This window comes from Pleurodeles waltl, chromosome 2_2 (genome assembly GCF_031143425.1).
Source record: "Pleurodeles waltl isolate 20211129_DDA chromosome 2_2, aPleWal1.hap1.20221129, whole genome shotgun sequence".
Lineage (NCBI taxonomy): Eukaryota > Metazoa > Chordata > Amphibia > Caudata > Salamandridae > Pleurodeles > Pleurodeles waltl.
This window is the reverse complement of record NC_090439.1, coordinates 75721865-75866043: the sequence shown is the minus strand read 5'-3', so window position 1 is coordinate 75866043 and position 144179 is coordinate 75721865.

Below are 144179 nucleotides of genomic sequence, written 5' to 3'. Positions count from 1 at the left end.
AATTTAACAATGCTGTCTCATAATCAAGGCATTGTGTGGCCACACCAGGAACTACTTCTTCAATTTGATGATCACATATCTCCTGACCAGGTGTTTGAACCACCACCTTTGCCCAGCCTCCCACTATTAGCTCTTGCAGTCAAAAACCTAGAGTAATTGAATGTTTCTGCATTCTCAAGGCACCAACCATTACAACCCTACCACAATGTGCATTCACTTTAAAAAATGGAGACGAACTTTCTCTTCTGGCAAGAGCACACACTCTAATCCATGCCTAATTTTCTCCACTTGTCACCCAGCTATTTCAAAGTCTGCTGCTTTTATGCTCTCCTTTGCCTCAAAGTACTTTTGAGCAGAGAGAAAAGAAAAGAAAAGAAAAGAAAAGAAAAGAAAAGAAAAGAAAAGAAAAGAAAAAGAACATGGGTGGCATGACTCTCAATTGAGGAAAGTGAACTTTCATAAGAGAGAGAGGAGGCAATTTCGATATTTTGCACCAAGGAGGTCTAAAAGTAAATCATGCTTAGCTGAGCATCCAGTATTCACCAAGTCTTGATGGAAGTAGGCCCATTAGGAAGAATATAGAGCTTCATCTCTTCCCTCTATGGAAAATATATTACAATAAATAAAAAAGAGGTACCCTTGAGGTCAAGACTACAGATGTCAATAAGAAAGGTTCATGATGCACCATCCTACTGAAAGAAATCAAGATCATTGTGAATATAAAGTAGCTAGAGGCATACAACATATGTATTATCAAATTTAGTTGCAATACTGCTCAATTTTATAGTAAAAGACAACCCATTGTGTGTCAAATAAAACTTCAGAATTAAGATCAGCATGCTCATTTACAGCCTTGTGAGTGGCTTGCCAATATGATAGGTCACAAGAGACTCCATGATTCTTTACCATAGTTCAAAATTCTTGTCTCCTGGATGAGATTCTCTAAAGCCTTTAGTGCAACCGGTGAGGCGGTTGCAATGAATGCCCTGAACTTTGCCGAGTGGGTGTTCTGTATGTTACACTCACTTAGCAAAATATTTTGGTTTTTTTCAAAAATAAACGTTTGAAGTAGGAGCTTGATAGAGAGAAAGCAAACAGCTAATGATGCTGGTCCACAGGGAGTTTTCTTCATGTGCCTCAAGACCATTATTATTTTCTACGCCTATACCACCGAGTCTTTGCTGGAGGTTTGGGAAGGGAAATGTAGTGATTCCTGCCCTGCACTAAATAGGACAGGGTTCTGTTGCTATAACCTCGCTGCCTTGCTGTGGACAGGTGGCACCTTCTGCTGTGGATGGTACGAATATTTGTGCTGGCAGAGCCCACTTGGTCCAAGTCTGGTACTTTCCACACCTCTAAATGCGGGGCGTTAAATGCACATTTGACACTGTGGGCCCCCAGTGACTTGATCACTGCATGGGACAGGAGGTAGGGGCCATTTTTTATATGAAGAAATGAAAACATAAGGAGCGAGGATAGACGTTTCACAATTGGCCTTATAACATGCAGGCAGCAGGATGCATAGTTACTGTACATTCTTAGTACTACAATATATTTTATGTGGAGAAAAAATGAAATGAATGTTGACAAAGATGCATCAATTCCCTTAGATTATAAATGTTTCTGATATTATTAAATGCCCCCCATTGGAATAGCGTACCATTTATTTTTCTGTGCCTCACTAATTGCTTTTTTAATGTATAAATGGGGATTCAAAAGGAGGTCTGACTGTAAAATGGTTGGGTTTTCTTTTGGCAGATTGGGACAGCTTGACTCCAAGGTGCCAATCTGTAGTCTTGTGAGATCAAAAAGAAACACTGTAACATTGTAATACTTTGAGGCAGCCATTTTAGGGACACACCATCCCGATCTGTTCATATTCTACATAATGTTTTTCTTCACAAATAGGGCTCACATTTTTTTATTCATTTATATTTTGAGTTCCAAGCAAAAACTTACAGCTAAAGAACTACTTATTGTACAGAAGAAAGACAACTTCTAAGTACCAATGAATAAACCACTGCATGCACCTACTGTATGTTTTATTTGGGGCATACAGGAGGTGCATCACTATCACTATTGAATGTCAGTATTGACAAATGTATTTAGCTGTCAGGAAGCAAAAATCATTAGAATAGCAAATGTGAATTCGGAAACTTAAGTGTTGAAGCCACACCCTTCCCATGCTATTTCGTGCCTAAAAGCACTGGCAAGTTGTTTTGCCATTGTTTCATGTCATTCATAACGAAAGGGACTATTTAAAGACGTCTGCTATCCCCCCTATTATTAGCTGTTCTGCGATTGAGGGCACAGTGTTGTTTGTTTTGATCAACATCTACTAATGGCTTAATTGACTGACTGCAGTCTGCTACAGCAACAACTTGTATTTGAGTAATAAGAAATATCGAGTCACAACTTGGGAGAGTGCACCTTTGTGAGGGATAGCTATTAATAGTGTATCTGGAACATCCAGGCGGTGTTTTAACTGCAGACACCTATGGGGCCTGGTCTAAGCTACTGCAGCCTGCTACTGGAAGCACTTGTGTCTGACTCAAGAGAAACACCTAGTGGAACATGCAGTACTGCACCTGTGTGAATAAATCTTTAATCACTTGTGGCTGACTCAAGACGGCCATCTAATAAAGGCCTGCTGTAGTTCATCTTTATAAAACAATCTTACAACTGTTGCGTCTGACTCAAAAGGACATTTGGTACTACCTTGCCGGACCGAGGAACTCCGAAATAACTTCATTATCCATGATGAGATTATGGATGAGCTGAAGCTATATAAACGCTGTGCTCCGTGTATAAACCATAAATTGTTTCCTTTAATATTACAGAGCTGCATATGTGAGATTTAAGGTAATGGCAGACTTCGAAACTTCTTGAAACAGTTCTGTGCACCATCATAGAATGACACGGCATGTTCTGCTGAGCATGCGCTGAAGACAAGATCTCATATTTTACTTATTAGTGAATAGATGTGCACCAGTCACTCTGAATACTTTTTTATGTGCTCTAAAATGTGTTCTTTATGTTCTTTACTGTGCCAATGCATGCAAATATAATGTTTTACATGTCAGTATTTACGTTGCTACTACAAGAAAGCCATACCTATTGGTATTGCCAAAGCTTGTTTAGAGCCGTATTTATAATGCAGCCGATAGGCATGCATTGTGCAGCTCTCCATTCCTGCTTCGTCTCATTTCAAATGTTACATTATCTTCTAAGAATATAAACATTTCTCGTGCAATTCTACCTTCCCTCAGTGTCCTTACTGTTACTGATGATATTACACCTTAATTTGTTTGTGGGGTACCACACTCTTTAGTCACTCACTGCACTGCATATGCGTTCAGTCACATAATCATCATGTAACTATTATAATAAGCACAAAAGTGCTCATGGGGCAGTTACTAAACGTTCATGGAACGCGGGGTAGTAAGAAGATTTGCTGCCCGGCATAGCATGAATAGAAGAGTGCTGATTACCATCATATTTGCTAAAATACGGCACTTTTCCGTTCTCTACTTGCACTGGTTTACTTGAATTGCCTAGAGACACGGACGACCCTTGGGCCATGCTGCAAGGGTGCCTGTGTTACAGGAAGGCTTGTTTGTGTGCTGAAATGTACACTTCCTGCATAAATAAAAATTCATAGAGGCAATGCAGAATGCATCACATATAAAGATAAAGTAGGGAGGAGGAAAAAACGTAATTCTCCTTGTTTCAGCTCTGTCTGTGATGGGCGCACCATTTTGGCGCAATCCCAGATTTACTATATTTAGTAAATTTGGGATTGTATCAAATTCCATAGGTGAATTCATGGGAACTCCCATGCTCCATCAATGGAATGCCTACCACAATGCAAGCCGCTTTGTGTTACTTTTTTTTTTTAAAACAAAATCACATATGTGATTTGCAATCCGTAATTAGGATTTGGGCTGCCCTGCGAGTATGTGCGTCATTCAAAGACAACTCAAGCCTTTAATGTATGTGGGCCAAGGTCTCTTATATTAATGCATCATACATAGATTGCCATACACTCTAAGAAGAAGTTTGAATTCACCTAACAGTGTATCTGTGATGCCATTAAATTATGTTGTCATTGAGGTTAAAAATATTTTAGTCACACACTGTATGAAGGTTGCATTTATTTTTATTTTTATTGTTTTTTGGGTTGGTTTGTTTATAAAGCATGGGTCACGTAATGCTTTCATGTTCATCACTTCTAACCAATTTGCTGCTTTTAAGTGCAGTGTTCGGTTCATTCATATGTGCACAACAGTTTACAACAATTTTTTTTGACGTTCAGATCAAACGACAACGACATATCATTTACCTAAATGGTGTTAAAGGCGAAATCGTTTCTCTTTAAAGCACTGCATTTCTTGAACGCGCCTTAGCATTTTGCGCCTTGTCTTCATTGACACAAATTTCATCGCCGGTAGTTTTAAGGTTCAGATTGAAATAGTGTGATATGGGTCAGTCACAAATTACTTGTCAGAGGTTGGGGAAACTACAAATTACATGTCAGAGGTCTATGAATTACAGATCACGTCTGAGCTGTGAGAAATATGAAGATTGCAATTTTTAGTTTGGGGATGGCATTACTCATCTCATGAGCATCTGAAGGCTCAAATCACCTAATATGAAGTTTTATTTTGTAATTTAGGTTGTCTCGCTTCTTTCCATCCATTAATTCGTTCCTAAAACTGTTAGGATTGGTAACACGTTCTCTTAGATTTTGCCTTAAGAAATTCACAAAATTATTAGCAGAGATCTTGTATTGTTTTACGTTCTGTGATACTTTGTTTTGTGTAACTATACACTATAACTTCATCTCTGTTTATATTCTTCTTATTACTGTAGAAAGTAGTTTTCTGGCATGTTCTGCTAAGTTGTATTATTGAGTAACACCTTTAATAAATGTCTGTTACCACTATTTTACAGGAACCACAACTTCGTGATTGAAAGGGAAGGTATCAGGGCAACTATTTTTATTTTGGTGCAGGATGATTACATTCTGCTCCCTTTAATGTGCTTCTGCCCAGAGCCCATGTAAATAAAACTATCGCTGTATGTTGATGCTACTTACAGTGCGACTGAAAGGTCATTTGTTACAATAAATTCAGCAGAAGTGATTTAAACTATGCTGTGCGATACAATGTGCTGGCTGGCATGCTAATGTAGGTCTTGATTTACTCAGAGGCAACCCAGTTCTGAGATGCAAGCGGCTAGGGTACACCAACAATATCTACTAGACTCGGACGGATTTCCTAATAGCTCATGCACCCGAGTATAGCAACCTAAGTGATGTGCTGAGCTGCGTGGGAGGAAGAGAACAGGACCACACCATATCCTCTAAAATATGGTTCTGCTACTCTCTCCCCATGCACTGACGCAAACAGGCTGACTTGACCTAAGCACACACCCTAGCACCTTGGTGCAAGATTGTATGTGTGATGACTAGCAAATATTTTTTACTGCAAGGGTACCATTCCAGTACAATATATAACGTTATAGCATGTCGTTAAAAAAATCCTATATATGGAACTATATAGCACACTTGCAAAATTAAAATTGAAAATGTTTCAACCTCTTTGTGTCTGCCTCGAGGAGGTGTAAATTTACATCACAAATCCCTGAGTACAAGTGTTGGTAGAAAGGGCTTTGTGTCAAAACCAGTTCCTAGCTACACGGGAACTCCCAAGTATCACCCATAAGAAACCCCCTTTATGCAAAGTTGTGCAAAGCAGTGCTGCTATGCAGCATGTCATTTTATATAAATCTAAATACTGAAACATTGATGTTTAGACCGCTTTTATGACCTATGTTCCTTGAGGTCTTCTTCAGGACAATAAGGGAGCACAGATAACAAGACAAGAATACAACAACTCTTCATGAGGTGGGAACATAACAAATTGAGATTTTCCTATCCTTGGTGTCAAAAAGGCTAGATTTTATTAAAGACAAGGAGGCGAGTATTATGCTTTTCTTTTCATGCTTTATTTCAAATAGCAGCCAAGAACTACAAATCCCAGAATCCCTGGGAAAAACTACGAAACTGCGTCACAATGGGGCCAACCAATACCCCAAACGAGCCCCATAATAACTATCTTGACTGAGAGCACCAAGCCCTCTTTTCTTGGGAATATCAGTCAATGGAGTAATCTGCAGAAAACCATAATAAACCATAGAGAGTCAAAAATGCAGAAAGGAAGTCTATGCAGAAAGCCTTGATGAAAGGATAATCCCCTGTAGATCTGGATGATTGATGAGAAGGTCCAGAACGAGGAGTTGATGGAAGAAGGTCAGCCAGAAGCGTAGTTGCTGGTTGCAGTTGAGGCAACTGGAAAAAAAGAACAGGGAGGGTTAGATGAGGAGGGATAATACTCGCCTCCTTGTCTTTAATAAAATCTAGCCTTTCTGACACCAAGGCTAGGAAAATCTCAATTTGTTTACAAGACAGGAGGCTCGTATTATGCTTGTTCAAAGCAAAGAAATAACTGTTTGCAAAGGATGATCAACAGATTTACAATAGAAGGTTCTAAACGTACTAGCGTTAGACCAATCTGCAGATCTAAGGATATCATGCAAACTAGCCCCGGACCAAAAGGCCCGAGAAGCCGTAGCCCCTCTAACGGAATGCACACCATAAATATCGGTAGGGACCCCGGCCAAAGCCAGCAGCCACTTAACCCACTGAGCTAAAGTGGTAGATGAGACAGGTTTGTGGGGCTTCTGAAAGGAAATCAGTAAATGACATGAGGAAGGAACCCTGAGATCTGCAGTTCGTGAAAAAAGGGATAAAGGACAGAAGACAAATTAGTCTTGTTACGTCTAGATACATTGAAACACACTCCCAAGGCGGAAACATGAAAGGAGGAAATATCCAGAGCCTTTACATCTGAGACACGTTTTATAGAAACAAGACAGAGGAGCATAGTGAGTTTAGCAGACAGATATTTCAACAATAGATCATGATTATCGGGCCACGAAATAAGAAGACGAAGGACGGAGTTTACATCCCACATAGAATTATATTTAGGGGCTGGAGGTTTGGAAAAATGTACTCCTTTTAGAAGACGACAAACTAAAGGGTGTTCGCCAACTGGTCTACCGTCCACCCTGACGTATTCTGAAGAGATCGCGGATCTATAGGTATTGACAGTATGGTAAGCTTTGCCTTGAAAAGCTAGGGAAGCTAGGAAATTTACAACTAAGGTAACGTCAGCTGAAACAGGATTGGAATCCCTGTCCACACACCAGCTACACCATACTGACCAGGCTGAACGGTAGACCCTTGAAGTACCTGGAGCCCAGGATTGTTGGATGAATTGGACAGCCTATTCTGAAATTCATGGGGTTCTCCAGGAAGCCCCGAAATTCTCCAAGCTATGAGAAATAGGGAACCTTGAAATATGAGGTTGTGGGGAAAACCCTGGGGATTCAAAAAAAGATCTGGGAAAGGAGGGATCAGGACTGGAAGATCTGACAAGAGTTCTAAGAGGGTCGGATACCAAGGTTGAGACTGCCAGAATGGGGTGACTAGAACTAGAGAAGAACGTTGTCGGCGAACTTGTGCCAGGACCCGAGCAATAAAGAGGAAGGGGGGAAAGGCGTTCAGAAGAGAAGCAGGCCACGCTTGGAGAAAAGCATTGGAAGCCAAGGCTAGAGGATTTGGTCTCCAACTGAAGAAGTTGGGAGTTGAGCCTTGAGGCAAAAAGGTCTATGGACATTGTACCGAAGATAGAAGAAAGTCGACTGAATATGGAAGGGTGAAGCCGCCAATCATTTGAGTCCTGGGAGTGTCTTGAGAACCAATCGGCCACTACATTGAGATTGCCTTGGAGACATTCTACCCTGACCGAAATATTTTTTGAAAGACGAAACTCCCAGAGACTCTTGGCCAAGAGAGCCAGAGGTTTGGATCTTGTACCGCCTAGGCAGTTGATGTAAGTTACGGCAGATAAATTGTCCATTCTGAGAAGAATGGAGCACTTTACTCTGTCTTTTGTAAAGGACTGAGTGGCAAAGGAACCAGCAAGCATCTCCAAACAGTTTATGTCCATTGACGACTCCTGAATGGACCATGGTCCCCCAGTCGAGTGTGGATCACATCTTGCGCCCCAACCTGTCAGACTTGCATCTGACTCTAAGAAAAGATCTGGGGCGGCAGAGAAAATTGTTCTCCTGTTCCAGGCGTCTAAATGACTCATCCATCATGTGAGTTCTTCCCTGGACTCTGCGTCTAGGACAACCTGATCTGAATATGACAGACCTTGTTGAAGATGACGGATCTTAAGCCTCTGGAGGGCTCTGTAATGAAGAGGACCGGGGAAAATGGCCTGGATGGAAGACGAAAGAAGGCCTAAGAGACGAGCTAGTGCTCTGAGAGAAGAACAAGGGAGAGACAAGGCATGATGAATTTCTTTCTTTATTAAAGAGACTTTGTATTGAGGAAGCTGGAGAATCGACTCGGTAGTGTTGACGAGGAACCCCAGAAACTTGAGAGTTTGTGATGGAATTAGAGCTGACTTCTGGAGATTTATAAGGAATCCCAGACGAGAAAGAAGGTCTTGACAAATTTTTAGTTGAGTTACAAGGGAAGACTTGTCCTAAGCCATAATTAGGAAATCGCTGATGTAGACGATAAGTCTTATCCCCTGAGCCCTGAGGAAGGCTACCACAGGTTTGAGTATCTTGGTGAAACACCAAGGGGCGGAAGAAAGACCGAAGGGAAGAGTTTTGAATCGAAATAAAGTATTTTCCCACTGGAATTGAAGAAACTTTCTGAAAGAGTGATGTACCAGCACTGAGAGATAGGTGTCCTGAAGATCTATGTGAACTAACCAGTCATTGTGAAGGAGGAGATCCCTGAGATGGAGTATAGTTTCCATCTTGAAATGGTGATAAACCACAAAGTTGTTGAACTCCTTTAAGTTTATGACAGGGCGATGTTTTTTGTTCTTCTTTTGAACCAAAAAGATATTGCTGAGAAAACCGGAAGGGTCGAGTACCACTTCCTCGATAGCCTGCTTTGATAATAAAGCCTGTATCTTGTCCTGAATGAGACGAGATTGATCGCGAGAAAAAAGGAGAGGACGAGGAAGAAAGGGCTGACAAGGGGGTTGGTAGAGATCTATGCAATAGCCTTGGACGGTTTGAATTACCCAAGGGTCGGAAGTTGTCGACAACCAAACGTTTAAACACAAAGCTAGTCTGCCTCCTACCGGAGGAAGGCCAGAACTGAAAGTTCTTATTTGCAAGGTGTTCTCCTTTGGCTCTGTAACCCCTGTTACGGCTGCCGCGGAACCTGCGGGGTAGAATTGGGGTTTGTATCCTTGGTAGACGTCCAGCTGGTTGGATTGGGAGTAGGAGCCACTGTTGAGGGATTGACCTCTTGCTAAGAAGCGGCCAGCAAAATGACTCCTTCCTTTGCCGGCCCTTCCAAAAACCAGATTCGACAAAATTATTTTCATAGAAGAATGGGCTTTATCCAAGGAACTGAAGGTAGAGACGTACTTACTCATCTCTTTTATGAAAGAGTCCCCAAAAAGAAGACCATCAGCATTAAGGCCTTCCTCCTTGGAAGCAAGAGAGGTAAGCTTAGGGTCAATCCTGAGGAGAAGCCTTTTGCGGCGTTCTTGTGAAATGTAGGAGTTGGCATTGCCCAACATGCAAATTGCCCGTTGAGCCCAGTTGGAAAGGACATCTGGAACCACTTGTGAGCCATCAAATTTGGCTTCCTCAGCAGGGTCAAAAATCTTGGTGAGGGGACCAACCAAGTCTAGAAGTCTGTCTTGACAATTTGAAAAGGCCCGGTTGGCTCCTTTTTTAGGGTCTTTTTCAAATTTAGTAAAGAAGAGTAACATATTAGGGTCAATGGCGGGGGTGTCTGTAACCTTACAAGGAAGGGAGGGTCTGGGACATTCAGATTTAAATTTATTTCTGGATTACTTGTCAAGAGGATGGCTGAGATAGAAGGAAACATAATCTGAAACATGGTCGGAGGGAAACCACCCTAAGAAATTGCGATGATGGATGGAAGTATAGTCAAACATTGGGTCACCATCAAGGTCAACCAGATCTTCGGGTACTAAATGAGGGGAAGACTAATGAGGAGAATTTTTTCACCTTTTCTCCGGAGGCCCATCATATAAATCATCACTTAGTGTGTTTTGTAAGACATCGTCCCCATCACTGTCCGTGTCCTGTAAATGAAGAATATTAAGGGGGGAGGAAGGGAGCCCCGAAGAAGTCGCCTCTCGGGTTGGAGCCCAATTTTATTAGAAACACCTTTTGAAGTCTCATGTGAGTGAGACACACGTTTCTTACCTCTCAAAAGAGGATTCGCCTTAGGTGCGTGAAGCATTTTAGAAATAGAGGCTTCCAAATTTTTGGGAAATGTCCAACATAGACACTGAAACAGCGTGTTGAAATGAATCCTTGACAAGGGATTTCAAATTATCCTTAATGGATTGGGTTTGCTCTTCCTCTGACATAATTGGGGGGAAAAAGTTAGAATTTGAAGAGAAAAAATGGGTAAAAACAATAAGGTGGTGAAAAAAAAACAGCCTGTAATCCTGTTAAACAAAAGAAAACCAGTAAAGAGGGGGTTAAAATATTGGATGTGCAAAGGGGGAGTGACTGCCTGGAAAGGCTGGCCAGGGGTGTGAAAAGGGTGTGACACTAACCTAGGAGCCAAGGAAAAAAAAAACACAGTAGAGAAATGAAGGGTAAACACGCTTGAAATGCAGCCAAGCGTGTAACGAGGCGGACGAAACACTCTGGGATGAGCACGCTCGAAGACCAGTTGAGCGTGTGATTCAAGGAAGAAACACGCTGTGAGCCAAGCGCGTAGAAAGAATGGGTGGAATGCGGTGAGAGGAACTGAGGCGCGGCTGTTAGAACGTTGAATAGAACGTTCTGACAGCCGGCCTAATAGCGCGAAAAAGCACAAATGAGGAGCGCAAGCCCGTTTAGGCCACCAATAACAAGGGATACAAGTAAAACAGATACCAATATAAGAATTACACAAATAAATGTCGGAAATACATTATCAAATAAACAATCAAGTAGAAACAATGTAATTGCGAGCAGGGTACTTTTCTTGACTGCAAGCAGCAAGAAAAGAGTGCTTGGTGCTCTCAGTCAAGATAGTTATTATGGGGCTCGTTGTGTGATTGGTTGGCCCCATTGTGACGCAGTTTTGTCGTTTTTTCCCAGGGATTCTGGGATATGTAGTTCTTGGCTGCTATTTGAAATAAAGCATGAAAAGAAAAGCATAGAACGAGCCGCCTGTCTTGTAATAAAATCAGTAAACCTCTTTAAGCCGTTTTATTACTCACTCTGAACTCTAAAACTGAGTCAGCTATTGCACTTGAACAAATGCTGACTGTTCGGCATGTTTTTGTATTTTATCTGTTATATAACATATTGCGTACTTGTCCACACTGATTCAGTATTCACTGAGCCGTTCACCACAGCACCTTTGACAAACTGACATAGTCTACATTGATTGTTCTATTATTTGCCAATGTACATTTACATTAACCTATGTGATACAGAAACATCTGCTGGTACTTAATGATATTTGCCTAATTAGCAAAGGCCTGTTCTGCTTCCCCTGAAGGAACCATTGTTTTTATTTTATATATTACTTATCCAGGTTTCTAGGAATGCAATGGCTGCCCCATTTGATAATTGAACTGGTCAGCTGGTCAGTTGCAAAAAAAGGCCTCTTTTAGCTTGCTCTGTCCCTGTACCTTTAACAGGAGGTCAGCCTTATGACCCTTGGAGTCCACTGTCCTGGGTACAAAAATAAGAGTAGATCCAGTCTGTTAGGCTTTTTTTCAGGTCTCCAACAGCAGGTTCAGTCCTCTACTAGTCTTCCATAGGTCAAGGAGTATTTGGAATTGGTGCCTGAAGATGACAGGAGATTATGGGTAGGACTGACCCATCGGGATGTCCTAGCCAATGGGGTAAAGGTTCCTGTGGCTAACTCAATATATTATGAGCACTTTAAAGAAGGCTTTAGTCTTCTAACACAATAAACCTGGTCTCTGAGGGCCTGGTGTGTGTGTGGATAGTGTATTGTGGTAATCTTAGTGTCCTCAAACACCTAAGACTAAAATCCAGTTTGAGGCAGTGCCTGTACCCACAACAACTTCGGAGGAAGAAGTCTGATAGATCATGTCTGGAGTTTCCTGTGAACTGACAGGAGCTACATAGGAAATGTTTTAGCATCCTGGATTCCTCCTTTGAAGTTTGCCTTAAATCTCATTTGTAAACCCTGCACACCTGTTAAAGAGGCTTTGGCACCGTAATGTAAAAAAGAGGCTCACTATGATTGGGGACTGTCTGGCTGGGGAGGAAAAAAGAAGGGCCCAGCCCAAGTGTTAGCTAACATATGCCTGTGACAGGGGGACCTCTTTAACGTGGTTCTCATTGTCATATGAAAAACCCCAGCAGACATGTTATACAGGGTGTGGCATTCAAGCAGGGTTTAATACTTTAATGTGAAAATTGACTTTCAAAGCCCTATACTACATATTCTGGCAGGTTCACATGGGTCATCTCTGCTTATCCACACCAGCCTATTGTTTGTTACTTGAAGCAAGTCACAACTCATTCAAATCTGGCTAAAATGGGATAGCAAAATGAAGATTTAGCTTCCTGGAACGTTTCTAAAATTCCCCTTTCCAAAGTGGCTATTACAAATCTGACTTCTTAAGTAAATTGGACTTGTAATAAAGGTTTCAGAAAGTCCAAAAGTTTAATTTACATTTGCTTTATTTAAATTAATAATGTTTCCAGTGTTTTACTGTGGGACAGCAAACCTTGCTACAGTGAATCCTACTGTTGGGCTTTTTTATGTAAGGACGTGTTTAACAATAAACGTTTTATGTCCTACTTTCAAATACCCTGTTTCTGCCTTAGTGGCTTTAAGGTCAGCGTAGAGGTGACATTAATATCTAAAAGGAAGGATTCGACTGGTCAAATGGAGTTATTTTGACAGGTCACAGTTTTAAAACAGAACAGCAATGATACAATGGTTGGCCTGGAGACATGTTTTACAGTGCTACTGCAGTAAGTGGCACATTGAGTGCAGCAGCCCACTGGTAGCATGCGACATACAGGCCATGGGTACACTTGATACCATATACTAGAGAGTTGTTAGTAGGTTAAATATGTCAATCAGGACTATACCAATTTAAAGTCGTTGGAATAAGAAGCACAATCACGTCACCACCGGTTATCAGGTACAAAGTACATTTATATAGATCTATGCCCAGCAAAAAATAGAGTTCAGCAAAAAGGCAAAAAACATCCCAGGGTGATCCTGCATGAAATAAACATTTTCAACGGGATGGCTACACAATATTTGTACACCATGTTCTAATCAATCTTACATTCATAGGTCCAATGTGGAGAGAGAATACTTTTTTTCTCTTTGTTGGAAATATTACTAAGACTTTCATAACAACATGGCAAGACATACACACAGCCAATTGTTTTGGATACAATCATTCCTACTGATGCCTTTAAAGGGTGAATCTTAAAACATTCACCTGATATCAAGCAACTGTCTTGACAACTATCTGAATTCAATTCTCCTCTTCTAGCTGCCCTAACGATTGTAGGGAATGCAAGGTTAAACGTGCCATTCCGAAAATTATCTTTAACTGAGGTACAGCTATATAGTAAAATCAAATCTTTTAAAAATGAGTTCCTAACCAAGCAAATAAATCATGTGTGCATCAAATAGTACTGAACATATATTACAGATATCTCTAACTGACGAGCAAACTGAGGGCCAGATTCAGAGTCTGGCAGATGGCATACTCCGTCACAAACATCACAGACATCCAATATGCCGTAATACAAGAGCTATAGATTTATGCAATTGTGATAATGTAGATGGGATATCCATCCCATTTGGGAAAGAGCATCTTATCCTCCAAACACTATCTCTGGTCTTTCGTATCCATATAATTCCCTGGCCCTCCTGAATTTGCCAGTCTTAAAGTAATTTCCTTGCCATCCAACAAAGTCATTTTATTGGGAACATTAAATCATAATCATGGGATTGCATGATATTCACTAACCAGTAGGGGACTGACAACTTTTTTTTCAATTGCCAAGCCATCTTCCTTTACTATTAAGGACACCAGTTTCCCAATAATGGTTGTTCTGTAGATGCTATGGTGAATGCATACATTTGAGAACTTTGGAATTGTTCTCTTCTGAATTAAGGCATGCTGTTAAGACCTTACCATCTGCTTCAATTTTCACTGAAGACTTTCACTTAAATGATGGTCTAATTACACTACTTAGTTCCTCTTTACAAGTTTGCCAGAGTGTGTAGTAGACATACTTGACATCTAAAATTAAGTTTAGCTGCTGCTTTCTGCTCTACAAAGTCTGGCTATTATGATGTTTCCTTTCAAATGGCAAAGAACTACTCACACCATGAGTTAATGGGCACTTTTGACACAAAAATACTAATGCTGATAGTTGGATATTGTCAGTTGGGTTGCTATTGGCACAAAGCAAGTGTTGTACAGAGGAAGGGGCAACAGGCATGCATGTCACTAAAGCATCTTTTTAACTTTTAACCAATGGCTTCAGCAGGAGCTCGACAACCAGTTTACAAAGTTGAGAGATCCTTGCCGGCCACAGCCACGGACCGTTCCCCACGGAAGTTTTGACTGTATTTTCGAGGCAAAGTCAGAAGGTTAACTAATTGACAGGGATGTCCCAATGGTTCTTTTTTAGGGGCCAGTCAGCAGCAAACTGTTTCTTCATTGGGCTTTATTTTGAAACATTTTGTCTTAAAGCTTAAAGGATTCATTATTCTGGAAGTTTCTCCTAATTCTTTCCTCTTCCCACATATGCTGCATTTTTCAGCACACCTAGAAAGAGGAAAATACCACTAAAGATTGTTTTTTTACAGGAAGGTGCCCCTTTCTGCACAAAAACGATCCTGCCATAATGCAGGACACCCTTGCACGATGGTGCATGCATGCCTGGGTTGGCACTAGGCAGCACACAGTGTGCCAACTCAAAGAGAGTGTAAAAATGCTCCATAACTTTGAAAATATGAAGCATTTCTGCTGTCTCCCTTTCACGCAACATAGTGCGTGCAGCAGCTTCACCTATTGCCCGACATTGTGTGAAATATCAGATAAATTTCCCCTTGGTTTCTATAATTCATTATACTGATGTTGATTACAGTTAGGTAATCAACGTTTTATTAGATTAATTTTGAGTACTCTCTATCCTCTTTTTTCACCTTACAGTTCTCTCATAGCATATCTTTGACACCCACCGATGAGGTAGCCTTCATAATGTTAGAAATTGTTACAAAAAAAAGTCACAAGCTGTTAATGACAAATCATGGTTATGTGAAGCACTCTACCACCCCATTGGTATTGCTCACATCATAAACCCAATAATAAATATATCTAAATAAATATGTTTCTGTTTTCTTTTCAGGATGGATTTTCTGAAGGAGAACCCTGATCTCAAATGGGAATTTGGTAATCTTTAAGGCAAGCCTGTGAAAGAGGACAGTGATACTGATATTTTCAATTACAATGTCATACAAAACGTATTCAAATGAATATGTTCCTTCTCCAGTACTTATTTTCTAGTAATAGACGATGTGGAGTGTACCAAACTATGAACTATTGTCTTAGCCATATATGCACTGGAAGCGGTTATGTCAGTGCTTGGTCCTTAGGATGAGGAAGGCATAGATTGAAATACACCAGCAGATGGCAATGAGATCCATCTGAGAGACTCCAACAGCCGTTCATGGGCAGAGGTTCAAATTTCACCCTTGCCTTGCCCAGAAATGGACCTCTTCTACAAGCTGCTGAAAGAGTGTTCAATGCCTAGTCATATGGGTGCTGATTCTGGAAGTATAGAATGCAGCTAATAAGTCACCCCCACCGTTTGATATAGAGGATCCTGCTGTAAGCATTCCATCCCCCACCTTTGAAACCTCTCTAGACCGAAAACATGCCCTATTGCTGTATTCCAAAAAGTATACTTTAAGTGCTGCTCCTTACCATGCTCTTTTGCCACAGGGGCTATTTTTTTCAGATGTCGTTCAATGTACCACTATTGGCGGTCTGGCCACGGATTCATAGTGCCATTACTAGGGCAGCATCCAGTTATGGAAACATGACTTCTGTCAGCGAGATATGACTGTAAGGTGGTTGTGCCATTCTGTGTGGGTGTGTGAAGTAATTGGTGGTCCCCTTGCAGATACCCACTCCAAAAATTGTGCATTTATGAAAAACTATGATGTCTAATGTGGTTTCCTCACAATGGGAGGTATTTTGCTGCCGTGTGTTGTACAGGTAGACTAGCCTCTTCATAAATCCTGCTCTCCCTTGCTTTGAAGATTATGCTTGCATTGGTGAAGTGAGGCGCGGTGGTAATCACAAACTAAATATTCTATGGGTGTTTGTTGCTGTGATGTCCGACGCTTGCAGTTTACTGCATGAAACATCATTGGGAAACTGACTACAAGTCAGAAGTGTTTTACAGAACTGTTGCACCACATACTGCATATTCTGCACGTACTGCAGTTATGTGATTTTGCTCTTAGATGTTGACACACTTTTCACCACGTGAAAGCTTCTGTATTGGCTAGAAAGCAAACCGATTTAAAGCCAGTTTTCAAATGAAATAAGTCATTCTCTATGGACTGCAGTACATCCGGTTCCTTCACATGGGCAAAGGTGGCCTAGAGCAGACAGGTGACAATGCCAGTCCTAATAACGCTCAGTACACCATATGGAGAGATACTCTACTTCCCCACCAGCTGTTTTCCATTTTATGCCTGTATACCTTCTCTCTGCTTTTCTTCTGCTTCTCAGTATGACAGTCATACGTGTTTCTGAGTCTACACTTTTTGACAGAATCTCGCTGGACCGATTTGAAGGACAATGTGCACTGTGTTTGGAGCAAACACCTTTCACAGTGGAGCAAACATCTTTCATAGCTAAATTATGAAAACATCTTCCTGGAAGTGGAAATGCGTGAGAAAAAAAAGTGTGCATGTGTGTTGTACTCATGTACTCAGTTGTATTTTGTGTTGCTGTATTTTTCTGCTGCATTAATGCAATGAGATGTTGTGTTGTACTGCAGTTGTGTTCCATTGACTCATTTGGTGAGGTGTGCTGTTATGTTGTAATTGTGTTTTTATGTTGTTTTGTGCCAGTTGTTGTCCCATGTTCTGTTGTTATCTTTAGTAATGTGAACAAGTCCTGCAACATTTCCAGCCAAAAGCAGCATATGATTTTGAGGTCTGCATGACTAGCAACTATTTACTGCTGTTAAAAACAACACAGCTGACAGACAATGGTCCAGTGGACACATCTGCAAATCACACTATAAAATACACCCTTTCCCAGAACACAATCCTTTGCATCTCCACTGGACGCCAAAGAACCCAGACCACAGTTTTTTCTATTTTTCATAGTAAAAAAACAAACCTTTTTTCACTTAACCATAGAACACCTTGCACACAATTTTGACCTCCCTTTTGCAGTTTCCCTGTTAATGAAATCCCTGTCACCCATTTTAGTTGCCCACCATGTTACGTCCCAAAAATATCTGTTTTACTGAAGATGAGTTGAGAGTCATGGTGGATGAAATCATAAGAGTAGAGTCACAATTGTTTGGAGCCCAAGTCCAGCATACTCCCCTCAGTAGGAAAATGGAAATATGGCAAAAGATCGTCTGCACAGTGAATGATGTAGGCACTATCCTGCACACAAAGGAGGACATTAGGAAGAGGTGGAAAAACCTGAGGGACAAACTGTGGTCCCTGGCCTCCAGGCAACAGATGGAAGACAAAAAGACTGGCAGTTGCCCTTCCAGTGTCCTATTAAGACTCTTTCTCTGGGAGGAGAAGGTATTGGCCATCCTGTATGCAGGGCTTGACAGGAATACCTGGAGGAGTATAGTCTGGTAAGTTATCACAAAAAAAGGGTCTCAAAAATGCAATGTCCTGCATGCTCACAGCTCAGCTTTTGCCATTGTGTTGTTCACGTACTTCAACAACATTCAATACTTAGAATATCTTAGGTATAACACCGTCAATGTGTATTGTTGGACCCAACATCACAGCTACCAATGCCCATCACATGCTATAAGTCGAAATGGTGCCTGTAAGTCTTTCAACATCAAGAAATCATCCCAGGACTCATGGTATGTCCTAAGATGTAAATGTATGCTCAGCGCTAAATGCAGTCTACCTACAGATATGTAATACCCAATATTTGCCATGTGTTATAAAGTAAAGGGAGTGACATGACTGCAACTCCCAGGAGGCACCATGTGTGTAGTTCCAACCACCAGCCCAGTGGTCACTTGCTCATATACCCCTGTTTGTTAAATCTCAAATGAAGTGTACTCACCTGGGGGGTTAAGTGTTGGTATGTAGAGGGAGTGACTGGAATACAACTCCCAGGAGGCCCTGTGTCTGCAATTATAACCACCAGCCTAGTGGTCACTTGCCCATATACCCCTCTTTGTTAACTTTCAAATGAAGTGTACTCACCTGAGAGGATACCATTTGTCAAGTGTTGCGAAGTAGAGGGAGAGACCTGACTGCAATTTCCAGGAGGCCTTGTGCTGTAATTCCAACCACCAGACCAGTATCCTCTTGCCCATATACCCCAGTTTGTTAGCTCTCGAACAAAGTATACTCACCTGGGAGGATACCATTTGTTAAGTGTTGGAAAGTAGATGGAGCGACCTAACTGCAAGGTGCAATAGACCCTGTTTCTCTAACTGCAACCACCAGCCAATCGTTCACTTGCCCATATGCCCTTGTTTGTTAACTCTCAATTGATGTGTACTCACATGGGAGTCAGCAATATACAGTTCATGCTCAACTGAGAGGCATGTCTGTCTGCCTAGCTCCATCTTGACATGCAATCCCAAAGTGAAACTATTGAGGGCAGGAATGACACCTTACCAAGTGTGTAAACCAAGCATTCCTTAGGCATCAAGCCACATCACCAGATTGATATCAGCAGCAAACACATTGACAAAGCACTGTACACATAATGGCTGCAGTCACATATACAACAAAGTTCTGTGTGTCTCTAAATCTCACTCAACTAGGCCTCCAAATGGGCAAAGACATATGCTGCCACTCCACTGTTTTGGCTCAACTGTTAGTAAGATGTAATTTTCATTCCATCATCCAAAGTACAACTGATTTGCATATCTCATCAGCTGCTTCAGTCAAATAGTTTAGAGGAGCTTCACACATGTCATGTCAAATACTCCAGTGCTATTGTAACATGCACAGTAAGCTAACAAACATCTTAAGTATGCCTAATGTCTCTACTTACTGTAACACAAAGCCGTTGGCAGTAGATGTCACACTTCAACCAGTAACAATGTACTTCCTTCATCAACAGGTTGAGCTGCCACTGGGCACACTGAGGCCACAGAACATACAACCACTACCCCACTGGATGAAGCGCTCAATGATGATGACACTCCTGGACTTATGGATGTGGAGGACGGTCCTGGCCCATCTGAGCAACTTGGTCAGATGGCAACAGTGAGCCTCACTGTGTCCACAACATCACCTCCCAGCCATGTTGCTTCAGCCATCCCAGGCAACAGTGCACCGTCCAACCTGTTTACCTAGCACAGTTTCTATCATTTTGTGCCCCCAGTCCTGGATCTTGAGGTGCAACTCAACACTCCGGACACTGAGGGTCCAGGATCCAGTTGGAGAGGGCACTTTTTTCCAAGGGCACAGGCTTGTGGGGGTAGGGCGAGTGGGAGGGATGCTGTGGGCCAGTGGAGTGAGGCCACGGTGGGGCAGCTGTCAGACAGGATCCCAGTCCCAAGGTGTGGTGGGCCAGGTGTTAACAGAACTCCTGGAAATGAAGCAGCAGCTGAGGGTCATGATTGACAAAATAGATGCTCAAAATAATGAAATGGGCACCTTATCGTGGTGCTAAGGGACATTGACACCAATCTGAGCAGGGCTTTATTCCCAACATCCACCCCTTCCTGCGCGGCAATCACATCATGCTAAACTATGGGGGTCATTTTGCAGACCGCCACATTATGAGTGTGGCGGATTGACCTCTGCCAACCTGCCACATCTCCACTCATACCGCCATGGCAGTTAGAACCGGAGGGCCGGAGATGATGATCTCTGACCCAGTAGTCCACAGAAGACCGCTGGCGGTATTAGAAGCCCGCTTTCCACCATGGTTTCTGCCGCGGTAGCACTGCCATGAAAACCATGGCAGTGTGGCGGATTGACGTCTGCCAACCTGCCACATCTCCACTCATGCCACCATGGCAGTTAGAATCGCCGGGCCGGAGATGATGATCTCTGACCCAGTGGTCCACCGAAGACCGCCGGCGGTATTAGAAGCCTGCTTTCCACCATGGTTTCTGCTGCGGTAGCACTGCCATGAAAACCATGGCAGAAAGGCTATTGGTGACAGGGAATTTCTTCCCTGTAACTGGTAGACGGCTCCCCAACCTCTACTAGCAAGCATCAAACCTCCCCTCCCCTTCAGTCACAGCGCCCCCACATGCATGCACACAGACACCCACACGCACCACGCATACACCCATTCACCTACACTTACATACACGCATCTACTCACACGCATCCATACACACAGTCATAACATTCATACAGGCATTCAAGCATGCATCCATACACACATTCTCAACAATAGTCATACACGTATTTAAGCATGCATACTCACACCCATCCAAACACGCATACTCACACACATACACACTTACATGCAGACACGCACTCACTTCAACATTCAGACTCACAAACAACCACACATTCACACATTCATGCACACACGCAGACACCACACGCACACATAACACCCACCCCCTTCCCTTATTGGACGATCATCTTACCTTTTCCGGGGAGAAGGTCGTCCGGCAGGGAACTGGAAGGGGCGCCCCACCAGCAGGACACCGCCAGGCTGTGTTATGGCCCATAATATGGCGGACGGTGTCCTACTGGTGGGGCGGGGCCAGTGGTGGAACCGCCAGGGCGCCTCCGCCTGCCAGCACGACTACTGCTGGATTCCCACTAAAAGTGTGGTGGAAATCCTGCAGTACCCGCGGCTTTGGCGGTCTTCATGAAAGATCGCCAAAGTCGTAATAAGGGCCTATAGCTGCAGCACACACAGTAAGGGAGGCCCTGCCAAAGGTACAAACAGACACCCTTGCCTCTCCAGCAGCTGATCCCCCCATTGCAAGTGGGGACATCCACAAAAGAACCAGGAGGTGGAGATGGCAATACACCCACCACTACCAGCAATAAACCTCTTCCTTAATGTCCTCCTTTGTGTATCACACATACACTCTGTGGACTGATCCTGAACCACACTCCATTTTCAATAGAAGGAATACTCCAGACTTTGGACTTCCAGTGGTGTGGCATCTGTTCCAATGATTTTATTCACCATGACTGACCCCTTCACATTTTAATTTTTGTCAATTTATGGGACAAATATTTTCTGTTATTTATAGGACTGCAATAAATTCACCCGTCTTTTGCCTGTTGTGTGCTTTCTTTAATTTCACATTTTGCCATGTAGATATGTCAGACCATGTGAACTATACAATGATGATCCAAGGTACTTGTGCAAGATGGGATATGTTGCATGTACACAGTGTCCAGTTCAGGATTTCAACCCTTCCTACAAACACATACGTACAAATGTCTTCTCAAAGAAAAACATTTATTTCATTGTTCAGCACATAGGCTATCAATATTTCTAAAACATAACAAATCATACATTATTGAATCATACTGACAGTACCACCACCAACACAAACTACAACTATCATGCCCACAAATACCACTACAACACCCAGTGGCACATCCACCACCCCCACCACCCCCAGGTACTTCCTCAACACCCACTAACCCACTCACCCCAGGCACCATACCCCCAGACACCACCATAGCACCCACAGACACAGCCACCACATCCACCACACCCCCAGGTTCCAACCCACAAACACCGACCCAACACTCACAAATAAAGATATTATATCCACCACACCCCCAAACACCACCCCAACACCCACAAACACAGCAACCACTTCCACATTGCTCAGCCCCTCGATTTCACAGCCCCCAAAGAAATGCAAATGTCCACACTCACACATGGAACAGACACCACCCGAACTGAAGCATGCCTCAGACACATACAGACACTGGCAGCATCAACATCCACAGGCAAAACAACCACTCCCTCATCCTCCCAAACCCCAATTCCTTCTGAAGACCCTACCCATTTTCCCAAGGAAAGTTTCCTTTTTGACCTTGCCTTTTCCTCTGTGACCTCTACCCCCTCCCAAAACCAAAAGAACCCCACCCACATCCCAACCCATCCCTTCCACATCAAACATTACCCCCTCACACCTTCCCCTGTAATCTCACATACCCCTTCCCTAAGGAGAAGCCCACCCCTCCTAGGAAAAGGTCCACCCCTTCCAAATCCAAACCCACCCACTCCAATCCAACCACATCCACCCAAGAATGATCCCAGAGGTGCAAGCATGCTCACTTAATGGCCCTTCCCATGGAGGTTCTCTGGCAGTGATTGGAGTCAAGGTTAAGCACAGTACTGTGCTTAGACTAACATTTGGACTGACCAATGGCCTTTGATCTTCTTCATTTCCATTCAATAAACCGAAGTTGGTGTTTTTTGGGTACACATGTGTCCTGCCATTATATTAATGTATTTTTGTAGTTCCTGAGTAATTTGTGCTCAATGCTAACAGTTGTGTGTGTTTCACCCTGATTGCTGTTCCATTTGCTGTGGTTGACAAGATATGATTTTGTGGACAGTGATGATGTCACACAGGACAACAGTAGATGTTCACTTTATAGATATGTGGCTAGTGATCAATTTGGGGCCATTGAATTGTGTTTTATTTGAAATGGTAAGTATTTTGTCTTTGGTTGGCCAATGACAGCATGTATTGTGTTGACATTTGTCCCCTGATGTAGATTGGACATTCCTCTCATGTGTGCAAGCTAGAATTTTGTTTGTCCACATTTGGAGGGTGTTCAAATGTTCTACCTTCCTTTGCATTTGACTGACCTTGTGTCCATTTTGCTGTGTGTCCTTTCCAGCTACTTCATCTAAATGTGTGACTCATGCTTTTGCTGTTGTATTTGCTTTCTTGACTTGCACTTACACATTATGCAGAATGGCATGTCACTTGGCTATACTATTGGTTGTCCCAGAGATGCATGAGCAAATGTTGTTTTAGGGGCATGTGCAAAGTGGAATATGTTCCAGGGAAGCATCCTTCCTGGAGTGCCCCTGATGCCTCCATCCCTATTGTACAGTTATTGCTTACATTGTGAGCTTTGGATATTTGTCCCACAAAATATTGTGCATCCCATTGACCTTCCATTGTGTTGGAATGTGGTTGATATGTGTGGGTTCATCACAAGGATGTTTCATGGAAGGTGCGCTAGGGTGAAATGACACAGCCATACATATATATACATCAATATCACAACAGTCCATTGAATGTGAGCAATGTGAGGGTGTCAGTTTGATTATGTGAGATGTTATATGTGATGTTGTTGTTGTGTGGCACAACCTTCTGTATACTTCACTCTCCCAGTAACTGGGATGAGCAGACATGTGTGGCTTTGTGGAGTGTGGCAGTGCAATGACTGTTCAAAGAGGGTGTCATGTAGATGTGTGTGGGTCATTCTTTGTTATTGATTCTGACCCCGGACACTTAATAAGTGTACTTGGTCCACCTAGCGTAACCCAAATACCAGGTCTTTTGCGGCATAATGATCTGTTGTAGGGTTTCTGAACACATGTAGGTGTGTGATCTTATCATCAATTGTGTCCACTGCTGTGTGTATTTTGGCCTTCATCTATGACCAGCAGCAAGACGTGGGTGACTGGCTCAATGGCAGCACAGGACGTGTGACGCTGCCTGCAGGAGAGTTCTTGCCTTTTATGCCTCCATTTTTGCCAGCAGGGACGTGGCGATTAGACCGCCACCGTCACGTTAGCAGAAGTCAACATCATAATCTGCCCAGCGGAAACACTGGCTCTGACAGCCTCATTGGCCTTTCACGCCATATCGGTGGTCTGTGCTGCCTGATGGTGTCGGCAGTCCCACAGCGGTCTTTCATCTTTGGAACTGCATGCATCATAATACTGTGGTCCAACCGCCAACCTCACGACAGTTGGACCACTGCCATGGAGGTCAACAGACTGCCAAACTTGTAATCAGGCCCTTAGACTTCTGTCTTATATAGATAATTGTTAGAAATAGGGTCTTTGGTTGACAGTCAGGTTACCCCCTGTTCAAGCAAGGACCCTCACTCTATTCAGGGTAAAAGAGAATCACCCTCAGCTAACCCCTGCTTACCCCCTTGGTAGCTTGGCAGAGCAGTAGGCTTAACTTCAGAGCGCTAGGTGTAAAGTATTTGTACCAACACACACAGTAACTTCATGTAAACACTACAAAATGACACAACACCGGTTTAGACAAATAGGAAATATTTATCTAAACAAAACAAGACCAAAACGACAAAAATCCGACACACACAAGTCAAGTTATGAATTTTTAAAGATTAAACTAAAAAATAGCACTTAGAAACAAAAATGCTTCGATGAGATGTTAACACGGCGTCGTGACGTAGTCGTTTCCAACAAGCCGACACCAGCGGCGCCGGACACAGAGTCGTGTAGACCCCCAAGTACAGTACCTTTGGTGAAGAGTGAAAACAAGCCGATGCGCGAAGTCGGGGATCGCGGCGTCTGTGCGAAACGTTGAATCCACGCACTTCGAGCGGCGTCGGTCACGACGTGGTGCGGCGACTTCCACGGAGTCGCAGACTTCAGCGGGGCTGCTGCAGCGTCGGGCCTGCGAAGAGCGTCGCTTTCCAGCGAAGGTCACGCCATCAGGTGCAGGCGGCATTACCGGATTCAGCAGCGGCGTCGGTCCGAAGTCGTCAGAAGTCGATTTCCTTGGATTCCACCAGCTTTCCTTTCAAGGGCCCAGGGTCTGGATAGGGCACCATTTGTCGGGGCAGGAGTCTCTCCAGAGACTCCAGGTGCTGGCAGAGAGAAGTCTTTGCTGTCCCTGAGACTTCAAACAACAGGAGGCAAGCTCTAACCCAAACCCTTGGAGATTTCTTCACAAGATGGAAGGCACACAAAGACCAGTCTTTGCCCTCTTACTCTGGCAGAATCAGCACTGCAGGAAAGCTCCAAAAAGCACAGTCACAGGCAGGGCAGCACTTCTTCCTCAGCTATCAGCTCTTCTCCAGGCAGAGGTTCCTCTTGGTTCCAGAAGTGTTTCTAAAGTCTGTAGATTTGGGTGCCCTTCTTATACCCATTTTAGTCTTTGAAGTCACCTTTCTTCAAAGGGGACTCACACCTACTTGTGAAATCCTGCCATGCCCAGGCAAGGCATCAGACACACAGCAGGGGGTTGGAGCCGGCATTGTCAGAGGCAGGCACAGTCCTTTCAGATGAGAGTGACCACTCCACCCCTCCCTCCTAGCAGAGTTGGCTAATCAGGAAATGCAGGTTACACCCCAGCCCCCTTTATGTCACTGTCTAGTGTGAGGTGAAAAACAACCCAACTGTCAAACTGACGCAGACAGGGAATCCACAAACAAGGCAGAGTCACAGAATGGTTTAAGCAAGAAAATGCTCACTTTCTAAAAGTGGCATTTTCAAACGCACAATCTTAAAATCAACTTTACTAAAAGATGTATTTTTAAATTGTGAGTTCAGGGACCACAAACTTCACATGTCCATCTACTCTCTAACGGAATCTACACTTTAATCATAATTAAAGGTAGCCCCCATGTTATCCTATGAGAGAGACAGGCCTTGCAACAGTGAAAAACAAAGTTGGCAGTATTTCACTGTCAGGACATATAAACCACATTACTATATGTCCTACTTTATCCATACACTCCACCCTGCCCTTGGGGCTACCTAGGGCCTACCTTAGGGGTGCCTTACATGTAAGAAAAGGGAAGGTTTAGGCCTGGCAAGTGGGTACACTTGCCAAGTCGAATTTACAGTGTAAAAATACACAGACAGACACTGCAGTGGCAGGTCTGAGACATGATTACAGAGCTACTTATGTGGGTGGCACAACCAGTGCTGCAGGCCCACTAGTAGCATTTGATTTACAGGCCCTGGCACCTCTAGTGCACCTTACTAGGGACTTACTAGTAAATCAAATAGGCCAATCATGGATAAACCAATTACATACAATTTACACGGAGAGCATATGCACTTTAGCACTGGTTAGCAGTGGGAAAGTGCTCAGAGTTCAAAAGCCAACAGCGACAGGTCAGAAAAAAATAGGAGGCAGGAGGCAAAAAGATTCAGGATGACCCTGCATAAGCAAAAGTCCAACACGACCCCCTACCAGCATAAAGCCAGGGGAGAATAATCAATACCTTGATGTACTTCCCAGATTGGGGCGATAGAACAAGGACCCAGGCCCACAACAGCAGGGGCATGTTCCAGTTCTACGCCTTCCTGACTCCTGTTGGATCCCTCTGTCCATACTCTCAGGGCCCACTAAGCTAACCCATGGGGAACCCTTCTCCACATCTGCAGACACCATCTGTGCAGCGCCTAGCTTTACTTTGCTCACAGATGTATTGCAATGGGCAGATAGTACCACCAGGGCCGACACAGTGGTGTTGCCCACTCCACCCCTGGGGTGTGACTCTCATTCCCCCCCCCCAGGGGCAGCTCTGTCCACTAGGAAAGCAAGCCACAGTGGCCCCTGACAACTGTCAGGGATGAGAGCCTGACCTCAGGCCTCTCCAACCACTGTGACTGTGGAGAGTGGGGGGCGGTAGCCCCAGGTGCCTGACACCCTTTGACCACTCTACCTTCCACCAGGTCAGAGAAGATAACCTGCCCCTGGTCCTCCCCTCTGGGGCTCTGTACCCTCCCTCCAGGAGCGGCACCACCAGAGTAAAAAATTGTCAGGGTGCTTGTAGAAGCAGTCCTGCACAATTCTTCCACCAGTGCAGGGATGTTAACCTGCAACTGATCCTCTAACCTGGGGTCTGTACCTTCAGGTTGGACCAGGGCCAGGGGTGAGGCTTCCCTCCCCCTGCCCTCTCTTCTGGGGTCCTGAACCACCCAACTAGGAGTGCCCCCCCAGAAGACAACATGGTAGGGGCACTGTTAGCAGTAGCCCCTTCCTCCAGGTCAGGGGGGACACCCTGAACCTGGCCTTCCAATCCAGGGTCTGTACCCTTAGATTGCTCTGGGGTCAGGGGTGAGTCTTTCTCTCCCCTTCCCCTACTCTCAGGGTTCTGCACCCACCCCTCAGGGAGAGTACCCCTTGAAATCACACCAGGGGGGGTGATTGGGCAAACCGCCCACCCCTTCAGGTCAGGGTTTACTCCCTGCACCTGATCCTCCAGTCCAGGGTCTGTACCCACAGACTGGACCACTGCCTGGCAACCCAGGGCTTCCTGGGGGGCATACCTACCCCCCACCAGGTCAGAGTTTACCCTCTGAACCTGGTCATCCAACCCAGAGTCACCACCCTGCGGTTGAACCACTGCCTGGCGCACCAGGACTTCCTTGGGAGCACACTTACCCCCCATCAGGTCAGAGTTTACCCCCTGAACCTGATCATTCAACCCAGAGTCACCACCCTGCGGTTGAACCATTGCCTGGCACACCAGGACTTCCAGGGGGGCACACTTACCCCCCTCAAGGGACACACTGTCCCGAAGGGCCACACAAGAGTCTGGCTGGCGCAGGTCTCCTGACCTCTGCCCATCTGACAGAGTCTGGATTCCCCCAACCCAGAAATGGTCTCACCAAGGTCATTCATGGGGGGCTCTGCTCTCAGAGCTGACCCCTGACCCTCCAGGTTCTCCGCTGGGGTCCGCCACCCCCATCTCAACTCTCTGTCTGGACTTCTGCACCCCCTCACTAGGAGTGGTACTGCCAGACACCTGAACTGGTGGGACGCTGGCCACAGCCGCCCCCCCCAAGTTTTCCTGACACTCTGGGGTCTCCCTCAACAGATGGCCCTATGGTACGGGCTAGGCTCCCCTCATGGTGTTCCCTCATGGAACCCTCCAGGACCTGGGACCGGATCTTGGGCACCTTGGGCCTCAACCCATCCCCATTCCCTCTCCTCCGAGACTGGACATGGGGTCCCTCACCCATCCCACTACACTGGGACCTACCTGGGACACTATAATCCTTCCCTACCTCACCTGGTTGGGAACTTCCTAGACCACCCCTCTCAGGAGCACCCCCAAATGCCTCTTCAGACTCTCTGGTACTCACCCAGAAGTCTGCCTCCATTGTAAGCTCCCTGGGGTCAGAGAACTCACACTCCACCTGGTGTTGGCATAGCTCTGGAAAATAAGGACTAGACATATGCTCTCCAGCAATTACATCACTCAGCCCCTCACATGAATTAACCAAAGTACCCTTCACCCAACCATCCAGTGACTCTGCTTTGAAAAAGCACCCCACATCACCCTCCTGAGAGTGGTGAGACAGTACCTGACTGTCCCTGACACTCAACGCACACTCTTCTGGGATGTCTTCACACTCCATAACCAGGACTTCTACCTGGGGGGAACCCCTCTCCCTGTCACTCTCACCTAGAGTCAGTAGAGTGTCCCTCCCACCACTAGGAATATGACTCCCCATGCCAGTTCCCCAATCCACCTCAGGGACCCTGTGCATCACTGGAACTACCTCACACCCCTGAAACTCCTGGTGCGTGTTAACTCCCTCCTTCAAGTAGGGCACCACATCTCTGGGCATGTGCACTTCTTCAGCAGCACTGGATATAAAATTGTTGCTGCCACCATTCCAGCTGGATTCAGCCCTCATGACTTCCAGCTCCTTCATTTTGAGCTCATAAGCCCAAATCCTCTTTTTGATCTCTAAGTCCCTCCTCCTTTCTTCCAACTCCTTCTCCCTTTGCATCCTCAACTCCTTGAACCGGTGAGCCCTCTCTGCCTGTCTGTCCTGTAACTCTTCAGGAGTCAGACCCTTGGATGACACCCTGCTACCCCTCCTGGGGACCCTCCCCCCAGGCGTAACAGGTACCTCCACTACACCACTGTGTATCCTCTGCACTTCCCCACCCACATTCTCCTCCTCTGTGAGCCCTCCAGCCTTCTTGATTGTCACCCAGGCCCTCTGTGCCTTTTGCAGCTCCCCCTCCCTGGTGGAGCTCTCAGTGGGACAGTCAAGATCTTTAAGGAACTGTTTCAATTGAGCAACTGAGTACTCCTTCAGTTTCTCAATTTCAAACACAGCTCCAGCTGTTGCATCTCCAGATTGAGACATGGTGGTCACAAGTGCAAAGTTCCAAAGGCAGAAAATAAGTTCCCAATGAAGTAAAAAGAATCCGTCAAGGGATCAGCAAAATCATGGAAGTAGAACAAAAAGGAGTCCTTAAGAGAAAAAGCAACAGATCACCAAACAAGTAGTATGTGGTCACGTAGTGGTCTGAACTCAAACAGTAGTGTACACTTAATCACTGTATGTCAAGTACAAATACAAGTCCAAATCCCAACCGCTGATCACCAATGTTAGAAATGGGGTCTTTGGTTGACAGTAAGGTTACCCCCTGTTCAAGCAAGGACCCTCACTCTAGTCAGGGTAAAAGAGAATCACCCTCAGCTAACCCCTGCTTACCCCCTTGGTAGCTTGGCAGAGCAGTAGGCTTAACTTCAGAGCGCTAGGTGTAAAGTATTTGTACCAACACACACAGTAACTTCATGTAAACACTACAAAATGACACAACACCGGTTTAGACAAATAGGAAATATTTATCTAAACAAAACAAGACCAAAACGACAAAAATCCGACACACACAAGTCAAGTTATGAATTTTTAAAGATTAAACTAAAAAATAGCACTTAGAAACAAAAATGCTTCGATGAGATGTTAACACGGCGTCGTGACGTAGTCGTTTCCAACAAGCCAACACCAGCGGCGCCGGACACAGAGTCGTGTAGACCCCCAAGTACAGTACCTTTGGTGAAGAGTGAAAACAAGCCGATGCGCGAAGTCGGGGATCGCGGCGTCTGTGCGAAACGTTGAATCCACGCAATTCGAGCGGCGTCGGTCACGACGTGGTGCGGCGACTTCCACGGAGTCGCAGACTTCAGCGGGTCTGCTGCAGCGTCGGGCCTGCGAAGAGCGTCGCTTTCCAGCGAAGGTCACGCCATCAGGTGCAGGCGGCATTACCGGATTCAGCAGCGGTGTCGGTCCGAAGTCGATTTCCTTGGATTCCACCAGCTTTCCTTTCAAGGGCCCAGGGTCTGGATAGGGCACCACTTGTCGGGGCAGGAGTCTCTCCAGAGACTCCAGGTGCTGGCAGAGAGAAGTCTTTGCTGCCCCTGAGACTTCAAACAACAGGAGGCAAGCTCTAACCCAAACCCTTGGAGATTTCTTCACAAGATGGAAGGCACACAAAGACCAGTCTTTGCCCTCTTACTTTGGCAGAATCAGCACTGCAGGAAAGCTCCAAAAAGCACAGTCACAGGCAGGGCAGCACTTCTTCCTCAGCTATCAGCTCTTCTCCAGGCAGAGGTTCCTCTTGGTTCCAGAAGTGTTTCTAAAGTCTGTAGATTTGGGTGCCCTTCTTATACCCATTTTAGTCTTTGAAGTCACCTTTCTTCAAAGGGGACTCACACCTACTTGTGAAATCCTGCCATGCCCAGGCAAGGCATCAGACACACAGCAGGGGGTTGGAGCCGGCATTGTCAGAGGCAGGCACAGTCCTTTCAGATGAGAGTGACCACTCCACCCCTCCCTCCTAGCAGAGTTGGCTAATCAGGAAATGCAGGTTACACCCCAGCCCCCTTTATGTCACTGTCTAGTGTGAGGTGAAAAACAACCCAACTGTCAAACTGACGCAGACAGGGAATGCACAAACAAGGCAGAGTCACAGAATGGTTTAAGCAAGAAAATGCTCACTTTCTAAAAGTGGCATTTTCAAACGCACAATCTTAAAATCAACTTTACTAAAAGATGTATTTTTAAATTGTGAGTTCAGGGACCCCAAACTTCACATGTCCATCTACTCTCTAGGGGAATCTACACTTTAATCATAATTAAAGGTAGCCCCCATGTTATCCTATGAGAGAGACAGGCCTTGCAACAGTGAAAAACAAAGTTGGCAGTATTTCACTGTCAGGACATATAAACCACATTACTATATGTCCTACCTTATCCATGCACTCCACCCTGCCCTTGGGGCTACCTAGGGCCTACCTTAGGGGTGCCTTACATGTAAGAAAAGGGAAGGTTTAGGCCTGGCAAGTGGGTACACTTGCGAAGTCGAATTTACAGTGTAAAAATACTCAGACAGACACTGCAGTGGCAGGTCTGAGACATGATTACAGAGCTACTTATGTGGGTGGCACAACCAGTGATGCAGGCCCACTAGTAGCATTTGATTTACAGGCCCTGGCACCTCTAGTGCACCTTACTAGGGACTTACTAGTAAATCAAATAGGCCAATCATGGATAAACCAATTACATACAATTTACACGGAGAGCATATGCACTTTAGCACTGGTTAGCAGTGGGAAAGTTCTCAGAGTTCAAAAGCCAACAGCGACAGGTCAGAAAAAAATAGGAGGCAGGAGGCAAAAAGATTCAGGATGACCCTGCATAAGCAAAAGTCCAACACGACCCCCTACCAGCCTAAAGCCAGGGGAGAATAATCAATACCTTGATGTACTTCCCTGATTGGGGCGATAGAACAAGGACCCAGGCCCACAACAGCAGGGGCATGTTCCAGTTCTACACCTTCCTGACTCCTGTTGGATCCCTCTGTCCATACTCTCAGGGCCCACTAAGCTAACCCACGGGGAACCCTTCTCCACATCTGCAGACACCATCTGTGCAGCGCCTAGCTTTACTTTGCTCACAGATGTATTGCAATGGGCAGATAGTACCACCAGGGCCAACACAGTGGTGTTGCCCACTCCACCCCTGGGGTGTGACTCTCGTTCCCCCCCCCAGGGGCAGCTCTGTCCACTAGGAAAGCAAGCCACAGTGGCCCCTGACAACTGTCAGGGATGAGAGCCTGACCTCAGGCCTCTCCAACCACTGTGACTGTGGAGAGTGGGGGGCGGTAGCCCCAGGTGCCTGACACCCTTTGACCACTCTACCTTCCACCAGGTCAGAGAAGATAACCTGCCCCTGGTCCTCCCCTCTGGGGCTCTGTACCCTCCCTCCAGGAGCGGCACCACCAGAGTAAAAAATTGTCAGGGTGCTTGTAGAAGCAGTCCTGCACAATTCTTCCACCAGTGCAGGGATGTTAACCTGCAACTGATCTTCTAACCTGGGGTCTGTACCTTCAGGTTGGACCAGGGCCAGGGGTGAGGCTTCCCTCCCCCTGCCCTCTCTTCTGGGGTCCTGAACCACCCAACTAGGAGTGCCCCCCCCAGAAGACAACATGGTAGGGGCACTGTTAGCAGTAGCCCCTTCCTCCAGGTCAGGGGGGACTCCCTGAACCTGGCCTTCCAATCCAGGGTCTGTACCCTTAGATTGCTCTGGGGTCAGGGGTGAGTCTTTCTCTCCCCTTCCCCTACTCTCAGGGTTCTGCACCCACCCCTCAGGGAGAGTACCCCTTGAAATCACACCAGGGGGGGTGATTGGGCAAACCGCCCACCCCTTCAGGTCAGGGTTTACCCCCTGCACCTGATCCTCCAGTCCAGGGTCTGTACCCACAGACTGGACCACTGCCTGGCAACCCAGGGCTTCCTGGGGGGCATACCTACCCCCCACCAGGTCAGAGTTTACCCTCTGAACCTGGTCATCCAACCCAGAGTCACCACCCTGCGGTTGAACCACTGCCTGGCGCACCAGGACTTCCTTGGGAGCACACTTACCCCCCATCAGGTCAGAGTTTACCCCCTGAACCTGATCATTCAACCCAGAGTCACCACCCTGCGGTTGAACCATTGCCTGGCACACCAGGACTTCCAGGGGGGCACACTTACCCCCCTCAAGGGACACACTGTCCCGAAGGGCCACACAAGAGTCTGGCTGGCGCAGGTCTCCTGACCTCTGCCCATCTGACAGAGTCTGGATTCCCCCAACCCAGAAATGGTCTCACCAAGGTCATTCATGGGGGGCTCTGCTCTCAGAGCTGACCCTTGACCCTCCAGGTTCTCCGCTGGGGTCCGCCACCCCCTCTCAACCCTCTGTCTGGACTTCTGCACCCCCTCACTAGGAGTGGTACTGCCAGACACCTGAACTGGTGGGACGCTGGCTACAGCCGCCCCCCCCCCAAGTTTTCCTGACACTGTGGGGTCTCCCTAAACAGATGGCCCTATAGTACGGGCTAGGCTCCCCTCCTGGTGTTCCCTCATGGAACCCTCCAGGACCTGGGACCGGATCTTGGGCACCTTGGGCACCTTGGGCCTCAACCCATCCCCATTCCCTCTCCTCCGAGACTGGACATGGGGTCCCTCACCCATCCCACTACACTGGGACCTACCTAGGACACTATAATCCTTCCCTACCTCACCTGGTTGGGAACTACCTAGACCACTCCTCTCAGGAGCACCCCCAAATGCCTCTTCAGACTCTCTGGTACTCACCCAGAAGTCTGCCTCCATTGTAAGCTCCCTGGGGTCAGAGAACTCACACTCCACCTGGTGTTGGCATAGCTCTGGAAAATAAGGACTAGACATATGCTCTCCAGCAATTACATCACTCAGCCCCTCACATGAATTAACCAAAGTACCCTTCACCCAACCATCCAGTGACTCTGCTTTGAAAAAACACCCCACATCACCCTCCTGAGAGTGGTGAGACAGTACCTGACTGTCCCTGACACTCAACGCACACTCTTCTGGGATGTCTTCACACTCCATAACCAGGACTTCTACCTGGGGGGAACCCCTCTCCCTGTCACTCTCACCTAGAGTCAGTAGAGTGTCCCTCCCACCACTAGGAATATGACTCCCCATGCCAGTTCCCCAATCCACCTCAGGGACCCTGTGCATCACTGGAACTACCTCACACCCCTGAACCTCCTGTTGTGTGTTAACTCCCTCCTTCAAGTAGGGCACCACATCTCTGGGCATGTGCACTTCTTCAGCAGCACTGGATATAAAATTGTTGCTGCCACCATTCCAGCTGGATTCAGCCCTCATGACTTCCAGCTCCTTCATTTTGAGCTCATAAGCCCAAATCCTCTTTTTGGTCTCTAAGTCCCTCCTCCTTTCTTCCAACTCCTTCTCCCTTTGCATCCTCAACGCCTTGAACCGGTGAGCCCTCTCTGCCTGTCTGTCCTGTAACTCTTCAGGAGTCAGACCCTTGGATGACACCCTGCTACCCCTCCTGGGGACCCTCCCCCAGGCGTAACAGGTACCTCCACTACACCACTGTGTATCCTCTGCACTTCCCCACCCACATTCTCCTCCTCTGTGTGCCCTCCAGCCTTCTTGATTGTCACCCAGGCCCTCTATGCCTTTTGCAGCTCCCCCTCCATGGTGGAGCTCTCAGTGGGACAGTCAAGATCTTTAAGGAACTGTTTCAATTGAGCAACTGAGTACTCCTTCAGTTTCTCAATTTCAAACACAGCTCCAGCTGTTGCATCTCCAGATTGAGACATGGTGGTCACAAGTGCAAAGTTCCAAAGGCAGAAAATAAGTTCCCAATGAAGTAAAAAGAATCCGTCAAGGGATCAGCAAAATCATGGAAGTAGAACAAAAAGGAGTCCTTAAGAGAAAAAGCAACAGATCACCAAACAAGTAGTATGTGGTCACGTAGTGGTCTGAACTCAAACAGTAGTGTACACTTAATCACTGTATGTCAAGTACAAATACAAGTCCAAATCCCAACCGCTGATCACCAATGTTAGAAATGGGGTCTTTGGTTGACAGTAAGGTTACCCCCTGTTCAAGCAAGGACCCTCACTCTAGTCAGGGTAAAAGAGAATCACCCTCAGCTAACCCCTGCTTACCCCCTTGGTAGCTTGGCAGAGCAGTAGGCTTAACTTCAGAGCGCTAGGTGTAAAGTATTTGTACCAACACACACAGTAACTTCATGTAAACACTACAAAATGACACAACACCGATTTAGACAAATAGGAAATATTTATCTAAACAAAACAAGACCAAAACGACAAAAATCCGACACACACAAGTCAAGTTATGAATTTTTAAAGATTAAACTAAAAAATAGCACTTAGAAACAAAAAATGCTTCGATGAGATGTTAACACGGCGTCGTGACGTAGTCGTTTCCAACAAGCCGACACCAGCGGCGCCGGACACGGAGTCGTGTAGACCCCCAAGTACAGTACCTTTGGTGAAGAGTGAAAACAAGCCGATGCGCGAAGTCGGGGATCGCGGCGTCTGTGCGAAACGTTGAATCCACGCACTTCGAGCAGCGTCGGTCACGACGTGGTGCAGCGACTTCCACGGAGTCGCGGACTTCCGCGGGGCTGCTGCGGCATCGGGGCTGCGAAGAGCGTCGCGTTCCAGCGAAGGTCACGGCGTCAGGTGCAGGCGGCGTTACCAGATTCAGCAGCGGCATCGGTCCGAAGTCGTCCGAAGTCGATTTCCTTGGATTCCACCAGCTTTCCTTTCAAGGGCCCAGGGACTGGATAGGGCACCACTTGTCGGGGCAGGAGTCTCTCCAGAGACTCCAGGTGCTGGCAGAGAGAAGTCTTTGCTGTCCCTGAGACTTCAAACAACAGGAGGCAAGCTCTAACTCAAGCCCTTGGAGATTTCTTCACAAGATGGAAGGCACTCAAAGTCCAGTCTTTGCCCTCTTACTCTGGCAGAAGCAGCACTGCAGGAAAGCTCCACAAAGCACAGTCACAGGCAGGGCAGCACTTCTTCCTCAGCTATCAGCTCTTCTCCAGGCAGAGGTTCCTCTTGGTTCCAGAAGTGTTTCTAAAGTCTGTAGATTTGGGTGCCCTTCTTATACCCATTTTAGTCTTTGAAGTCACCTTTCTTCAAAGGGGACTCACACCTACTTGCGAAATCCTGCCTTGCCCAGGCAAGGCCTCAGACACACAGCAGGGGGTTGTAGCCGGCATAGTCAGAGGCAGGCACAGTCCTTTCAGATGAGAGTGACCACTCCACCCCTCCCTCCTAGCAGAGATTGCTAATCAGGAAATGCAGGTTACACCCCAGCCCCCTTTGTGTCACTGTCTAGTGCGATGTGAAAAACAACCCAACTGTCAGACAGACCCAGACAGGGAATCCACAAACAAGGCAGAGTCACAGAATGGTTTAAGCAAAAAAATGCTCACTTTCTAAAAGTGGCATTTTCAAACGCACAATCTTAAAATCAACTTTACTAAAAGATGTATTTTTAAATTGTGAGTTCAGGGACCCCAAACTCCACATGTCCATCTACTCTCTAGTGAAATCTACACTTTAATCATAATTAAAGGTAGCCCCCATGTTATCCTATGAGAGAGACAGGCCTTGCAACAGTGAAAAGCGAAGTTGGCAGTATTTCACTGTCAGGACATATAAACCACATTACTATATGTCCTACCTTATCCATACACTGCACCCTGCCCTTGGGGCTACCTAGGGCCTACCTTAGGGGTGCCTTACATGTAAGAAAAGGGAAGGTTTAGGCCTGGCAAGTGGGTACACTTGCCAAGTCGAATTTACAGTGTAGAAATACACACACAGACACTGCAGTGGCAGGTCTGAGACATGATTACAGAGCTACTTATGTGGGTGGCACAACCAGTGCTGCAGGCCCACTAGTAGCATTTGATTTACAGGCCCTGGCACCTCTAGTGCACCTTACTAGGGACTTACTAGTAAATCAAATAGGCCAATCATGGATACACCAATTACATACAATTTACACGGAGAGCATATGCACTTTATCACTGGTTAACAGTGGGAAACTGCTCAGAGTTGAAAAGCCAACAGCGACAGGTCAGAAAAAAATAGGAGGCAGGAAGCAAAACGATTCAGGATGACCCTGCATAAGCAAAAGTCCAACAATAATGCAGTGGGTTTTGCTTTTGCCAAGGTCATACTTTTGTTACTTGCAGGTATTACATTACAATCCTTCCAATATAGCACAGTGCAGTATGAACAGGATCACTAGAATTTAGAAAATGAGGACCAAATTATGCTGCAGGGTTGACTAAATTATATGTCAAGAACAGGGAAATTATGTTGTATAGTGCGGCACATTTTGTAATAGAATTACTTAAATACTTCGTCATTTTCACTCATGGTAACATTGTCTGGGCAACAATTTCACCTACTTAATACCTGTTTAACAACTGAATGCAGCAATAAGTAATTGAAAGATGACTAGTCAACTTTTGCGAAGGCCCTTCCACTGCGCCCAAACACACGATGCAATTTTTTTTAGTAATTGCTAGGAACAATATTTCATTGTTAAAATCTGCAGATTATGCAGCAGATGACGAATTATGTAGCAAATGCTCTGAATTCATAATTGTGCAGAAAAATCAATCACAGCTGTAGTACTGCATAATGTCAGTGGCCCTGGTTATGTAACAGCATCAAAGAGCTGCTTGCAAACTGGAAGGTCAAGGCTTAGAACCTAATAGTAATTTCTCTAAATCATCGCTAAAAAGGGTTCATTTGGTTAGTAACACATTCTTAATAGTGCAGACAACCTCAACCACTGCTTTACATTTTAACGAATGACTTGCATTTCTGCAGAGTAAGAACTCTTAACACATTAAGCCTACCAGTATGAATGGTATGTAAGAAAATAAATTCCTTACCTGTAACTACAGTAATCCAGTATTGGTATCTTTCATAGATTCACATGCTTGAATCATCTCCATTATCGATGTGGGAGTCCAACAGTACCTTAAAAAAAACAGTAAGTCAGAATAATCATAGGCTATAATGGTTATAAAGTAAAAAATAAAGCCTATCCATGTCCTTTTGAAAAAGGAACCAAACTTGGTCTAGGGCCAATCAAATGCCGGCACCATCTAGAACACTCCCTAGGAAGGCTCCTTTCCTCAGATTTTCAAGCACTAGAGAGAAGAATTTTGCACTGAAAAGGAAGGTGAGACTTGCAGGGGAGGAGGGTGGTTCGCATATGAATCTAAGAAAGATACTAATACTGGATAACCGTAGTTAGAGGTAAGCAACTTGTTTTGTTATCCAGTATTGGATCTTTCATAGATTCACATGCTTGAATCTGAATAGCCAGCAGTACTCAAAAGTAATGGCTATAGTGTATGGTTGATGTAAGTATATCAGTTCATATAGAGAATATCCACAATACAAGAATTGTGCATAAGTAATATTCAAATAATAAGTGCTTAGTAATTGGAAACAATTGCAAATCAGATTAAACATATATGCATATATATATATATCTATATATCTATATATACAACCTCCGGAGGAGGCATCTGTGTACGATCACAAACTGGTGTCCGTGCACGTCCTTGCTATTTTTGAGGAGGTTGTGTGTTAATATATATGTGGACTGCTGGATCCACGATCGGACTGCCGCGTTTGAGCCTTGGTATTCCATCAATTGGGCTTTGAATATATATATATATATATATATATATATATATATATATATATACATATATATATATATATATATATATATATATATAGTTAGACCTGGCATCCTTGGCTTGGTCGACCCTAACTTTTTGCCTCTACTTCCCAGGATGTTTCTGTGTGCTGGACGTTTTTGCTGTTTTTGGTTACTTTGGGCACTTTACCACTGCTGACCAGTGCTAAAGTAGAAGTGCTCCCTATGGGAATCTTTTGTGTAATTGGCTTTTCTATGACTGGCATATTTGATTTACTAATAAGTACCTAGTAAAATGGACTGGGGGCACCCAGGGTCTGTGAATCAAATGGTACTAGTGGGCCTACAGCACTTGTTGTGCCACCCACAAGCACCCTTGTAAGCATGGTTCAGACTTGCCACTGCAGTTTCAGTGTGTACAGCTTTAAACTGCTAGTTGGACTTGGCAAGTGTACCCACTTGCCAGGCTGAAACCTTCCATTTTTATAAACGTAAGGCACCCCTGAGGTAGGCCCTAGGTAGCACCATGGGCAGGGTGCAGTGTATGTTAAAGGTGGGTCATGTACTGATGTGTTTTACGTGTCCTAACAGTGAAATACTGCCAAATTCAGTTTTTCACTGTGCAAGGCCTATCTCTCTCATAGGTTAACACAGGGGCTGCCTTTAAATATTATTAAAGTACAGATTCCCTTTGAGAGCAGATAGAAATATGGATTTTGGGATCTCTGGACTTAAAAACTTAAAAATACATATCTTAGTGAAGTTGGTTTTTAGATTGTTAGTTTGAAAATGTCACTTTTAGAAAGTAGGCATTTTCTTGCTTAAACCATTCTGTGACACTGCCTGTTTGTTGCTTCCCTGTCTGGGTCAGTTTGGCAGTTGGGCTGTTTGTGCATCTCCTCTAGCCAGTGACACAAAGTGTTCTGGGGTGTAGCCTGCATAGCCTGATGAGCCATCTGTGCTAAAGTGGAGGGAAGAGTGGCCACTCACACCCGAAAGGGCTGTGCCTGCCTTCACGCAATGCAATCTCTAACCCTCTGGTGTGTGTATGGGGCCTGGCCTCGGCAAGGCAGGATCTGGTGAACAACAGAAACTTTCCTTTGAAGATTGCCTACTTCTAAGGAAAAAAGGGGTAGAAGTGGTGGACCCAAAACCTCAGACTTTAGGGGGCATATTTATACTCCGTTTGCGCCGAATTTGCGTCGGTTTTTTCGACGCAAAACTAACTCCATATTTATACTTTGGCGTTAGACGCGTCTAGCGCCAAAGTTCATGGAGTTAGCGTCATTTTTTTGCGTGAACACCTTCCTTGCGTTAATGATATGCAAGGTAGGCGTTCCCGTCTTAAAAAATGACTGCGATGCTATTGCGTCGGATTTATACTCCCGGGCAAAAATGACGCCCGGGAGTGGGCGGGTCTAAATACCCGCATTTGCGCCGGATTTTAGCGCCTGGGTCAGGGCAGGCGTTAAGGGACCTGTGGGCTCAGAATGAGCCCAGAGGTGCCCTCCCCTGCCCCCAGGGACACCCCCTGCCTCCCTTGCCCACCCCAGGAGGACACCCAAGGATGGAGGGACCCACCCCAGGGACATTAAGGTAAGTCCAGGTAAGTATTTTGTTTTATTTTTTTTTGTGGCATAGGGGGGCCTGATTTGTGCCCCCCCTACATGCCACTATGCCCAATGACCATGCCCAGGGGACAGAAGTCCCCTGGGCATGGCCATTGGGCAAGGGGGCATGACTCCTGTCTTTGCTAAGACAGGAGTCATTTCAATGGGGGATGGGCGTCGTAAAAAAATGGCGCAAATCGGGTTAAGACGATTTTTTTGCCTCAGCCTGACTTGCCCCATTTTTGGACGCCCAAACGCCATTTTTCCCTACGCCGGCGCTGCCTGGTGTACGTGTTTTTTTTTCACGCACACCAGGCAGCGCCGGTCGGCTAACGCCGGCTAACGCCATTCAATAAATACGGCGCCCGCATGGCGCTTCAGAATGGCGTTAGCCGGCGCTAATTTTTTTGGCGCAAAACTGCGTTAGCGCAGTTTTGCATCAAAAAGTATAAATATGGGCCTAGATTTCTTCAAGGATTCAAGAGGAACCTCTGCCTGGAGAAGAGCTGAAGAGCTGAGGAGAAGTGCTGCCCCTACTGGTGACTGTGCTTTGTTTGGCTATCCTGCAGGTGCTGCATCTGCCTGTGCAATGGGGCAGGGACTGGACTTTGTTGTGCATTCCTGCTTGAGAAGTTAACTCCAAGGGCTTGGAGTAGAGCTTGCCTCCTGTTTTGAAGCCTCAGGGGCAGCAAAGGCATTACCATCCAGTTCTGAGTCTGCATGCTGTGGACTCTACCTTGCCAGAGGGTACCATTCCAGTTCCTGGGCCCCTGCAGGTGAATTACTGGAGAAAACCTGTCTAACGAGGCCGGACAATGCCTTGTGACTTCGCTAAGAATGACGCTGCATGGAAACCACAACATTGCCTGCCCCGAAGCCAGGGACCTTGCAGAAGCCTGATGATCCCAAAGACTCTGCAGGCTTCGTGTCACGCAGCCTCTGACCCCGCACAAATTCGCCAAGATCGAAGTGTCATATGTCTGATGTCCGTGACATCCAATGGCATTGCAGCGCCTCTGGCCTTGTGACGTCATTGTGATCCTGTGCGGTCGTTCCACAGCTTCGTGACTTTGCCAGACTTTGTCTCTGCCGGAACCAAGAGACCGACTCCTCGCAACCGATTCCGCCTCACCTCCACTGCTCTGCAGTAAGGACCCGATGTCCCTTCGTGATGCCACTGCTCTTCTATGCTGTAGCACCAGAACTGACGCTGCAGCGGGCGATGCCTCACCCCCCAACTCCGTACACCAGCCTAATTTCTACTTGTTTTACTAAGGTACTGTACCTGGGGGTCCATGCAACTCCGTAAATAGCACCAGTGGCGTCGCATTGTAGGAAACAACTCTGTCACAACGCTGCTTACCATCAAATTGCAGTATTTGTGCCTCTAGATCTAGAATTGGCCTCCATTCTCCTGACTTCTTTCTTACTAGGATGAACCAAAAGTAAAAACCTAGACCTTTCTGATGAATGGAAACCTTTACCTTTTTCTATCCCACCCTTGGAAACCATTTGAGATACTTCTTGCTTTAGTAAATGAAGGTGAGATGAGTGTGTTTTTACAGGAGGGTGGTTTGATGGTTTTGTGCACAAATTCTAGCATATGACCAAAAGTCAGTATATCTAACACCCACTTGTCTGATGTCATTTCTTCCCAATGATGCTGGTAATTTGAAATATTTGCACCCTCTTGGTTGGTTTGCGGGGAGGAAGGAACTGTAGCCTGCACCCAATGTAAATCATTGTTTAAGGTTCACCTCCTGAATTTGGGGGGAGGGGGCTGTTTCCTTCTGCCACCTTGCTTGACGTAGATCACCATAGATGCCTGAGGGTAAAATTGGTGGTAGGTAGGCCTGTATTGGGATTGCGCTTGGTGTTGTCTGTGGTAAGTACCTCTAAAAGAGGAGAAACCTCTTCCTATGAATCTGCGAAAGGGTTGCCTCTTGTACTGCTGTGTATCCAGAGAGCAGGAAGTATCTGTGTCCATCTTGATGGCTAGTAAAGGATATATGTTTACCAAACAGAGCTTCACCATCGTGGGCCATGTCAAGTATTCTTGATTGAACCTCAGGTCTAAATGAAGTTGCTTTTAGCCAACCCTGGCGACGCAAGACTGCTGCTCCTGCTAGCTGCCGAAAACCCATGGAGGCTATATCCAGAACACAATCAGAAACCTCTGCAGATGTGCGCTCACCCTCTTGTAATATTTTAGGTGACTCAGGTTATCTTCTGGAATGAGGTTGATGAAAGCACTCATGTTGGACCACATCTGACGGTCGTTGCATCCTAAGAAAGCCAAGGTGTTGGCAGCATGTATGGTGATGGCTGACATTGATGAAAATCTCTTCCCTCCATTATCAAAACACCTGCTCTCTTTGTCATGGGGAGCTGAAATGGGAGTAGATGGATTTTTAGAACACCTTTGGGCACTTGAGAAACAACAGAGTCTATTTTTGGGTGCCTTATAAAGCAGGCTGGAGAATCGTCCGTAGCCTTATATTTTTTGTTCAGATCAGGTGGCACTGGTGGGACTGTGGGGGTGTTTTGCATTATTTTCAAGCCTTTGTTTCAAATGTAATCAATTAGGGGAATCGCTCTCACTGATTTTCTTGCTTGGTCCTTGAAATCATGGGGAAAACATTCCGAATGGGAGACTGATGTCAGTAAATGAAAACGTGTGGCAGCCCTATCCATCAACTTATGAAATCTCCCTATTTCCTCCAGAGGAGAATCCCATGGGTGACGAGGAGGTGGTGATGGCGTAGGGGCTAAATAATTGTCCCATTCATCACTAGGATGTTCAGGAGTGATGATCTCTCCTTCTTCCCTTTCGTCGTCTGAGGAGGTGATCGTAGGCATGAACCGAGGTATTGCCAGAGGTGGAGGCACGGTTCTTGGTGTACCTGGAGAAGGCGGTTGTAGTTGTTGTTGTTGTGGCTGATCTGAAGCTGAATCCAGAACCCTCCTCTTGCAGTCCTGGAGCATGGACTGCAGATCCTGAATTAAGGAAGCAGGCATTTGTACTGTATTGCGCGACTGCTGATGGTGCGTTGGTTCATAATAATGTCTATGGTGTGAATAACAGGGCTTATGTTCTGCTGTTCATAATCATTGTTATCATCCTATTTGGTGCGTAATTGAGATGGATTATGTGCATCACTAAATGGACCCTCATCCTCAGATTCCTCCCAGTCCAGAAGATGACTAGATAATAATTTTGATACCCTGCTAGGAGACACATCTTCAGGGTGCGAGGTAGGCCTCAAAAGTGTAGCAATCCTAACTATTGCATGAAGTTCAGGAGAATCAGCAGAGGTGGAAGCCAGAGTGCGTTGTTGTACTGTATCCTTTGGGGTGGTTAACACTAGTGCCAAAGTCGCTGGTGTTGTCGATGATGCTATCGTTGTTGATGGTGTCAACGATAATGGTCTCATCGACAGGGGTACCGTCGATGGTGTTGTCAATAGTATTGTCATCGATAGTGTCTTCGACATCGATGGTGTTGTTGCCGCTGATGATGACTTTGTTGTTGAGGATCTCTTTGACGATGAATTCTTTGACATGTGGAGCATCGATGGTGCAGGAGACTTCGTCAATCAGTCTTAAGTTGCCGATGGTAGAGATTTCTTTTTGAATGAGGTCAAATCCACCGTCTCACTCACCCTCACCAAAGAAATTGGCATTTTTTTATAAAACCTTCGTCGACGATGTCAATGTCGATAATAGTCTTATCAATGAGACAGTGGCGATTGTGACTTTTGTGATTGTGTTTGACAGGATCATCGACAGTAGTGTTGTAATCAATTTAAACTTAAGCGGTGTTTTCCTCGATATTGACGGCTCTGAAGAAGGAGAACATTGATGAGTCTCATGCGATGTGTAGAGGATGACTGGGATGAGGCTGACCTTGTTAAGGCTTCAGAACGGTCTTTAAGTTTGAGATGCGATTTATGATGTTTCTTGCTTTCCTCAGACTGCCCATCATCAGGTGATATAGACCTTTTTTAAAGCTTTGGGTTCACATCGCTCTCCTTATCTGAAGAACAGGATTCCCTGTCCCTCAGAGTTTTAGCGAAGAAGTTGCCACAAATCTTGCAGTCCTTCACCTGATGTTTGGGATACAGGCAGTACAAGCAGTCCTTGTGTGGATCATCCAGATGGAGCCCTTTCTTGCCACAGGTTTTACAAGGGCCAAAAAGGCCTTTTTTGAAAGTATCAGACATTTTCTGAAGTAGACGTAGGTTCTGAGGGGAAAAAAACTGATCAGAGCTCAAGGAGACTCCCTTCACACGACGTGCAGTAGAAAATCTATTGGAAAGAGCCTTTCTGGGCGGTGTTCTAGAGGGTGCTGGAATTGAATTAGTCATAGACCAAGTTTGGTTCTTTTCAAAAGGGCATGGATAGGCTATATGTTTAACTTTATTAGCATTATAGCCTATGATTATTCTGACTTACTGCTTTTTCTAAGGTACCGTGGAGCTCCTACTTTGCCGACGGGGATGATTTAAGCATGTGAACCTATGAGAGATCCAATACTGGATATGTCCTGCACTCTGTAGCCCTCAATGTCTTATTTTTCCATTACATTGATGTACACTCTTTGATGATTCATTGTCTGTGCGTTATATGTGTGTGTGAAGTAAACTGTTCTGACATGCTACTTTGAGATGAATAGCACTATTAAGAAAATTAAAAATGAAAGCTAGGCTATTAAGAGATGAGGTGCACTGTTGGAGTGCAGTACTGAGGGATGAGTATGTAAGAAGGGTGATTGGAAGGGTGCAAATGAAGATTGTAGAACCAGGCAGCACCAGCGCTAGAGAAGGCCCTGTTACGAGTGGCTAAGATTTGAGTAGGTTTGAATTAGGCTTTTCGAAATGGTTTTATTTCTGGCTGAATAATTGTTGTAATGTTTTCTTTGGATTTCATTACCTCCCCTAGTCACTGCTTTGCAATTTCATTTACAATTCCACTTTTTGTGGTGATGCTTCATGTTTTTGAGACATCAACTGGTAAATACTTTTGCACTGCCTTGGTACATTTTTGGTTGCTGAACTTCCATATCCGCAGCAGAAATTCTGCATTGGTAGATATGCACACATATGGACAGCACCATGTATTTTCCCAGTTGTGAATTGCAGAAAAGAGTGCAGTGCTTACGTTTCACACGGATTTGGTGAATTTTGTCATAGCAGTCTGAACATTCTATAAGTTATGGTTTATGATCATGTTATAATGGGAAGTATATAGTAAGGATTGCTTACGATAAATACCATGGCCAGCTATCACAATTGAAAAGTTATTATCACTCCCTGCACTATCTTGAAGAGCACAGGGCATGTGATGTACCTTTGGCTACCTATCGGACTTCGGTAAAATCATGCCAGCAATCCATAATGGCACAGGTATCAAAAGTATGGTGCTCAAAGCCTCATCTTTTGAGAGTAAAATGAACACTTTATTTTTCACTATATTTAAAAGACGCAAATAGCTTAAATTAAAAAAAAACATGGAAATTAGATAAGGAAATATATGGAGTGCAGAAGGACATGTTGCTCCTTCTTAATAAAAAGAGTTTGCATATCCTTGCATCAAAACCTCCATTGTAAGACATAGTTAATTGGGGAAAAACTAGGGCCCATATTTATTCTTTTTTACGCAAATCAGCGCCAGGGCAGATTTGCGTCAAAAAGTTTATCGTTGGCTAACGCCATTCCAAAGCACCAGCCAGGTGCCTTATTTATGGAATGACTTTAGCCGGCCCTGCAGCCTGGATAGCGTCAAAATAAATGACGGTAACCGGGCAGCGAAGGGAAGACTGGGGGTTGTGCACCAGAGAATGGAGCAGTTCAGATTAGAGTAAAAAATATTGTCTCTAACCTGACTAGCGCCAACCCTCATAGAAATGACTCCTGTCTTAGCAAAGACAGGAGTCATTCCCCCTTCCTAATTGCCCAGGGGACTTCTGTCCCCTGGGCATGGCCATTGGGCACAGTGGCATGTAGGGGGCCCAAGTTAGGCCCCCCTATGCCACTTTAAAAAATATATATATATATATATATATACTTACCTGCACCTACCTGCTCTCACCATGAATGGATCCCTCATCCATGGGTGTCCTCCAAGGGTGGGCTAGGGTGGCAGGTGGTGTCCCTGGGTGCAGGAAAGGGCACCTGTGGACTGCTTCCATGGTCTTTCCTGACCCAGGCATTAAAAAACGGCACAGATCAGGCTGGGCGCCTTGTTTTAAGGCCCACCTCCTCCTGTGCATCATTTTGACACTGGAGGATAAATAAGGCGCACCTGCCTTAGAGTCATCTTTTGCACGGGAACGCCTACCTTGCATGTCAATAGCGCAAGTTAGGTTTTCAAGTACAGAAAATTACTCAAACTTCATAACTTTTGCGCTGGACGGGTCTAGTGCCAAAGAATAGATATAGAGTTAAGTTTGCACCAAATTTGTGTAAAAGAAATTACACAAATCCGGCGCAAACAGAGTATAAATATGGGCCTAGATATTTTATCCTGGATGTCATTTCGTAAATGTTGCACGGGTGCTACCCGAGGCAGTGCGATTTGGCCCTGTGCACATGAGCCTTCAAAATAGAAATAAATTTACGTTATCATCCGCATTGCACTGTGTTTTCCAAATGCCCACTCAAAAAGTGTATCAAATGAGGGCCAATTGTATAAGATCATTTGTAATTCTTTTGCTTCATTTTTTTATCAAAATGCTTTTATTATTGGGTTCAACGTACAACATTACATCAGTGTTATAAACTAAAACCCATATTGTAATTCTAATTGCATTTATATAGTGCTTAGTACACCTGATGAGTCTATGAGGCACTTTGCGTCGAGTAGTGCCAAGTTTGGTGAAAGTTAAGTGGTCGGTTTGTTTGTCTAATTCCTCTATGTAAGTAAATGAATATGTTAGTTCTCATACATTTACTCCATGCATGTGTGATATAGTTAGTGAATAGTTTGAGTCAAATGTTTGGTTTGTCTGAATGAAATAGACAAAAATGCACTAGAAATGTGGTTAATAAAGGTCATGGAAGTCTTAAAATCATTAGGATGAGTGAGGAAAAGGATTAGATTTGGATTAAGAACGACGAGTGGCCGCAAGGATGGATTGCTGAAAAAGTGTTTTTTTAAATTATATACATACATGCATAAAGTTACAAATATCTGGATATGTGTTGCTCAGTAATCTGTTCTGTTGCAAGTTGTTTATTTATTATTGAATGGCGTTTTGTTTTGAGAGTCTGCTCTGAACCACCTTTCTGGCAATTTTATGGTTTTCTGTCGCCCTTATCTTTGCTAGTAAAGAGTCCCACAATTCAGCAGCTTCCACGCACTAGGACGTGCCATCAACAAAGTTTTCTTGCTAACTGGAATTACTAGACAAGATGCTAATCTACATCATAGGTCCCTTGGTTGGATGCATTTGGTGCCAGAAGTACGACCCTGAGTTTTGCTACTCGCAAATTGTGAGCCGCAAAACCTTATGTACAACAGTGTACTTTACACTGTTAGCGATTCGCAATATGGTCTCAAATGACCTACCTCATGAATATTCATGAGGTAGGTCGCAATTTGCGATCCCATTGGGAATGGCCGCTCTCACAAGGATGGTGGACTGCTGGAGACAGCAGACCACCATGTCTGTGACTTATTTAAATAAAGCAGTTTTTTTTTTTAAATACAGCCAGTTTTCCTTTAAGGAAAACGAGATGCATTTCAAAAACAAAAATGAAATGTTTTCTTTTCAATTTTTCAGAGCAGACAGTGGTCCGTGGGACCACTGCCTGCTCTGAAAAAATATTTTTGCTGCCATTCACAAAGGGGAAGGGGTTCCATGGGAACACTTCCAAATTTGCAAATGGGTTAGCACCAGTTTGAAACTGGTGCTAACTGCGATTGTTTTGTGACCACATTCACGGTCATGAAACATTGCTACATTGCACTGTGACTCGCAATTAGGAAGGGAATGCCCCTTCATAATTGCGACTCTCAACCCAATTTTGCGATTCGGTAAATAGATTACTGAATCACAAAATAGGCTCGGTACATACCAAAATGTTTTTATTCCTGTCGCAAACTGTCTGATTCTGCAAATCAGGCCATTTGCGACAGGAAAAATGGTACGTATATGTGCCCCTTGGTGACTTACATTCTAAGGAATACTGAACCTTTACGATTTCTTGCCTTCTGAGTGATATATAGCATCGTGTAATCTGCTCCTGGTTGTAAAAGTGAGACACGACATGGGGCATTAGTGTAGTCCAATTTTGACCTGGATAATGTATAATGTTGCTTGAACCTTATGAGATAATTCTATCTATGGGAAGATGCATCACAGTGTTCTCAAGGAAAGAAAATCTGATTTGCATAGTTTGTCCACCTGGGTCTTAATGAACGGTCAAGAGACTATGGAATGCCAAGGTTTCGTACCACTTTAGATGTTCTTGGTGATGAACCTAGTTTGTCTGGCCAGGTGCATATAGGATCAAACGTTTTCCAGTTGCAACATTCGGTGCAATTAAACACATGATAAATACAGCATTATACTGTTGTTTAGTAATAATAAAAATCAAAGCTTAGCTACAAAAACTGTCTTTGCAAATTATTCATTTAAGTAACAAAATAGATGCTTTATTAACCTCCTCAACCTTTTTCCATTTCATTTTCTCATAAAATAACTTTCTTCCATTTCCATTACACTTTGCAACTGATTACAGCATTCTGCTGCAGATGGGCATTCTTTAGTTTATATTATGTTTAGCAAAAACAAAGCAGTTGCGTGCAAATTCCTCTCCTTCCTAGAGTTATATTTTTTAAAACCCTGAACCCGAAGCAAAAATGCTGATGGAAACAAATGTAGTACACTTCACACTTGCTACTTTCAGAAATGATCTATGGCAAGGAATTCTAGTGCAATAGTCTTGAAAAGCAGTTTTGTTCACAATTTATCATCAATAGGGCGAGCCCCAAGGTCCTAAGATATAAGAACATAATTCAAGTCAGCAACTGTAAAAGCCTTTTTCCTCTGCATTACAACTTGGGACAAAGACATATTCAAAGTTAGACTGTGCAACTCCTTAAACTTTTAGCTATCAAATAAATCCCTGATTTTATTATTGAAAAGCCACTTAGTACACAACAAAAGGTCCATACATTTATGTCTGTCGCAAAATAAATCATTTTTGTTCATTTTAAAATGTCAGTTAGGCAGCAATGCTTAATTTGTAAAAAAAATAATAATGGTAAATGCAGGGCCCCAGGGTTTCTCAACTAGCCTCCAGCCAGGTTACCTGGTCCCCTCCTGATGTCTCTTCCTTCTACCCCTCCCTTTAACATATATCCTTTCTCTTTATCTCCTTCTAGTTGTGCCTCCCTTTTTCTATCTTTCTCATCGCTTTCTTTCTCCCTTTTTAGCCTTTCCCTCTTTCGCTCTGAGTCAAAGTCTGATGATGAAAAATAATTTCAGGTCCCCAAAAATGAGTTCTGGTTCCGATCACATGCAAACAATGACATTGGCAATATGTTTATAGCTTCTTTTGTTTGTTCTTTTTTAGTAAAGTATGTAACTCATGTGATGATTACAGTGGGCAATACTGTAGAGAAAATATATTAATTGTGAGTTCCTTTGCCAATTTGGTAACCTGTCATGAAATGGATGGAGGGCATCGAACACACTGCGAAAAGTTCATCAGGTAGTAAAAGAGCTAGTGTTTAGATGTTATCTTTGACTCTGTAGTGTACGTTTGGTGCCTTAGTAACTTGGCAGACCAGGGGGCAGATTTGAAAGCCCCTAGCACCGCCTTAATGCCGGCTTTAGTGAAATTGTTATGATGCTAGGGCAGGGTTAAGGTGGCCATTCCCTCGCGCCATACAAAAAAGTGGCACAATGCATTCATTGCAACACTTTCCAACCCTTGGCACCACATTATGCCTGCGTAAGGCGTAATGTATGCAAGGGTGGTGTTCTCACACATGGAGGTCGAAAAATATGATGCTGTGAAACATACAAGTTGTCACTGTGCCATTTTGTATGTCATTTTTAACACCTGCTCAGGGCAGGTGTTAAAGTGACACACCCATATTATTTCATGGGCCTCCCTGTGCTTAGCTGCACTAGCATCAACATTTTTTATGGTACTGCAGCAAAGCTCCATAACAGCAGCATAAATGCTGTTGTGGTAACAACCACCATGGTGCATTGTATGGTAAATAGAACGCAACCATGGTGTTGTTAGGGGCTTAAGGGGAACACAAGAAAAGTGGTGCATCGGGACCGATGCGCCACTTTCTTGTAAATCTGCCCCATATATTAATCCACTGAAAAATTCAACAGAGTGCAATGTGAAATGAATTACGTGGCTCTCAGTCATAAGAGATATCCAAACAATTTCACATCATGAGACATTTGTTGTTACGGAAAAGGTATAATTTGAATGCAAGCATGTATAAAGATTGCTTAGTTCCCCAGGATACACATTGTGTTTGATTTTTCATGCTTCACTGTATATGTAGAAGCTTATTCATAGCACCCATGGGTCTGATAGTATAACACTAGAGATATAAAAGTATAAACTGGATGGTACGGATAAACCTTTCTTTGCAGTGTGCTTGGGTGTATGCGTGTGATGGGTCAGGTAACACTCAAGAAAATTTGTGCCAAAGAACATTTTTTTAGACCTATTCTTCTTCCCACAAAGCACTAGTGCTGCAACACCCAGCTTGCTGTTAGGTTAAACCCTCAATTATTTCACTTTTTGTGATTTCTAGAGTGAGCCATCAAGAGACACATTTGTTCAATTTTAATATGATACATTGCTGAATATTTGGACCTAGATTAAAAAAGTTCTGGGTCGGATTTGCATTACTTTTTTAAAACAGACCTGACTCATTGTTCCATACATCCAACCATGGATTTTTGCACAAATCCATATCTACAAAGACGTGTGGACATGGATTTATGCCAAAACCATGCAGATACCCGAGGTTGTTGTAAGTAGGACATATCTTTATTTCTCCTCATTTTTTTCTTTTTGGAGGCGTGGTACATTATGCAGCACAAATACATATAGGAAACCGTTTTAAACGATAGTTTTCGTGCAGGAAGGATCCTTTCTTGCACAAAACTATGCAGACCACAATGCAGATAACCTTACACTGTGGTATAACAGTGCCTGCATTGACGCCAGACCAGAACTCCACCACCTCATCATAGATATGGCACAGTGCTGCTCTCTCCAGTGTATGCAACACAGCACAGCAACTTTGCTTGCTGTCCAAAATTTTGTGGCCTGTTAGTAAACCTGGACCTTGGTATGTTATTATAGACATTTGTCAAGTGCCAGAGATTTGCTGAAGGTTCACAGTTCCTCAGCAATCAAATATGCTTGCACACATCAAAACATAAGCTTCAGCACAGAGAGGTACATGAAGAGACAAACAGGTGCACATAGATGGGTGCAGACAGGCAACCAGGCATATGCTAGGCAGGCACAAAGATGAAGCTGGGCAGAGAGACACCAAGCAAGACACCACAAAAAGGGATACACAGGTATGGTAGAACAGACCAGAACAGCAGGCATAAAGACTCAAATTCAAACTCATACAACACACAAATGTGGCCACTCATCCCATGGCCCAGCTACACAGCAAAAATGTTCACCTTACTCAACTGTAGCACTCTAGAAGATTTTTTAATAATTTTATACTGGGCACTTGCAGGCACAAAGAAACACAAAGTATTGCTACCATTTACCTATCATTATAAAAGACTACAAGCACAGTTAAAAATGGTGCAGTGCCTTGGGATTGCCCATGGAATCCCAGTAAATCTAGTCTTAGACTTAAAAAATAATCACATAAAAGGGGAAACTGACATTTAGGGCCATATTTATACTTTTTGACGCAAAACTGCGCTAACGCAGTTTTGCGCCAAAAAAATTAGCGCCGGCTAACGCCATTCTGAAGCGCCATGCGGGTGCCGTATTTATTCAATGACGTTAGCCGGCGTTAGCCGCCGGCACTGTCTGGTGTGCGTTAAAAAAAACGACGTACACCAGGCAGCGCCGGCGTAGGGGGAAAATGGCGTATGGGCGTCCACAAATGGTGCAAGTCAGGCTGAGGCAAAAAAATCGCCACAACCCGATTTGCGCCATTTTTTTATGACGCCCCTCCCCCCCATTGAAATGACTCCTGTCTTAGCAAAGACAGGAGTCATGCCCCCTTGCCCAATGGCCATGCCCAGGGGACTTCTGTCCCCTGGGCATGGTCATTGGGCATAGTGGCATGTAGGGGGGCACAAATCAGGCCCACCTATGCCACAAAAAAATCTAAAAAAAAATACTTACCTGGACTTACCTTAATGTCCCTGGGGTGGGTCCCTCCATCCTTGGGTGTCCTCCTGGGGTGGGCAAGGGTGGCAGGGGGTGTCCCTGGGGGCAGGGGAGGGCACCTCTGGGCTCATTCTGAGCCCACAGGTCCCTTAACGCCTGCCCTGACCCAGGCGCTAAAATCCGGCGCTAATGCAGGTTTTTTAGACCCGCCCACTCCCGGGCGTCATTTTTGCCCGGGAGTATAAATACGACGCATATGCATCAGAGTCATTTTTTAAGACGGGAACGCCTACCTTGCATATCATTAACGCAATTCAGGTGTTCACGCAAAAAAATGACGCTAACTCCATGAACTTTGGCGCTAGACGCATCTAACGCCAAAGTATAAATATGGAGTTAGTTTTGCGTCGAATTAGCGTAAAAAAAACCGACGCAAATTCAGCGCAAACGGAGTATAAATATGCCCCACAATGACTTAACTATCTGATAACTCTTCTTAGGTACAAATTGCTAAGAGTTTCCAAATAAATTTGACACTCACAACATCTTCTAACATACTTACCACGGGGCCCTATGTCATTTGTGACACATTCTCACATTGAGCCAATGCTGACTTTTGAAAGAAAAAGTTGAATCTGGGAACATGTAGTTTATCTTCTACAAATTGTAAGAAAGGGTTAAACATGCCAGCATACAAATTGTTGTTGAAAAAAAGACAAGGCTGTTGATGTTGTTATATATGACACTGATCTAATTGACAGCTGTAAGTTGAAAGTTCAGTGAGGATCTTTAATATGATCCACTTCAAGGTTTGATTCCTGGTGCTTTAGGAATCAATATTTTGCATGGTGGGATTGCTGGAGGCATTACAGTCTTAAATCACAACATCCAATCAGGAAAACTAAAATGCGGTAAAGTTAGACTGCAGACCTGGTTTAAAATAGGGGTGAGTGGAACTGAGAAGTTTTCTCCAGCCAAATTTGTGTAATCTTGGTGAAAATTATGTGTGTTGCATTAAATATGCTTGGCTGGTAGTCTGTGCCAAATCTGGATGAAAGTCATGTGCTGAACTTTGCAGATGTGGTGTATGCATCCATGGTACACATACAGTTTCACAGTTCCCGTAAGATATTTTGTGCTCAAACCAGTCTGCCACAGGAAACAATTAGGCAAAAAAGCATAAGCAGAAGAAAAACAAAAATTACATAAAAACAAGTAATCAGGTTTTATGCCATAGTCTAGTTTGGATTGACCCTGTTGACATGGGTCACCTGGTAGTTCAAATCCTGAAGGTGTTCATGAGAGGATTTCACCCTCCTTAAACTCCAGGGGAAGAGGAAGGAGGAAACAAACAAATTGAACATCACTTTCTTTCCACATTATTGTTATTGTTCCTTGTTTGTGGTGGTGTTTTATTCATTGACACAACAAATGACGGTTAGTGTCTACTCTGTCAGTTAAAACATCTTTATTCAGCTTATTGAACATTACAAAAGCACAAGAAAAACAGTTCACAATTACAGAATGACACACAAATATCAAACTTTCAAAAAACTAGGTCTTAAAAACAATCGATAGCCACGTACATAAAAACAATAAAGATGCAATGAACAAAGTACATTACAGTCCCCCATAGCTATTTCTAATTCTCAGTTCACATTGGGCAAAGTTTGCCACTGCAACACAATGATCCATTTTACACAGTGTTTGCAAAAAGATAAGCTCCTACCTTTGAGATCTTACCTTAAAGAGATGTAAGTCTGGGGTCAAATAGTGCTTCCTGGGATGAGAGTACCGGTGACAAAATAAAATAAAGTGTAAACTTCTTTGTTTGCAAGCATTGTCACAGGAAGAACTTGGCAAAGTTGTATCCAATTAACATCCTTAGAAAATGCCACCAAAAAGTTATATTTTAAAACATAACCTTGTAAAATAAAACCTAGAATTTGTGTTAACAGCCGATAACAGATAAAACTCACAGCTCAGAAATGTTTTATTAGATTTTAGTTACTGCTGCTGCTACAACAGAGTTTATCAAAACCTTCTTGATGAATACTTCCTTGAAAGCCTCTTTTACCTGAGACACAGCATTTTACTTTACTGTCTTTGGTTTAGAGAAAAGGTCTAGAAAACCTAGCTCGGTAAAGCCTTTTCTGATATATCTAAGCCATGGGATTACCAAAGCTTTTTTCCTGGGAGAGGCAGTCTTTCAGAACATCCTTTGAAAGGTGTGCTTCCAAAAATTCTCCAAATCCTAAGACAAAGTAACAGGGATTCTAGCTTGACCTTTTCCTCTATAGGAGTCAGGCCCACATCTGAATGACAAATAAATGAGGGAGTAGATTGTAGAACTGCCATGAGTCTTCTCAAGAATGTATTCTCGACTGAATGTAATGGACCAGCACCCTTATACCCCTTTGCAAGTACACTTGCTTTTATATTTATTAATCAGTCAGTCAAAAGATTTATTAGGCATAAACTGTGTGAGCCATAAAAGCAACAAATTAAAAGGTTAAAATGTGAATAATATGGTTAAGACAAATATCTCTTAAGACAGATATACACACAGCGTCAATACAGTTAAAACAAATTTAAAATGGGTAAAAGAGTAATACACTAAAATGCAGGTTTCATGATTAATGCCCCCCAAAACTAGACAATAGCTATTGCAATTAAAATAAGATTCTTCTAACATTATTTGAATACGACCAACTAAAACACTAAGGGCATAGGCAGCATGGAAAAAAGTATAATACCATAATCCGTTTTAGGTGCTTAGATTCCCTGAGACATCTAATAAAGCTCTACTACAGGTTACTCTGGAGAGAAACAGGGCAACCCTATCAGATACTGTCACATTAACTAGTTCATATAAAAATGTAAAAGTCACCTGATGCTGAATTATGCTTTCTTGTAGGAAAAGAGGTTTAGGAAACGTTTTCTGGGATTCCAACCAAATTTACCAAAATTTACCAAGTGCTGGGTGGTCTACTCCGATCAATCATCACAGGGATTGTTTTGGGTGATTGTACACCATCTTTCATTTTTTGGAAAAACAGTCAGGTAATTAAAAATGAAAATCTGGAAACAAGTTAGGAGGTACCTGTGCTGTACATTGTTATTTAACGTAAGGTACAATTTACATCCAGACTGGTCGTCCCATATTATGTACCGACCAACTTTTATCTTAAAAAGGTCTACTTTTTCCTTCTTCACACCACAAGCCTAGAACACATAGGCCCTCATTATAACATTGGCAGTAAAAACCGAACATCGCCGTGGTGACTGCTGCCAACATACCTCCACAAGACGAACATCCATCTGCCAGATTATGACACATACACACCGACAGAAAACGGCCACAATCACAAATCTGCCATACTCACTGAACATGATAAACTGATGGCACTACCACCCATATCGTTACACCACCAAAACAACGCCCACCAAATAATGACATACGAATCACCACAGACATTCAACAACAGTAAACCATTGGTGGTGAACACCGCCACAGCAGATATGGCCACCAAAAAATAAAACAAGACATTGGCCAGAACAATAAACCCATACCTGACACAAATACACACACCCCACACACCTACCAACAACACTATAAAACACACAGCCACATCACCCACAAACCTCTGCAGACATGACAAGATGGATACACTTTGCGAGGAGAATCCAAAAGAGAACTGCACACACATCACAACTGCTAATTCAGCCGACACGCACTACACACCACACACCAAACCACATCACACATCACCCCTGCACAACCTACACACACCACACAACCCCCATGTCCCACAAAGGCACCCCCCGTTTCACCGATGAGGAGCTGCGGGTCATGGTTGAGGAAATCGTTAGGGTAGAGCCACAGATGTTTGGAGCACAGGTATAGCAGATATCCATTGCCAGGAAGATGGAGCTATGGCGGAGGATTGTGGACAGCGTGAACACCGGGGGACAGCATCCATGAACAAGGGACAACATAAGGATGAGGAGGAACGACCTATGGGGGAAGGTGCATTCCATAGCAGCAAGGCACCAGCTCACTATCCAGAGGACTGGATGTGGACCCCCACATCTGACAATGTGGGAGTAGCAAGTCTTGGCAATCCTGCATCCTGAGGGACTCACTGCAGTTGTCAGGGGTCTGGACACTGGTGAGTCGCCATTTACTACCTATCACCCCATCATACTTGCATGCCATCTCGAACCCCACCCTGACTCCCATCACCCCACTCCATCTCACACAGTGCACCACCACAATGAACAAACCGAAATGCCGTGCTCTGCATGCCATACTCACTGCATGAACATCCCTTCCAGCCCTGCATGTACACCCACCACCAATGCATGCACAGCATGGAGAACTAAAAATCCCACAATCCATCACCATACACTAACAAATGTGGCAGGGCAACAGCAATACTATAGGGGAAGCTAGGGATGCAGAATATGTCACAGACATGTAGCATAATACATCACTTATATCCCCACAGGTGACCCAGCCAATCCCAGCAGCGAGGAGGTGCCATGGCTACCCAGTCCCCCAACAGAAGATGCCCCAGTGATGACAGCAACTCTGGAGCTCTGGATCTGGAGGAACTCCCTGGCCCATCAGGGACCACTGGTCCATTGGCTACCCCAGCCCAAACCCAGTCCACCACAGAGCCTCCCCCATCAGTATCGAACACCACAGCAACCACTCAATATCTCCAGACCTCTATCCCCAGGACACGTCAATCAACAGTGTGCCCACCTGTACAGGGACCCCAGTCCACACCTCACAGGCAAGACAATGAGGGTCCAAGGGTCAGTGGCAGTGGGCACATCGTTCAGGGCACAAAGGCACAGGAGGCCAGGGACAGTTGGAGGACAGCTGTGTGCTAGGGGTGGACAGGCCAGGGAATTGACTGCCCAGGAGGCACTCACTAATATCCTGTGGGCTTATCAACAATCCCAGGACAAGATGGGGCAGGTGATAAACATCATGCAGGATAACCTCCACCATGCGATCAAGCAAGAATTACAGGCCCTATACACCACCATGGTCTCCATTGCAGGGGTGCTGGGTGATATGGCCAATATCATGAGGGACAACACAGCACACCAGCGAGACCCTTCCACTAGCCAGTGTGCTGACCAGCCCTCCACATGTGATGCAGCTAGTAGACAGAAGGCCCTGCCACAGGAACTACAGGCCACCAGCACCCCTCCCCCTGCCTAAGATGAACCACCCCACTAAAGGTCCCTGTGACCCAGACAGACACCAGAGACACTTGCCAAGCCAAAGACCACCGCCAGCAAATGATGCCCTCCTGAACGTCCCCCTTGTGTTCCACTGTGTCCCCTTGTCCACTTGGAACTGCCATTGCTCCCCTTCCTATGGCCCCTTGGACACTGGACCTGTGCTACAAACAGACGGGCTCACTACACTGAACTATTCCCAACCCTCACCCCACTCTATTACACTTCCCATTGTATACCAATTTTAAATAAACATTCTTGGACACAACTTTAGTAATAGTGTTTTATCTACAGGTAATGTACAATATATAGAACTGTAATGAACTGCATGATCCTGTGTAAATGTCCAGTAACATGTTGACCCATCCTTCAAATGAGTCTCAGCAGTCTGTACACATCACAGCAGTACATTGTTGGAACAACACCAACATCTGCAATAAGGAAAGGCAAAGGTGACAGTCAGGTGGGACGCAAAGGTAATGGCTTGCATTATGCTACAGTCACACAGCACGACACTAAAATGTAGAAATGTTTAGTTCAACAGTCTTACCTGACTGTCATTGGAAGTACTAAAAGATCATAGTTGACCTGTTGTCCACATCCTCCTCCTCTTCCTCTTCCTCAGTGTCCACTGCTGCCACAGCTGCATTTTCATCACCCTCCTCCTACCGATAGGGCACATGCTGTCTGAGGCCCAAATTGTGCAACATGCAGCACACAATAACAATTCTGCAGACCTTCTCAGTTGAGTAGCACAGGGATCCACCTCTCAGATTTAGGCACCTGAACCTAGCCTTCAGGAGCCTGAAGGTCCTTTTGACAATCCTCCTGGGGTGCCCATGCGCATCATTGTACCTATTCTCATCCCCTGTTCTCAGATCCCTAACAGGGGTCAGGAGCCAAGCAGGTTTGGGTAGCTGGAATCACCTGCAAAAAATAAGAGACATTCATTAGCCCTGAACAGTGGCATGGGCTATGACTCCTGAATGCATGAACTGACATACATTGGGTGGGGACTCAGGCTCAGCCATCAGCTGTGGGACAGTGCTATTCCTCAGGACAAAGGCATCATGCACCAACCCAGGATACTTGGCAGTGACGTGGAGATGTACTGGCCAGCAAGGCACACCATCTGGTCATTGAGTGAGTGGAAACTTTTCAGAGTCCTGTACACTTGTTCATAGGCCCTGGGGGGGGACAAAGGCAATATGGGTCCCGTCAATGGCCCCAATTACATGTGGTATATGTCCCATTGCATAGAATCCAGCCTTCCTGGTGGGTAAATCACCTACCTGGGGGGAATGCAATGTAGCTGCACGTGTGTTTGAGCAGGGCTGTCAAAACCCTTGCAAGCACAATAGAGAACATTGGCTGTGACATTTTAGCAGCCAAGCCCACTGTCATCTGGAAATGAAGCACTGAGAGACCTGCACAAGAGGGGGTATCACTGTGGTGTAACTGATAGCAAGTAGCAGATCAGGCTCCAATTGTGCGTACAGCTCTATGATTGTGGCCCTGTCCAGACGATAGGTGAGTATGATGTGCTTGTCCTCTAGTGTAGCCAAGTTCACAAGGGGCCTCTACACGGGTGTGTGCCTCCTCCTCCTATTCCTCCACAGTGATTGTTACCTAAAGGACCCAAAAGTAAGAAGGGAGTAACTACAGGAACCATAAACACCCAACAGCAGTGTACTCAGAGCATGCTTGTATGTTGAACATTGGAATTGTATAGGTGAGAACATGCAACTACAATAACACACTTATCAATCTGTACATGTGTACCAGCATTAGAAAATGGCATCTTCCTGTCCTGTATTCAGACACACGTAGAAGTGACCTAACTCTGCTGGCGTTCGCATCATGGCGGGAGACAGTCTGCACCGACATGCAATTCCTCATTGGCTAACATAGCCCTCTATGGAGTATGGGAACCAATGATGATCAATGTCTGTGGTTAAGATGTTCACCACCGCAGACATGACTGTCATTTTATTTCTACCACATCACTTGATTCCTGACTTTCCACATGATGAAATCTCCACTGCATGTGCTGCTGTGACCTGTGTCTGGAACCTGCCATGGCTCGTGCAACAGGGGAAAGTGCCCCAGCCTTCATGTCGGAGGAGTTGGAGAAACTCATGGATAGGGCAGTTTTATGTGCCTCCAGACCGACAGATGAGTACACCATGTACATTGCATGCAACATGGCTGCAGAGAGATGTGTGTGTGTGCTGGCAGGGGGTATGGCTTGTGGCAGCGCTAATGCAGGGATTCGGGTCATGTGTGTGCCTGATGAGAGGATAATGCATTTTGTAAGACATATTTGTGACAGGCTGGGTTGTCTGGTTAATTGTTGTATATTAATATTTGTTTTACCTCTGCAGGTCAATGCCCATCAGATGAAGGGGTTGTGGCCAAGGACGTGCGGACCCTGAGGGTGTATAGCAGGCAGAGCACCCATTGCAGGAAACGGTGGGAGGACCTGAGATGCTGGGCCCGGAAGACCGCAGAGGCCCAGATGGGGACAGTGCCCATCGGAACCTGACCCCCCAGCGGTCCGCATACTGGCGGTGGCCTACCCAGAGCTGGATTGGCGCTTGAGGGCATCACAGCAGCCACAAGGGGGTAAGTAAAGTGTGTTTGACAACCATCTTAGTTGCCTGGCATGGGATTTGGGTGCAGGTTACTAGTCAGTGCATGTCCCAATATGCCAGTTTAGACATTGCTATGAGGTCCTTCTTAGGTTATTAGGGTGAAATGCATGTTTTTGATAGCTAAGTAGGTGGCTTCCCATGGCAGACAGGGCTTAGCTGGTCCCAGTTGGTGTGTAGCTGGCAGTGTTTGTCTCCTACCTGCTGTGGTACTTAGCCAATGGTATGCCAGTTTGGTCCATACTGCCCATTCTCAGTCTCAGTGTGTGACAGTGATGTGTATGCCATTTGTGCTCTTGGTGCTGTGTTTGACCCTGTGCTCCCTTTCTCACCCCTCTCCTTTTGTCATCCTGTCCATGTGTGCATTAGCATCATCTGGTGAAGGAGGAAGGGCACTGGCGAGAGAGGGAGGTGCAGCCCATGGGTCCCAGGAGGCACCAACGAAGAGGGGACCAGTGGGACAGAGGACGAGGGGAGCACCACGGCAGGGACAGGAGGTGATACCACTGACTCTGATTCCTCTTCCAATGGGAGCGCCATGGTGGTGGTGGACCCCTTTGGGACCACCCAAGGTACAGGTTCTACTGTAACCCCTGTACCAGCACTGCCCTCCCAGTAGCCACCCACTGAGTTGCACGTGCCTGCTCAACCAGGAGAGTGTGCATCTCCTTCACCCCAGACACCTCAGGCCCTGCCCTAGTCAGCCCTGCTGCCCTCAGTGAGGAAGTTATTGACCTCCTGGGATCCATCTCTGTAGGACAGTCAACAATTGTGAATGCCATCCAGGGGCTAGGATTGCAGATGCAGTAATGCAATGCATTTCTGGAGGGCATTCATGGTGGATTGGTGGCCGCACAGAGATCATTTCAGGCTCTGGCCTATTCACTGGTGGCTGGTGGCAGGCAGTGTCCCTGTTTCATCTGTACCCCTCCAACTATCACTTTTTAGTCCCAGTCTCCTCACCCCTCACCCATCCCATGCACACATTCTGACAAGCATGCACCCAAAACAACACACAAGACTCGCACAGACAAACACAGGCAGCACACTTCAGTCCACAAGGACTCGCACAGCCAACACCCAGATGCACACACATCATCCACGGACTCCACTGTCTCCCCCTCCTCCTCCTCCCTCACAGTCGCATCCTCACTCACATCTGCATGCAGTCCCTGAACCTGACACCTGCACTGCCTTGCCCACAGTCACCACAACAGCAGAGCCGCAGACATGCTCCCCACACACCACATGCACAGTCACCACCACCACCATCACCACTTCCTACAGAACACCCACCTCACTTGCAGATACCACCACAACATCCATCAACACGTCCTGTTTGTCTTCCCCCACCCCGGTCTGACCTTCTCCACAGACACACAAACGCTCGCACTTAGACCCCCAACAGCCATCCACCTCTCACACGCACACTGTCCATGCACCTAAACCCAAGTCCAGCATATGTCCTCCTCCTACAACCAGTCCCTCTACCTCCACTCCCATCCCTCCTCCCACATCCTGCCCCATTGGCCCAAAGGCGCTTTTCCTTGCCTGCCCTGACCTCCACGCCTCCTGCTCATTAGAGGAAGCTCCCACCCCCATCCCAGTACCTCGACCACCCAGTCTGACACTGCTGTATCCCCAAATTTTCCAGCTGCCACTAAGGGGCACATGAGTGCAACGCCGGCCCCCTGCACCAAGGACACCTTTCCCCCTAAAATGGAGGACTAAAATGTCACCCCCTCCCAAACAGACTACCAAGACCATGGAGCCACCTCCAAAACCTAGGGCCAAGGAGGCCCCACCCAGATCCAAAGCCAAGGAGGCCCCACCAAGATCCAAGGCCAACAAAGCCCCACCCAAATCCAAAGCCAAGGAGGCCCCAGCAAATAAGGAGCCCAAGGAGCCCCCCCGATCCAAGGCCAAGGAGGACCCACCCAGATCTAAGGCCAAGGAGGCCCCACCCAAATCCAAGTCCAAGGAGGCCCCAGCCAAGACTGAGCCCAAAGAGGCCCCACCCAAAACCAAGGACAAGTACGCCCCAGACAAAACTTAACCCAAGGTGCCCTCATCCCAAACCAGAGGCCAAGGAGCCCCCTCATTAACCAGTGGGCAAGGAGCCCCATCCAGAACCAGTGGGCAAGGAGCCCCGTCCAGAACCAGTGGGCAAGGATGCCCCTCCAGAACCAGTGTGCAGGCAGCCCCCTACAGAACCAGTGGGCAGGGATCCCCCTTCAGAACCAGTGGGCAAGGAGCCTCCTCCAGAACCAGTGGGCAGGTAGCCCCCCGCCAGAACCAGTGGGCAAGGAGCCCCCTCTAAAACCAGTGGGCAAGGAAGACCCCTCCCAGTGATATCTCCCCCACCCCGCCCCCCTCTGAGGTGCCTGCCCATTTCCAACATGATGCCCCTGAACAGTGGAGTCCTGATGTTGTCAGGAGTCAAGTTGGGGCTTGTACTTTGCCCTGTGGGCATTTATATATATATCCAGTTGTGTATGCTTTGTATTTTTAATATTCATCCAACAGGAATACAGTGGTTGGAACACAGGTATGTGTCCCAGCTTTCTTTGCTCCTGCGGTCTGTTACAGTCGATTAACTCTGCAGCTCATTCTGGGTGTGTGGTGTGTGTGTATAGTGTGTGTTGTGCGTGTGTGTGTCACTCTTCCCACACTCTCTTCCTCCCTTGTTTGTAGGGCTGCTGTACTCACCGGCGTCGTCTTCGTTGGTGTTGGTGCTCCAAGACAGCCATGGCGTGGTACAGCATCGGGAAGACTTGCAGCTCAGGTTCCATGGCGGCCGCTGACTCCTGTATGTCCCTGGAGGTGAGTGTCTCTATTTATATGATGTGTTTCCGCCAGGCTTTTGGTGTAGTTGCTACCGGCCCAGAAATCCTGGCGGTGTGCTATGTCATAATATGGTGGGCGGATCCTTGTCTTCCGCCTGCAAGTAGGTGGCTAACGCCGTGGTCAGTGTTTGTACCGCGCTGGTGGTTGGTGTGGTAAACTGCCTGTTTATGGGAGGGATTACCGCCATGGTCATTATTTGGCGGTCATTACTGCCGGCCTGGCAACGGTACTACTGCCATCACCGGCGTGGTGGTAACCTGACCGTCAAGGTCATAATGACCACCATAATCTCTAATTTCTTTTTAGAATACCTTAAAATATCCTCTGGATGAGACCATAAATCCCTCTCTGAATTACCCATACCCAGCAAGCCTGCTTTATTCTGTAACCATGGGATTCTGTTCATCATATCTAGGCCTGTACATCCCTTAAGGATTACCTTAGTGAATGCAGTTTCTTCTTTGAACCATATTGATCACCATAATAATAGAGGTTTAGCTTCAAGGGTGTCTGATAAAAAAATCAACTCTCCATTCCCAAAGAACTATGAATGCTGGGGTAGAACAAGGTAGAGCCAGGAGTCTCTATAGAAAGGCATGTTCTATTATTTGTAAGTAACTCTTGCCCCAAAAGCCCAGATCCCTCTGCAAAACACTGCTGGAGAGATTGTTTTGGCATTATAAAGGGTTAGCGTCTGGACAATAGGTTTGTTGCCTATCTCAGAGGCGAATCTCAGCAAACCTTTATTCCTAATCATATTAGAGGCGCTGATCTCCTTGTGGTGCTTCCAGTCCTGTTTCGATGAGAACGGTATCCCCAAATAGCTGAAGGTGTTGGTATTTTGTAGTTTACTCCCTTTGATAAAGAAGGTGTGTTGTTTCCCTCCTACATGACCACAACGCATTGTTTAAGTTTTGGCAATATTAATTTCCATACCCCTCTTTCCCATCAAGTCATTAAGCACATCTGTTAAAAGCTGCAGACTTCTTGGGGTACATGCTAATACAGCCGCCTCATCAGCACACAGTATTATGCGGATCTGACGCCTCCCTATTGTGGGTGTATCTGCACCCGGTGCTTGAAGCAGTTCTTCCACTTCCTTGATGTATAAAGAGAAGAGGAAGGCCTCCAGTATGCAACCCTGTCAAACTCCTCACCTAATACCAAAAGGTTCTGTCAGCTCACCTGATTGCCATATCAAACTTTTGCCTTTAAGTCTTTATACAGGTGGGCTAGCAATTAAATGATCTCTTTAGGGACCCCTTTTTGCCTAGATATCCCCAGAGCTTCCCATGGTTGACTAAATCAAAAGCACTGCTTCGATCGATCAAACAAATGTACGCAGACCCGTCAGATTCTTTAGTATTCTTCACAACTAATAGGTTTAAGTTGAACGATTGTTCAACAGTCCCCAACCTTTTTCTAAACCCATGCCGGGCACTAGAGTGAATTTTGTTCTCTTCAGCCCAAAGTTCCAATCTCTCTAACAAGATTCTCCTTGATAATTTAGCAGAGGAGTCAAATAGAGAGATAAGCTGGTAACATTTCGGGTCATCTCTACCATCCTTCTTGAAAATGGGTATGATAAAGTAGGTTGATCAGGTAGGGGGTGCAAAGCCAGCCCCTGCTGCATTAAGGACCTTAGTTAAGAAGGGGGACATAGCTCAGGTTCAACCCTACATACGTCCATCCGGATCCTGTCCAATCCAGCTGCTTTTCCCATGGGCTGTTGTTAATAGCCTACAGCACCTCATTTAATGTGAATGTTATACTTATGGGTTGTTCTGCTGCCCAAAAACAAAAATCTCCCTAGCATGGGTTGGGCTGGGAAAAAAATTAATCAAAGCAGTTCACCCACTGGGCTGAAGTAATCATTGAATCCAATTCAGGATCTATTCCCTTGAGGAAGAGAGGGGTGTTTTTGCTTCTCCAAAATAGAACACTATCTTTTGTTTCGGCAGCTTGTATCAGGTTCGCCCAGGCCTCCCGTTGTAGGGTTTTCCTCCTTAATTTAATGGTGTTTTTGCCATTGTGTCCCTAGGTAGTTGATTTCAAATTTTAATCATGTTATTCCTGGCCATAGTGCATTCTCTATGAAACCAACCCTTGTTGTCAACAATTGATCACTAGAATTAGATATTAGTGTATGGACATTCTGTGTCTCCCTATAATTGGATTCTGGTGCTAACCCTATCAGAATGTGGTCCAGGTTCATTGCCACCTAGTTCTTTAAGATTTAAAATTACAATCACTAGAATGTGATCACTAATACAATTAGGCACTACCCACAAATCTAGGACAATTCCCAAGCTAGATTCTGCAAAAAGAACATGGTCAATATGACTACTAAAACCTCTCACCATAAACATAGATAAAAGGGAGTAATCACTAGTACCACTGTATTTTGCTAATTTTCAAAAAAGCATCAAATTGTTAAGCGTTAAGCCATATGAACTACGTGAGAAACATGCTAGAGTCAAGGTCATTGTACCCACATATACTTCTAGACATACTAGGACATTCAGAAATGTGCAAATCCCCTGCCCAAATTACAAAAGAGTACTGGTAACTAAAAAGGTTTAAATCAGTTTCAAGCAAACTGACCAACTCTACCTTGGAACACTCCAAAACATTATTATAGATGTTTAAAACTGTTATAGCCATGTTACTGCCTTGTGTGAAGGTAACAAACTGGTAATGGAGGAACTTTAGAAGCTTATCTTAATTTGTTGGGTTAAACCAGTTGTCAAAAGAGTCAAAAAGCCCACTTGGACCTACCATTATTTGAGGGGGCGAGGGGAGAATTGAAAGCTACAAAGCCATCATGATGTAAAATATTTACTGACCATGATTCCTGTAGGCAAATGATATGTGCAAATTCTATATAGGTTGCCCAGCCCTTTGTCTTCATTTTGCTGGCTATGCCAGCAATATTCCAAGTAGTCACTATTGTCCCCCTAAGTACCTTAGGCTATAATTGGACCTCGGGTCTCTATAATAGAACTATTATTGCTTAGTGAAGATTGGCAAGGGGGTGGACTTGGTCAGGGAGTCAATCTTGACAGTACAGATGTGAGAGAGCGGAAAAACTATTGTGTGTTCACACCGGAAACAGTTAAGAGGCCGGGGTAAGAGACGATGCACTCTCTGGCCTATAAAAGAAACCAAGAAGTAGGGCTTCAATAGGGTAGGGCTTTCATATGTGAATTTTACACAATATATCCCTAGCAACCACCTATTCTTGAAGTTGATAAGAATAACATCCTTATTATCAGGCTTTGGGAACAGGCCTACCCAACCAACCCTCTGTACGAGGCTAATTTGCTGTTGCAAGAGCACCTGGCCTTGAGTCTGCTATTAACCCAATGGATGACTTTATTCATGAGTTGGGCATGATCTTCTCTTACATTTTGAATAAGTGGAGGTACCCCCCTAAAACCATCACATACAGAGTATCCTGTGGGGGGGGGAGATACAAGTAAGGTAGGGAAGTTGAAGGGATAAGGGAAATAAACCTTATGGAATGATTACCTCTTTGATTTTGGGATGCCCTTGAGTCCTGAAAATTGACCCCACCCACATTAGGGTTATTAGAAGGGCATCTCTCCCTGTCTGTGTGTTGCCCATACAAGGCAGATGAACAAATCTCTCTGGGTCATTAGAAGTCACCACTCCCTGTGAGCCAGACCCACTTGGTGGTGTAGGCCTGAATGAAGCCTGTTCCCCTGACATGCCCTCCCTTCAACATTCCCACCTTGGAGCTGATTGTATCACAATATTCCTCTCCCTACCCCTCTTCCCCTTGCTCAAAAATTAACTCATTGTAGTGTTGGCCTCTTCAATTTTTCCAATCTCGCAAGTAAGGGGGTCAGGGCAGAGGTGAGCAGGAAGAGTAAAACTTTTGATATTTCATTAACCAAGAGTATGTGAAAACCCCCACCCATTCCTGTGGTTGCCATATTCCTTACCATGTCTGTTACTGTCTTCAAATCATCTTGCATAGTACTCTCTCCTTGAGGCGAACTAGGGTGGGGTCTTTCAGATTTAGCATTCCCCTTTCCTATTTTCCTTTTTCCCACTAAGGGGTTCCTCTTAACTCCTTTGCCACCTGATTATCCCCGGGTCTGCATTTCTTCTTTCTTCAAGGACCAGCAGCAGAGCGTGATCCCGGTTAGCAGTTACAGGCTAAGATCCAAATACAATCTCACAAACAGTCTCCAATACAGAGTCTGAAACAGGAGCAGGTACCGGGACAGATACAGGGGCGTGGTTCTTATCACTGACCCTGGTGATGGTCACCATGTCATTGGTTAAGTCGCTTGAGTATTAGAGGCAAAAAGACTGATGGTAGATGACAGGGATAACCTCCTTTCAGCCAGCTCAATTTCTTTATTGATCACAATCACTGCTCGCTGAAGAAAAGTATCCATTGTTGTTGTTGTAGTACTAAGGGCTATTGGGTTCATTTTCTGCTTTACCATGGTTGACCAAAAGGCATGAAAAATGTCAACGATGTCAAGGATGTCAATGGAGTAATGCCAGTCGGACACTCAGGCAATGCAACACCTACAAAAAGGGCAACACAGCACAAAAGCAGAAGTAGCAGCAGTAAGAGTAATAGCAGTAACAACAGATATCTACTTACCCCCAACCCACTGCAGGCTTGCTTGGTGACTCTGCAACTTGCATAACTAGATTAGTTAGCTCCCTAGGGCTTTAGTATTTAGGCTTTTCAAACTTCTTGGTCAGAAGCAATTGAAAGAGCCCTTATAGAAAGCTGCAGAAACATTGCAGAAAACTACTGATTGGCACCACAACCAAATGTACCAAATGTACCAACCACACAAACTTCCACCAGGAACCGCCACCCACCCCAGCTGCCCTGCTGTACACCGGTGCCCGCTTGCCTCCACGAACAAGGCCAGGTACAGTGATACTGGTTGGGAGTGGAAGCAACAAAAAAGTGTGATCATTTCTCAGAACAGCTTTTGCCTGAGCTGGCACACAAAACCTAAAACTAACTCCATAACTCTTTGGTACTGAGTCACACTGTTAGTGTAAAGGGTGTGCCAATTTAGATTATGGTCAAGAGGAATGCCAAGATAATTAAACGTCTTACCCTTAAACATCTGTGACCCACCCAGATTAAATGTTCTGGTTTTAACATTCTTGGGTCTGATGCTCATCATGAAGGATTTACTAAAATTCCTTTTGAGATCCACCTTCCATCCATTAAACTAGAAAAGGTATCTAGTAGCATTTATAATCCATTTGAGATTTTTGAAATTAAGACTGCATTGCCTGCATTCAGCATTACTGGCAAAAAAACAGATTATAGTTTTAGGCATATCTTTCCATGCTTTTCTCAAATGAAACTCTAAGCCAGTAATACATATATATAAGAAACAACAGGTGGGCCATCACGTAGCCTTGTCTGACCCCCAAGGAAGATTTAATTGCAGTGGAGAGTTCACCTGTGGTTCCGTCCATATCTAACCCTCACCAAACAATTCCATTGTATCCACTGCACCAGACCGATTATAGGCTAGTCGAGTCCCAGCCTCGCCATATGTCTAAGAGCTTCACTCTATTTACCAGATCAAAGGCAGAGGAGAGGTCCATAAATGCAAGGTGAATGAAACCCCTCCTAGCCTTGATGTATTTACAGATAATGAGCTGGCGATTCAAACATTGCTTGACTGATCCCATCTCTGGACAAAACCCAAACTAAAGTCTTGACAGAGCGTGGGATTCTTCCAACCAACATCGAGTTTAGACACAATAATTCTGCCCCATATTCTAAGAAAGCTGTCAAGAAGGGAAATTGGGTGATAACAGGATGGGGAATGTCTGTCCCCTTTTTTAAAAATGGGTACAACCACAGCTTCCCTCCAAGAGGGAATGAGTTCCCCCTTAATCAAATCTTTTAAAACGTTAGGTAAAATTGGGACTCAAAAAGCAATATTATCTATGCAAAGATCTATCTAAGCCACAGTTTTTTCCTGTAGGGCTCTGGTTAATAGCTGCAATTGTATCTCTAACTTCAATAGAATCATACAGGTTAGAATACAACTCCAGATTGTTGAAAACAACGTCTCTGCTAACTGTCTTGGTCTCCCGAAGTCTTGGATTAAACAAATACTGTCATAATGAGCTTTGGAGACTTCTACTTGGATAACTGTGTCTATTATTTTTTTCCCCACACCCAGAGAAAAAGCGTTGATTAACAACTTTCCACAACTCTGCGTGCTGAAGAGAGGGGGGAAAAGGAGGGAGGGAGGTGCTGCTACTGCTCAAACAGCCTGGTCTTAAGAAGTTTCCTGAAGGTAAGGAGATCTTTGATCTGGCGCAGGTGGGTGGGAAGAGTGTTCCACATTTTGGCAGCAGGGTCTGAGAATGATCTACCACCGTTTGTAGTTCTGCGGATGCATGTGTCGGTTGCGAGGGCGAGTTTGGTGGAGCAGAGATGTTGGGTCGGGGTGTAGAAGAAGAGCCGTCTGTTGAGGTATTCAGGTCTAGTGTTGTGCAGTGCTTTGTAAGCGTGGGTGAGGAGTTTGAATGTGATTCTCTTTTTGACTGGGAGCCAGTGCAGGTTTCTCAGATGGCCTGTGATGTGGCAGTGACGGGGGATGTCCAGGTTGAGGCATGCAGAGGCATCCTGGATGTGCTGCAGCCTCTTCTGGAGTTTGGCCGTGGTTCCTGCATAGAGGGCATTGCCGTAGTCCAGTTTGCTGCTTACAAGGGCTTAGGTGACTGATCTTCTAGTTTCCATGGGTATCCATTTGTAGATCTTTTGGAGCATGTGGAGGTTTTGAAGCAGGAGGAGGAGATGGTGTTGACTTGCTGTGTCATGGATAATGAGGAGTCCAAGATAAATCCTAGGTTGGGTGCGTGGTCGGTGGGAGTCGGAGCGGCTCTGAGAGTGGCAGGCCACCAGGAGTCATCCCATGTGTGTAGGAGGTGGAGCTGAAGATGAGAACTTCCGTCTTGTCGGAATTGAGTTTGAGGCAGCTTCTCTTCATCCATTCGGCGATGGCCTTCATACATTCGTGGAGGTTGGTCTTGGCACAGTCCCTGGTGAGGGAGAGGATCAGCTGGGTGTCGTCAGTGTATGAGATGATGTTGAGGTTGTGGGATTGGGTGATGTTAGCAAGCAGGGCCATGTAGATGTTGAAGAGGGTTGGGCGGTAGGACGAACCCTGGGGTTCGCCGCAGATGATTTCGGTGGCCTCCGAGCAGAATGGGGGAGGCAGACTCTCTGGGTTCTGCTGGTGAGATAGGAGGTGACCCAGTCCAGGGCTCTGTCGCAGATTCCTTCATTGCTGAGGTGTGAGCATAGGGTGTGGTGGCAGATGGTGTCGAATGCGGTATGGTTCTGATGTCGTCGGTGGCGTCGATGAGGGCAGTTTCGGTACTGTGGTTGCTGCAGAATCTGGATTGGGAAGGGTCCAGGGTGCAGATCTCCTCGAGGAAGCGGGTTAGATATCTGTTGACAGCCTTCTCAATGACTTTTGCCGGAAAGGGGAGGAGGGAGATAGGCCAGATGTTCTTGAGGTCCTTTGGGTCCGCCTTGGGTTTTGTGAGGAGGGCGTTGATCTCAGAGTATTTCAAGCTCTCTGGGAAGGTGGTGGACTCGAAGCAGCTGTTGATGATCTTCTGTAGTTGGGGTGCGATGATGGAGCTTGCTTTGTTGAGGATGTGGTGAGTGCAGGGGTCAGATGGAGACGTGGAGTGGATGATGTTCATGATTTTGATGGTGTTGTTGTTGATGGGGGTCCAGGAGTGCAGGAGGTTGGTCGGAGGTGAATCTGTGGTGTTGGTGCTTGCAGGGGGGGGTCTGGTGATGCGTGTGAGGTATTGACGAATTCTCCATCTGCACATTTTTAGCGCGTCTGACCTTAATAAGTAAACTTACAAGGGGATGTGAATAGGTCGATTAACCTTTTGACTGGCAATTAAAGTGTTCTGACCATAGATCCAGTACATAATCAATAAATAATATGCAATAATCAATAATCATCAGTAATCAATAAATCAATAATTAATGGAGTCAGTAATTGTCACTCACCATGACCTTTCAGTCATGAATAACCACACCTTTAGTAAAGTTTCGAATAGTCAATTCCCTATAATTACAATGCTAAGGTCATGTAAATTAATCTCAGTATCAAATGAAACACATACAGAAACAATACTGGTTGTCCAAAGCGGCAGAAGAAATGCAATCTAATCAAAACTTGAACTACTACACATTATAAGGTTATGGTGCAAATCAGTAACAAAGTCAACTGCATCAATCAAATGAAGTACATGGAGTTTAGTAGAGAAATTCATCAAGCATTAGTCCCTGTTATCATAATTTATTAGTGAAGACCCTTAACTAACATCAGATTAGCATCAGCATGTTGGGCTTTATGCAAAACAATTCAGTAACACAAATTTGGAAAACCATCTAACTATGGCTCTATCAAAAAAGCGCAGTTGGTACCTTGAAAGAAAAAAGTAAACATGCATAAGAATCACAATTCGGATATAACTATCCTCAGGGTGGATCAGCAAAGCAGAATCAGTCTTCGTCCTCAGGACATCAGTCGATCAGCAAGGCATCAGGCTTCAGCATCAGAATTTAAAAAGGCCAAAGTCTTTAAGCATTAAAGTTAAGCAAGTCTCTTGTCAAGACGCAAATATGGGCATTCGTCAGAATGACTGCAAGGGCAGACAGTCTCAGAATGAATGTCTTCCCTCCATGTATTCTTGTTAAGTCAAACTGTTAAAACTATCCCCTAAATCCCTGTTGTTCAGTTATCCCCTTCTGTGCCCAGGATGTAAGGGTTACGTCCTGAGGCACAGTGCTCGTGTGCCCTGGACATAACCATTACATCCTGTGCACAGAGCCCAGAGGGAGCGCTAGCGCTCCCCCTGTGGGGTTCCCCCCACTCCCCCAAGGCAGGGATGGAAGGGGAAGACCTTCCCCTTCCACCCCGACCCCCCCACCCACCCCTGTGACATCAGCACGTGAATTTCCTTCCCTTTGAAGTCGCTCTCTGCGTTTCAAAAGCCGGATTGTAAAGCAATCCGGCTTTTGAAACGCCCACTAGACCCCAGGGATTTATTTTACAAATGAAATTGGCATGAGGGGAGCGGCCCCTTGGGCAAGGGTCGCTCCCAGGGGGAGGCATTTTTTTTAAAGGCCTTTTCTGCCCCCCCCCCCGGGCAGATTGGCCTATTTTTAAGAGGCCAATCTGCCCCCAAGGGGAACAGAAACCACTAGACAACAGGGAGTTTTTGTTTTTTGTGAATTTCACGCAAGGGGAGCGACCCCTTAGGCAAGGGTCGTTCCCCTGGGAGCTAAATTTATTTTAGGCCATTTGTGCTCCTTTGGGGGGCAGATCAGCCTATTTTAATTAGGCCGATCTGCCCCCAAGGGGGGCAGAAACCACTAGGCACCGGGAATATATATATATTTTTGTTTACAGATGGGGAGCGACCCCTTAGGCAAGGGTTGTTCCACTGGAGGGGCAAATTATATTTAGGCCATTTCTGCCCGCTTTGGGGGCAGATCGGCCGATTTTAGGTCAATCTGCCCCCAAGGGGAGCAGAAACCACTAGGCCCCAAGGATCTTTTTTTTTTTTTGCCCTGTTGCGCAAGGGTCGAGACCCAGTAGGCAAGGGTCGCTCCCAGGGGGGTGGGGGGCAAATTTATTTTATGCCATTTCTGCCCTCCCGGGGGCAGATCGGCTTATTCTTATTAGGCCGATCTGCCCCCAGGCGGGCAGAAACCTCTAGGCGCCAGGAGTATTTTATTTTATTTTATTTTTTTTTTTTGTTTTTTTATAGATGGGGAGTAACCCATTATGCAAGGGTCGCTCCCCTGGGGGGCAAATTGTATTTTGACCATTTTTGCCCCCTTCAGGGGCAGATCGGCGATTTTAGGTTAATCTGCCCCCAAGGGGGTCAGAAACCACTAGGCACCAGGGATGTTTTTTTTTTGCGCCAATGTCAGGCAGGGGGAGCGACCCCGTGGGCAAGGGTCGCTACCTGGGGGGGTTTGGGGGGGTTTTATTTTAGGCCATTTCTGCCCCCCCTGTGGCTGGCTGAGCTAGAGGGCAAAATCCACAGGTAGGCACTTTGCAAAAAACATCTCTGTTTTCTGTGAAAAAATTTGATGTGTCCACGTTGTGTTTTGGGCCATTTCCTTTCGTGGGCGCTAGGCCTACCCACACAAGTGAGGTACCATTTTTATCGGGAGACTTGGGGGAACGCTGGGTAGAAGGAATTTGTGGCTCCTCTCAGATTCCCGAACTTTCTGTCACCGAAACAAGAGGAAAAAGTGTTTTTTTGGCCAAATTTTGAGGTTTGCAAAGGATTCTGGGTAACAGAACCTGGTCGGAGCCCCACACGTCACCACATCATGGATTTCCCTAGGTTTCTAGTTTTCAAAAATGCGCTAGTTTGCTAGGTTTCCCCAGGTGCTGGCTGAGCTAGAGGCCAAAATCCACAGGTAGGCACTGTTTTCTGTGAAAAAATGTGATGTGTCTACATTGTGTTTTGGGCCATTACCTTTCATGGGCACAAGGCCTACCCACACAAGTGAGGTACCATTTTTATCGGGAGACTTGGGGGAATGTTGGGTGGAAGGAAATTTTTTGCTCCTCTCAGATTCCAGAACTTTCTGTCACCGAAATGAGAGGAAAAAGTGTTTTTTTGGTCAGATTTTGAGGTTTGCAAAGGATTCTGGGTAACAGAACATGGTCAGAGCCACACAAGTCACCCCATCTTGGATTCCCCTAGGTGTCTAGTTTTCAAAAATGCACGGGTTTGCTAGGTTTCCCCAGGTGCCGGCTGAGCTAGAGGCCAAAATCCACAGGTAGGCACTTTGTAAAAAACACCTCTGTTTTCTGTGAAAATATGTGATGTGTCCACATTATGTTTTAGGCCATTTCTTTTTGTGGGCGCTAGGCCTACCCACCAAATGAGGAACCATTTTTATTGGGAGACTTGGGGTAACGCTGGGTGGAAGGAAATTTGTTTCTCCTCTCAGATCCCAGAACTTTCTGTCACCGAAATGAGAGGAAAAAGTGATTTTCTGGGTCAAAATTTGAGGTTTGCAAAGGATTCTGGGTAACAGAACCTAGTCAGATCCCCACAAGTAACCGCATCTTGGATTCCCCTAGGTGTCTAGTTTTCAAAAATGCACTGGTTTGCTAGGTTTCCCCAGGTGCCGACGGAGCTAGAGGCCAAAATCCACAGGTAGGCACTTTCTAAAAAACACCTCTGTTTTCTGTGAAAATATTTGATGTGTCCACGTTGTGTTTTGGGCCATTTTCTTTCATGGGCGCTAGGCCTACCCACACAAGTGAGGTACCATTTTTATCGGGAGATTTGTGGGAACGCTGGGTGGAAGGAAATGTGTGGCTCCTCTCAGATTCCAGAACTTTATATCACTGAAATGAGAGGAAAAAGTGTTTTTTTGCCCAAATTTTGAGGTTTGCAAAGGATTCTGGGTAACAGAACCTGGTCAGAGCCCCACAAGTCACCCCATCTTGGATTCCCCTAGGTGTCTAGTTTTTAAAAATGCACTGGTTTGCTAGGTTTCCCCAGGTGCCGGCTGAGCTAGAGGCCAAAATCCACAAATAGGCACTTTCTAAAAAACACCTCTGTTTTCTGTGAAAAAATTTGATGTGTCCACGTTGTGTTTTGGGCCATTTCCTTTTGTGGGCGCTAGGCCTACCCACAAAGTGAGGTACCATTTTTATCGAGAGACTTGGGGAACGCTGGGTGGAAGGAAATGTGTGGCACGTCTCAAATTCCAGAACTTTCTGTCACCGAAATGAGAGGAAAAAGTGTTTTTTTAGTCACATTTTGAGGTTTGCAAAGGATTCTGGGTAACATAACCTGATCAGAGCCCCACAAGTCACCACATCATGGATTCCCCTAGGTGTCTAGTTTTAAAAAATGCACTGGTTTGCCAGGTTTCCCAAGGTGCTAGGCTGAGCTAGAGGCCAAAATCCACAGGTAGGCACTTTGTAACAAACACCTCTGTTTTCTGTGAAAATATGTGATGTGTCTGGTTGTGTTTTGGGCCATTTTCTTTTGTGGGCGCTAGGCCTACCGACACAAGTGAGGAACCATTTTTATTGGGAGACTTGGGGTAACGCTGGGTGGAAGTAAATTTGTGACTCCTCTCAGATTCCAGAACTTTCTGTCACCGAAATGAGAGGAAAAAGTATTTTTTGGGTCAAAATGTAAGGTTTGCAAAGGATTCTGGGTAACAGAACCTGGTCAGATCCCCACAAGCACCCCATCTTGGATTCCCCTAGGTGTCTAGTTTTCAAAAATGCAATGGTTTGCTAGGTTTCCCCAGCTGTCGACGGAGCTAGAGGCCAAAATCCACAGGTAGGCACTTTGAAAAAAACACCTCTGTTTTCTGTGAAAAAATGTGATGTGTCCACATTGTGTTTTGAGCCATTTCCTTTCATGGGTGCTAGGCCTACCCACACAAGTGAGGTATCATTTTTATCAGGAGACTTGGGGGAACGCTGGGTAGAAGGAAATTTGTGGCTCCTCTCAGAATCCAGAACTTTCTGTCACCGAAACAAGAGGAAAAAGTGTTTTTTTGGCCAAAGTTTGAGGTTTGCAAAGGATTCTGGGTAACAGAACCTGGTCAGAGCCCCACAAGTCACCCCATCTTGGATTCCCCTTGATGTCTAGTTTTCACAAATGCGCTGATTTGGTAGGTTTCCCCAGGTGCCGGCTGAGCTAGAGGCCAAAATCCACAGGTAGGCACTTTGTAAAAAACACCTCCGTTTTCTGTGAAAAATGTGATGTGTCCACGTTATGTTTTGGGCCATTTCCTTTCGTTGGCGCTAGGCCTACCCACACAAGTGAGGTACCATTTTTATCGGGAGACTTGGGGGAACGCTGGGTGGAAGGGAATTTGTGGCTCCTCTCAGATTCCAGAACTTTCTGTCACCGAAATGAAAGGAAAAAGTCTTTTTTGGCCAAATTTTGAGGTTTGCAAAGGATTCTGGGTAACAGAACCTGGTCAGAGCCCCAGAAGTCACCCCATCTTGGATTCCCCTAGGTGTCTAGTTTTGAAAAATGCACTCGTTTGCTAGGTTTCCCCAGGTGCCGGCAGAGCTAGAGGCCAAAATCCACAGGTAGGCAATTTCTAAAAAACACCTCTGTTTTCTGTGAAAAAATTTGATGTGTCCACGTTGTGTTTTGGGCCATTTCCTTTCGTGGGCGCTAGGCCTACCCACACAAGTGAGGTACCATTTTTATCAGGAGACTTGTGGGAACGCTGGGTAGATGGCAATGTGTGGCTCCTCTCAGATTCCGGAACTTTCTGTCACCGAAATTAGAGGAAAAAGTGTTTTTTGGGTCAAAATCTGAGGTTTGCAAAGGATTCTGGGTAACAGAACCTGGTCAGATCCCCACAAGTCACCCCATCTTGGATTCCCCTAGGTGTCTAGTTTTCAGAAATGCACTGGTTTGCTAGGTTTCCCCAGGTGCCGACTGAGCTAGAGGCCAAAATCCACAGGTAGGCACTTTGGAAAAAACACCTCTGTTTTCTGTGAAAAAATGTGATGTGTCCACATTGTGTTTTGAGCCATTTCCTTTTGTGGGCGCTAAGCCTACCCATCTACACCTTATCTTGTGCCCATTTTGGAAATACAAAGGTTTTCTTGATACAATTTTTTCACTTTTTATATTTCAGCACATTAATTGCTATATACCCGGTATAGAATAAAAACCCATTGCAAGGTTCAGCTCATTTATTGGCTCTGGGTACCTAGACTTCCTGATGAACCTGAGGAAAAAGTTACAGAGTAAAACGTGGAGAAAAATTGCTGTTTTTTTCACCTCAATTTCAATATTTTTTTATTTCAGCTGTTATTTTCTGTAGGAAACACTTGTAGGAACTACACAAATGACCCATGGCTGAATTCAGAATTTTGTCTACTTTTCCAGCATTGGTTTCTCACCCATTTCGGTCACTAACTGGAAGGAGGCTGAAAGCACAAAAAATAGTAAAAATGTGGTATGTTCCAGTAAAATGTCAAAATTGTATTGAAAAATAGGGTTTTCCAATTCAAGTCTGCCTGTTGCTGAAAGCTGGGAAGATGGTGATCTTGCCACCGCAAACCCTTTGTTGGTGCCATTTTCAGGGAAAAAAACACGAGCTGCCTTCCGCAGCCCTTTTTTCCCATTGTTTTGAAAAAAACAACATTTTCACTGTATTTTGGCCAATGTCTTGGTCTCCTTCAGGGGAACCCAAAAAGTCTGGGTACCTCTAGAATCCCTAGGATGTTGGAAAAAAAGGATGCAAATTTGGCGTGGGTAGCTTATGTGAACAAAAAGTTATGAGGGCCTAAGCGCGAACTGCCCCAAATAACCAAAAAAAGGCTCGACACAGGAGGGGGAAAAGGCCTGGCAGCGAAGGGGTTAATCGTATGTTCACACTCTGTCCAATAAAACTAAAATCTCAAATCTATGAATTCTAATATTACTCCTTTCACATGTCTTTGATTGATTTGTCTTGCAAGGTCCTCATCATGCGGCTTGTCAGGTAACAATATTGTTGCAGCTTCTACTCTGGTCAGTATCTTCATTGTTCTGGTCCTGGGAAAGTCAGTCTCACACACATTACACAGAAAATGTTGCATTAGAAAGAACATCATCTCCTAGCAGTTGGTTCACACGAAAAGCTTCTGTTATGAGCACATTTAAACAATACAATAGTGATTCACAGTTTAACTCACTTGTTCAGCTATTTTATTAAACACCAATGCCCTCATTCCAACCCTGGCAGTCTATGACCGCCAGGGTGGATGTCGTCGGAAGCACCGCCCACAGGCTGGCGGTGCTTTATTTGGCATTACAGCCGCGGTCGCCCAGCCGGGTCCGGCGGTTTCCCGCCGGATTTCCCCCGGCTGGGAGAATCCTCCTGATTCCGACCCCCTTCCCGCCAGCCTGTTTCTGGCGGTTTTGACCGCCAGGAACAGGATGGCGGGAACGGGTGTCATGGGGCCCCTGGGGGCCCCAGCATGATTTTCACTGTGCATAGCAGACAGTGAAAATCGCGACGGGTGCAACTGCACCTGTCGCACCCCTGCAACACCGCCGGCTCCATTCGGAGCCGGCTTCTATGTTGCAGGGCCTTTCCCGCTGGGCCGGCGGGTGCTCCTTTGGCGGGCGCCCGCCAGCCCAGCGGGAAAGCCAGAATGGCCTCCGCGGTCTTTTGACTGCGGAGCGGCTAAATGGCGGTGACCGCATGGCGGGCGGCTCCCGCCGCGGTCAGAATGACCGCCTAAGACATACAGCTTTTACATGATGCCTGGCAAATAATTTAAGGCCTACATTTAATAAAGCTAAAGCTTAATTCATAACCCCTAATATGGCATATTACTGCATTAGTCTAACATATATTCAACATTTCATAATATTAATTCATTGATTAGTATACTTCATTATCATCGGTGGACATTCTTCGTGATCACATTTTCAAATGCATGCATTATTTTTCTAAGTTATTACCTTTTCTACATAAACTTATTATTCAAACTACATAAACTCTCATTAATAATTTTTATTAAGACACCTTTGCAATCCCTCCTCTGATGACTAAATATGTCATCACACTAACTATTACACAAAAATCTTTGCACCAGCTAAAGTTTTTACAATTCAATCTCTTCATAATTTTGTTTCCACCCTTGAGTTTGCCCTGTAAAAAAAAATCCTTTCTTCCCTCCTCTAGGTATTCTTTTACCTTTTCAATGTAATTATTTTGCATAATTTGCACAATCACCATATTCCTAATAGACAAACCATAACTATTAATATCCCTTGTAGTATTTTCAATAGAACCCCATTCCAAATATTGCTGAGTCAATTTCCCACTGAAGCAAACCCCTCGCCAACCTTTTCCCAAACACCTGGTTCTTTCAATTCTTTCAGATCAGATTTTTTAAGAACTCACTATTTCTGATTTGCAAAATGCAATGTATCACATTTGCGATTCGGTAATAGCGATTTCTTAAAAATCGCAAATGCTATTAATGAATCGCAAATCGCGATACCGGCCCTATTCGCACCTATGGGCCTGTCGGCCCATATTTGCGAATATTTTGCATGTCCCAAATTGTGGATTCCTAACTGGAATTCGCAATTTAGGGAAATGCAAAGTCCAGGGTGCTGGGGACATAAGGCCCCCTCTGCTGCACCCCAAAAATTTTTTTTACAAAATGTAAGGTGCACACATGCCAAAAGGGCATGTGTGCTTTACATGTACATTTTTAAAATGCATTTTAAATGCATTTTTAAAATATGCACATGGTTGCCAACAAGTTGAACTTGGTGGTAATAGCGATTCCTTAATGCCCAATTCGCATTAAGGAATTACTTCTTCCATGTGCTTTAGAAATCGCAAATAAGGAATCCTTATTTGCGATTTCTTATTTAGAGAGTCGCAATTTGCGACTCTCTTAACAGGGTCGCAATTTTAAGGAATCGCTATTTTATCGATTCTTAAAATTGCATTCAGAATGCCTTTGATACATTCTGAAATGTCTTTTTGCATTTGCAAACGGGCATTCGCACCGTTTGCGAATGCAAAAAAGCTTTGATACATCTGGCCCAGTCACTATAACCAGGAGTACATCCATTAATTTTATTCTAACTATGATGTTGTGTTTTTGTTTGCGCTGAAGGAGTCACCTTTTCTTTTCTCCATTTGTGACTCCTGCCTCTTATCTCCTTTCAGTGGACCCTTTGTCAGTGTTCTCTTCAGAGTCAAATTTGAACCTTTACCTTGTTCTGTGGTGTTTTCTCTTGACAGACCTGCAACCTGTTCAGAAGGAGTCAGATCACACTGACTTTAATCCACCTCAACTCCTTCCCCTTCTGGGTCTGGCAATTGTTCTCTTTGTCTCTAAAGATGGTCGTCTTCTCATAAAGCCCACCTCTGACTATGCTCTCATGCTGCTTCAATTGAGATGGACTCTCTGTCACCCTCCTGGAGGTCTCCTCCTTCGTCTCTCACAGGAGTGACTGAACCGCCCTCAACAAGCTCAGATCCGGTCTCAGTTCCCCTGAGTTCTCCTTCCGGCCCTGAGAATTGTCTCCCTGTTGTCGGTACTCTCAACAACGTTTCTTCATGATCCAGTGGAAATGCCACTTTCTTCTTATGGTTTGCATGAATCCAGTTTGGAATTCCAGCACACTTCACAGCTGTGGTAGTTGTCAAAACTACCTGACAGGGCCCCTTCCAGCGAGGCTCCAAACACGTCTTTCTCACATGCTTTCGTATCACAACCCAGTCCCCAGCTCTCAGGTTGTGTCCTGGGTCTTGGATCGGTGGCAGTGTAGTGGCCTCCACTTGCTGAGAAAAAGAGCGAACCACATCAGCCTGACCTTTGCAGTAATCCAACACCATATCATCTGTAATGTTGACAAGTGCATTTGCTGGCACAGCTGGTAGCCTCATAGCTCTGCCCATGAGGATCTCATGTGGCGACAATCCTGTCTTCCTGTCAGGTGTGTTTCTCATTGACACCGACACTAAAGGCAATGCATCAGGCCATTTCAAATTCGTTGACACACACATCTTTGCGACTCTTGACTTCAATGTACCATTCATCTGTTCCACTAGTCCTGATGCTTCAGGGCGGTAACTACAATGCAACTTCTGCTCAACGTTCAATGCTGCACATAGTAATTTAATTACTTCATTGTTGAAGTGACTTTCCCTAACTGATTCTAAAGAGATCAGAAACCCGAAGCATGGTATCAGTTCCCTAAGCAGTAGTTTACTTTGAGACTAGCATTCCTTCATGTAGGATACGCTTCAATCCAATGACTAAAGATGCAAATAATCAAGAACACATATCTCAAACCTCCACATACAGGCATCTCAATAAAATCCATCTGCATTCTGCTGAATGGACCTCCCAATCTTTCAATGTGGGTCAAATTAACCACTGTCCCTTTACCTGTGTTTAGTTGTTGACAAATGACACATCGATGGCAAACTGCTTCAGCGACTTGTCTAAACTTTGGGTTGAACCAATCATGTTTGTACAAACTAACCATTGCATCCCTCCCAATATATGCTTGACCATGATATTACCTTGCCATTTGAGACAACCGGCTATTTGGTAAAACCAACTGACCCTCTTCTGAAACCCACAATTCATCTTGTCTCTGCACACATTTCATTTTGCTCATTGAACGCTTTTCCTCCCTGTCAACATTATTCTGCAACATTTTCTGTTCTTTCACAGTGTCAATTATTTTCAATGCATGGCTCCCACTTGTCTTTGAACGATATACAGTTCAATGCGCAAAACCTTGCGACTTGATCCGCATATCCATTTCCCAATGACACATAGGCCCTCATTATGAACATGGCGGTCTGGGCCGCCACAGGCATGGCGGCCCGACGCCCATATATTATTTGTGGCAGAACCGTCAATTATGTAACTCCACCACCGCCAGGCTCCTGCCGCCAAGTGATGGTGGAGTTACATAGCCGACAGGCAGCGGTGCAAGCAGTGCACCCAGCCAGATAATGTTCCTGGATCCACTAGCCTTTCCCTGGTGGTTTACCCTGCCAGGGAAAGGCTGGTAGAATGGGTGCCTCGGGCCCCCCTGGGAGCCCCTGCAATGCCCATGCACTTGGCATGGGCAGTACAGGGGCCCCCATGCACAGCCCATCACGCATTTCACTGCCCGATTTATGGCTGGGCCCGCTGGCAGAAACACTGATTCCACCTGCCGGCCCAGCTGAATGAACATTATGTAACCGGCTGGGTCTTCTGCGCGCTGGCGGTCTTTTGTTGACTGTCAGCACCGAACTCGGCGGGTTTTCCCGCCAAGTTCATAATGAGGGCCATAGTCCAACGACTTCAGATGTGCACTGCATTTCACCACGGCAATCTTTTCAGGCATTTGAATCGAATGTAACAATTCTTTAATCCCCTTGCCATTTCTTACTGGTGAATCAGAAGAGGTCAAGAAACCTCTCTGTGGCCACAACTGACCAAAATCATGGACTATTCTAAAACCGTACTGGCTATCTGTATAGATTGTAACTTTTAAATAAGCAGAGACATGGCACGCTCTAGTAAGGGCTACCAGTTCCACTACTTCAGCAGAATACACTCCTCAAAGCCAGGAAGCTTCCAAGGTACCTGTAATTGTGCACACAGCATATCCTACTCTCAGTGTCCCTGTGTTGTCTCTCAGACAAGAACCATCAACAAAGATAATTTGGTCATTTTCTTCCAATTGGGTATCTCTAATGTCAAGTCTCGGTTTTGTGAACAAATCAGTTACTTCAAGACAATCATGCTCAACATCTTTCTATTTCTCAATTTCAGCATTTTCACTCGGAAATAAGGTTTCCAGGTTCAGCACTGTACATCTTTTCAATGATACATTTGATGACCCCAAAATACTCGTTTCATATGTAGTCAACCTTGCACCAGTCAAAAATTGGGTTTTCTTCCTTGTTAGTAGAATCTCAATAGAGTGAGGGACCATTACATTCAGGGGATGTCCCATCACAATGCCCTCACACTGTGGACGGCTTTGACCAACTGCGGCAACTGCACGCAAACAACCCGGTAAGGCTGCTGCGTCTGGGTCCAAAGTAGCTAAAAAATATGCCACTGGGCGGTTTACTCTGACATGGACCTGTGTCAAGACAGACAAAGAACATGCATCACACTCATGACAAAACAATGTGAAAGGTTTCATGTAATCAGGCATACCCAATGCTGGAGCCCTGCACAAAATCTATCTCAATTCAGTGAACGCTATCATTTCATCCTGGCCTAACACTATGGGATCAGTGACTTCCTTATGAGTCAGCTTCTGCAATGGTCTTGAAATGACTGAAAAATTTGGAATCCATTGATGACAAAAGCCGACCATCCCCCAAAACATCCTGACATCTCTCTGTGTAGTCAGGGGATTTATCTGCAATATGGTTGTAATATTTCCTCAGGATATCTTTATTCATCCCATCTCAATCTGGTGACCCAAATATTTCACTACTTTCTGACAGTACTGCAATCCTCATGAAGAGGCACAGAAAAGAATGCTTGTGACAAATCAATGACTGTGAACCACTGAGCATCACATGGAATCTGGAACATTATCACAGCTGGAGTTGGCACCACTGGACAACATTTGACCACAATCCCATTTATTTTTCTCAAATCCTGAACAATCCAAACCTTCCCACAGGGCTTCTTCAAACCCATTGTTGGGGAGTTACATGGACTGCTCAACACTTCTTTCAGGACCACTTGCTTCACAAAATCTGCAATTATCAGACACACTTTCATAAGGACATCTTGCGCTATATGGTACTGAGGAAGTTGAGATAAAACTGCATTCGGCTTCACAGTAACTTTGACTGGCTCTGCTCCTTTTATCAAACCTACTTTTCCTGTCAAATCCCATACCTTCTCCTTTAAAGTCCCCAGCAAATCAGGATAGAGATCTTTCAGTTTGAACATCAGTAAAAATTCAGTCAACGGGTACTCCTCATTTGTACTTCCACATTCTATTTCTGGGGCTTGTTCTTCTTCATCATCACTATTCGTCTGAATCTCAATTACATCATTTGAGCAAGTAATTAAACACCTTGTTACACAGCAAGTCTCTTCCCAGTAGGGATACCGGACTTGAATCACAGACCACAAATTTATGTAATCCCTGATAATTACCAATCTCCACTTGAACTGGGTCTGTTATCAGGTTTGTCAAATACTGGTTCGCTACTCCCACAACTTGTATTGTTCTACCAGAAAGGGGCAAATTTGGAACTTCTGCCCTTTTCACTGTAGAGCTAGTAGCTCCTCTGTCAACCAAAAACGAAACCTTGTGACCCATAACTTTTCCCTTCACATAGGGTCCTCTTTGATCTACTTCTAAGGTTTCGCAAGCACACAGGGCTCCTCATCTGAACTGTCACTCGTCCATTCATCATTTATTCCATTCTCACTGTGTAACGCAAATTGGTGCACAGTGTTACTACTTTTGTTTTGCCTCTGACCTGTGACCTGCTGAGAAAGCATCATTTGTTGCTGCTCCATCGGGGCTTGAGGTATTTGTATTTGCTGTCGAGTTACCATTGGAATCTGCTGTTGTATCGGGTGCAAATGTGATATTTGTGCACAGGGCATTTGCACCTGCTGCATAGGCTGGAAATTCTGCACTTGATTCACATTATTCTGAAGGTCTGGATTGGGACTTTTCACTCTTGGTCCCCTCACATTCTGGAAAGCAAGGTCTATCCTTCTCATTGGTTAACATGGGGGCTACCTTTAAATATGATTAAAGCTTAGATTCTCTTTGGGAGCAGATAGACATGGGGAGTTTGGGGACTCTGAGCTCACAATTTAAAAATACATCTTTTAGTAAAGTTGGTTTTAAGATTGTGTGTTTGGAAATGGCACTTTTAGAAAGTGGGCATTTCCTTGCCTAAACCATTTTGTGACTTTGCCTGTTTGTGGTGTCGCATAGGCTCTCATTATTCTAATGAGACTACTGGAATTTGAGCTGCAGAATCGCCCGCGGTAAGTCTTACCCACTGCCGGTGACACCTGTCACTACAATTCGGGGTTTTCCGGCTAACTAGTAGTGCCTCACCTCTACCTGAGGGCAGGGATGACTGGGCAGCCGAGCGCATGACATAATTGGTTTCTCAGGGAAGCCGTGGTCACTCAGGTCTCATCCGTTTCTCTCAATTACATTAGTCTCATATATACAATGACAAATGGAGACAGTATATGTTCCAATAATGATTTTAATGAAGCTACTGCATCCTAGATAGCAAAGCGTGAGCTGCAATAACCAGGACGACACAGCATGACAATATTAACATTGTGACAAGGAGCGTGAAGCATAAGAATAACGCTACCATATTATCACTATAGTCAATAAACTAATTCCTACCTAGGCTATGATAGAGCACAGCATGTTAAGCTCTAATTCTGCCTTTCAGGTTCCCCTGGGAAGACATAGGGGGTTATTCTAACTTTGGAGGAGTGTTAATCCGTCCCAAAAGTGACGGTAAAGTGACGGATATACCACCAGCCGTATTACGAGTTCCATAGGATATAATGGACTCGTAATACGGCTGGTGGTAAATCCGTCACTTTTCCGTCACTTTTGGGACGGATTAACACCTCCTCCAAAGTTAGAATAACCCCCATAATCTCCCATACCTGAGCAAAGGCCTGAAGTCTGCAAAACAGATATAGCAAAGCATTCAGCAATCAGGATACAGTCGTGGTTCTCTGGCTGGAATCTCCCTCTAAAGTGTAAGGGACAAGGAAGTGTTTTTATAATAAAACAGCTGATGTTCTAAGAAAATGTCCCTGCTTGAAGATACGTGTTTTCTGCAAATATTGGAGACAAAATTTATACCACATTCATCGGCAACCTATCTTGCTTTAGCCTTGGAAGAAGCACAGAGTGAGCAAGAATGTCATGTTTGAGAACATAGTGCTGGCCTAGGCAAAACAGTTAGATAAACAGAAATTAAAACAAGACCGTAAAACTGGCTACTGTAACAATAATAAAATAAAGCAGAATAAAATATATCTAGGTTAGAGTGAACAGCAGCATGGCCTGTGTTAAAATAACGTGCATGGAGCTATAGCTAAAATAGCTACACAACAACCTACCCTTGTCGGTTGAAGGTGGTTCAAAGCTTAGTTATATATAAGATTGCTACTAAAAAGCTCAACCTAAGACACATATGTAATAAAAAATGAATGTCAATCATGACAAGTCAAAGGGACACAGAAGCATATAAAGGACAATTTAAAACGTGAACATGTGGCATAAAAAGACCGAATTTCAAAAGTAAAAGTTACTTTTTCAAATTTCCAATCGATTCAGGGACCATTGAGGACAGGAAATCTTCCACTTCGGCAGATGTTAAAGTTGGAAAGGCATCGCCAAGAAGCACCAAGGAGCAGTAGTGTTCCATAGCCTCAGCCAAGGTGGCATTCCGTGGTGTAACCAAAGATGAGTTAAGAGCCACATCCTCCAGGAAGGGCAACTCATAAGTAGCTTCCCATAGCAAACGTGACCTCAACGCCCATGTCTGGTAATGAGCCCTCAGCGAGAACATCAACAGATCAGCGTCCAATGAAAGCAAGAGCTGCTTAGAAAGACAGACTTCCAATGCGTATTCGAAAAAAGCACCAGAGACACCAAAACACGGGCTGCACACAATGCAAAACCGGTCTGAATGACAGAGATCAGTCACACTCCAATTGATCCAGGAGTGTTGCTCCAAAATACTGCATCATGCGTTCACAACACAGCTACGCTGATGGGAGCGCTTTCTTTCCTCCTTGTTGCGGCGGGACAGCCATTGCGTATAACAAATAGCAACAGCAAAACACCAACAATTATAGCCAAAATTATTGGAATTCCTCTGAAAATACTGGAGAAAATTGAAGGAATGGCTGACGGTAATAAACCGAATATGGAGGAGAAGGTGTCAACGAAACCAGAACCAACAGCCTTAAAACAAAATTGCGATTCCAGTAGTACTGGACGCATTAAATATCTGTCCCACAAGTTCACCAAAGTGTATTGGAAAGTTGGTACTTAAAAGGGACTGTATCTCTGCTGGGGACGCGCTTACCGGAATCAAAGGGGACTACATATCCCAGACTGCTAGAGGCCCCAGGAAGAGGCCATCTTTGCATCACCTGCTTCCACTATCATGCCAACAAGCGCTATAAGCGCAGGGGGCCAAGCCGCAGCGCGGGACGCGCTTACCGGAATCGAAGGGGACTACATATCCAAGACTGCCTAGAGGCCCCAGGAGGCGGCCATTTTTGCATCACCTGCTTCCACTATCATTCCAACGAGCGCTATAAAGCGCAGGGGGCCAAACCGCAGTGCGGGACGCGCTTACCGGAATCGAAGGGGACTACATATCCCAGACTGCCTAGAGGCCCCAGGAGGCGGCCATCTTTGCATCACCTGCTTCCACTATCATTCCAACGAGCGCTATAAGCGCAGGGGGCCAAACCGCAGCGCGGGACGCGCTTACCGGAATCGAAGGGGACTACATATCCAAGACTGCCTAGAGGCCCCAGGAGGCGGCCATCTTTGCATCACTTGCTTCCACTATCATTCCAACGAGCGCTATAAAGTGCAGGGGGCCAAACCGCAGCGCGGGACGCGCTTACCGGAATCGAAGGGGACTACATATCCCAGACTGCCTAGAGGCCCCAGGAGGCGGCCATCTTTGCATCACCTGCTTCCACTATAATTCCAACGAGCGCTATCAAGCGCAGGGGGCCAAACCGCAGTGCAGGACGTGCTTACTGGAATCGAAGGGGACTACATATCCCAGACTGCCTAGAGGCCCCAGGAGGTGGCCATCTTTGCATCACCTGCTTCCACTATCATTCCAACGAGCGCTATAAAGCGCAGGGGGCCAAACCGCAGCGCAGGACGTGCTTACCGGAATCGCAGGGGACTACATATCCCAGACTGCCTAGAGGCCCCAGGAGGCGGCCATCTTTGCATCACCTGCTTCCACTATCATTCCAACGAGCGCTATAAAGCGCAGGGGGCCAACCAGCAGCGCAGGATGCGCTTACCGGAATAGAAGGGGACTACATATCCCAGACTGCCTAGAGGCCCCAGGAGGCGGCAATCTTTGCATCACCTGCTTCCACTATCATTCCAACGAGCGCTATAAGCGCTGGGGGCCAAACCGCAGCATGGGACGCGCTTACCGGAATCGAAGGGGACTACATATCCCAGACTGCCTAGAGGCCCCAGGAGGCGGCCATCTTTGCATCACCTGCTTCGACTATCATTCCAACGAGAACTATAAAGCACAGGGGGCCAAACCGCAGCGTGGGACGCACTTACTGGAATCGAAGGGGACTACATATCCCAGACTGCCTAGAAGCCCCAGGAGGCAGCCATCTTTGCATCACCTGCTTCCACTATCATTCCAACGAGCGCTATAAAGCACAGGGGGCCAAACCGCAGCGCGGTACGCGCTTACGGGAATCGAAGGGGACTACATATCCCAGACTGCCTAGAGGCCCCAGGAGGCAGCCATCTTTGCATTACCTGCTTCCACTATCATTCCAACTAGCGCTATAAAGCGCAGGGGGCCAAACTGCAGCGCGGGACGCACGGGGACACACGCAGGACGCACCCGGGCACAGCCCGGGCCAAGGGCGGCCCGTCCGCGTCCGTCAGAGCCTAGAAGAGGCTGGGCTGGGCCATGTCTCTTTAATCTTTGATCTGGTACTTTAGATCGATCCAGATAGTATCATCAGACAAGAGCCCAGGGCCCTTGTATTAGTTCTAGTGGAGGAGAAGGATTAAGTAGTTTGATAAACAGGTATGGGGAAACGTAAGGCATCAGAACCCCCACGGGAAAAGGAGAAAATTACTAAGAAACTTAGGAATACAGGTGAAAACTATACGATATCTGAAATTGATGACCTAATAGAGGAGGTAGAATCTTTACTAAGTAATAGGACCAACCCTCGGGAGGGTTCTGATAAAAAGATAACTTCCTATTATGCAAAGAAACCAGATTTAGGGAAAGGGAAATCAACTGATAGGAAAGAGAGCAACAGCCAGCAAGAGGAAAACCCATCCCCTGATATTAGGCCAGTCAGGCACAAAGATGACACAAATGGGCCTTATGCCATCCCCCAACTTCAGCAGAAAGTACTAGGAAGAAGGGCTATGTGCAGAGGAGTGATATTGTGTGTTCCAATAAGTATGCAGCCCTGGCAGAACCCACTATTAATAAAGTACAGAAGGACCGAGAGGGGAAACCCATGGGTAAGCATGACCAAACCACCCCTTTAGTACAGTTAGTCATAGAGAAGATACCATCGGCTAACCAAGACCCAGAAGACTGCCTAAAATGCAAAACTAGGAGTTTAACAGATCTCTATGATCTAATTGTTAGACTAATGCAGGAAATTAGGGAGCTAAAATTTGAAGTAGGAACTTTATCAGCTCTTGTGGAAAGGGGGGTGGTATGGGAATCCGTAGAGATCAGCATGCAGAGGAGGCTTCAACTGTATCACTACACTTACAAGGAAAACCCATATCCCCCCCAGAGGTCGAATGCCCAGCCTAACCCTACTCTAACTATAGCCAGTGCTCCCTGTGCACCGCAAGGATGCGCGAAAGGGGACAATGAGAGCAATATTGGGCTATGCAATCACCTTGCAGTTAAGGTAGGAGAGTTACGATAAGAATCTGGGAATTACCTAAGGGAGATCCGCCCAAAACCAGGGTCACAAGGAGAGAAGGTGGGACGTACATTTAAACCCAATACCCTATTATATAATGACAGCACGCCCACTACCACAAGGGGTAGACAACTTGAAGAAAAACTAAGGTCTCCTAGGGCCGATGTTATTTATTTGTTAAATGTCCCGAAATTGGCCCAAAATAGTATGGAGGACGAGGAATCCCTAAAGAATAAACGTATATACTGGATCAGATACAAACGTCATTGCCTATCCCTAATCCACTCAGATATTATGAGGGCGGAAAGAATGCCGGGAGAGGCTGGGAAGCAAGATGTTGTTGCTGTGACATTAAGGGATGAAAGACTAATCGAAGGCTTGATTACTATGGAGCAGAGAGCCAGTGCTCCTAAAATAAATGCCATGAGATTGAGTCTGGATCTGCTTACCTGTAAGTTTATAGCTCAGAGGAGCAACCATAGAAATGGGGGAGTGCAAACGAGAAAGGGAGATTCTGACCTTGAAACAGTTGATTGACTAACTCAACCAGACCAAGTATACTTGGGACTGATCAGAGATCCAATAGTAGTAGAGATTCAGGAAGAAAATAATCACCAAGTTATAGGGATAGGGAGTATGGAGGGCCATTTGCCTGGTAGAAAGGAGCCGATTATATCTCAGAGTCCTATTACTAATGTCATGACCCCAACTGGAAGGGGACTAGTTACTATGGTCTCCTGGAATGTAGCAGGCCTAAAAAGTAAGCTTATAGACCCTGACTGGCACGATTATATCAAACAATTCCATGTCTGTCTTTTCCAAAAGACCTGGCTAAAGGATCCACCACATAAACTGGGTTATAAAACTTTTTTTATTAGTGCCACCTCAGTAGCAAGAGGGAGGCCGTCTGGGGGGTTGGTTGCATGGGTGAAAATTTCCCTTAATATTGAGATAAGCAAACATGATACAGGGTCTGCAGACGTTCTGTGGTTGGAACTAGGGGACAAAAACAAGGCGTTATTTCATTTATTTAATGTGTATATAAGGCCCAGAAGATCAAATCAGAAGTCACACGAAATAGAAATACTAGATGGTATGCTTAAGAAAATCCCGATAGGAGAAACAATCATGATAGGGGAGAATTTAATTGCAACTACAAACCCATAATTGGTCTTGAACACCTAGTAGAAGATGAAGACTTAGCAAGAGTAGTCCCCCTCCTATCTACTGAAGAGGCAGTCCCCGGTACAGTTGCTGCCCTGCAACTTATGGGCCTCACACTAAAGTATGGATTGAGGGCTTGTAATGGTAGAGTGGGTCAAGGTGGTCTTAATATGGACACTTTCCAGAGAGGTAACGCAGGTTCAAAATTGGACTATATTATGCATAGCACGATTACATGGGAGAGAATAGTGACTTTTAAAATAGATAAGAGGAGAGAAAGTGACCATTTTCCGTTAGTAATTGAATTGAGGGGTTACTTCCTAGACCTAGATTGCATGAAAAAGGATAAGGTGGAGTTGCAACCCACCCTTAGTATTAATCGTAGGGCAGTAAAATGGCCGGCGATATTGGGCAATTTGGGTGTCATGACAAATATCTATAATATAAATACAGAATTGCTGGAACCCCATGCCCATAAAAATTGCATTGACATTCCCATCATAGATATTCATCAATCATTGAGCACTACTTTGAACCCCTATCTTACTAAACAGATACAACAAAAACACATAAAGGCCAAGGAGCAAATTATCTCATCTAATCCCTGGTATACCACTGAATGTAGAGAGGGAAAAACATTACTGGTTGAGGCTCTAAAACAGAAAAATCCAATAGCAGTGCAACAGGCAAGGGCTGGTTACAGGAAAACCCTGGCTACAGCACAGAAAAACTGGGAAGATTAAAAATTGCATGACCTCTTAGAGGCAGCCAAATGCAATGATGTAGTAGACTTTTGGAAGATAGTTACTCACGGTAGAAAAGAGGGGAACTTTAATACCGAACATCATATAGATCCCAGTGCGTGGGTTAATCATTTCACGTATCTCTATCCAGATTCATCCGAGCACGATTTACATCTTTCCCTGTATAAAGAACTACCCTCCTGGGGCACTTTACCTGACATACAATTTAGCCTGGAAGAAATGGTGACTGCCATAAAAGCAATTAAAAAAGGCAAAGCCCCAGGTCTGGATAAAATCCCTGGGGATCTGTTTAAACATAATATAGAAGTTTGGGCACCCTACGTAAATCTACTTAGCAATGCTATAGCAAGGAGAGAGCCAGTTCTTGAGACATGGAAAGGAGCGGAAATAATCCCAGTCTACAAAAAAGGATCTAGGGAGGACCCTGGGAACTACAGGCCAATTATCCTTATTGATGTCATGCAAAAAATATACACTAGGCAGCTGCTGAATAGATTAGTTAGCTGGATAGAGGAAAATAATACTTTGACAATATACCAGGCAGCTTTCAGGCAGCAGACAACCACAATTGACCAGGCATTCAGGTTACTATCCATAATGTGGAAATACACAAAACTAATGAAGGGTCATCTTTATATAGCGGTTGTGGATTTGCGTGCGGCTTTTGAGACTCTCTATGGGCTGCGTTAGGGAATCAGGGTATGCCGGGGAATCTCTTGCACCAGATAAAGAGGCTGCACGAACATACTTACGCAAAGGTACGGTGGGGCCCAAATGGAGAGCTACCAGACTCAATACCTATTAAGAGGGGAGTAAGGCAGGGTTGTGTGCTTGCCCCAACCTTTTTCTCACTATACATCAATGATTTGGTTGAGTATCATAAACGGAGCAATCATGACTCGCCAAGATTGAATGGAGACCCAGTTCCTGCTCTCCTTTTTGCAGATGACACCATCTTACTATCTTAAACTCCCATGGGCCTACAGACTCTTCTAGGAACGTTTAGTAAATATTGCATATTGAAGGGGCTAGAAATAAATACAAATAAGACAAAATATTTGATTGTCAAACCCCATAAAGCACTTAAAAGAAGCATCCTGGTCAATGGGCATGAATTGGAACAAGTCAAAAGCTTTAATTATCTAGTGATATTGCTGGATGCCAAGTTGTCCTGTAACATCTTTGGTCCACAGCTCCACGGCGATAAGTAATAATTATAAAAGTTCAAGAACCGAAATTGTTTCATCAATGTTCGAGGTCTATAGATATAAAGCGCAGGCTCCTGCTTTATATGGCGCCAAACTCTGGGGAATTGCAAACCTAACCTCAGTAGCATCCCAAGAAAATAGTTTCATGAGAGGGGTATTGGGATTGTCAACATCTACTCCATTGGTTCCTCTTACCTATGACTTAAACATGAAGCAAATAGGTAATTCGGCAGTTTTGAGGCCATTGCTTTATTGGTGTAGGCTCTGGTCAACCCCAGAACTGATTCACTATAGGCAAGCACTAATTGAGATAATGGACCTTGATAAATCAGTCTCCCTTTCGTGGCTTCACCATATAAGGTCCTGGTTTTATAACCTAGGGCTTAAATCTTATTGGGACGAACCCCATACACTCACGATGCAATCCACGACTCGGTTAAAGCAAGTATATTTTTTGATTAGTCGTTTCCACAGTAAGGATCTGGGTAGACTGACCTTGAAATTTTTGGATATCAAACCAACACCAAGATCTGAGGAATGGCTAGATATAATTCAGCATAGGCGAGCAAAAGCACTATTCATGAAATTTCGAAATGGAGTCCTTCAGATCAAGGCGTTCACTATTAAATGGAGACTACTGAAACGGTGGAACTTGTCCTACTAATCTGTAAAGCCTATGATAAGCCAAGGAGAAAATGGATTCGACCTATCTGTAGGAATGTAGGAATTAGAAATCACAATGAAGCAGCTAGATTATTAAGGTCTAGTACTATTCCATTTATTGTTTTTGGAATAAGCCGATTTCTCCTAACAACATCATATATTAGGGACAAGGAGGGCCTGAGGTTCTAGTAAACTTAGATTTATCAAATACCCATAGACAAATGTAATGGTGCTATAACATGGCTAACGGGCTTCCCATCCTGTAAGCTAATAGATCTCTGGTAGTTAATTTGCTTAAGATGTATTTTAGTTTTTTTAAATATAAGGAAAGAACATAGTTATTTTCCAATTTTAGGAATATTATTCCACACTATTTAATCGTTTTTCTTAAATGGTCAAATGGCTTTCTATTTGAAAGTCAAATGAACAGTGGTACTCCATCGGGTTTGACATTAATTTTAGAAACTTTTAACTTTTTTAGTTTAAGAAATGATCATAATTGATTACTGCTTATTGATTTTAAGAGCATTACCTGTTATTTATATAACTGATTTTAGTATTTATATGATGTCTTGATTGTATTATCCTTTTATGGCTAATAGCTGAATAAAGGTTTGTTTGATGATGATGATGTATCTCTGCTGACGACCGTGCCACCTGTAGTACGTAGGTCTCGCATGCAAATGGAAGGGCCACATGCTTCTGAAACAATAAAGCCTTGAGTCTGCTCAACTTGTCAAAAATTCACATTGGAAGTAGCAATCTGAGGCCAAATGTCTGCTACCTCTTTTATTTTAGTAGGAGGAAACAGTACGTTCCCGCAGCATGTAATAATCTTAGAGACCAAAACAACATAAGCTATTCCAGCTCACATCCCACAACAGCCTTCACCATTGAGGAGAACATAGCTGCCGTTTGAAAGCACCTGGAACGTAAATCCAATCAAGGGGACAGGAACGCCCTTCAGATAACAAACTAAATTTGCTGCAGACGCATTACACAACCCATGCAAAGACAGCTGTTTACAAACCATCGAATGGCTGACTGAAGTCTCGCATTCACTACCGTTAAGAAAGACCTCTTTCATGCCACTGAGACATTTGTACGAGAAGGGAAGCTCCCACACCTCATGGATGTAACTTTCTCCTAGCCATTCATATCTTCCCACTGTAATGTGTTTTAAACAAGAGGTAAATTGAAGTGTGGAATAGGCAGATTGATGACCCCGTGTATTGACCATTCAGCAGATGGTATTTCAGCCACAGTAAAAGGCAATTGTTCTAATTTCTCATTGTTTAACATGACATAAGTTGATTCTTTCTTAGCTATTAGCTGTTCTTGTTGCATTAAATTAAAGGAAGAAAATATTTCCCTTGCGCTGACATGCTGCCAGGGAACATGACCCGCCTTCAGTGTTTGAAGTGTCCAACCCAACTGCATAATGGACCTTAGCTGACTCTGTCCGTGGTATAAGGAAGACATATCTGTTTGTATATAGTCTATAGCAGAAGGGACAATGTTATTTAAAGTGTATATCCGGTCGGACAGGGTATTAATCCCATTATTCACAACAGCGAATGCTTTTTTTAAATTTTCCTGGTCTATTTGCCTTAACCGGGCAGCTGCTTCTTGTTGGGAAAGCTTCCAAATTTCATTATAAACTTCATATAAGAAGCTCTTTCTACAATGTTTTCTGGGGCCTAAGAGGAAGTCCTGTAAATCAGTATTATTGGACAGGAGACTGACGTGTTCTTTAACCGCATCTAGTGTGGATGTTCTTAACCAATGCAGGAATAGTTTCCCTTTGCTGTATGTTGTTACTATACCTGCATGTTCGATGATATATAGCGAGGGTCTGGCCTATTCACTCTAAAACCACCCGAGGAGTTAATGAAACATTTGTGACACCCACTGGTATCTTCTGGCCACAGTTGCAATTGTATATTTTTGCCATTTATAGAATTTTGCAGGGGCAGGTATACAGGGCGTGTTCTTTGATCTTTGCTAAGCCTAGACAACTTGTTTGTTGTATTGTTTCATTTAAGAATATCATTTGTACAGGTATCTGGCATTCTCTGAATAAAGCTTCCTTCCCCCTGATTGGTCAATGTCTAGTTCCCCACACAATTTTTCAAGTAAATTGACTTCAGACAATATGCTTAGTCTTCTATAGTCAACCAGGAAATAAAGGAATCCAAATATACAAATTTCGTGTTTGTCAATAATATGCGTATGTTTTCCATAGGTGGCAATTTAAAATAATACGACTCAGCATTTTTAACATCATGTCCAGAAAAAAGTGTAAACTTTTCAGAATACGTTTTGGAACTCCCTTGTGGTGGAGTCGGACAATGTTCCCACTGTGTATAATTAAAAATAGTTTTGGGACTGCTTGTACTGTGTATAAAAAGGTGCCCATAATAATTATAGCAAAACATATCACCATAATTTTCTTTAGATTAATAAACATTTTCCTTTCAAATGCAGTATAATACTGCCATTCAGTCATCATAGAATTAACTGTTTTCACACATCCCAATCATCAGAAACAATGCCTGGTATTATTATATAATTCATAGAAAGTTTGAACACATATGGTATTTGAATGACCTCCGTAGGGCCATATATATACAAGGTTACTTTATCCCAAACAATCCCATCAGGAATTGGTATTGCAGAAATGTTCACAAAAGACAAGTCTCCTCAGACTTTGTGTGAAGAAAAATCTGGTTTTAGGACATCATCCACCAGTTCAACAGTTGATTTTTAAGGAACAAAATGACCATGTATTAACCAAAAAAAGGATGACAAAACCAATCCAAAGTAGGAAAGCTAGTACAGTCAAAGAAAGCCACAGATAGTTCCATGGAATATGTTCTTTTAAGCCAGTTAATTAGCTTACGTTTTCTTGACAGGTCAGGTGTTGAAGAGGCGAATGAGTCTGAGACGTCATCATTAATGTCAGCAAACTATACAGAAGCAGTTTGTGCAAAAACTAGAGCTGTGTTAATTGGTGGAGTTGGTGTTTCTCGCAGTGGCACTGAATAAATGGCACCATCCATTTGTGTTGAAGCTGTATCAAATTGATCAATCATTTCTGTATTATTTGATGCTAGTGGAAACAAAGCAAGTTCATTTTCCACCCTCCCCAAGCTTGGAGAGGTGCTGGTGTTGCTACTCACAAGAAACAAAGGAACTTCTTGACCAGTAGTGAGAGGGATTCAGGAAATACTAGTTGTTCCTCTTGGCCTGCTGTGCAGTATTGTCCACCTGGTATAGTTTGACATTGTCGATGGAGACAAAACAATTTTCTTTGGCACCTTCCTACGGTGGTAGAATTACAGTTCTGGTACCGTGTATTCCTAGGACTGGGACTGGTGCTCGATAAGAAGGACGAAATTCCTTTTTCACAGCAACCTTTTCACGTACTAGATCCCCGATTCTAGGAATCCACCGGTAGGTGTTACAGGTACATCCTTGATTCCTGTGGAGGCAGCACTGATAGAAGAATTGTCATCACAGAACTGTAGTAAACCCTGTATGACAGTGAAACGTTCATTTATGTCAAAGGTTGTTTCCACCACCTCCACGCTGGGACTATCAAGATCTGGAACTTTGTAGAGCTACTATGATGAGGGTTGGCACGAAAGGATCATGAAACATGTCATCCCGAGCAGCTGATGGTGTCTGAGGCTTCCCATGGCAGCGTGGCTTGCCAATTTCAAGTATAATGCCTCCAGCGCAGTGGGGCTGCGGCACCCTTTTACAGCGCTCCTAAGATGATGGCTGACAGAAGAGTATCATGGGACATATGTTCTCCAATCGCTGATGGTGTCTGCGGCTTCACCAGTAGCGTGGCACATCAGTTTCAAGTGTAATGCCCCCAGGGCAGCAGGGTTGTTGTGCTCTTTTATAACACTTCTACAATGATGGCTGACAGCAGAGGATCATGGGACATGTGGTCCTCAGTAGCTGATGGTATCTGTGGCTTCCCCTGGCAGCGTGGCTCATCAATTTCGAGTGTAATACCCCCAAACTACTTATCAAGGAGGGGGGTGGTGAGGAGAGGGACAAGTGTCATTTCCCCAACTCAATCCCTTTATTGATGACTCCAATCACCCTCTGCGGAAAACCATCCAGGGTGGTCCTAGGAGAAGATTTAGGGGCAATCCTCACCACTTTTCACTTACCCATTTTGTGGACCGAGGAGAATGCTACAGGGGTAGGACAGGAGGGTGGGAAGAGGGTATACAATAGAAACAAAAGAAGTAACAGTTGTATTTTGACAAAAAAGAAAGAGGTGTTGCCCAGCTCAGCTTCCTCCATGCAATGACGGGCGAAGAAGGGCCTGCACTTGGCCTGCTCCTTGCACTGGAGAGTCCCATGCTGCTTGACTGCATTGGGCACTTTATAACGCTGCTGCAGCATTGGTGTCTCCTAGTGCAGTCTCCTCTGGAGCTTGTGTTCTCCCCATGGGCCACCAGCTGAATGTTTTTGTCCCGTGCTGTGGGAGTGCACCAGTGTACACTCACCAAATGACAAGCACACCTGCACCACCTATTCAGTCATTGATCAAGGAGTAAGAATTGAGTTTCATTTGCTGTAGAACTTCAACACAAAATAGATTAAGATTATTTTTCTATAAGGCACTCCAATTAATTTGGAAGTGTTTAAGTTTAATTAGGAAAAGCGGCACACAACAATTAAAGGTTTTGAAAGGATTCCGTAATCAGTCTTGACACATTGTGTTTGGTTCTGATACCACTTACTTGCCTGAAAAAGCTAGGCTCACCAGCAACTACTCCTCAAAGACACAGCAATCACTAATGATATCCCACCAAAAAGAAAAAGGAAAAGCAAATTAGACATAAGACAACACAAATATCATTGTGCTCAAATCTAACGACAATTTCACACACAAACCTGCCTTTAGAATACCACTTACAAACATGTCATTCATGCATAGCAACAATACCCGTTTGGAGTACATTTACTTACCTAAATCATGCAACTACACAAACTGTAGGTCAACCACTACCAAATCCGCAACGAGCCACAGCAAAGGGAGCAAAAGCTTTGAACTAGAACAAAAAAGAGAAATAAACTGTTATAATCAGAAATGCAAATACTTCGCCAGGTGACAAGCACCCTGCCATCAAACATTTCTATAAATTTTCCCTGGTGTCTAGTGGTCTCCGGAGGCAGATGGGCCGAAAAAAACTAGGCCAAAAAAAAACAAAGCGCACAACATACCTGGGGTAATTGTGGCTTCTCCCCCCCCCCCCCCCGGAACAGATCGGCTTAAAAATAATGGGCAGAAAAGAGGTAAAATATCATGCCCCCTTAGGGAGGTGACCATTGCCCAAAGGGCCGCTCCCCCACAGAAAATCACAATCGGGCAGCAGGAATGCTAAAAGATGCATTGAGGGAAAGAAAAATGCTTTCCTTTTCCACAATGCCTCTTTTGAAGCAATTTCCCCTGGCCGGAAGAGAAACTCATCTCTCCCTCCCTCGACATGCTGGAAGCAAATGGCTTCCAGTGCGTTGGGTGGCCTCTAATGATGTCAGTGCGCGATTGTGTGCTGACATCAATAGATGGGGGTGGTGGGGTGTCAGTGGAAGAGAAAGCGCTTCCCCTTCCAACCCTGCTCTGGGGGGTTGGGAGGGAGGCCCTAGGGGGAAGCACTAACGCTTCCCACGAAGGCCGGGTGCAGGACCTAAGGATTACGTCATGGGCACCTGAGCGGTGCTGTCCAGGACCTAACTGTTACGTCCAAGGCACCAGAGGAGTTAAATACGGTGCATCCTTGTGTTGTGAAAATGACAGTGAGCGACACTGCCAAATTTGGCAAATCGACAAGCACCATCATTTTCCCTTAAATCTGGCCCTAAATCCTACCTCCTAAACTTAGGCCTGAAGTCTCCAAGCTCTAGAGGGGCGTACTTATGTCCATGTGAATTTATATATTACATTTCCGATTAGGACGTTAGAGCAAAATGTATTAATTAACGTTTTATTAAAGAATGTTTATGCATTTTGAATAATGAAAAATGTAGAAAAAGATTAATGTAGAAACATTATGTGCACATTTGAAAATGTGCCCACGGAGAGCGATCACCAAGCTTCACAAATGTACTAATAAAATGAATAGCATATGTGAAATATGGAAAACGTATAGAAATAACGTAGTAGTATGATATATGGAGAGACATAACTTGTGTTTTGCATTATATTGTGGAGCTTAACTTAGCCAAGGTTGTGGCATAGTTTTGCCAGGCCTTGTGCAGAAGCTGAATATTAACGTTAAAATGAAAGATGCTGACAAATCAGACTAACCATGAACTGCCCATTGTTTAATGAAAACTGTTTAACTGAAACCTCTGCATGAACCGACAGACAGGAGAGACGATGGAAACCAGAATGTATCAACTTCTGTGTAAAGCATTCAGAACATACTTTCCTAGGACTCAAACAACAGAGACACTGACTGGAGAAGAAGATGCAACAATTTCTATACCTGACGAGCCGGATGAAGAGTACATCGGAAAGGGGACCAATCAACAATCTGAGAACTGTACAATATTAAAATGTATAGATTTGGAGTAAATATGCAATTGGACAGAGTCATAACTGGTGATTAATTGACCAATTAGGAATTGGGGGATAGTCTGGGCAAGATTTAATATAATGCCATGACAAAGGGGGAAAACTTCAGGTGATGATGATGAGATGGATAGAGAGAGATGTCACAGTGATTCGAGATTCTTTCATTGTGCTCAAGCTCTTGAGAGCCTGATGCGATGCTGATCGATTGATGACCTGAGGATGAAGACTGACTTGTTGCTGACCCATAACGAGGATAGGTCGATATGACAATGTGACTGAATTAACTTTTGTGCCTTTTCTTTCTAGGTATCAACGGCACTGTTTTAATAGTTTTTCTCTTAGCGAAATGTTTTCCAAATTCATGTTCTAAACAGTTTTCGTATGAAGTCCCACATGCTGATGCTAATCTGGGTTAGGTGAGGTTCCTTCCTTATGACATTGACAATACGGAGACAAATGGTTGACAAACTGATTTACTGAACTCTGCTACTCATGTTGACATATTTATTCTTGATTCAGTTGATGATCTATGCTACTGCTTTAGAATGTACTATGATGCAAGTTTTGATTAGACTATGTTTTTGGCACCTTCTAATTCATTAACACGGACTTGCGTTGCATTGTAAGTTTACTTACTAAGGACCAGGTGTGCTAACAGGACCTAATTGACCTTTTATAGACCCCTATATGTTTGCAAGCATAGTAGAGACCATTTTGCGATTTCACTGTAAATGTTATTTTGGTGTGTTAGGTTTCTTGTTTTCAGGAGTGCTCCAGTGCTCAGGATCAGCTAATGAACAACCACTCTATACAGTGCTTATGTCACAAAGGCCTAGAGTTGGTATTTGGAGTGCCTTTGTTTTTTTTTTCTGACAAATGTTATTGATGTTTACCATAGCAAAAGGGGCCAAGCTGGCCGGCAATTGTACATAAAGGATAGAAACTCCAAAATATAACCACATTAACACACTATTTGCACAGTAAAGCCCTCGTGCACCACCTCATCACCTAACAGCAAGCAATGATATGCTATTCATTTCTCCCACCCCCACCCCCATGTCCATAGTCTCTAATCTCTTCACTAAGTAAAGAGTGCTCTATGCAGACAGGCTGTAGAATAACAACCCCCTGGTAGGTCGCCCACCTTTGCCAGACCATGCTGTGCTTTTGAGGGCAATTACACTGGCTTGTTATACGGTAACCTCCAGGCCCAGGCCGGGCTCCAGACCTCTTTTCCATACTGCCAAGCATGTAGCGGCCTCAACTTTCCTCTCTCTGGCAATATCTCTTGGCATTTGGACTGCCTTCTACAGTAGTTTTCATTTTTATTTGTGCCTTATCTATTTTACATTTTAACTTTTGTGGCCACTGAAAATCTATACTAATTACTGAAATTTTAATAAAGTGTTGTGTCATAATAAAAACTGATAAACATTGGCAGGACATTCAAGTCTTCATTGTATTTATTGAGTTCAGCCTAGATTGTCATCCACATCTACTCAAAGAGACCAGTGGGATTGGGAGTTTAACTTTCGACTGCAAATCGAGTGCGAATGTCCTTTTCGTGGTGAATTATCACCTTTAACCCCGTGGGTGCCTGGAGTGAGCTGGTCTCCTCCTGGCACACGGTTCGTGTGCCAGGAAACGAGACCAGCTCGTCTTACACCTGGCCCACACACCCCAGTTGGGAATGGAAGGGAAATCGCTTCCTGTTCCATCCCCCAGTAACGTCTGATGATGTCAGCAGGCAAATCGCACACTGATCTGATCAGAGGTCAACTTGGATTGTGCTGGAAGCATGCTTCCAGCGAGATCCCAGAAGAGAAATGCAAAAGTATTTCTCTTCCGACCGGGAGGTGGGGCGGGAAAGACATGAAAGAAAAGACCTTTCCTTTCCTTTCATGTCTCTCGAAGCATTTCTGCTGATTGATCACGATGCGATCGGAGAGCAGAAATGCCCACTAGACACCATGAATTTTTTTGTGTGTATGTTTCAATAAGCGCCGCTACCCAGGGGGCCAAATGATTTTTAGGCCATTTCTTCCCCCCTGGGGGCAGATCGACCTAATATAATTAGGCCAATCTGCCCCCATGGGGGGCAGAAAACCACTAGACACCAGGGATTTTTTTTTGTATATTTTTATTTTATTATGTGTGTGGAGCGACCCCTTAAGCAAGGGTCGCTCTGTGGGGTCAAATGATTTGTAGGCCATTTCTACACCCCGGGGGGGTCAGAAACCACTAGACACCAGAAAATTGTATTTTTTATCAATACTTACGCATAATGGGAGCATCCCCCTGGGCAAGGGCCACTCCCCAGGGGGCCAAATTATTTTTCAGCCATTTCTGTCCCGGGGGGAGGGGGCAGAAAACCGCTAGACAACAGGGATAATATTTTGTTTTGTTTATTTATTTATTTTTTTATATGTGGGGAGCGACCCCTTAGGCAAGGGTCGCTTCCCGAGGAGCCAAATTATTTTTAGGCCATTTTTTCCCCCCAATTTGAGGAAAAAGTGTTTTTTGGCCAGATTTTGAGGTTTGCAAAGGATTCTGGGTAACAGAACCTGCTCATAGTACCACAAGTTACCCCATCTTGGATCCCCCTAGGTGTCTAGTTTTCAAAAATGCACAGGTTTGCTAGGCTTCACTAGGGGCCAGCTGAGCTAGAGGCCAAAATCCACAGCTAGGCACTTTGCAAAAAACAGCTCTGCTTTCTTTGAGAAAATGTGATGAGTCCACGTTGTGTTTTGGGGCAATTCCTGTTGCGGGCGCTAGGCCAACCCACACAAGTGAGGTACCATTTTTATCGGGAGACTTGGGGAAATGCTGGGTGGAAGGAAATTTGTGGCTCCACTCAGATTCCAGAACTTTCTGTTACCAAAATGTGATGTTGCCTATTTGAAAGCCACAGCCAGACCAGAGAGTCCAGGAACTCAGACACAGTACCTAGCAGCCATCTTTGGTGCTCACCATGCTTTAGAGAATTAACAATGAAAAATGCAGATGGACTGCGGGATGACTGCCTTCTGAGCACACTCCTATTCAGAGTGTTTTTTATCCCCCTGTCCTTGCTTTCATGCAGAGATCCTGCCCGTAGTTGCAAATCTGACCTGCTCCCTAACCTAATCTAGAAGAGCCTGGACAGTATTATATCTGTTACTTGTCTGTTTGAAAATTGCCTGCTTGCCTCTTCGCTTGATGTACTGTTGTAAGCACTGCCTATGTGCAGTGGACATTGTACAGCCTCGACTGTCCTAGATTGTCCAGGCTCTTTCCCCTTCAAAACCCTTAAACAGATCATGAAGAAAATGGAAATTCACCCAGGAAGAAGAAGTGAGAATGGCTTCGTCTTAGTCTCTGTGAGCAGCAAAAACCACCCTCGATCTTGCAAACAGGTCGCCATATTCAAAGACTTATAAATATGGGTTTCACCAAAATTGTGAGATTACCTGAGGTTCACATAACGAGGAGAAAATATCTTTATTTGTGACCTTGATTTCCTATTTGAAACTAACCTCAAATTATAGTTTTTTGTGGGACCATCCTATCCTACAGAAAAACTAACCTGACCACAATGTTGTCATCCTTGCACCATGACGCAAGGGTGGCTGTGCTTGTGCTAAGCAGGAACAAGTGGTCAGTACTAGGAGAGAGCAGAACTACACCTTATCTTTAAAAATATTGTACAGTTCTACTCTCTCCCTTTAATGCAAAGCAGTACAGCAAATTTGCTTGCAGGGCTGTGTTGCATGAAGAGTTGATTAATATGCCCCATAATGCTCAGCAGTGTAAAGATAGTCACCATCATCTACAGGTTAGCCTAATGATAAGTGCACCAATAGTGACTGAAAACTGTTGCCTGTAAAGCACACGTTTCAATGTTTATCATCAAAAGTGTTGGTGAATGTTTCCACTCATGAAACAACCTTTAGGAGCACACATCTGTGCTGATCATCTGAATTTCATCAGAATGTACCCTTATTGCTGTAGGTACTAGGCCCTAAAAATATAATGCAACCATCAACTAGGTCTGTGTATCGAGTATTAAAGGGGGCTGCCCATCAAGGCTACATGTGAGGTGTCCAATTAAGGCTCGTTCCTACTAATGACACAACACTAGATTTGGATTTGGAGTGGTCCCTCTAGATTAGCAACCCACAAATGGAAAACATGTAGGAGAACATCAGGAACAAAAGGAAAAATGGTTTGGCTGCACCAATGATAACAGGCTTTCCTATATGCTATTCACTTAAAATTAACAATGTTTTGATCTCTAGTTTCAGGCCTTAAATTTTATATTTCTGTCTTATTTGATGAGCTTGGGTGGTTGAGGAGTTCTCTATTTCTCTCCTAAACTGTGGCATTACCAAAGTTGCTGTTTCTTCTTTGCTGTCAATATTATCCTGCTTGACCATACTAACACTGATTTCTGTCCTTGCTTTGTGCTAGAAACCCCTATGACCAGTGGTATACATTAACCCCTTCTGTGCCGAGGACGTAATGGTTCCTTCCCCTTCCACCCCCGACCCCCCCCACCCCCCCTGTGACGTCAGCGCACGAGCGCGCGCTGACAATCACAATGCCTCCTCCTTCGTGCTGGAAGCTCAGCTTCCAGCGCGATGATCAGAAGAGAAATGCAAAGCATTTCTCTTCCGATCACGGGGAGGAGGCAGAGAGGCTTTAAAGGGAAGGAAATGTATTTCCTTCCCTTTGAAGTCTCTTTCTGAGTTATGGCAGCCGGATTGTAAAGCAATCCGCCTGTCAAAACGCCCACTAGACACCAGGGATGTCTTTTTTGATGTATGTAACTGACAAAAGGGAGCGACCCCTTGGGCAAGGGTCGCTCCCAGGAGGGGCATTTTTTTTTAAGGCCTTTTCTGCCCCCCCCGGGTGGGCAGAAACCTCTAGGCACCAGGGATACATGTTTTTTTGTTTGTTTAGGTTTTGTTTTTTGAGGTGGGGAGCGACCCCTTAGGCAAGGGTCGCTCCCCTAGGGGGCAAATTATATTTAGGCCATTTCTGCCCCCCTTGGGGGCAGATTGGCCTATATTTATGATGCCAATCTGCCCCCAAGGGGGGCAGAAACCACTAGAAACCAGGGAGTTTTTTTTTGTTTTTTCACGTAAGGGGAGCGACCCCTTGGGCAAGGGTCGTTCCCCTGGGGGGCAAATTTATTTTAGGCCATTTCTGCTCCCCATGGGGGCAGATCAGCCTATTTTTATTAGGCCGATCTGCCCCCACGGGGGCAGAAACCACTAGCCACCAGGGATTTTTGTTGTTGTTGTGTTTTACAGATGGGGAGCGTCCCCTTAGGCAAGGGTCGCTCCACTGGAGGGGCAAATTGTATTTAGACCATTTCTGCCCGCTTTGGGGGCAGATCGGCCGATTTTAGGTCACTCTGCCTCCAAGGGGGGCAGAAACCACTAGGCACCAGGGATCTTTTTTTTGCGCCGTCACGCAAGGGGAGCGACCTTGTAGGCAAGGTTTTTTTTTTGTTTGTTTGTTTTTTTAGAGATGGGGAGCGGCCCATTAGGCAAGGGTCGCTCCCCTGGGGGCCAAATTGTATTTAGACCATTTCTGCCCCCCTTGGGGGCTGATTGGCTGATTTTAGGTCAATCTGCCCCCAAGGGGGCAGAAACCACTAGGCACCAGGGATTTTTTTTTTGGCGCCAATGTCACAAATGGGGAGCGACCCCATGGGCAAGGGTCGCTCCGGGGGGGGGGGGGGACAAATTTATTTTAGGCCATTTCTGCCCCCCCTGGGGCCGGCTGAGCTAGAGGCCAAAATCCACAGGTAGGCACTGTTTTCTATGAAAAAATGTGATGTGTCCACGTTGTGTTTTGGGCCATTTCCTGTCGCGGGCGCTAGGCCTACCCACACAAGTGAGGTATCATTTTTATCGGGAGACTTGGGGGAACGCTGGGTTGAAGGAAATTTGTGGCTCCTCTCAGATTCCAGAACTTTCTGTCACCGAAATGTGAGGAACATGTGTTTCTTTAGCCACATTTTGAGATTTGCAAAAGGTTCTGGGTAACAGAACCTGGTCAGAGCCCCACAAGTCACCCCATCTTGGATTCCCCTAGGTCTCTAGTTTTCATAAATGCACAGGTTTGGTAGGTTTCCCTAGGAGCTGGCTGAGCTAGAGGCCAAAATCTACAGGTAGGCCCTTTGCAAAAAACACCTCTGCTTTCTTTAAAAAAATGTGATGTGTCCACGTTGCGTTTTGTGGCATTTCCTGTCGTGGGCGCTAGGCCTATGCACACAAGTGAGGTATCATTTTTATTGGGAGACTTGGGGGAACGCTGGGTGGAAGGAAATTTGTGGCTCCTCTCTGATTCCAGAACTTTCTGTCACCAAAATTTGAGGAAAATGTTTTTTTTAGCCAAAGTTTGAGGTTTGCAAAGGATTCTAGGTAACAGAACCTGGTCAGAGCCCCACAAGTCACCCCATCTTGGATTCCCCTAGGTCTCTAGTTTTAAAAAATGCACAGGTTTGGTAGGTTTCCCTGGTTGCCGGCTGAGCTAGAGGCCAAAATCTACAGGTAGGCACTTTGCAAAAAACACCTCTGTTTTCTTTAAAAAAATGTGATGTGTCCACGTTGCGTTTTGGGGCATTTCCTGTCGTGGGCGCTAGGCCTATGCACACAAGTGAGGTATCATTTTTATTGGGAGACTTGGGGGAACGCTGGGTGGAAGGAAATTTGTGGCTCCTCTCTGATTCCAGAACTTTCTGTCACCAAAATTTGAGGAAAATGTGTTTTTTTAGCCAAATTTTGAGGTTTGCAAAGGATTCTGGGTAACAGAACCTGGTCAGAGCCCTACAAGTCACCCCATCTTGGATTCCCCTAGGTCTCTAGTTTTAAAAAATGCACAGGTTTGGTAGGTTTCCCTAGGTGCCGGCTGAGCCTGAGGCCAAAATCTACAGGTAGCACTTGGCAAAAAACACCTCTGTTTTCTTTAAAAAAATGTGATGTGTCCATGTTGCGTTTTGGGGCATTTCCTGTCACGGGCACTAGGCCTACCCACACAAGTGAGGTATCATTTTTATCGGGAGACTTGGGGGAACGCTGGGTGGAAGGAAATTTGTGGCTCCTCTCTGATTCCAGAACTTTCTGTCACCAAAATTGGAGGAAAATGTGTTTTTTTAGCCAAAGTTTGAGGTTTGCAAAGGATTCTGGGTAACAGAACCTGGTCAGAGCCCCACAAGTCACCCCATCTTCGATTCCCCTAGGTCTCTAGTTTTAAAACATGCACAGGTTTGCTAGGTTTCCTTAGGTGCCGGCTGAGCTAGAGGTCAAAATCTACAGGTAGGCACTTTGCAAAAAACACCTCTGTTTTCTTTCAAAAATTGTGATGTGTCCACGTTGCATTTTGGGGTGTTTCCTGTCGCGGGTGCTAGGCGTACCCACACAAGTGAGGTATAATTTTTATCGGGAGACTTGGGGGAACATAGATTAGCAAAACAAGTGTTATTGCCCCTTCTCTTTCTCTACATTTTTTCCTTCCAAATATAAGAGAGTGTGTAAAAAAGACATCTATTTGAGAAATGCCCTGTAATTCACATGCTAGTATGGTCACCCCGGCATTCAGAGATGTGCAAATAACCACTGCTCTTCAACACGTTATCTTGTGCCCTTTCTGGAAATACAGAGGTTTTCTTGATAGCTATATTTCACTCTTTATATTTCAGCAAATGAATTGCTGTATACCCGGTATAGAATGAAAACGCACTGCAGAGTGCAGCTCATTTATTGGCTCTGGGTACCTAGGGTTCTTGATGAACCTACAAGCCCTATATATCCCCGCAACCAGAGGAGTCCAGCAGACGTAACGGTATATTGCTTTCGAACATTTGACATTGCAGGAAAAAGTTACAGAGTAAAACGTAGAGAAAAATTTATGTTTTTTTCACCTCAATTTCAATATTTTATTTTTTCAGTTGTTATTTTCTGTAGGAAACCCTTGTAGGATCTACACAAATTACCCCTTGCTGAATTCAGAATCTTGTCTACTTTTCAGAAATGTGCGGTTTCCGGGATCCAGCATTGGTTTCATGCCCATTTCTGTCACTGACTGGAAGGAGGCTGAAAGCACAAAAAATCGTAAAAATAGGGTATGTCCCAGTAAAATGCCACAATGTGTTGAAAAATTGCGTTTTCTGATTCAAGTCTGCCTGTTCCTGAAAGCTGGGAAGCTGGTGATTTGAGCACCGCAAACCCTTTGTTGATGCCATTTTCAAGGAAAAAACCACAAGCCTTCTTCTGCAGCCTCTTTTTCCCATTTTTTGAAAGAAACGAAATTTTCACTGTATTTTGGCTAATTTCTTGGCCTCCTTCTGGGGAACCCACAAAGTCTGGGTACCTCTAGAATCCCTAGGATGTTGGAAAAAAAGGACGCAAATTTGGCGTGGGTAGCTTATGTGAACAAAAAGTTATGAGGGCCTAAGCGCGAACTGCACCAAATAGCCAAAAAAAGGCTCTGCACAGAAGGGGGAAAAGGCCTGGCAGCGAAGGGGTTAAAGAGCAATCTCTATAAAATAAGTAAAAAAATGTTTCAGGAAGGAAGAGGTCCATGTTTGCATAATCATCAGCAGGCCGCATTATTAAGCCAGTTAAAGAGCACCAGATTTACATTTATTGCAGTTCATCAATAAAACGGGGAACTCAAATGAAATGCTCACAAGTTTGACTTACTCAGCTTCTGCACATATATGTGGAACTACGGCCCATATAAAGGTTTTGCATCGCCCTTATGCCACACAAGGGAACACAAAGATGACACAAAACCTAAGTGAGATTTACCAAACCACACAAGGCCACCTTGTAACACCCTGTGTGGGTTGATAAATTGGGAGTTACGCAAAGAAGCACAAACCAATGCCTTACGTTACTCTGCTACGGGAAGGCGTGCCATTGGTGGACTGTGGGTGTTCCCACGCATCCACCCATGCATTTCTACACATTCCCAGAATTCTCCAACACTGGTAGACGTGACCATAAATCAGAATGTTATGCCTCCCCATCAGAGGTGCAACGAGGAGAAATATCTGAATATCTTTATTTCTCCCTGTTGTTTCCTCTTTCCAAGTTTGCTTCAATGTGCAGCAAATTTAGAAAAAGGAAAATGTCTCAGAGGATTTTTTGTGCAGGAAGGTGTCCCTTGCTGCACAAAAACAGTCCTGCCTACAACTCAGGCAACTTTGCACCATGGTGCAAGAGCACCTGTGTTGGCACTAGGCAGCAGTTTGTGTGCCAGTGCAAGCAGAGTGCATGAATGCACCATTAAATGTTAAATACAGCACATTCCTGCCCTCTCCCTTTCACACAGTGCAGCACAGCCTAGGAAGGTGGCTTGTTGCATTGCATGAAATATTGATAAATATGAGCCTAAATGTTTAAACTATTGCTCTAAGGGGCATAAATCACCTGCTCTCCATTTCAGAATTAGGATCAGCAGACATTACTGACCTCAGATCAGATTTTCTCTTGGTGACAAAATTCCAATTTTGTGGATTGGCCATAGAGGGAAATTTCTTCTCAGGGGAGGGACGGGCATTCTTTGTTGCCCAAAGAAGTGTTATATGTTCGTGGATATTCAGAAGCATTTTGAAGGCATATGATGCCATGGAAAATTACCCATGCCAAGGGCAGGATTAATCCCCTTTCCAGGTTAAGAAAGGCATACGGATGTCCCAAACTTTCATTGGAAGTGATGATCATGGTTTTCTGCATGTAGGAATCTGTTTTCACTGTGGTGAAAAAAACAACTAAGAATTGTTGTTTTGCATATTTGGACCATGTGTGCTCTAGTTTATTGTGTGCTATGAAGACTGTCCATTGAAGTACCCAAAGCAGACCAAAAGTTTCCCCGGAATCCAATGATTTGAACAGATTTCTGTAGATTACATATTGGGATTCTTTAACTCTCTGGAACTATATAAATCCACATAAATCATTGGAGTAAGCCCATTACACATGCCTTTGAACATATGATGCGAAAAGCTTTTCTATCGTAATAGGTGCCCGCAATATGAGCATTAAGTAGGCTTAAGAAAATCAACGCCATAGAGCGTGTCTGTATGAAGATATTTATGCCCTTATCCTTAAAAAAATAATAGAGTGCTCAAACAGGAACATTGAACTCTTGCTGAAACATAGGGAATGTGAGCCTGTGTGAGCACTGGTAGAGATTTTCACATGCATATGCAAGTTATTATCTTAACTGCCTGCTCTTGTGCCAACATGGCAGAGGATTAATCACCGATCAATTTGGGGTTTTGCGTATGGTTTACCCTGACCAAATCATGGCTGCTGCTTGAGTAGGGTTTCGCCCCCCTCAACAAGTAACCCAATTTCATGCAATGTTATTCAATGTATTGACTGCTGTTAGGTTTGTTATAATGATTAGTCTACAATATTTACTAGGCAAAGTCAATTTGTTCCTAAAACCCTTTTGTTCCAGGGGTGTTTGAATGATAACCTTAATAAAGAGTATTGAATCACCAGATTCATATTATTATGTGAGACTCAGAAGGCAACATCATACGTACAAATTGTACAGCCTGGGCCTTGATTTCTACATTAGTTATGAGCCATAGAAATGTAAACCTCAGCAAAGGACTATTTTTTCTGGCCACACAGTGAGGGTCATATTGATAAACCTAGAGTAACACAACTCAGTGCAAATCACTGTGTTGTGTTACTTTGCCCCAGGGAGGTGTTCCATGGGTGGTGTGTGGATGTTCCCAGACATCCACCCCTAGATTTTGGCGCAATATTGGATTTACCATTACTGGTAGAGCTGGGAGTGTGTCAAAAAGGTCTGCCTCCTCAGGTGAGGCGTGAAAAGAAGAATATCTTTATTTCTTCTTATTTTTTCCTTTTTCTATTTGTGCTACATTCTGTTGCACACATAAAAAGACGTGCATTCTTCAGCAACCATAGAAAGAGGAAAATGCCTCTAAAAATTGTTTTTGTGCAGAATGTCAGTCTGTGTAGGTTCTAGGCAGCCAAAAGGGTGCCAGCACAAAGAAAAGACAGGAATGTGCCATATATTGTTAAATACATTGCATTCCTGCCCTTTACCTTCCACTCAGAGCAGCGCAGCAAAGTGGCTTGCTGTACTACCTAATGTCTGTGTTATCTTGCAGTAGTTAAGTATTGAAGAGTGAGATTCACTAACGTTTCATGCAGGTACTTGTGACATAAAATGTAGACCTGCTTAACTCAATACTTGAAGCCTGTGAGTGCAAATCAAAGTTGTGACACATGTGTGTCCTCACAACCGATAATAAATCTACCCCTTATTGTCTACTTGTGATCACATTATGTGAAGTCTATCCTGGCCTCCCGAGCCACACTAGAGGACTCTTAAGAAAGTACAAAATGCAGCAGTACACTCACTGGCTTTATGGATTTAGAAACTGTTAATTTTGTCTCACCTTAGAAGTCTGCATTGACTTGAGATCAATACCCCGCAATGCAGAAGATTTTAGGCCTTGTATACAAATGTTTGCAGGATACAGTCCCTTCTTCCTTTAAACATTTTTTGACTGGTCAAGCTCTTTTCCTCTTTGGTTACCCCTAATGCAAGTTGGGAAGACAGGAAAACAGGGTTGTCCTGATTCACACACACGGATCTGCATGGAAACACCTTACTTTTTTCAACCCCTGAAAAGCAATAGGGTTTCGATGTCAAGGGCTACAGACGGATCCAAAAGGATCAGAACTGCACAACCATCCTGGCCTAAAATTCACAGGCTATCTGTTGAAAAGCCCTCCTTTAAAAAATACACTTCATTACTTGCACCTAACTACAATTTTTCTAATTTAGTAAACACATCCTTTGCAAAGAAACCTGCGTCTTCACATTTGATTTTGCAACCATACCATCACCTTGAAAAACCCTACAGCAAACCTTCTCATAGTAACTAATTGACTTTGATAATCCAATAAAGTTGTCCTTGAGAGAGTAATGTAAATAAACATTTGCAAAGTCAACGAATTTTGGTTTGTAACATTGTTATTCTCGTTTGCATGCCCATGAACAGCTAATATTGACACTTTGTCAATGCCAGCTGCAGTATCATACATTGTTACTAGAGATCCAAAGTAGCAGGCTCCAGTATTTTAAGCAGTAACAAGAGGTCATTCAAATCAGACAGAAATTCTTGATGGAAGAAGCTGGAGTATCTTACACTGTTACAACACGTTCCTAGAAACAGGCTGAGTAGCTTAAATATTTTTGAGAGGTCCCAGAGGTTTCCATCAATGCTCCTTCCAAGTCAGGATACCAGAGAAATAATAATTTATCAGACTCCAATGTATGTCTCCTTTTATTGACTGTGGAAATGAATAATGCAAAAAAATTGACTATGCTGTCAGTTTGTGCTAAGGTGTCCCCCTTTATCCATGTCATAATAAATACTTTTTCCAGTCCTCAAATTTGCACCTAGAAATTCATTTCTGGTGTGTTTGTCTAATTAGTTTAGTGGACGTAAACAAGACTACAACACACAGAATGCATAAGGCTACAACACAAAACCTAAGGACTGAAAATAATGTGCAAATGACATGGTTGGAGGAGATCAACAAAGTCAGCAATACAGATCATCCAGATGGTGGCCTTTCAACATACGTACTTGCATATTCACTGTGACAGGTTTCATGATGTTTGCTTATTTTGTATTACCTAAATGCATACCCTAATTTTGGGATGTTATGGAGATAGTTACTAATAAGGCTCTGATTCTGGCTCCTACGTGATTTGGAAGAAGTTGCTATCATATCAATTGGTAGTAATAGTCACTTCTATGTTCAAAGAAGCTTAATGCTAAAAATGACTAGCTCTTAGGCTGTAATTTGTAATGTGAAAGAAAGTAGCACACTAATGTGAATGTAGAGTGTGGGTTGATTAGACACCTCAGTGAGGTTGAGACAGGAAGATGGTGATGAGTGGTGTTAGAAGGGGGAAGCTATGACAACAATGTGGACTATCATTTAATTTGTATGAACGTTTGGGAGAGGATGATTCAACAATCAAAATCTTGACTGTGCTTTTATTTTAAACATCATCACAGATAGGACGATATATTTACACATTCACTTTGAAAGTCCTAAATATATAACAAAATGCTGAATTATGATGATGATAGTTAGTATCAAGTTTATGAGTTAATCTCCTAACTGTTTTAGAAGCTGTCATCCTAGTATTGATAAGTAGTAACAGTCACTTGTATGCACAACTAAATTTATTTCAAGGTGCAGCTCTATAGCTGTCTTGTTGAATGTGTGAAATAGCCTGAAAATGCATGGTGGTCAAATGTAAGTTCATTATATTTCATCTTTTTGTAAATTATAAGTATTTGAGACTGAACAGCAGCATAATAGACATTAAAAAGAAGTGTTTCTTGTAGCTTAAGCAAAGAAAGAGAAACAAACATTATGTCTGGGTCCCAGCAGTGAGGGTGGAGAGGAAACAAGTAACTTGCTTTTGATCAAGTGCTAGCAGTCAAATGACATAGAAACTTGCAAAAAAAAAACCAGTTGTTTTATTCACATCAGCAATGGAAGTATCAAACTCATCCTATCAAAATATGATTGAAACAAAATAGTCCTCGAGGAGGGACAAGCATGAGAATAGGAGAAAGCCTTCAAATCAGAAACAGGGAATTGAAATACCAATAAATTAATCCAATGAAGAACAGAGGTCAGATCCAAAACCTACTCTATGTAATTGTATTTGATCCATGGAGTCTTTGAAGGACAACTAAAAGTAGCAAAACTACAAAAAGAACATCCCCTTTCCCCTCAAAGAAGGCCAACAATATGTTCCTCATCAACCTTTCTACAGCATGAGCCAGTATAGACCAGGAATACCCTTAGTTTAACACTTCAAAGGAGTGAACAGAAGCATCATTATGTGTCTAAGACTGTATCTGCACACGCACCCCAAGGGATTTCTTGTCACTGACCATTTAAGATCCCAATTGATCGAGATGGCAGCAGCAAAAGTCTGTGAAATATTTATGAACAATACATTTTGAATGTTCTCATGAAAACTGGTAGGTTTCAGGGGGGGGGGTTTACGACGATAGGTAAGGCATTCAAAGGTTTGGGGACCAAAATGGAAATTAACACATAGGTCCTCATTATGACATTGGCGGTTAGCTGACTGCCACTCCGTCGATGGCAGTAGTACTGTCGCCAGGCTGGTGGTGAAGACCGCCAAATAATGACCATGGAGGTGAACGCTTCTATATACAGACAATGTACCACCCTAACCGCCAGTGCGTTCTGTCCACTGACCAAGGCGGTAACCCCCTTCAGGCAGGTGGAAGACAATGACCCGCCCACTATATTATAACATAGCAGACCGTCAGGATTTGGGGGGCGGGACCTCTACCACCAAAAGTCTGGCAAAAACATATCACATAAAAGTAGACACCAACCTCCAGGGACACAGAGGAGTCCGCGGCTGCCATGGAACCCAAACTGGAAGTGCTGCCAATGCTGTACCACACGATGGCAGTCCAGGAGCACCAACGCCGATGAAGATGATGTTGCTGAGTACAGCCACCTAGCACACAAGGGAGGGGAGAGTGACACATGCACAACATACACCATACACACGTACCACACACTGAGAACTGTCTTCAGAGAAATTCAACAACAATAGGAGCAAAGAAAGCCAGGACACATCCCTTTGGTCCAACCACTGTAATATGTTAGTTATAGTTATCTCAAGAAAACAAAATATAAATATTTACAGATAGGGCCATGGGCCAGTCCAATTGGAATACAATGTCACAGGGTAACGTTCAAGGCCCAACTTGACTCCTGACGCCCAGGCACTCCACCGGGAAGGGGCATCATGCTAGATATATGCAGGTACCCCAGTGGGTGGGTTGCTGCTGGAGGGTTTCTTTATGGGAGCGGAGTCCTTGAGCCTGGGTTTTGGAGGATGCAGGTCTTTACCTTTCTGGTTAGTGGTCAGAGGAGTGGGCTGGGGCGGGGGCCGGAGTGCCACTCTTGTGTCCCTTAGTGGCAGTGGTAGTCTCAGGGGGAGGGACAAGAGTTGAATGGGAGGTGGAGGTACTGGGCTAGGGGGAGGGATCTTCTTCCTACGGGCAGGATGGGGGAAGAGGTCAAGGTGGGAAAGGAAAGGCTTCTTAGGACTGAGGGGTCGGTTGTGGGGGGAGGATTGGGAGTGGAGGTAGAGGGAGTGGATGTAGGAGGAGTAGATGAGATGGACTTGGGTGCAGGTGCATGGACAGTGTGCATGTGTGAGGTGGATGGCTATTGGGTGTCTGGGTGGGAGGGTTTATGTGTAATTGGAGAGGGGCAGACAGGGTGGGAGAGGACAAAAAGGACATGTGGATGTATGTTGTGGTGTCTGCAAGTGAGGTGGGTGTGCTGCATGAGGTTTTGACAGTGGTCGTGGTGACTGCGCATGTGGTGTGTGGGGTGCATGTCTGCGTGTCTGCTGTTGTGGTGACTGTGGGCAAGGCTGTACAGGTTGCAAGATCTTGGACTGATGATGCAGTGCTTGCAGGTGTGGGTGTAGATGTGACTGTGAGGGATTTGGAGGAGGGGGAGACGGTGAAGGTAGTGGCAGTTGAAGTATGTGCATCTGTGTGTTGGCTGTGTGTGTGCTTGTGGACTGAAGTGTGGTGCCTGTGTTGTGTGAGTCCCGTCTGTTGATTTGGGTGCATGGATGGGTTGGGAGAGAGGAGGCCAGAGCCTGAAATGATCTCTGTATGCCAGCGAAGCCACTGTGAATGCCCTTCAGGAAGACATTGCATTGCTGGAGCAGGGATGCCAGCCTTTGCATGGCATTCACTATGGTTGAATGCCCTACAAATATGGATCTCAGGAGGTCAATAGGCTAGTCACTGAAGGTAGCAGGGCTGACATGGCCTGAGGTGCCTGGAGCGAAGGAGACGCTCACCTTCATGGTTCATTCCAGGTGATTGTGGGCTTGGAAGCATTTTGTCTGCCTTGCTGAAACACATGAGCAGCTACATCTCATTCCCCCAGGTTGAAGATGTGTCCACTGTGAAGGCTAGATTCTATGCCATGGGACACATAGCACATGTAACTGGGGCCATTGACAGGAGCCACATTGCCTTCGTCCCTCCCAGGGCAAATGAGCAGGTCTATAGGAATAGGAAGTTACCACTCTCTACATGTCTAGATGGTGTGCCTTGCTGATCCTGGGTGAGCGGGCATGGGCAATTGGGTGGATGGGCTACTGGGAGGGCAGTGCTGGTACAGTGGGCAGCGGAAGATGTTGTAGCTGGGGTGGTCCCAGAGGGGTCTGCCACTACCAGGGAGCTTCCATCGGAGGAGGAATCTGAGTCTGTTGTTGTCGCTCTTGTCTCCCCCATGGTGCTCCCCTCGCCCTCCAACCCACTGGTCCCCTCGGTGTCTGTGCTGACCGCCTCCTGGGTCCTGTGGGCTGCAGCTCCCCCACCTGCTCCTTTGCCAGATGATGCTAATGCACACAAGGACAGGATGAGAAAAGGAGAGAGGGTGGGGGAGAAAGAAAGGGAGCACAGGCTCAATCCCAGCAACAACAGCACACATATGGCATACATATCACAATCACTCACTGCGACTAACTCTGTGCAGTATGGACCACACTGCCAAACCGTGACCTGGGCACAACAGCTTTAAAGAACCCAAACACTACCATCTGCACACCTACTGGGACTCACTGAGCTTTGTCTGCTATGGTGTGCCAGCTAATTACCAATACCAAAAGTACATACCTCCCTACATTGCTAAGCAGGACCACACTGGAAACTCTAAAGCAGCATATTGGGGAACCCACTGACTTTAACCTTGCACCCAAACACCCTGGCAGGACACAAAAAAATTAAATACTACACAGTCTGTACTCACCCCCTTGTCGCTGCTGTGCTGCCCTCAAGAGCCCATCCAACTCAGCATTGGCCACCGTTAGCATGCAGGCCATTAGGGGGGTCAGACTCTGACAGGCACTTCTCCCTCGTTGGTAGGTCATCCCCAGCTGGGCCTCCGCAGTCTTCTGGGCCCAGCATCTCAGGTCCTCCCACCGTTTCCTGCAGTGGGTGCTCCACCGGCTATGAACCCCCAGGGTCCACATATCCTTGGCGATGGCATGCCTCAACCCTTTCTTTTGAGGGACGCCGACCTGCACAGGAGACACAGTAAGAAGGACACCATGAACACAACATTCATTTTGTAACAGGCATGGCTTACCGATTGCATAGAACCAACATTTGGCACACACATGACCCCTACCTCTGCATACACATTAAATGCTACCAACCACCCCGAAATGACACACTGCCACCACACACGTACATCTAAATGCAGCCATGCCACATCCAATGTACCCATGATGTACTCACCTGTTGGTCTGGAGGCCCATGAAACTGCCCATACAGGGGTAGGACCCGATCTACCATTGTGAAGGCTGGGGCCCTTTCCCCTGTAGCATGGACCATCATAGGTTCCAGACACAGGTCACAGCAGCACACGCAGTGGAGATGTTGACCCAGAGAGAGTCAGGATTCAAGTGAAGTGGATCATACAAAATGGTGGTCACGTCTGCGGCGGTGAACACCGTCAACGCTGGCGTTGATCATCATTGATCCCTGTACTCCATACAGCTCCATGTTAGCCAATGAGGAGTTCCACGACGGTGCAAATCGCCTTCTGCTATGATGTCATGTGCTAGCGGAGTGAGGTCACTTCCACCTATCCCTGCATACAGGGACAGGTGGAAGTGACCAATGCTAGTACTCATGTGGGACCAATATATGTGCGTCAATGCCATGGATTGAACACACCCACACAATTCCTGTTCCCCACATACATACATGCACTGTGTACTGTGATGTTTTGTGTTCATACTTCGTGTAGTCAAATTCATTTGAATTTTGGCTCATTTAGATACCAACCACTGTGGAGAATGAGGCTGAGGAGGCAAGCACCCGTGTACAGACCCTTAGTGGACTTTGCTACACTGGAGAACCAGCACATTATACTCACCTATCTTCTGGACAGGGCCACAATCACTGAGCTGTGTGCACAATTAGAGCCTGATCTGATTCTGGCTATCTGTACAGTACAGCAATTCCCCCTGTTGTGCAGGTACTGTCAGTGCTCTATTTCCTGGCAAGTGGTTCATTCCAGGTGACTTTGAGCTTGGAAGCGTTTTGTCTGCCTTGCTGAAACACATGAGCAGCTACATCTCATTCCCCCAGGTTGCCATGGGACACATAGCACATGTAATTGGGGCCATTGGCAGGACCCATATTTCCTTAGTCCCTCCCAGGGCAAATGAGCAGGTCTTTAGGAATAGGCAGAGTTACCACTCTCTAAATGTCCAGATGGTGTGCCTTGCTGATCAATTCATCTCCCACATCACTGCCAAGTTCCCTGGATCTGTGCATGATCCCTATGTATTGAGGAAGAGCAGCATCCCACAGGTGATGGCACAACTACAGAGGCACAGAGTGTGGCTCATTTGTGAGCATGATTCCCCACCCAATGTATGTCAGTGTATGCCTACTGGAGTTGTACCCCATGCCATTGTACATGGCTAATGTGTGTCCCTCACTTCTTCCAGTTGACTCTGGTTACCCAAACCTGTCCTGGCTGTTGACGCCTGTTGGAAATCCGAGAACAAGGGCTGAAAATCGGTACATTGAAGCACATGGCTGTACCAGGAGGGTTGTGGAACGCACTTTTGGTCTACTGAAGGCAAGGTTCAGGTGCCTCCATTTAACAGGGGGATCCCTATGCTACGCCCCTAAGAAGGTCTACCAGATTGTCGTTGCCTGCTGCATGCTGCACAATTTGGCCCTCAGACGCCATGTGCCCTACTTGCAGGAGGAGGGGGGTGACAATGCACTAGTGGTAGCAGTGGAAACTGAGGACAGTGAAGAGAAGGAGGATGTGAACAACAGGACACATATCATTCAGCAATACTTCCAATGACACTCAGGTAAGACTGTTGATCTTTTCATATCTTCATTTTAGTTAAGTGCTGTGTGCCAGCTGTTTTGTGCCAATCACTACCTTAGCATTACAATCGACTGTCACTTATGCCTTCCCTTTTTGCGGATGTTGGTGTGGTTACAACTGTATACTGATGTGATGACTAAAGACTGCTGAGACACATTTGATGGATAGGTTGACACATTACAGGACATTTGCACAGTACACCAGTTGTGTTAAAGGGTGTTTTTTGAAGTGACAATTATGAAGGGATGGTACAATACAGTGGGGTGATGTAGGAGGCTGGACTGGCTTGTAGTGAGTACCAAGGGGTACTTACACCTTGCACCAGGCCCAGGTATCCCTTATTAGTGTAGAGGAGTGTCTAGCAGCTAAGGCTGATAGAAAAGGTAGCTTAGCTGAGCAGCTTAGGCTGAACTAGGAGACGAGTGAAGCTCCTACAGTACTACTAGTGTCATATGCACAATCTCATAAGAAAACACAATACACAGATATACTAAAAATAAAGGTACTTTATTTTTATGACAATATGCCGAAGTATCTCAGTGAATACCCTCAGTATGAGGATAGCAAATACACACAAGATATATGTACACAATACCAAAATATGCAGTAATAGCAATAGAAAACAGTGCAAACAAGGTATAGTCACAATAGAATGCAAAGGGGGCACATAGGGATAGGGGCAACACAAACCATATACTCCAGAAGTGGAATGCGAACCACGAATGGACCCCAAACCTATGTGACCTTGTAGAGGGTCGCTGGGACTGTAAGAAAACAGTGAGGGTTAGAAAAATAGCCCACCCCAAGACCCTGAAAAGTGGGTGCAAAGTGCACCTAAGTTCCCCAAAGAGCACAGAAGTCGTGATAGGGGAATTATGCAAGGAAGACCAACACCAGCAATGCAACAACGATGGATTTCCTGACGAGAGTACCTGTGGAACAAGGGGACCAAGTCCAAGAGTCACGATCAAGTCGGGAGTGGGCAGATGCCCAGGGAATGCCAGCTGTGGGTGCAAAGAAGCTGTCACCGGATGGTAGAAGCTGTGAATTCTGCAAGAACGACAAGGGCTAGAAACTTCCCCTTTGGAGGATGGATGTCCCACGTCGTGAAGAGTCGTGCAGAGGTGTTTCCGTGCAGAAAGACCGCAAACCAGCCTTGCTAGCTGCAAGGGTCGCAGTTAGGGTTTTTGGATGCTGCTGTGGCCCAGGAGGGACCAGGATGTCGCCAATTGCGTGAGGAGACAGAGGGGGCATCCAGCAAGACAAGGAGCCCACTCAGAAGCAAGCAGCACCCACAGAAGTGCCAGAACAGGCACTATGAAGTGGAGTGAACCGGAGCTCACCCGAAGTCACAACAGAGGGTCCCACGACGCCGGAGGACAACTCAGGAGGTCCTGCACTGCAGGTTAGAGTGCTGGGGACCCAGGCTTGACTGTGCACAAAGGAAATCCTGGAAGAGTGCACAGGAGCCGGAGTAGCTGCAAAACACGCGGTTCCCAGCAATGCAGTCTAGCGTGGGGAGGCAAGGACTTACCTCCACCAAACTTGGACTGAAGAGTCACTGGACTGTGGGAGTCACTTGGACAGAGTTGCTGAGTTCAAGGGACCTCGCTCATCGTGCTGAGAGGAGACCCAGAGGACCGGTGATGCAGATCTTTGGTGCCTGCGGTTGCAGGGGGAAGATTCTGTCGACCCACGGGAGATTTCTTCTGAGCTTCTAGTGCAGAGAGGAGGCAGACTACCCCCACAGCATGCACCAGCAGGAAAACAGTCGAGAAGTCGGCAGGATCAGCGTTACAAGGTCGCAGTAGTCGTCTTTGCTACTTTGTTGCATTTTTGCAGGCTTCCAGCGCTGTCAGCAGTTGATTCCTTGGCAGAAGGTGAGAGAGAGATGCAGAGGAACTCTTGCATTCGTTATCTAAAGAATTCCCCAAAGCAGAGACCTTAAATAGCCAGAAAAGGAGGTTTGGCTGCTTAGGAGAGAGGATAGGCTAGCAACACCTGAAGGAGCCTATCAGAAGGAGTCTCTGACATCACCTGCTGGCACTGGCCACTCAGAGCAGTCCAGTATGCCAGCAGCACCTCTGTTTCCAAGATGGCAGACGTCTGGAGCACACTGAAGGAGCTCTGGGCACCTCCCAGGGGAGGTGCAGGTCAGGGGAGTGGTCACTCCCCTTTCCTTTGTCCAGTTTCGCGCCAGAGCAGGGCTGGGGGATCCCTGAACCGGTGTAGACTGGCTTATGCAGAGATGGGCACCATCTGTGCCCATCAAAGCATTTCCAGAGGCTGGGGGAGGCTACTCCTCCCCAGCCCTGACACCTTTTTCCAAAGGGAGAGGGTGTAACACCCTCTCTCTGAGGAAGTCCTTTGTTCTGCCTTCCTGGGCCAGGCCTGGCTGGACCCCAGGAGGGCAGAAACCTGTCTGAGGGGTTGGCAGCAACTGCAGTGAAACCCCGGGAAAGGTAGTTTGGCAGTTCCCGGGTCTGAGCTAGAGACTCAGGGATCATGGAATTGTCTCCCCAATGCCAGAATGGCATTGGGGTGACAATTCCATGATCTTAGACATGTTACATGGCCATGTTCGGAGATACCATTGTGACGCTATACATATGTCGTGACATATGTATAGTGCACGTGTGTAATGGTGTCCCCGCACTCACAAAGTCCGGGGAATTTGCCCTGAACAATGTGGGAGCACCTTGGCTAGTGCAAGGGTGCCCACACACTAAGTAACTTAGCACCCAACCTTTACCAGGTAAAGGTTAGACATATAGGTGACTTATAAGTTACTTAAGTGCAGTGGTAAATGGCTGTTAAATAACGTGTACGTTATTTCACTCAGGCTGCACTGGCAGGCCTGTGTAAGAATTGTCAGATCTCCCTATGGGTGGCACAAGAAATGCTGCAGCCCATAGTGGTCTCCTGGAACCCCAATACCCTGGGTACCTCAGTACCATATACTAGGGAATTATAAGAGTGTTCCAGTATGCCAATGTAAATTGGTGAAATTGGTCACTAGCCTGTTAGTGACAATTTGGAAAGAAAATGAGAGAGCATAACCACTGAGGTTCTGGATAGCAGAGCCTCAGTGAGACAGTTAGTCATAACACAGGTAACACATACAGGGCACACTTATGAGCACTGGGGCCCTGGCTGGCAGGGTCCCAGTAACACATACAACTAAAACAACATATATACAGTGAAATATGGGGGTAACATGCCAGGCAAGAAGGTACTTTCCTACACAACCCCCCCCCCCCAAACGAAGGACAATAAGACTAGCCATGACCTGATGAGTCTTCATTGTCTAAGTGGAAATATCTGGAGAGTCCATCTGCATTGGAGTGGGTACTCCCAGGTCTATGTTCCACTGTATAGTCCATTCCCTGTAGGGATATGGACCACCTCAACAATTTAGGGTTTTCACCTTTCATTTGTTTTAGCCAAAGTAGAGGTTTGTGGTCTGTCTGAACAATGAAGTGAGTGCCAAACAGGTATGGCCTCAACTTCTTCAGTGCCCAGACCACAGCAAAGGCCTCTCTCTCTATGGCAGACCAACACTTTTCTCTAGGGGTCAACCTCCTGCTGATAAAAGCAACAGGTTGATCCTGGCCCTCAGAATTAAGTTGTGATAAGACTGCCCCTACCCCTAATTCAGATGCATCAGTTTGGACAATAGATTTTTTGGAGTAACAGGGGCTTTTCAGGACAGGTGCAGAGCACATGGCCTGCTTCAGCTCCTCAAAAGCTTTCTGACAGTTTGCTGTCCATAATACTTTTTTAGGCATTTTCTTAGATGTGAGGTCATTAAGAGGGGCTGCAATGGAGCCATAGTTCTTTATGAACCTCCTGTAGTACCCAGGGAGGCCTAAAAAGGCTCTCACCTGAGTTTGAGTTGTAGCGGGAACCCAATCTATAATAGTTTGGATTTTCCCCTGAAGTGGTGCAATCTGTTCTCCACCTACCAGGTGTCCCAGATAAACCACTTTCCCCTGCCCTATCTGGCACTTTGAAGCCTTGATAGTGAGGCCTGCCTTTTGCAGGGCCTCCAAAACTTTCCATAGGTGGACCAGGTGATCATCCCAGCTGGAGCTAAAGACAGCTATATCATCTAGATATGCTGCACTAAAAGCTTCCAGCCCTTGTAGGACTGTGTTCACCAACCTTTGAAAAGTGGCAGGTGCATTTTTCAATCCAAAAGGCATTACTGTGAATTGGTAATGGCCTCCAATGGTTGAAAATGCAGTTTTTACTTTTGCATCCTCTGATAACTTGATCTGCCAAAACCCTGCAATCAAATCAAAGGTGCTTAGACACTTGGCAGATGCCAGTGTATCTATTAGCTGCCCTGGGTATAGGGTGAGCATCAGTTTTGGTTACCTGTTGAGACCTCTGTAGTCAACACAAAATCTCATTTCCCTTTTACCATCTTTGGAATGAGGTTTTGGTACAAGTACCAAAGGAGAGGCCCATGGACTTTCAGAGTGCTCAACCACTCCCAGTTCAAGCATTTTCTGCACCTCTTGTTTTATGCAGTCTCTGACATGGTCAGGCTGCCTATAGATCTTACTTTTGACAGGCAAGCTGTCTCCAGTATCTATAGTGTGCTCACACCAAGAAGTGGTGCCTGGCACAGTAGAAAAGAGTTCAGAAAACTGACCTAGGAGATTAATGCAGTAGTCTTTCTGCTCAGCAGTAAGACAATCTGCCAGTACTACACCTTCCACTAGAGCACCTTGTTCTGTGGAAGAGAAGAGATCAGGGAGAGGGTCACTCTCTTCTTCCTGTCCCTCATCTGTTGCCATGAGCAGGGTGAGATCAGCCCTGTCATAGTAGGGTTTCAGGCGATTGACATGGAGCACCCTAAGGGGACTCCTGGCAGTGCCTAAGTCAACGAAGTAGGTGACTTCTCCTTTCTTTTCAACAATTATGTGGGGTCCACTCCATTTGTCTTGGAGTGCTCTTGGGGCCACAGGCTCCAAGACCCACACTTTCTGCCCTGGTTGGTACTGAACCAAAACAGCCTTCTGGTCATGCCATTGCTTTTGGAGCTCTTGGCTGGCCTGAAGGTTTTTCCTGGCCTTTTTCATGTACTCAGCCATTCTAGATCTTAGGCCAAGTACATAGTCCACTATGTCTTGCTTTGGAGCTTTTAAAGGTTGTTCCCAACCCTCCTTCACAAGTGTTAGAGGACCTCTCACAGGGTGTCCAAATAGGAGTTCAAAGCGGCTGAAGCCCACTCCTTTTTGGGGTACCTCCCTGTAAGCAAAAAGGAGGCAAGGTAACAGGATATCCCATCTCCTGCGGAGTTTTTCAGGGAGTCCCATTATCATTCCTTTGAGAGTTTTATTAAACCTCTCAACCAGTCCATTTGTTTGTGGATGATAGGGTGTGGTGAACTTGTATGTCACACCACATTCCTTCCACATGGCCTTTAAGTAAGCAGACATGAAATTGCTTCCCCTGTCTGATACCACCTCTTTTGGGAAGCCCACCCTGGAAAAGATTCCCAGGAGGGCCTTTGCCACTGCAGGAGCTGTAGTGGTCCTTAGAGGAATTGCTTCAGGATATCTGGTGGCATGGTCCACTACCACCAAGATAAACCTATTGCCTGAAGCAGTAGGAGGGTCAAGGGGGCCAACTGTCAGCCCCTACTCTTTCAAAGGGAACCCCAACCACAGGCAGTGGAATAAGGGGTGCCTTTGGAGTGCCACCTGCCTTGCCACTGGCTTGACAGGTTTCACAGGACTTACAAAATTCCTTGGTGTCCTCTGACATTCTAGGCCAATGAAACAAGGGTATATATCAAAAGAGAGGGTGAATAGTGAGTGAAAGGCGCTTCCCACTCTAACTCTGTAGTAATGTGCTTCCCAATATCGCACGGTGCAAATGACTGGGGTCACACCCTCTACATCCCCTAAATTGACAACATTATGTTATCTAAATTGAAAATAGATACATTTGCACACGTGATAATAACGCAAAAGCCAATCTAGTTTCAATACTGTATTCAAAACTTATTACATATCTAGTGTAAACAAAAACAAAACTCAGAATATTACAATCAATCTTCAATCAAACTCTTCCTCAAATATGGGTTCCATAAAAAATCGATCACAAAGTGTTCATGTCTCCTCCACAGTCCAAAACTAATATCCACAAGTCCAAATTGTGTATCCTGTATAATTAGTTCCAGAGTTACCAGTTCAATCCAATAAATTCCACCTTTGTCTCTTTTTCAAATTATGTATCGTTCCAGAGTTATCAATTCAGTCCAGCAACTTCCTCCTTTGTCCCTTTGTCAACACGTGTTTCATCCGGGGAGTACCCCTGGATTTCATCAGGACCTCCTATAATAACATTATATATATGATGTTACATAATACAAATATTGTGTGTTCTATAAACTCTTCCATTAGTTACATTGTAACAAAATTACGTGCTTAGCGGTGGAAATTTATGTGTGTATCTTCTTCTTAGTTGTGACAGGTTAAACAGTACTACTCCACATTTACAATTGCAGCTACCATGTGTAAAATCAGTGACTGATGTCTCAAAGTGTACATGCACATCTTTTACATAACAGAAAAAATGAAGTGTATGTCCCATGCACAAGTCACCCTATTTTTTCTTCCAGTGTATATTGTAGAGGATACCCCTCAAACATCACCACCGTCACCAACTAATCATACCTTCACAGTATACTTGATTGTTACATATGCTCCATAGTATCCTTTATAGCTGTTTTGTATATGTCTTATATCCTATTTAAACATAGATAAGATGTCATAGTTTATCAACAATTATTTCATTTAAATATCAACTAAGAATTTATATTACTACAATATACATATATATATGTGCCACTCACCAAATGCGTCTATATTTTCTTTTTTGTTCTTTTTTTTATGTAACTCCAATTATTGTTAAACTCTTCTTTAAATCTCTGTGTATTAGAAACATAATGTTTTATGAACCCTATCCTTGCATACAAGTCTCCCACAATGTAGCATTAAAAATATATATTCATAATCCCCGTATTGCTTTCTTACCTAATAAGCGAGTGCGCTACAGTTGTGCCGTCATAATCGGCATCGGTGTTCGAAACCGAAGCTCCGTAGCTTCCAACCATTTGTACTTCTCTCCCCGAAATAAAATAAAAGACGGACTTGACACCTTCCACTTCCCATTTCCGGGATAATAAAAACAAATAACGGACTAGATTTTTATCCTTCTGTTGTGCCGATGCATTTCCATATTATTGTTAACTGGAGCTGTAATCCTCCAATCAACTTCAGCGATGATGTATATGCGCTTTTCCTATTTCTTTGAATATAATAAGTAAAATACAAAATAATGCATTGCCTAACTCTCTATAAATTTAGTTAAATGTATCTTACTTTATAAGATGACTGATTATCTATGCCTTGTGTACCCATGGATTTCGCTAACTTCTCTTATTATGCTATAAATACATTGCATCTGAATAAGTGTACACTATCTTTTCAAAACTAAACTAAATTATTATGAAGCAATTGTGGTATAACTAAATAAATGTAATATATTTTCTCTAGAAGACTTGTCTCACACAATACTACACAATTCATTAAATAAGATCTAGACCCTACTCTCAACTAAACTATTTATCCCCAAGAAAATATTCCATTTCAAAATCTGTATTCAAACCCCATTCCACTGCTCCTAATCTCATAATCCATTTCGATTCTCTTCTTCGTAATTCCAATTCCCTATTGCCCCCCGTGGATTTATTTCACAATGATCAAAGCCTATAAATGTAAACATTTTATGAACATCCTGTGCTGTACATGCTTTCATATGGGATGCTATGGGATATCGTTCATCCCCTTGATTAATGGCCCTCCAGTGTTCCAGGATCCTAACTGTCAAAGGCCGTATCGTACTGCCTACATATATTTTATCACAAGTACATATGAGCATATATACAACAAATTTTGTGTTACAATCAATATGTGATCTTATAGGTATTTTTTCACCTCTAATGCCCTCCAAATCCTTCTTTGGTTGCCATGCCCATTTACACACTGCGCATGATCCACACTTAAAGAAGCCCAAATTCCGCTTCGTAAGCCAATCCTTTGTAGTTTCATCTGCCAAATAACTCGGACTAAGGATATTATTGAGGGTGTTTCCTCTTCTATATGCCACCTCTGGTCTTTTACCTATAAATTTCTTGAGTGTCTCATCTCGACTTAACAAGGACCAGTACTTATTCATGATTCGTATTCATTTTTGAGAGTTTTCCGTGTAGTCCAAGATGATTCTAATTTTGTGATCCCTATTCCGTGCATTGTCTTTCTTTCGGCTTATACCTAGATCCAATGTCTGCCTACGGGGTATATTCCACACCTTTCGTAGAGATTTTTGTATAAGTGTCTCGGAATAGCCTCTAGCTAAAAATCTTTGTCCTATGTCTCTGATTTGTTTAGCAAACTCATCAGTCTTGCTACAATTTCTCCTTGCTCTTATCATCTCTCCTAATGGTATAGCTTCGATCTGATGTCGAGGATGGGCACTCGTAGCGTGCAGCAGAGTATTGCAAGCAGTTGGTTTACGATATAATCTACTTTCAATTCTGTCTCCCTCAATATATAATTCTACATCGAGAAATTCCAAATGGGTCGCACTGTATTTACATGTAAATTTAATATTTGCTTAATTTGCATTCAAATAGTTGCAAAACTCTTGTAACGATGATTCATCTCCTGTCCATAGCATAAAACAATCATCAATGTACCGTCCCCAGTATAAAATATGTGTATGCCAACTTGCTGCACCCGGGCCCCATAACCATGTCTCCTCTAGCCACCCCATAAATAGGTTGGCATATGAGGGGGAAAATTTAGAACCCATTGCTACTCCCTGTTTTTGTTTAAACCATTCTCTCTTAAATAGAAAATAATTGTTATTCAGTATGAAGTCTATCAAATGTAGAATCATCTTGGTATGCTCCAAATAGTGTGCTGCTCTTCTGTTCAGAAAATGTTCTACTGCCCTCACTCCAAAATCATGTTGTATAGAGGTGTATAATGCTACCACATCTAGAGTAATCATAAACATACCCGGTTCCCATTGTATATCTGATAATATACTGAGTATATGTTTGATATCTTTTATAAAAGACAGTAAGTTATAAACAAATGGTTGTAAAAATATGTCAACAAACTCTGAGAGTCTCTCCGTAGGACCCCCCATACCTGAAACAATCGGTCTTCCAGGCGGGAAGAGTGACTGTTTATGTATTTTTGGTAGGGTATATAGACATGGGTACTTCGGACGATATACCCTTAGATAAAGAAACTCATCTTCATCCAATAGCTCTCTATCCCTATAGTTTTTTAGCATGTCATTAATTTCCCTAGTTAAAGTCATAATAGGATTTTTTACCACCTTCTCATAACAGTTGATATCATTTAGTTGCGTGTAAATTTCTTGTTCATAATCCTTACGATTCATAACCACTATGTTCCCCCCCTTTATCCGCTCTTTTTATAACTATATCTTGATCAGTTCTGAGAGCTTTTAGTGCTATATGTTCCCGACTAGTAAGGTTGGGTTTTCTCAAGATTGTTTTCCTCTCCGCCTCTTTATTAAGGTCAGTCCAAACCAATTTGAAAAAGGTTTCTAAATTCCCATCCACCAGGGATCTAGGCACCCAGGTGGATCTTTGTTTAAGACCACTTGTAATATGTCTATTCGATGCTAAGTCTAAATCTTGTAAAACAGTGGCAACAGTAATTGGATATTCCTCGTAATCCGTGATTGACATTAGTGTTACCGTATCATAAATATCCTGAATGGATAAACCACCATATAATGGTTCCACTCGTTGGGTTGCATCCTCATCTCTCCTTCTTAAGTAAAAATATTTTTTAAGTTTAAATTTCCTTATAAATTTATACAAGTCTATTTTAGAATTGCAAATATCTCCCTTTGATGATGGACAGAAACCAAGACCCTTATTCAGCAAAGATAACATATCTGAAGATAATTCTTTATTTGACAAATTCACTACATTATTCTCAACCAATGATTCTACATCTTTTTGTCCCGTGACCTTGTTCTCATTCCTGAGTACAATTCGCTTTTTTCCTCCTCTTTTCCCTCTCCTGGTCTTTCTACTCGATTCCTTCTTTGATTTAATTCCCAATTCCCCTGTTTTATTCTCTTTAGTTCTTGTAAAAAACCTGCTCCTTGTGTACTTGATTCCACATGTAATTCATTCAATCCTGTGTCACTAATATTGGTAGCTGAACTACTCCTAGATGTAGATGGAGATTCCGTGGAAATATTAGATTCCCCTATGACTGTCCCAGCTTTTATCAAATGATCATACGTCCGCGAGAACGTAAAGACTCTCCCATTTATATAATCCATTTCATCTCTCCTAAGTTTCCTAGCTTTCCTCTGTTTGATCTCGTCTTGAAATTTCATGATCACATCATTCAGAATAGTATAATTCTTATCTGTAGCTTCTTTCAGCCCCATTTCTCTTATATCCTTTTCTAATGCATCTATCTCTAATTGTAGTTTCCCAACTTTTCTTTCTGCATTCTCTATCAGAATATCCATCAGCTTCATCGAATTCATCTTTAGTTCTTCTTCCCATCTTTTCAGTAGATCAGTCTCTAGATCATCATATGTGGGGAATAGATGTGAACGTAAGCCCCTTGGTATTCTGTCCAACTTTCTATACTGCTTTAATGTTATTGCGTCCCACCATCTGGACATTTCATTTCTTTTTAGTTTCTCCAACCTAATAAATTTGTCCCTTAATCCTTCTTTCATCCTCTGATTCCCACCGCCCACAGCTTGTTGTACCGTGACCCCTTTATCTAAATTTCTAAATAATTCTTCTGCTTCTTTCAATCTCTCTTCCATTTTGAAATCAAAGATACCCTTAAATTATTTCTATTTTTAGAGTAAGGAGCTGCCCACTCCAAAAGTATATATCAAAAGAGAGGGTGAATAGTGAGTGAAAGGCGCTTCCCACTCTAACTCTGTAGTAATGTGCTTCCCAATATCGCACGGTGCAAATGACTGGGGTCACACCCTCTACATCCCCTAAATTGACAACATTATGTTATCTAAATTGAAAATAGATACATTTGCACACGTGATAATAACGCAAAAGCCAATCTAGTTTCAATACTGTATTCAAAACTTATTACATATCTAGTGTAAACAAAAACAAAACTCAGAATATTACAATCAATCTTCAATCAAACTCTTCCTCAAATATGGGTTCCATAAAAAATCGATCACAAAGTGTTCATGTCTCCTCCACAGTCCAAAATTAATATCCACAAGTCCAAATTGTGTATCCTGTATAATTAGTTCCAGAGTTACCAGTTCAATCCAATAAATTCCACCTTTGTCTCTTTTTCAAATTATGTATCGTTCCAGAGTTATCAATTCAGTCCAGCAACTTCCTCCTTTGTCCCTTTGTCAACACGTGTTTCATCCGGGGAGTACCCCTGGATTTCCTCAGGACCTCCTATAATAACATTATATATATGATGTTACATAATACAAATATTGTGTGTTCTATAAACTCTTCCATTAGTTACATTGTAACAAAATTACGTGCTTAGCGGTGGAAATTTATGTGTGTATCTTCTTCTTAGTTGTGACAGGTTAAACAGTACTACTCCACATTTACAATTGCAGCTACCATGTGTAAAATCAGTGACTGATGTCTCAAAGTGTACATGCACATCTTTTACATAACAGAAAAAATGAAGTGTATGTCCCATGCACAAGTCACCCTATTTTTTCTTCCAGTGTATATTGTAGAGGATACCCCTCAAACATCACCACCGTCACCAACTAATCATACCTTCACAGTATACTTGATTGTTACATATGCTCCATAGTATCCTTTATAGCTGTTTTGTATATGTCTTATATCCTATTTAAACATAGATAAGATGTCATAGTTTATCAACAATTATTTCATTTAAATATCAACTAAGAATTTATATTACTACAATATACATATATATATGTGCCACTCACCAAATGCGTCTATATTTTATTTTTTCTTTTATGTAACTCCAATTACAGTATTGTTAAACTCTTCTTTAAATCTCTGTGTATTAGAAACATAATGTTTTATGAACCCTATCCTTGCATACAAGTCTCCCACAATGTAGCATTAAAAATATATATTCATAATCCCCGTATTGCTTTCTTACCTAATAAGCGAGTGCGCTACAGTTGTGCCGTCATAATCTGCTTCGGTGTTCGAAACCGAAGCTCCGTAGCTTCCAACCATTTGTACTTCTCTCCCCGAAATAAAATAAAAGACGGACTTGACACCTTCCCCTTCCCGTTTCCGGGATAATAAAAACAAATAACAGACTACATTTTTATCCTTCTGTTGTGCCGATGCATTTCCATATTATTGTTAACTGGAGCTGTAATCCTCCAATCAACTTCAGCGATGATGTATATGCGCTTTTCCTATTTCTTTGAATATAATAAGTAAAATACAAAATAATGCATTGCCTAACTCTCTATAAATTTAGTTAAATGTATCTTACTTTATAAGATGACTGATTATCTATGCCTTGTGTACCCATGGATTTCGCTAAGTTCTCTTATTATGCTATAAATACATTGCATCTGAATAAGTGTACACTATCTTTTTCAAAACTAAACTAAATTATTATGAAGCAATTGTGGTAGAACTAAATAAATGTAATATATTTTCTCTAGAAGACTTGTCTCACACAATACTACACAATTCATTAAATAAGATCTAGACCCTACTCTCAACTAAACTATTTATCCCCAAGAAAATATTCCATTTCAAAATCTGTATTCAAACCCCATTCCACTGCTCCTAATCTCATAATCCATTTCGATTCTCTTCTTCATAATTCCAATTCCCTATTGCCCCCCCGTAGATTTATTTCACAATGATCAAAGCCTATAAATTTAAACATTTTATGAACATCCTGTGCTGTACATGCTTTCATATGGGATGCTATGGGATATTGTTCATCCCCTTGATTAATGGCCCTCCAGTGTTCCAGGATCCTAACTTTCAAAGGCCGTATCGTACTGCCTACATATATTTTATCACAAGTACATATGAGCATATATACAACAAATTTTGTGTTACAATCAATATGTGATCTTATAGGTATTTTTTCACCTCTAATGCCCTCCAAATCCTTCTTTGGTTGCCATGCCCATTTACACACTGCGCATGATCCACACTTAAAGAAGCCCAAATTCCGCTTCGTAAGCCAATCCTTTGTAGTTTCATCTGCCAAATAGCTCGGACTAAGGATATTATTGAGGGTGTTTCCTCTTCTATATGCCACCTCTGGTCTTTTACCTATAAATTTCTTGAGTGTCTCATCTCGACTTAACAAGGACCAGTACTTATTCATGATTCGTATTAATTTTTGAGAGTTTTCCGTGTAGTCCAAGATGATTCTAATTTTGTGATCCCTATTCCGTGCATTGTCTTTCTTTCGGCTTATACCTAGATCCAATGTCTGCCTACGGGGTATATTCCACACCTTTCGTAGAGATTTTTGTATAAGTGTCTCGGAATAGCCTCTAGCTAAAAATCTTTGTCCTATGTCTCTGATTTGTTTAGCAAACTCATCAGTCTTGCTACAATTTCTCCTTGCTCTTATCATCTCTCCTAATGGTATAGCTTCGATCTGATGTCGAGGATGGGCACTCGTAGCGTGCAGCAGAGTATTGCAAGCAGTTGGTTTACGATATAATCTACTTTCAATTCTGTCTCCCTCAATATATAATTCTACATCGAGAAATTCCAAATGGGTCGCACTGTATTTACATGTAAATTTAATATTTGCTTAATTTGCATTCAAATAGTTGCAAAACTCTTGTAACGATGATTCATCTCCTGTCCATAGCATAAAACAATCATCAATGTACCGTCCCCAGTATAAAATATGTGTATGCCAACTTGCTGCACCCGGGCCCCATAACCATGTCTCCTCTAGCCACCCCATAAATAGGTTGGCATATGAGGGGGAAAATTTAGAACCCATTGCTACTCCCTGTTTTTGTTTAAACCATTCTCTCTTAAATAGAAAATAATTGTTATTCAGTATGAAGTCTATCAAATGTAGAATCATCTTGGTATGCTCCAAATAGTGTGCTGCTCTTCTGTTCAGAAAATGTTCTACTGCCCTCACTCCAAAATCATGTTGTATAGAGGTGTATAATGCTACCACATCTAGAGTAACCATAAACATACCCGGTTTCCAAGGGAAACAAGGGAACAAGCTTGTCCCAAGTTTTCATTTGCCCCAAATGTCCAGCTAAGGGAATGTCGTGGGCTAGAGTTAGGATGAACTTTCTGTATTCCTGAGGAATCACCAATCTCCTGGCAGCTCCAGGTGTTGGATCCCTTGCTTCAGTGTTCAAAAGGTTATCCTCCCAGTAAACTCTGTGAGAGTCACTGACATCCCCATTTGCTTGTTTGACAGCTTGCTGCCTTAGACCCTCTAGTGTGGGACAGGTATGCTGTGCCACACTCAGCTCCTCCCTGACAGGCCTCCCTTCACCCAAAAGCTCAGCAGTGTCTGCTTCCAGCTCCTCTGGTGTAGGTTCTGCACAGGGTGGAAATTCTTCTTCCTCAGAAGTTGAATCCACTGCAGAGGGAGGGATAGTAGGTAGTGTTTTACCTTTACTAACCCTAGCTTTAGGGAGCACTTGGTCCATTCTTCCAGGATCCAAGTCACCCTGTCCTTTTTGCTTTTTGGCCTGAGCCCTTGTCAAAGCAAAAATATGCCCTGGAATGCCCAGCATTGCTGCATGAGCCTCCAACTCCACTTCTGCCCAAGCTGATGTCTCTAAATCGTTCCCTAGTAGATAGTCTACAGGTAAATCTGAGGCAACCACAACTTTCTTTGGACCAGTAAACCCCCCCCCCCCCAGTTGAGATTTACAACAGCCATGGGGTGACTAAGAGTGTTGCTATGAGCATCAGTTACTTGGTACTGGTGACCAAGTGGGTCTTGTTCAGGATGGACCAGTTTCTCTATTACCATTGTAACACTGGCACCTGTGTCCCTGTAGGCCTGAACCTCAACACCATTTATTAGGGGTAGTTGCTTGTACTTATCCATGTTAAGGGGACAAGCAACCAAGGTGGCCAAATCAATGGCCCCCTCAGAGACTAACACAGCCTCTGTGGTCTCCCTAACCAGACCAACCCCAACTAAATTACCAAATGTGAGCCCAGCTACTCCCTTGGATTGGCTATTAGTAGGTTTGCTCCCACCACTACTGCTATTACTAGGGGCACTAGGTGTAGCAGCAGGGTTTGTAGTGGTAGAAGGATTGGTGCTTTTCTTTGGACAACTGGGATCTGTTGTCCAATGGCCTTTTATTTTACATAAATAGCACCATGTTTTTTTTTCTTTGTTTTGATTTGAAGAGGATTTGGGCCCACCACCCCCACCAGAGTGTTTTTGTGAGCCTGATGAAGACTCATTTTTAGATTTGTCCCCACCCTTGTCAGAAGACTTACCATCCTTCTTCTTGCCATCCTTGTCACCCCCTGTATGAACTTTTCTGTTCACCCTTGTTCTGACCCATTTGTCTGCCTTCTTTCCCAATTCTTGGGGAAAGGTCAGATCAGAGTCTACCAGGTACTGATGTAACAAATCAGACATACAATTATTAAGAATATGCTCTCTCAGGATTAAGTTATACAGGCTTTCATAGTCAGAAACTTTACTGCCATGTAATAATACCTCCAAGGCCTTCACTGAATGGTCAACAAAGTCTACCCAGTCTTGTGAAGACTCCTTTTTGGTTTCTCTGAACTTCATCCTGTACTGTTCAGTGGTTAAGCCATAACCATCAAGGAGTGCATTCTTAAGAACTGTAAAATTATTGGCATCACTTTCTTTAACAGTAAGGAGCCTATCCCTACCCTTTCCACTGAAAGATAGCCATAGGATAGCATCCCACTGCCTTTGAGGGACCTCCTGTACAACACAGGCCCTGTCAAGTGCAGCAAACCACTTGTTAATGTCATCCCCCTCCTTGTAAGGGGGAACTATCTTGTGCAGATTCCTAGAATCATGCTCTTTTGCAGGATGACTATTTGGAATACTGCTGCTGCCACCATGGGGTCCTAACCCCAACCTCTGTCTTTCTTTTTCTAAATCAAAGGACTGCCTATCTAAATCCAGCTGTTGCTTCTTGAGCTTCAGCCTGGATTCTTCAACTCTCAATCTATTGAGCTCCCTTTCTAACACTCTGTCATCAGGTTGGGTGGGTGGGGCATGCCTTGACACAGAAGTATGGTGAGAATGAAGAGAGGGAGACCTGTCCCTAACAGATGCCACTCTAACATTCTGGCCTACAGAAGTAACACTCCTACTATGATGAGAAGTAACACTCTTACTGTGATTTGAATTTACATCAGTACCAGCTATGCTAGGTGGCCTGCTAATGGGCAGGTTGGGAAGGTTCCCTTCTAAATCTTTTGCTAGGGGTGCCCCAGGGTCAGATTGGGAACCATCAGCTAATTTCTCCACAGAAGTGCTGTTGGAAAGTGGGTTATTGGTAGGGCAGGTAGGTACCTACACCTAGCAACAAGCCACAAACCTCCACATAAGTACAGTTAGGTCTCAGTAAATTAATCCCAGCTCTACCCTTGGTAGCTTGGCATCGAGCATCAAGGCTTAACTTAGGAGACAAAGTGTAAAGCATTCAAATATCACAAAACAGTAATTAAATAAAACACAGGAAACAGTTTAAAAATCCAAAACCAATTTATAAAAATAGCTTATATTTTTATCTTTAAAATGACACAAAAACGATTAAAATCGGTTCAGGGGAACCGGAGATATGAATTTTTTAAGTATTATTATTTTCTAGCGCTTAGAAACAAAAAGCGCCAATCGGGTCATCTGGTTGCACCAGGACCGGGGCAAAGTCAAACTTTCAGGCCGACCGCGATGGAGCCCTGCTCGGCTACAAGTCGCGGGAGGCCTCGGTTAAAAAGTTACCTTCTGACTTAGTCTCTTTTTTGATGTTTTTCTTCCCCGGGACGAACCTGCCAGTTGGATCCGACCTCCTGGAGCCCTTGTCCGGATACGCGAAGTCGGTTTCCTCGGTGGTGATTTTTACCTTCGGACTTAGTCGTTTTTTCGAGATGAAAATCCTTCGACCGGGGTAAACCTGGATCTTGATCCGACGTCCGTGGAGCCCTTCTCGGATACGATGGCTGGAAGGTCCCGGTCAACTTTTTACGTTCGGACTTAGTCTCTTTTTTGGATGTTTTTCTTTACCGGGACGAACCACGAAGTCAGGCCGGGTCGCGGTTGAGGCAAGCCGGCTAGAATTTCCGCGTCGGGTCGGTCACTTTATGGAGCTTTTTTTCAAAAATTCTCCAATCTTTTCCAAACTTCTGGGGCTTCACCCAGATGTTCTTTTAAGGTTCTTTCGGGGTCCACAGCTCACCTCAAGGGTCCAGAAGTTCTGTGATGGTCCTTGGGAAGTGCGGACTTCAACTCCCAGAATACACCTGGCGCAAACTCCTTTTTGGCCACTGGACAGTGGTCAGCTGGTCACTTTTTCAGGAGTTGGTGCAGGGGACTCTGGATAGCAATTTTTCACCTGTAGCAAACAGGGAGTCCCTCCTTGAACCAGTGGAAGCCAGGCAAAGTCCTTCTTGTGGTGAAGCCCAAGTGTGCAGCTGGTGCAGTCTTTCTGAGTGCAGGGTCCAGGTGCAGGCCAGGGGTCCAGCAGGGCAGTCCTTCTTCTCCTTGTAGTTCCTTCTTCTTGAAATTTGGTGGGGATCTCAGGCGTGGGTGCAGGTCTGCCAGTTTTATCCTTGCTCCTGGGTGAAAAGCAGAGGGGCCCTGGTTCTCCAATCAGGGACAGGGTCGTCCCCCTGTGATGACCACTTCCTGGGAAGTGTGGCAAAAATCCATCCCAGAAGGCAACAGTCTCTAAAAATCCAAAATGGATGAATCTGATTTTTGGAGGAGAGATCTGGCTGAGCCCACCCACTGGTGTGGCTAAAAATCATAAACACACCCCTCTCCTGCCCTCTCATAATCTAATCAAGGGGGCACCTAGCTGTCTGGGGTTGCAGGATGTGGGGGTGTTGCTGGGTGCTCCAGATGTCCTTCTCTGCCTTTGAAGACCAGTTTGGCAGCCCTCCCCCTTCCTGCCTCACCATCTGCTGAGGGGAGATTCTCTCCCCCAAGCACATTCCTTTGTGTGAAGCCAGGCCACTTCACACCTCATTAAAGTAGCCTGGCAGAAGCTGCTGCAGGCTGGCCAATCAGAGCACAGCAGCAAAAACAATGCAGAGCTGAAATTGGCAACTTTTTAGGTAAAGTCTAAACTTTTTACCTGCACTAGTTATATTAAATCCCACAACTGGAAGTTGTGGGATTTATTATAACAATCAATTTGATACCAAATTCTTGGTATGTAACATTTAAGGAGACTTTAAAATTTAAAATAAAGTCTGCCCATTCTAGCCTATGAAGGCCATTTACTTCAATGAGGGAAAAACGAATTTGGCTGTTTTTACCTCACCAGGGCTTATAAATCTATTTTTATAAAGTCCCTGCTTATAGTTACATGGTACCCAGCCCTAGGGGCACATAGGGCACACCTTAGGGGTGACTTATATGTAAAAATAAGGTAGTTTAAGACTTTGGAAGTACCTTTAATTCCAAAGTCGAATTTGCATATAACTTTAATTTAAAAGCAGCCAGCAAGGCAGGCTTGCTTTTAAAATGACACTGGGCACCTCAGCAATGCACCTAGGTGTGCACCACCTATGCTGTGGTCCCTAAACCTACATGCCCTACCATATACTAGGGACTTATAGGTAGGTTAACTTAGCCAATTATAATTAGCCTAATTTGCATATCCATTTTACACAGAGCACTGGCCCTGGGACTGGTAAGCAGTACCCAGGGCACAGCCAAGAGTCAGTAACCACCAGTACCTATCCAGAAAGAGTGGGGGTGATCAGGCAAAAAAAAGGACTTTCCTACAAGTGCCAACTAAGGTCTTATCTTGTTCAATGAGCATATTAACCAATAGTTCTCTAGAGGGATTCTTCCCTACCCCTAAACCTCTTTCAATGCAGAGACTCCTTGCTCCTTTCCAGCTAAGGAGATCATAAGCAAGTTTGGACAGATCAACAGTTTGACCTGTGCCAGACATTATAGAAAGTGTTTAGGGGACAGAAAAAGTGAGAACAACGTTTTCAGAACTTTTTTAAAGGACAGAAAAAAACTTTTAAATCTTTTTAATAACTTTTTGAAAGTTTAGAGGTACTTTTCAGCACTTAGCAAAGGAGTAAGAGAAGAAAAGCAAAACTTTTTGGTTAGGTGTACATACACTGAACTTGTTTTGTATATTTTTCTCTTATGAAAAGTAAAAAATGACAAAGTGGTAAGTAGTTGCAAGTACTTATCCCACCGCTGCACAACCAATGTAGGAGGCTGGACTGGCTTGTAGTGAGTACCAAGGGGTACTTACACCTTGCACCAGGCCCAGGTATCCCTTATTAGTGTAGAGGGGTGTCTAGAAGCTTAGGCTGAGAGAAAAGATAGCTTAGCAGAGAAGCTTAGGCTGAACTAGGAGACGAGTGAAGCTCCTACAGTACCACTAGTGTCATATGCACAATATCATAAGAAAACACAATACACAGATATACTAAAAATAAAGGTACTTTATTTTTATGACAATATGCCGAAGTATCTCAGTGAGTACCCTCAGTATGAGGATAGCAAATATACACAAAATATATGTACACAATACCAAAATATGCAGTAATAGCAATAGAAAACAGTGCAAACAAGGTATAGTCACAATAGAATGCAAAGGGGGCACATAGGGATAGGGGCAACACAAACCATACACTCCAGAAGTGGAATGCGAACCACGAATGGACCCCAAACCTATGTGACCTTGTAGAGGGTCGCTGGGACTGTAAGAAAACAGTGAGGGTTAGAAAAATAGCCCACCCCAAGACCCTGAAAAGTGGGTGCAAAGTGCACCTAAGTTCCCCAAAGAGCACAGAAGTTGTGATAGGGGAATTCTGCAAGGGAGACCAACACCAGCAATGCAACAACGATGAATTTCCTGACGAGAGTACCTGTGGAACAAGGGGACCAAGTCCAAGGGTCACGATCAAGTCGGGAGTGGGCAGATGCCCAGGAAATGCCAGCTGTGGGTGCAAAGAAGCTGCCACCGGATGGTAGAAGCTGTGGATTCTGCAAGAACGACAAGGCTAGAAACTTCCCCTTTGGAGGATGAATGTCCCACATCGTGAAGAGTCGTGCAGAGGTGTTTCCGTGCAGAAAGACTGCAAACCAGCCTTGCTAGCTGCAAGAGTCGCGGTTAGGGTTTTTGGATGCTGCTGTGGCCCAGGAGGGACCAGGATGTCGCCAATTGCGTGAGGAGACAGAGGGGGCATCCAGCAAGACAAGGAGCCCACTCAGAAGCAAGCAGCACCCGCAGATGTGCCGGAACAGGCACTACGAAGTGGAGTGAACCGGAGCTCACCCGAAGTCACAACAGAGGGTCCCACGACGCCGGAGGACAACTCAGGAGGTCGTGCACTGCAGGTTAGAGTACCAGGGACCCAGGCTTGGCTGTGCACAAAGGAAATCCTGGAAGAGTGCACAGGAGCCGGAGTAGCTGCAAAACACGCGGTTCCCAGCAATGCAGTCTAGCGTGGGGAGGCAAGGACTTACCTCCACCAAACTTGGACTGAAGAGTCACTGGACTGTGGGAGTCACTTGGACAGAGTTGCTGAGTTCAAGGGACCTCACTCGTAGTGCTGAGAGGAGACCCAGAGGACCGGTGATGCAGTTCTTTGGTGCCTGCGGTTGCAGGGGGAAGATTCCGTCGACCCACAGGAGATTTCTTCGGAGCTTCTAGTGCAGAGAGGAGGCAGACTACCCCCACAGCATGCACCACCTGGAAAACAGTCAAGAAGGTGGCAGGATCAGTGTTACAAGGTCGCAGTAGTCGTCTTTGCTACTTTGTTGCAGTTTTGCAGGCTTCCAGCTCGGTCAGCAGTCGATTCCTTGGCAGAAGGTGAAGAGAGAGATGCAGAGGAACTCTGATGAGCTCTTGCATTCGTTATCTAAAGAATTCCCCAAAGCAGAGACCCTAAATAGCCAGAAAAGGAGGTTTGGCTACTTAGGAGAGAGGATAGGCTAGCAACACCTGAAGGAGCCTATCAGAAGCAGTCTCTGACGTCACCTGCTGGCACTGGCCACTCAGAGCAGTCCAGTGTGCCAGCAGCACCTCTGTTTCCAAGATGGCAGAGGTCTGGATCACACTGGAGGAGCTCTGGGCACCTCCCAGGGGAGGTGCAGGTCAGGGGAGTGGTCACTCCCCTTTCCTTTGTCCAGTTTCGCGCCAGAGCAGGGCTGGGGGATCCCTGAACCGGTGTAGACTGGCTTATGCAGAGATGGGCACCATCTGTGCCCATCAAAGCATTTCCAGAGGCTGGGGGAGGCTACTCCTCCCCAGCCCTGACACCTTTTTCCAAAGGGAGAGGGTGTAACACCCTCTCTCTGAGGAAGTCCTTTGTTCTGCCTTCCTGGGCCAGGCCTGGCTGGACCCCAGGAGGGCAGAAACCTGTCTGAGGGGTTGGCAGCAGCTGCAGTGAAACCCCGGGAAAGGTAGTTTGGCAGTACCCGGGTCTGAGCTAGAGACTCGGGGGATCATGGAATTGTCTCCCCAATGCCAGAATGGCATTGGGGTGACAATTCCATGATCTTAGACATGTTACATGGCCATGTTCGGAGTTACCATTGTGACGCTATACATATGTCGTGACATATGTATAGTGCACGTGTGTAATGGTGTCCCCGCACTCACAAAGTACGGGGAATTTGCCCTGAACAATGTGGGAGCACCTTGGCTAGTGCCAGGGTGCCCACACACTAAGTAACTTAGCACCCAACCTTTACCAGGTAAAGGTTAGACATATAGGTGACTTATAAGTTACTTAAGTGCAGTGATAAATGGCTGTTAAATAACGTGTACGTTATTTCACTCAGGCTGCACTGGCAGGCCTGTGTAAGAATTGTCAGATCTCCCTATGGGTGGCACAAGAAATGCTGCAGCCCATAGGGGTCTCCTGGAACCCCAATACCCTGGGTACCTCAGTACCATATACTAGGGAATTATAAGGGTGTTCCAGTATGCCAATGTAAATTGGTGAAATTGGTCACTAGCCTGTTAGTGACAATTTGGAAAGAAAATGAGAGAGCATAACCACTGAGGTTCTGGATAGCAGAGCCTCAGTGAGACAGTTAGTCATAACACAGGTAACACATACAGGGTACACTTATGAGCACTGGGTCCCTGGCTGGCAGGGTCCCAGTGACACATACAACTAAAACAACATATATACAGTGAAATATGGGGGTAACATGCCAGGCAAGATGGTACTTTCCTACAGGTGATAGTTGAGGAATAGTTCAGAGTAGTGGCCCAGTTTGTTTGTAGCACAGGTCCAGTGTCCATAGGGCCGTAGGAAGAGGAGTAATGGCAGGCCAAAGTGAGTAAGGTGACTCAGTGGCACACAAGAAGGACATTCTGGAGAAGCTCATTTCTTGGCAGTGGTCTTGGTCTTGGCTACAGTCTCTGGTGTCTGTCTGGGTCTCAGGGAATGTTTAGCAGGGTGGTTCACCTTCTATAGGGGCCTGGGTGCTGGTGGCCTGTAGGTCCTGTGGCAGGTCCTTCTGTCTACTAGGTGCAGCAGATGTTGATGGCTGTTGAGTGAAATGGCTAGTGGAGTGGGCTGCTGGTGTGCTCTGTTCTCCAGCATGGTGTTGGGCATGTCACCCAGCACCCCTACAATGGAGGCCATGTATGCATTTAGGCTCTGCCACTGCTGCATGACATCCTGGTGGTGTACCTCCTGCAGCTGCTGGTTCTCCAGCATGATGCTGATCACCTGGCGCATCCTGTCCTGGGATTTATGGTATAACCACAGGACATGTGTGAGTGCCACCTGGGCAGTTGATTCCCTTTGCCTACCCTTCCCTTGGCTCACAGGTGACTTCCCACTGTCCCTGAGCCCCTGTGCCTGTGTCCCCTGAATGGTGTGCCCACTCCCACTTACACCAGGACCTTCATCATCTTGCCTCTGTGGTGGCAACTCAGGTCTCTATACAGGTGGACACACTATTGAGTGACGTGTCCTGGGGCCAGCGGTCTGGGGACATTGAGTGGCTGCTGTGGTGTTGGAGTCGGAGGGGAGTGGGTGTAGGAGGCTGGGCTGGTTTGTACTGGGTACCTTGGGTACTTACACCTTATACAGGTTCCAGTTATCCCTTATTAGTGAAATATAGTAATGTTCTAGCAGCTTAGGCAGAACTAGGAGACATGCAAATCTCCTGCAATACCAATTATAGTTACACAGTACTTATACATAAGTAAAGACAATACTCAGTGTTACCAAAATAAAGGTTGTTTATTTTGGTAGCACAAGGCCAAACATATCTTAATGGCAATACTTCTTCTAGGGGTAAGCATTATACACAATATATAAACTAGACACCAAAATAAGGTAAACAATTAGACATAGGATAGTGCAATCAATAGGAAATGCTATAGAATGCAATGGGAGAAAATAGGTCTAGGGGCAACACAAACCATATACTAAGAAAGTGGAATGCAAATCACAAATTCCCCCCTAGACAAGTGTAGTGTGTAGAGAATCGCTAGGAGCGTAAGAATACAGCAAAGGTAAGTAAAATACCCCACCCCACAGCCCAGGAAAGCAGGAGTAAAGTACTGCAAGTTTCCTTAGGACAAACTATATGTCGTGATTAGAGTTATTGCAAGAACCAAGCAAGACTGCAAACAACAAATGGTGGATTCCTGGTCCTGACGACCTGCAAAGGAAGGAGACCAAGTCCAGAAGTCGAAAGAAGTTTCAGGAAGGACAGAAGCCCCTGCCAACGCAGAACAGGGTACAAAAGAAGAGTCCCCAGTTGAACAAAGACTGCAGAAATGCACCCAAGGAAGATGTCAGGTGGTTCCTGCATGATGTACTGGATGTCCCACGGAAAGAAGTTGGATGCAGATGAGTTTTCGCACTGGATTCCTCCAACAAGCCTTCCGGCAAAGTTGTGTTTTGCATTAAAGTGGCGCTGTCTGGACCCCGGAGGGATCTGGGAGCCTCAACTCCTTGTGAGGAGGAAGAGGGGGCACTCAGCAATTCAGAGAGCCCTCAAAAGATCAGACAGCACCCACGGGAGTCCCAGGACACTGGGACAAAGGAGGTGCAAAATACAGTTGGTGCAGCACTACAAAGGAGGGTCCCACGCCGCCGGAGGTCAACTCAGCAAGTTGAGCATTGCAGGATAGAGTGGTGGGGACGTGGGCCAGGCTGTGCCAAAGGAATTTTGTAAATAGTGCACAGAGGCCTTAGGAGGTGAAGAAGATGCGGTGCACATGGGTACTGTCGTTCTTGGGGAAGGCAAGGTCTTACCTCCTCCAAATTCGGACAGCAGGACCCCTGGACAGTCTGTGTCGAAGGGGTTCACCCTCTGGGTTCCAAGGAGCATGCTCGTTGCCAGGAGAGGAGGCCAAGAGAACTTGTCATCGACTTAGAAGGTGCCTGCTTAAGCAGGGAAGTGACTCCGTCACTCCACTGGAGATTTCTTCAGTCCTTCTGGTGCAGGGAGAAGACAGGGAGTCCCCAGAGCGTGCACACTATGGAAACTGGTGCAGTTGTTGGCAGAAGTTGAAGTTGCAGAGCGAAAGTAACCCTTCTGGATACTTTGTTGCTGTAGCCCTGACAGGGGGATTGGCCACCTTATCAGGTATGGACCTATCAGGAGGGGTCCCCGATGTCACCTGCTGGCACTGGCCACTCAGAGTCCACCAGAGTGTCCCCACACCTTGGAAAGCAAGATGGCTGAAATCTAGGACACACTGGAGGAGCTCCGGGCACCACCCTTGGGGTGGTGATGGACAGGGGAGTGGTCACTCCCCTTTCCTTTCTCCAGTTTCATGCCAGAGCAGGGGACAAGGGGTCCCTGAACCAGTGTAGACTAGCTTATGCATGGAGGGCACCATCTGTGCCTTT